Consider the following 144179-nt stretch of genomic DNA (forward strand, 5'->3'; position numbering starts at 1 on the left):
GCACTAATATATATATATACGTGCTGATTAGAGAATGACACGATGATAAATTTTTCCCTGTCCCCGTGGGAATTTATTTTCTCGTCCTGTCCCTGCCCCATTCCTGTAAGTTCTGTCCTCATCTGCCCAAGCCTCAAACACTTTAACATCGTAAGTGTTGGAGTAAAGTGCTTGTGCCATTAAGGCAAAGTTTACAGGATTGGGACGGGGACGGGATGGGCAAATTGAGTTTGCTGTGGGGTCATGGAAAAAATTGTTCGGTAGCTATCCATAAAATACAGCACATTAATTCAGGACAGCCTTCTTGTCTGATCTAAATTGGATAGTGCGTGAATATCGCAGGTGGCATGCACACGCTCCCCTTGGCACTAGGCAAAGAGCACTGGGGCAGTCTGGACAAGGTTTATTTTAAATTGGATGAAACACTTATATAATGTATATGGAGAAATTAGACAAATAGAAACATATAATAGACAGACTTGAAAACATCACAAACTAGAAGATGGAGTCAATTTCATGGGAAAAACCTTGAGGGATCTTGCTGGTAGCTAACAATGTAATGTCAGTCTTTTGTTCAGTCCAAAGGAAGCCTTTCCAATACCGTCTCCTCTCGTAGATGAATTGGTAAGTGATTCTGTTTTGTTTCCCTCGTATTTATAACCCTCATGTAAAGTGTTGCTGAAAATTCACTGTGGATATAGAGTAGATCATGCAAAACAGCCGGGTCCCAGCCACAAGTCAAACCAGGGGATCCTGACCGTTTGGAACATCCCATCCGCCTGTCCTGGTCTCATCAGGCTCACCTCAGCCTTCTCCTTAGGACCAGCTCAAGAGCTTGTGACACTCTGAAGCACCAGAAGGAAGCTGCTCTTAATGCCATGGACTTGCAGGGGATTTTGGCTTTGCTCCCCTACCCAGTTCATGCTAGATCCCAAGTTTCCCATGCGGCCCCCACTCCATCCTCTTTCACATACTTCTTTGCCAGCTTCAGATCAAAGCAGAAAGTGTCTGGCATTGCTTCTGAGTGGAAGTCTCCAAGGAAGGTCTGCTCTTCATAAAGGCGTATTTGCTCAGCTTTAGCTGCTACTGTGTTCTGCCTCTCTCTCTCTTTGTGCGCATTCAGAGTCTACCTCCTCTTTCTCCTCCAGAGTCTGCTCCCGTGGGGACAGGGACAAATTTGTCCCTGTGTCATTCTCTAGTCTGTGGTGTCCTTGGACCACAAGATGGGGCCATCAGCACACAGACTCACTGGAACAGAAAAGGGAGGAAGAAAGGACGCAGAGCCTGCAGGGAGGGGAGGGAGAGAGGAGGTGGAGACTGCATGTGGCCAAAGAGAGATGGGAGGCAGAAGCAGTGCCAGACACATGCATCAGTCCAGCAGCAAGTCCTGGCTAGGAAGAGAGCAAACAGCACCCAGCTCTCCATTTGCTTTGGCCACTTTTGGTTATAGTCCAGCTGCATCCAGTTTCAGTCACCATTAAAGCTAACTTAATGTTGTTCTGTCATACATTTTTAATGCCCAAAATCGCAAACTGGGATAAATTAATCACTTAGGGTGAAAAAATAACCAAACTGGCTAAAGCAGGGGTCTCCAAAGTCCCTCCTTGAGGGACGAATCCAGTCGGGTTTTCAGGATTTCAAGTTTAATAGTTTTTTTGATTAATCGCTTAATCATACTTCTAAGCGATGAACAGTTTAAAAATTACATTTGATGGGAAACAATACAATAAAAAAACAGAATTTAAATAATGACAAGGGATTGAAATTTAACTTTCCCCAATGAATATGCATTGAAAGCAGTGCATGCACATAGATCTCATGCATATTCATTGGGGAAATCCTGAAAACCCGACTGGATTCGGCCCTCAAGGAGGGACTTTGGAGACCCTTGGGCTAAAGTATAAGAAAATCACCCATGTAGCTGTCACAATGTAACTTCAAATGCTCAGAACTATTAAGGTAGAGAATTCAAAACTGGGGACAAATCCCTAAATGCACCTCTCTTGGTCAATCACAGCACTTAAAAGTTACTAGAATGAGAATGAGAAGGCATAGGATGAAGTTAAGAGGTGGAGTAATTTAAGGAAATACTTTCTTACAGAAAGGGTGGTAGATGCGTGGAACAGTCTCCCAGAAGAGGTGGTGGAGATAGAGACTGTGTCTGAATTCAAAAGGGCCTGGGATAGGCACGTGGGATCTCTCAGAGAGAGAAAGACATAATGGTTACTGCGGACGGGCAGACTAGATGGGCAATTTGGCCTTTATCTGCCATGTTTCTATGTGCTTTACTGTATTCAGTAATAATAACATGTCAGGACCCATAAAAGCCTTCTAGACTCCTTCAGTTAAGTGCAAATAGGAACATTAGCAGAAAAAGGAACTTTTAAGTGCTGTGATTGACCAAGAGAGGCAAATTTAGGGGCTTGTCCCCAGTTGTGAATTCTCTACCTTATTGGTTCTGAGCTACACGGGTGATATTGTTATACGTTACATCGTATATGACCCTTTTTACAAAACCGTGGTAGCAGTTCTGCGGCAAATGTACCAAAGCTCATGGGAACTGAATGGGCATCAGTGCATTTACCATGGGGTAATCGCTATCACAGCTTCATAAAAGGAGTCCATAGAGTATAATTTATTCATTCACATGGAACTTTCCCAGGCCATCTAAAAAACTCCCACAACAATGGATGGAGAGGAGAAGTAGAATGTTTCATTGTACAACTCAAAATACAAAAAAGATTTTCTTCAAATGTTGGTGTCACATCAGTGTCAGTAACGGAATCTCTACTCTCCCAGTCAGAGACACTGAACTCTCAGAAATGTATTGTACCATTCCAGCACCAAGGACTCATTGCAAATATTCTAGCACTCCAAGACACTTCCAGCTGAGAAAAGAGAATGGGGATAAATGGACAATACTCGGACTGAAAGAGCATGACCAGTAGGATGCCGCAGGGCTCAGTGCTTGGACCCATGCTCTTCAACATATTTAGAGATGACCTGGAAATTGGTATGATGAGCAAGGTGATTAAATTTGCAGATGATACAAAGTTATTCAGAGTAGTGAAGACACAGAAGGATTGTGAAGACCTGCAACGTGACATAAACACGCTCAAGAAATGGGCCGCGACATGGCAAATGAGGTTTAACGTGGATAAGTGTAAGGTGATGCATGTCGGCAATAAAAATCTTATACACAAATACAGGATGTCCAGTGCAGTACTCGGAGAGACCCCACAGAAAAGAGACTTGAGAGTACTGGTAGACAAGTCAATGAAGCCGTCCGTGCAATGTACGGCTGCAGCGAAAAGGGCAAACAGAATGCTAGGAATGATTAAGAAGGGGATCACAAACAGATCGGAGAAGGTTATCCTGCCGCGGTACTGGGCCATGGTACACCCCCACCTGGAATACTGCATCCAGCACTGGTCACCGTACATGAAGGACACAGTACTACTCAAAAGAGTCCACAAAAGAGCGACTAAAATGGTTAAGGAGCTGGAGGAGTTGCCGTACAGTGAGAGATTAGAGAAACTGGGCCTCTTCTCCCTTGAAAAGAGGAGACTGAGAGGGGACATGATCAAGACATTCAAGATAATGAAGGGAATAAACTTAGTAGACAGGTTGTTCACCCTCTCCAAGGTAGAGAGAACGAGAAGGCACTCTCTAAAGTTGAAAGGGGATAGATTCCGTACAAACGTAAGGAAGTTCTTCACCCAGAGAGTGGTAGAAATCTGGAACGCTCTTCCAGAGGCTGTTATAGGGGAAAACACCCTCCAGGGATTCTAGACAAGTTCCTGCTGAACCAGAACGTACGCAAGTAAGGCTAGTCTCTGTTAGGGCACTGGTCTTTGATCTAAGGACCGCCGTGAGAGCGGACTGCTGGGCACGATGGACCACTGGTCTGACCAGCAGTGGCATTCTTATGTTAAGTTGGACTGCAATAGATCCTACACACAAACTACATCTTATTAGACTCACTCATCTCAGCTCCTCGGTTCCATATAGAAAACAGACCATCACCTGCTTACATATAAGAGCCATTGAACTAGAAGCAAATGTGTGGAGCAGCACCTCTCAAGCACATACAGTAGGAGAGAGAAAGGTGTAGGAGATAATATGGATGAGAAAAGTGGATGGGGCCCGAAATTCAAAGCTCCATCTCAAATGACTTAGGGATCACACAACCACCAATATTCAGCAGCTCTTAATGGGGCAGTGCAGTGGATATCAGCTCTAACTGCACATAGAATGTGGGCAGGACACAAGTGGAACAGGGGATGGCATTGGGAAGGAACCAGTGGCACTATTTAGAGCTGGGACCCACGTAGGTAATCCAACCAAGTCAGGACAGCTCAAAACCTGTCCTAAACAGGCTGATTAGCTATGTGAGTCCTGGCACTGAATATCAGCTGGGACTCTCATAACTTTTTTATCTTTTTTAGTCCCATATTCCTCGCCACCAAAGCAGATCTCCTCCTTCCGTTCCTCCTCCCCCAGTCTGGGAGAGTCACATCCCTCAACCCCAACCCCCCATACCATGAGCTGCAACAAGAAATCATGTCAGCCATATTCGTAAGGCATCCGCTTCTGCCGCCATTGCCCCCACTGGTCCACCAGGGATTGGAAGGTACCCAGGGGGAGCTTATCTGGACTGGGAGGATGTTCTTGGGGAAGGGAGATTGTGACTCTCACAGGTGGGAAGGAGGGGAACTGCATTGGGGGAGAGAGGTAGATTCTGGGACTTACAAAAAGTTATGTAGGTCCTGGGCCCACATAACTCTCTTACGTGAATCCCGGCTAAATATCAGACGGAACCTGCAAACACTCCGTCTGCTAGCTGTGGTGCAATCAAACCTAGATATTCAGTGCAGATGCCTTCACATGATCCAGCTGAATATTGGCTGGATGGTATTATCTGTTGTCATTTTCTCCATTTCTCTCCTGGAGGCGCATGTTGCTCATGCTCTGCCCTAACTCTCCACTTCCCCAGCAGCCCTAAATCTGGATCGTGGACATATCCAAAGGTATGAACCAGTTAAGTGCCACTATATATTGTGTTCCAGCCTGCTCAGTGGGGTTTAACCGGGAAGGATCCTTTTGAATATCGATCCCCGTAATTTCTAAATATTTATACATATAATCATAAGAACATAAGAATTGTCGCTACTGGGTCAGACCAGTGGTCCATCGTGCCCAGCAATCTACTCACGCGGCGGCCCATAGATCAAAGACCAGTGCCCTATTAGAGTCTAGCCTTACTTGCATATGTTCTGTTCCAATAGGAACTTATCTAACCTTGTCTTGAATCCCTGAACAATGTTCAGGACTCAGGGATCTCCTGTTACAACCATTGGCTGAGCGGTAGAATTCAGAGGGTGATGGTAAATGGTACCCCATCCAAAACATCAGATGTGACCAGTGGAGTGCCACAAGGCTCGGTCTTAGGTCCAATCCTATTCAACATATTCATAAGTGATATGACCCAAGGGCTCAGAGGAAAAATATCATTGTTCGCCGATGACGCCAAACTGTGCAACATAGTAGGTAAAAGCACTATGCCTGACAGTATGACGCAGGACCTACTACTATTAGAACAATGGTCATCGACTTGGCAGCTCAACTTTAATGCTAAAAAATGCAAAGTGATGCACCTGGGTAAAAGAAATCTGTGCAGGACTTACACGTTAAATGGTGAGACCTTAGTTAGGACCACGGAAGAACGGGATTTAGGAGTAATCATTAGTGATGACATGAAAACTGCCAATCAAGTGGAAAAGGCTTCCTCCAAGGCAAGGCAAATGATGGGTTGTCCGTAGAGGTTTTATCAGCAGGATGCCAGAGGTCATAATGCCACTGTACAGGTCCATGGTGAGACCTCATTTGGAATATTGTGTTCAATTCTGGAGACCACATTACCAAAAAGATGTGCTGAGAGTTGAGTCAGTTCAGCAGATGGCCACCAGGATGGTCTCGGGGCTCAAGGATCTTCCGTATGAAGTAAGGCTGAATAAATTGCAGCTGTACTCACTTGAAGAACGAAGAGAGAGAGGAGACATGATTGAGACATTTAAATATATCACGGGTCATATCGAGGTGGAAGAGGATATCTTTCGTCTTATGGGACCTTCGTCCACCAGAGGGCATCCGCTGAAAATCAGGGGAGGGAAATTTCATGGGGACTCCAGAAAGTATTTCTTCACTGAGAGGGTGGTCGATCATTGGAATGAACTCCCACGGCAGGTGATTGAGGCCAACAGCATGGCAGATTTCAAAAATAAATGGGATATTCATGTGAGATCTCTAATGAGGTAAGGGCAGGAGGTTGGTGAGCAAACTCATGGGGGAAGGGTCACTGGAGTGGACAGACTTGATGGGCTTTGGCCCTTTTCTGCCGTCATTTTTCTATGTTTCTATGTTTCTATGTTTCTACTCAAGGGCATTGGCCCGCCACAGACTGTCGAAATCACATAAATCTGTTGGAACTCAAAGTGATCTTCAGTGCTCTCAAAGCTTTTCAGCATCTTCTTCACGATCAAGTAGTGCTCATTCCTACACACAATCAAGTAGCAATGTACTACGTAAACAAGCAGGGAGGAACAGAATCTCTTCCCCTTTGCAAGAAAGCTCAGAAGGTTTGGAATTGGGCAATTCTTCACCACGTTTTTCTGAGCGCTGTCTACATTCATGGAGAGAAAAATTTAATGGCGGACAAATTGAGTTGTCTCCTACAACCTCACGAATGGACACTCAATTCTCCGTCTCTCCATCACATTTTTTCTTAGTGGGGGACTCCTTAGATAGATCTTTTTGTGTCTCCCCACAACAACATGCTGCCCCAGTTTTGCTCCAGAATTTACTCTCCTCACTGCCTAGAGGCAGATGCTTTTCTTTTGGAATGGAAGAACAGATTCCTGTATGCGTTCCTTCCATTCCTTCTCATTCTCAAGACACTTGTCAAACTCAAACACGAACATGCCACCATGATTCTGATAGCTCCTCGGTGGCCCAGACAACCTTGGTTCTCCTTTCTACTTCAACTGAGCAGCAGGGATCCACTACTTCTACCAGTTTTTCCGTCTCTGCTTACACATTCACGGTTCTCTTCTTCATCCCAACCTGCAGTCTCTGCATCTGATAGCTTGGTACCTTTTGACATAACTTCAATCCTGCAGTTTTCTCAATCTGTCAGAGACATCTTAGATGCTTCCAGAAAACCTGCCACCAGGCAATGTTACAACCATAAGTGGACTAGGTTTTCTGCTTGGTGCAATCTTTACCACAAGGAGCCTCAGTCTACCTCCATGTCTTCAGTTTTGGATTACCTGTTTCATTTATCTCAAAGTGGCCTCAAATCAACCTCCATCTCAGTACAGGGGAAACTTTCTGCTCATCCTGTGATTTCCAGATTTATGAAAGGACTTTTCAATATCAAACTATCTCTCAAACCACCTCAGGTGGTTTGGGATCTCAATGTTGTTCTTGCTAAATTGATGAAGCCTCCATTTGAACCAATGTCTTCAGCTCATCTGAAATATCTCACTTGGAAAGTTGTCTTTCTTATCGCTCTCACTTCGGCTCGCAGAGTTAGTGAGCTACAAGCTTTAGTAGCAGACCCACTTTTCACAGTATTCCATCACGACAAGGTGGTACTTCACACTCATCCAAAATTCTTACCAAACGTTGTTACAGAATTTCATCTCAACCAATCAATTGAACTTCCAGTGTTTTTTCCCAAGCCTCATTCTCATCCTGGAGAAACAGCTCTTCATACTCTGGACTGCAAGCATGCTTTGGCCTTCTATTTGCATAGGACTAAGTCGCATAGATCTCAACTTTTTATCCCCTTTGACCCAAACAAGTTGGGATATCCTGTTTCCAAAAGAACAATCTCCAGCTGATTGGCTGTTTGCATCTCGTTTTACTATGCTCAGGCTGGTCTGCACCTAGGGGGTTGAGTTACAGCCCATAAAATTAGAGCTATGGCAGCTTCAGTAGCTTTCCTTAGATCTATACCTATTGGGGAAATCTGCAAAGAACATAAGAACATAAGCAATGCCTCTGCTGGGTCAGACCTGAGGTCCATCATGCCCAGCAGTCCGCTCACGCGGCGGCCCAACAGGTCCAGGACCTCTATCTATACCCCTCTATCCCCTTTTCCAGCAGGAAATTGTCCAATCCTTTCTTGAACCCCAGTACCGTACTCTGCCCTATTACACTCTATGGTAGCGAATTCCAGGTGTTCACCACACGTTGGGTAAAGAAGAACTTCCTAGCATTCGTTTTGAATCTGTCCCCTTTCAACTTTTCTGAATGCCCTCTTGTTCTTTTATTATTCGAAAGTTTGAAGAATCTGTCCCTCTCTACTCTCTCTATGCCCTTCATGATCTTATAAGTCTCTATCATATCCCCTCTAAGTCTCCTCTTCTCCAGGGAAAAGAGACCCAGTTTCTCCAATCTCTCAGCGTATGAAAGGTTTTCCATCCCTTTTATCAGACGTGTCGCTCTCCTCTGAACCCTCTCGAGAAACGCCATGTCCTTCTTAAGGTACGGTGACCAATATTGGATGTGGTACTCCAGATGCAGACGCACCATCGCCCGATACAATGACAGGATAACTTCTTTCGTTCTGGTTGTAATACCCTTCTTGATTATGCCTAACATTCTGTTTGCCTTCTTAGCGGCCGCTGCACACTGTGCCCTTGGCTTCATTGTCATGTCCACCATTACCCCAAGTCAATTTCTTGGGTACTCTCATTTAATAACATCCCTCCCATCGTATAGTTGTACCTCAGGTTTCTGCTTCCCACATGTAATACTTTACATTTCTCAACGTTGAACTTCATCTGCCATCTCGTCGCCCATTCCCCTAGTTTGTTCAAGTCCCTTTGCAATTTTTCGCAGTCCTCTTTAGTCTGAGCTCCACTAAATAGTTTGGTGTCGGCTGAAAATTTTATTATTTTGCACTTCGTCCCTGTTTCTAGATCATTTATGAATATATTAAATAGCAGCGGCCCGAGCACCGAGCCCTGCGGGACCCCACTCGTGATCCTCCTCCAGTCCGAGTAGTGGCCCTTCACTCTTACCCTCTGTTTCCTACTCGCCAACCAGTTTCTGATCCATCTATGTACATCTCCTACCACCCCATGGTTCTTCAGTTTCCGGAGTAGGCGTTCATGAGGCACCTTGTCAAAAGCTTTTTGGAAATCTAGATATATGTCTATGGGGTCTCCTTTGTCCAATCGTTTGTTAATTCCTTTGAAGAAGTGCAATAAGTTCGTTAGGCATGATCTCCCCTTGCAGAAACCATGTTGGCTGCCACTTGGTCCTCGGGTTCATACATTCACTTCACATTACTGTCTAGATTCTTTTTTACAGACAGGATGGCCATTTTGGCCAAACAGTATTACAAAATTTATTCTCCTGAATGCCAACACTCCCACCATCCCATTCTGGTTAGCTTGGAGGTCACCCATATGTGAGAATATGCTGCCTGCTTGTCCTGGGATAAAGCACAGTTACTTACCGTAACAGGTGTTATCCAGGGCAGCAGGCAGATATTCTCCCAACCCATCCACCTCCCCTGGTTGGCTTCTTAGCTAGCTATCTGAACTGAGGAGACACACGCCCTACGTCGGGCGGGAAGGCACTCGTGCATGAGTGATGCAGCAGTTGCAAACTTTCTGAAGTTCTTCAAGCAAGATTACTTGTGAGGCTGTCCGTATCGGGGCTCCATGGATGACGTAAGAGTATCTGTCTATTGTCTCTGTAAACAGAGAGGTACATAGAGAAAGCCTAAGGGACATTGTAGAGAATTCCCACCTCCAGTCTGGCAGCCCCTGTGCTGCCTTGGAGGAGGGAGGTCTCCTAGAAGGAGAACATCACACTAGTGATGCAGGAAATTATCCTGTAGCCAGGACCTGCACTGAGGATCTATCTCCAGGGGCTTCAGCCCAGAAGGGAGGAGTTAGAATGGCTGTTGTAGTAGGAGATTCAATCATTAGGCATGTAGATAGCTGGATGGCTGGTGGATGTGAGGATCGCCTGGTCACTTGCCTGCCTGGTTTGAAGGTGGCGGACCTCACGCGTCACTTAGATAGGATATTAGATAGTGCTGGGGAGGAGCCGGCTATTTTGGTACATGTGTACTAATGACAGGAAAATATTACATTACATTACATTACATTAGGGATTTCTATTCCGCCATTACCTTGCGGTTCAAGGCGGATTACAAAAGGTTAATTTAAAAAAAGACAGAATTACAATGTTTAGCTAGAGAGGTAAGTTGTAGATCTTAAGAGCATTTAGAGGTCGTGTTGTTATTGCTGTTTCAGGAATTTCTTGAAAAGTGTGGTTTTTATTTCTTTTCTGAACGTCCTATAGTCTGGGGTGGTCGTCAGAAGGTTGGAGATCTGGTTGTCCAGTCTTGCGGCTTGAGTGGCTAGGAGGCCGTCGTGTAGTTTTGTTCTTTTTACTTCCTTGATTGGGGGGGTATGAATGGGGAGTGCGTTTTTCTGTGTCTGGTACTGGGTGCTTGGATGAGGCGATTGTTCAGGTATGATGGGCTGTCTCCGTGTAGGGTTTTAAATAATATGCAGTAGAATTTGAATTGGATTCTTTCTTGGATTGGGAGCCAGTGTGAGTTGATGAAGGCTTCAGTGATGTGGTCATGTTTTTTCAATGAGTAGATGAGTCTCAAAGCTGTATTTTGGATTGTTTGGAGTTGTCTTATCGTAGTTGCAGGACATGGAAGGAAGAGTATGTTACAGTAGTCCAATATGCCTAGTATTAGGGATTGTACTATAAGTTGGAATTGTGTTCTTTCAAAGAATTTTCGGACTTGTCTCAGGTTTCTCATGATTGCGAATGATTTTTGAATTGTTTTATTTATTTGCGGTTGCATAGTGCAGCATCTGTCTATGGTCATGCCAAGTAGTTTTATGGTGGTTTGGATGGGATATTTGGTTGCGTTTATGTCTAGGTTGGTTGTGGTTTGGATCTTGTCATTTTCTAGGAGGATGAATTTGGTTTTGTCTTGGTTGAGTTTAAGTTTGTGATTTTTCATCCAGGTTGTGACTGCTTCAAGTGTTTGGTGAAGTTTGTCTGTCATGGTAGGTTTGGAATGATCGTATGGGACGAGGATGGTGATGTCATCCGCATAACTATAGGAGGTTATGCCTAGATTATCCAGATGCGATCCTAGAGAAGCGGTGTAGAGATTGAAGAGGGTAGGGGACAGTGGAGATCCTTGTGGTACGCCGCAGGGGTTTGACCAGGATTCTGACTTTTCTTTGTTTGATTTTACACTGTAGGTTCTGAGTTTTAGGAATCCTTCAAACCAGGAGTATACTTTATCTGAGATGCCTATTGCATCTAAGATCTGTAGAAGGATGTTGTGGTCTACTAGGTCGAATGCCGCCGATAGGTCCAGTTGTATGAGTAGCATTTTTTTCCCTGTACTAAGTTGTTGTCTGACGGTATCCATAAGGGAGCCTAGTAGTGTCTCTGTGCTGAAGTTTGTTCTGAAGCCTGATTGCATGGGGTGGAGTAGGTTGTGGTCCTCTATGTAATTGGTGAGGAGTTTGGCTACTAGGCCTTCTATAATTTTGACATATAGCGGAATTGAGGCTATAGGTCTAAAGTTAGATGGGAGGTTTTGTGGTGCTTTTGGGTCTTTTTGGATTGGGGTGATGACAATTTCGCTGAGGTCAGCAGGGAATGTGCCTTCTGTGAGCGTGAATTGTATCCATTGTAGAGTTATGGTGCGGAATTTTACACTAGAGGTGGTAAGGAGATATGAGGGGCAATGGTTGAGGTCACAGGAGGCATGGCTGTATTTTTTGTAGAATTTGTTGAATTCTGACCATTGTATGTTAGGGAATTGAGTCCAAATTCTGTCTGCTGCGATTGCCTCTTTTCCTGTAGGGTGGATTGTGATTGGGTTTTGATTGGATGGGTTAAGGATGAGTGTGGCTCTGGTGTTGGTGATTTTGTTCTTGAAGTGTTCTGCTAAGAGGGTGGGTGATGGTGGAGGTGTGTTCGTGGTGGTAGTGTATGGTTTGGTGTCTGTTAATTCTTTCAGGATTTGGAATATTTTTTGGAATCTTGGGTTTCCGTGCCTATGAGATTAGTATAGTAGCTTTTCCTCTTATCTTTTAGTAGATTATGGGAGGGAGGTTCTGGAAGCCAAATTTTCTGCTTTTCTGGGTAGGCCTAGATGCGTCTGGGTACATCCTTATTTTGTATGTCATAAAGGCAACCTCTCTGTACCTAAAAAACAGTTTTAGCAACCATTCCCTATCTGAGTCAATAGCGAGGGAAACTAATAATGTTTCGGGGGGGGCATCCATTTCCGACCTCTCCAGAAAGATTCTGATGATTAGTATTCAATAACAAAGGTTTCAGTTCCTTGTACCAGAAAGCCGCCTGATAAGAAAGCAAAGATTGGTGGTATTTTGTATGTTCAAATGATTTTTATTGAGCCAAAAGAAACAAATTTTCTGAAATACAACCCTGCCCCCCTTCCGGAGTTCCCACCACCATCAAACAGAAGGAAAACGAGACTGGAAAGCAAAAGAACACAAGAAAATGAATACTACACAATCAACAATTCAGAATAAGGCTCCTGGCCACAGGAGTCACGGTGTTCCAGAAAAGCTCCCAGGTGGATATAAAAGGCAATCCCTGTAGAGTAGAGGGATCACGGACCCCCGACCCCCCCCCCCCCCCCCCCCCCGCGTTTCCAGTTCAGCAAAATGATCATCTGAGTCCTCCACAGCGGAAAAGTTGGAGCATCCTGCCCCAGCCGTTGCAGCAAAATGCATTTTAAGGCAATCAGAATGGACCATCGAAGAAAGGCACTGGAGCCATGCTGTTTAGGATGATGGGAAGGAGCAGCCCCAAATAGAATAACCGGCACAGACCGGATATTCATTTTCCAAATAGTTCCAAGGAAGGTAAAAATACGAGTCCAGAAGGCCTGGATCAGAATGTCCACATTTATCACAAGCTGCAGTTGGTCTAAATTTTGCTCGGCAAGCCCACCGAGGGGAAACATATAGACAAAATAAAAGTTTATAATGCAGTTCCCACGAAAAAAACTTTTGTTACAGCACTGGGTGAGTCAGATGCCAGCCTCCTTTATGCAATGGATCCAGCGGATGAGGGAGCTTGTCTCCTTTGAGATACATACCTACCAATCCGCTTCTTCTATTGATAAACGCCTTTATGTTTCTCTGTGGTGGGCATTTCGTATCGCAGCCAAGGCGGCTGAGTCTGTTGCATCGCCCTGAGTCTAATCTGCAGAATCTTGAGGACTCGCTGAAGTCTCTGCGTTCTCTCGGTCCAGTGTGTGGATGGGGTGTGCATGGATGGCGAGCTTGGGGGGTTTGACTGGAGTGTGGCTGGTGAGGTTGGTATGGTGTGTCTTGTTGGAAGAATGGTTGACGTGCATGGGACGTAGAGTCCATTTATCTTAAAAGTTAGGCAGCCTTGCTTTGTTTCCTGAGGAGGTTTCCTCATCGACTTAGTTATGTATCTCTGTGGTGGATGCCGACTTCAAGCCACTACCAGTATTGCTGTTATTTGTTTGTATTGTTTCTGCACACCATATTCTCGCTGGGGCTTCCGTATTGGCCTTTCCAAGGTTGAGCATTACTGCTGCCCTCCTGAGACTGCTTGTTTTGTTGTTCTTTGTTCACTCATAATGTTGTGCTGTAGCCTATGATTCCTCGTTATGGTGTTGGCTGCTTTTCTAATAAAAATTATTTTTAAAAAAAGTAATGCAGTTCCCAAAAGTACATATATTTCCTCAAAGAAGGCAATTTGGTTAGAGCTTGCAATATAATACTATCAGGTATTAAGGTCCTGGGCCCAAGAATTCTGGCACCTAGCATGGTCAGGCAAGGGGGTCTCATCCTTCAAATAACGATGATGAAATTTGAGGGGCACTTTTATCTGAGAACCAAAGGTATAGGCTGTAGACAATAATTCCTGCCTATTAAAACACAAATTTTCTTTCTTCAAGGAAGCCACAAAGCGCTGGATCTACAAATTAGCAAACCCATCTGCACCCGCAAGACCTTGGTCCCAGCACAACTGCTCAAAGGATTTCATGGTGCCATTCTCCATCACCAGATATGCCTTCCAGCGCACAAACTGCAAGCCCTCCATGCCAGGCAAAAAGTCCCTATTGAACCTTATAGGAAAGAAGGGGGACTCACGGTTGGTAATGCCATGAAACCTACACACCCAACGCCAAACCCTACATAAAGGGAGACAAAGCACTCTAAGCAGAAAATTAGAAGACTGAGGGGGAGAAATCGAGTGGAAATAAGCACTGAAATGATCCTTCTGGAAACATGCAAGTTCCAAAGGCGTGTTAGTAAAGTTCGCAAATCATTAATATGGCGCATGCCACAACCGATAGTGAGAACACAAGAACATAAGAATTGCTGTTGCTGAGTCAGACCAGTGGTCCATCGTGCCCAGCAGTCTGCTCATGCGGCGGCCCTTAGGTCAAAGACCAGTGCCTTATTTGAATCTAGCCTTACTTGCGTATGTTCTGTTCCAGTAGGAACTTATCCAACCTTGTCTTGAATCCCTGGAGAGTGTTTTCCCCTATAAAAGCCTCCAGAAGAGCATTCCAGGTTTCTACCACTCTCTGGGTGAAGAAAAACTTCTTTATGTTTGTACGTAATCTTTTCCCTTCCTAACTTCAGTGAGTGCCCTCTAGTTCTCTTCACCTTGGAGAGGGTGAACAGTCTCTCTTTCTCTACTAAGTCAATTCCCTTCAATATCATGAATGTTTCGATCATGTCCCCTCTCAGTCTTCTCTTCTCAAGGGAGAAGAGGCCCAGTTTCTCTAGCTTCTTGTTGTACAGCAACTCCCCCAGTCCCTTAACCATTTTTGTCGCTCTTCTCTGGACCCTTTCCAGTAGTACTATGTCCTTCTTCATGTACGGCGACCAGTGTTGGACACAGTATTCCAGGTGGGGGCGTACCATGGCCCGGTATAAAGACATGATAACCTTTTCAGATCTGTTCGTGATCCCCTTCTTAATCATTCCTAGCATTCTGTTTGCCCTTTTCGCTGCCGCGCATTGCAGATGGTTTCATTGACTTGTCTACAAGTACTCCCAAGTCTCTTTCCTGGGGGCTTTCTCTGAGTACAGCTCCAGACATCCTGTATGCGTGCATATGATTTTTGTTACCGACATGCATCACCTTGCACTTATCCACGTTGAACCTCATTTGCCATTTCGCGGCCCATTCCTCGAGCGTATTTATGTCTCTTTGTAGGTCTTTGCAATCCTTCTTTATCCTCACTACTCTGAATAACTTTGTATCATCCGCGAATTTAGTCACCTCACTTGTCGTGCCAAGTTCTAAGTCATTTATAAATATGTTGAAGAGCACAGATAATGGAGACTCAATAAGCCCATACCCCCTTTATAGTAAAGTCTAGCCACTTGCAAGTAAGAAATCCGTGTATGGCGGCCCTTCCACAGAAATTGTTGAATTAAACAAATTTGGTTTCATCCCGCCATAGCAAATACAGAGGGAGGACTTGAAAAACATAAAGCCAGGTGGGAAGCACAATCATATTGAGCAATGCAACTCTGTCCATATGAGAAAGGGAATAGGCCTGCCACAAACATAATTTAGTTGACAAAGAAAGGAGCAGTGGATCAACTTTAGGAGCATATAAGGTAGTAAGATCAGAGGGAATAATCAAACCTAAATACTTAAATGAGAAAGCGGCCCACTGTATAGGGAAAGCGCCCTCCCACTGTCGACGTATAGAGGGATGAGATGTCAAAGCAACCAATTTGTCCACGTTGATAGTGAGACCTGAATAGAAGCCATATTCAGCTATAAGATCCAGAGCTACCGCAAGAGAATGAGCTGGATTCATGAGGACCATTAAATCATCCACAAAAGCTAAAGTTATTATTTCCTGACCTGCTATCCACTATCCACTGACCTCTTCAAACTGCCAAAGAGTGAGAATGAAAAGCATGCCATGTCTGATTGGAAAGGTGTTGGCCAGAGTCCCATTAACCATAAGAGAGACCTCTGGATTTGCATAAAGAGAGCAGAGGGCAGCACGATAAAACTCCAAGATAGCAATATAATCTAAAATATGAAAGAGATAGGACCAAGAGACTTGGTGGGCTATAGCACCCTTTTCTGCTGCTTTTTTCTATGTTTCTATCAAATGCCTTGGCCACATCAAGGCTGACAAACAAGGTCAGGACTTCAGTAAATTGAACATGAGCAAGAACCAATATTTAAAACAGATTGCCTCCTGGGGACAAAGTCCACTTGATCTCCATGGATCAAAGTGGGTATGTGAGGGAGCAGTCGATCTGCAAGAATGCAAAAGAAAAGCTTAAGATCAACATTAATTAATTAATGAGATTGGATGGTAGGAACCGGGGAGGTCGGCCGGTTTGACAGGTTTAAGGAGCAAAGCTATCAAAGCCTCATTGGCAAAAGGTGAGTCTCTAAGAGATGATAAAATTCCCCTGAAAACCCACCTGGGCCGGGAGCCCTGCTACCTTTAGTGGCTTTAATTGCCCGTTGCAGTTCAGCCAACTGTAGGGGGTCTATTCATAAGACAAATATCAGCCTCCTGCAAACGCGGCATCCCCAAGGAAGCTAAGTAATCATTCACCATTTCAGCTGGGGAGGCAAGAGTCTCTCCATATTGTGAAGCAAAGTGATTATGCAAAACTTGAGCTATAGCTTCTGTTCGGAGACCACCACACCACCCAGGAGTGCGCATAGCCATAATAGGCTTCTTGCCGGTGTGCGTATCAACCAATTTAGCTAACAGCCTACCAGGCTTATTGCCAAAATGGTGGTATTTTGTATAACGACAGCCTTTGACAGATAGAAAATTAAAAAGGCTGTGTGAACTGTGTGAATGCTTGGATTGAGTAAAGGAAAATAATTCAGATAAGTAAATGGGCTCCATGGCGAAAAGGACTTTGTAACAAAGGCAACCAAATTGAGATTTAATTCGAGCATCTGCAGAAAGCCAGTACAATTCTCAATAATAAGGACTCACATGAACGAACTTTTTCAATCCATAGATCAGGTGAACTGCTGCATTCTGGACTATGCGCAGCCTGGATAGATTCTTTTGAGGACCTGCCAAATCTATATATATAAAATCGGAGGTATGTATGTGTGTATGTATGTGTGTGTGTGTGTATGTGCTGCGATCACGCAAAAACGGCTTGACCGATTTGAACGAAACTTGGTATGCAGATCCCTCACTACCTGGGGTGATATGTTCTGGGGGTCTCGCGGCCCACCTGCACACGTGGGCGGAGCTACAAACTGAAAATCAGATTTCACCCATTCATGTCAATGGAAAAAATGTAAAAAGCTGCCAACGCAAAAACGGCTTGTCCGATTTGAACGAAACTTGCAACACATCTTCCTTTTCAGTTTAAGAGCTTGCAAATTCCAGTGAGACTTGCATTCTCTATCACAATCAACAAATCACAGGGACAGACTATTACATACTGTGGAGTGGATTTAAGATCCCCCTGTTTTTCCCATGGACAACTCTATGTTGCTTGCTCAAGGGTGGGTTCACCCAAGAATTTATATGTTCTTGCTCCAGGAGGTGAAACTAAAATTGTTGTTTATAATCACGTTTTGCGTTAGTTGTATTGTATTCATTTTGTCAAATATTTCACATTATAATTTGAATATTGTACTTTTTATTAAGCTGTAAAAAAATAATTTCATTCACCACTATAAAGTATCTTTATTTGAATCCATTTACAGTGTTATTGCTATAATTAAATACCCGTGCAACGCCGGGGCATCAGCTAGTATACTATATTGCAATAGTCCAGTTGGCTCAACACCAATGACTGAACCAGTAGTTTGAACGATGCAGTGTCAAAATAAGATCTTATACTACACAATTTCCACAGAGTATAGAAGACCTTCCGCACCAAAGCATTTACCTGATCCTGCATAGTCATGTGTTGATCTAGAGCTTAGAAGTTGATGAGGATAATTTGCATCCTCTACTTAACATGGAGATGATGCAGTGGTGAGAGCTGCAGCTAGGCTGGACCCCATTCCTGATCGGCGGGGTTTTGTGTGAGCAGTGTTTTTGGTGCTGTCAGCCTTGCTAGTCTGACAGCAGGCTGGGGGACTGTTTAGGCGCTTCAAGGATATTAGATTTGATTCAGGCATCCTGATAATTTGATCTGCGATGACAATCAATTGTGTATTCAGTAAAGCTGGGGCCAAGTTTTTACCCTCATTATATCCTGTGTGTGGTGTGTTCTATTTTATGAGAGTTAAGCTGCCCTCTGTTACTTGGAAGACAAGCTGGTGTATTTGATCATTCTCTCTGGTCTTGCAGCTCCATCATTTTGCTCACTAAGCGTTCAGTGTTTTCCCTGGTGAGTTTACTGGGTTTAGTATGTGCATCCCTGTGACAGCGACATTTAACATTAGCATTGTTTCCCATATATTGAGATCTCTGTGCTGAAGTCCAGGAAGATATGAGTGTATGGAGTTTTTGTATCTATAAATAGCAGGGTGATGTCAGCTGGATACCAGGCATTTTGGAGAGGCTAAGCCCCCCCAGTTTTCCTCCCTGCTGGGTACCGTACAGACCCAAGCAGAAGCAGAGAGACCACCACATCTGAGGCTTCCTCTCACTTCAGCCTGACGAGCCAGAAGCTCAGCGGAGAGGTCTCTCTGCCCTCAGCACAGTAGGGTAAGTGATTGTGTGCCCTCACTCTGTCCTTTCTCTGTACTGCTCCTGATGCCAGTTTGTTAAATGCATGGCCTTCCCACTGGGAGCTGTAGATCTGCTGAGGGGATGAGTAGAGGGAACGCATGTTGTGAGAGGCATTGGCCCAGATGTGGCAATGAATTCCCAGGTGCTTTAAGTTATAACTTGCTGCAGGGCTTCTCTCTGCAATTGTTGGCAATCAACAGTCTGCTCAGAATCGCTCACCGTGTCTCTGCACTATGGATTTATGTGTGTGCATCTTTCACGAGTATCCATTCTGTGTATCTTACACAAGTTCACTTTGGAGATGTACATGTGTGTATGTGTGTGTGTGCATATCTAACACAAACCTCCTAAGGCTCACTCTGGATATATATGTGTGCACCTTTCATGAGTAGTGCACCTTCTGTGTATCTTACACAAGTTCACTATGTCTTCATTCTGGGTGGGTGGGTGTTATACACAGCACAGTATAGTATCTAAGTAATCATTTGGCCAGTTTTCACTACTTTTACTCAGTTCCATCTGGTGCTTACATTTAAAAGTAAAAAGCGGAAGCAGAAGAAAGATGTAAATGATGATTCCTCAGTAAACCAAATGAAACAGCAAAAACTAGAATAGGATCTTGCTTTTGCAAACCTCAGCACACAAACGGTGCAAAAATGTTCTTGAAGATATTCAAACGGAGTTGCAATCAGATGGAAAAATGTGTTCTTCTCTGTAATTGGAACTCATTGCCAGAGGATGTGGTAAAAGCAGTTAGCATAGCTGAGTTTAAAAAAAAATGATTTGGACAAGTTCCTAGAGGAAAAGTCCATATTGAGACAGCCCTGGAATCAGTTGCATGGAATGTTGCTACCCTTTGGGATTCTGCCAGATACTTGTGACCTGGAAACAGGATACTGGACTAGATGGATCATTAGTCTGACCCGGTAGGGCTAGTCTTATGTTGTAAGATGAAGGAGCAAGTGATGATCTCGAGAGCACACTTCTAATGACAATGATGATGATAAGGAAACCAAGTGTGTCAGACAGATTCCCCTGATCAGTGCCTAAAGGCCCGATCGGAAGACGTCGGTAATATTGCAACCTGCTGGATAAAAACATTAACAAAAATTGATTTAACTGATTAACGATTACTGTGCTCTAAGGGGTCCTTTTATTAAGGTGTGCTAAATGATAATGTGCCCATACAATATGATGATGCCTTAGCATTTAGCGCGAGCTAAATATAAAAGGACCCCTAAATGCTATGATGCACATAGGAATTTAATAGGCATTTTAGCATTTAGTGAACATAAGAATTGCCGCTGCTGGGTCAGACCAGTGGTCCATCGTGTCCAGCAGTCCGCTCACGCGGTGGCCCCCAGGTCAAAGACCAGTGCTCTAAATGAGCCCAGCTTCACCTGTGTACGTTCTGGTTCAGCAGGAACTTGCCTAACTTTGCCTTGAATCCCTGGAGGGTGTTTTCCCCTATAACAGCCTCAGAAAGAACGTTGCAGTTTTCCACCACTCTCTGGGTGAAGAAGAACTTCCTTACGTTTGAACAGAATCTATCCCCTTTCAACTTTAGAGAGTGTCCTCTAGTTCTTCCTACCTTAGAGAGGGTGAACAATCTGTCTTTATCTACTAAGTCTATTCCCTTCATTATCTTGAATGTTTCGATCACGTCCCTTCTCAGTCTCCTCTTTTCAAGGGAGAAGAGGCCCATTTCTCTAATCTCTCACTGTACGGCAACTCCTCCAGCTCCTTAACCATTTTAGTCGCTCTTCTCTGGACCCTTCATGTATGGCGACCAGTGCTGGACGCAGTATTCCAGCTGAGGGCGCACCGTGGCCTGGTACAGCGGCACGATAACCTTCTCCGATCTGTTCGTGATCCCCTTCTTAATCATTCCTAGCATTCTGTTCGCCCTTTTCGCCACCGCCACACATTGCGTAGATGGCTTCATCGACTTGTCGACTAATAGTCCCAGGTCTCTCTCCGAGTACTGCACCGGACATCCTGTACTCGTGAATAAAATTGACTGTACTAAACCGGTTAGTGTGCCTTAGTAAAAGGAAGCCTAAGTAGCAGGCAGGATTAACCAATAGGCCAAGTAGGCACGTGCCTAGGGCCCAAAATGGTCAGGGGAGCCCAATGAAGGAGGGCATCAACATTGTTTTTTCCAAACGGTGATGGGCCCCTTCAGCATCGATTGGCAATGTGGGCCCCTCAATCGGCAAAGCGGGCCCCACCCCGATTGGCAATGCAGCCCCCCCCCCCCCCCCCATCGACGGAAAGTAAGACAAGCAAGCAACACGGGTAAGAAAGGCAACGGAAACTGTAATTGTGCAAGTGGTGCTGCTTGCCAAAAGCTTCCCTCTGACGCAACTTCCTGTTTCCGCCTGGGCGCATGGTGGGGTGGGGCGGGGCAGGGGGGCCCAGTGTATTTGTGTGCCTAGGGGCCCTTAACGAATTAATCCCGCCCTGCTAAGTAGCTTAACAACATTTTAAGTAGTTAAGAACAACAAACCTCAGTTGTGCAATATCATTAATTCAAAGCGATTTACAATTTAAAACAGGGTCTTAATTATTAACTAAAACCAACACAGACGGACATGACGTACCAATACATAAGGGAAGTCGGGAGAACTACAATAAGCCTAGAAAGGAAAGTACAAAAGGAGGGTAAAAAAAATTGAAAAGAAAATGAAGAATTTTTTTTAAAAAATTCAATTTCGCAGAGCCTAAGACAGAGGAAACGTGAGTTTATGCAGAGAATGAGATCAAAAGAGACTCTGATGATTAGGTCTCAAAAGCATCCTTATACAACCAGCATTTTAACAGTCCTTTCAATTTACTTAGTGATTTTTCTTCCTTAATAAATGATGGTAAGGAACTGCAAAGATCGTATCTTGTCTTGTATTTATTATACTATGTTGTGGAATTACTAGAAGGTTTTTGTCCTCTGATCTCAAACTTCTAGTAGGAATATATGGAATAACGTACCTTTCTAGGAATGACTTTCTATCCCCCAGCCAGTGTCATTCTGTTGTGCTATAATTTATTTATTGAAAAATTTATCCCCTGCCTAAAGATCTATCATTGGATAGGAAGGAAGCATTGGGGTCCTTTTACCCTGAGCTAGAGTTGCCAACTGCAGGGCGTGCTAAGGCATTCCAGGGTAAATTTGGGTGGAAGGAGGCGTATTTACTTCATTATTTTATTTGTTTTCATATTTTTAATGGTCTGCTCTTTATGGATTCATTTGTTCGTTTATTTTATGATTTGGATTTCTTATAACCTGCCTAGATCTTTAGATAGTGTGGGCTGTAAATACTATAACTAATAACGAACTAAATGGATGGAAGTGAAAGAAGTTCTAATTTGTGAGAAAGTGCAGTGCGGATGTTTTTTTTTGTGTTATAGCAGAGCTAGTGTTTGCTCTCAATGAGTTAGTTGAAATAAGCCAGGATGAATAGTTTAGCAGTGAGGGACTTTTATGAGAAACCAGGACTGAAAAGTGATAAACCAGATGAGACAACATTTTGTAGAAGATCAGTGGCAATATCCCTTGGAATCGCCACGGTCACCTCTCCTACCAAGACAATGGTCAGTTTTTACCTCTTTTGCAAACTGCAAAGAACCGAAAGGCTTTAAGAATAGCCTTACTGGGTCAGACCAATGGTCCATCAAGCCCAGTAGCCCGTTCTCACGGTGGCCAATCCAGGTCACTAGTACCTGGCCAAAACTCAAAGAGTAGCAACATTCCATGCTACCAATAAAGGCAAGCAGAGGCTTCCCCCATGTCTTAATAACAGACTATGTACTTTTCCTCCAGGAACTTGTCCAAACCTTTCTTAAAACCAGCTACGCTATCCGCTCTTACCACATTTGCGGTATGTTATGCTATGTTCATGCAGCAACTTCATCAAGTATCTCAAGCTAATCTCATTTTCACATAATTTTCATTTATATGGCGGTTGTTTATCAGATTAAAATGTGGTGGCAGCATATATTTCACCAACTACAGCAATTTATAACTATCTGTCAAGGAAAAGACTTCTACTAGAGGTGAAGACTTCTCTGATTTTCTGTCCACTGCAAAGAACAACCTTCCAGCAGCTGAATCTGAACTAAAGGAAGAGGTGAAGCGTTACCTGAAATGTTCAGACACTTCTTCCATTTCTAAAAGTGGCAAAAGCTTTTCTTAGGATCAGTATTACTTAGTTGCTCAGAACAAATTTTAGTAACAATAACTTTGAGAAACTGGTTTCTCTGTGGTATAAACTGATATGACATATTGAGAATCATAAAGTATTTAGCATTAGTTAATTAGTGATTTACAGAGACTTTTTTAAACACTAAACACATTTCTTCCTAAATGCAAAGGGTATGCAATTGATTTTACAGGAAGGCAAGTTAAAATGCTATTGAAGTAGTTAATTACTAGTTAACAACTTTTCTAGTAGTTTGTGGGTGTGTTATCTGCTTCCTGAATTTGTTCGCTGGCTTCTTCTCTACTTATCCGAATGTTATTGGGCAGACATCTACCATCCATAGTCACCAAACTCTTCTGTCGACATACACCCAGGGCTAGATTCTCAAAAATTTGCATGAAAAACCGATGGGCCACTATCACAGTCGTTATTGTAGCGATTTTAAAAAAGGGAGTCGTTCTCTAAAAAATACCCATGTAAATGAGTTTGGTGGAGAGTAGCGAAGGTTCGTTGGTGATAGCGATGGGCACATGCGCAGAATAAATGCAAAAAAAACCCCAAAATCGAACTACTGAAGTCAAGCAACCCCCTACCTGACACCCCATCCCAACAGTGGGAGAGATGCCAACTCTCTCCAGCCACCAAGCAACCCCCTCCAACACCCCACCTGTGCTTCCAACAATCCTGAGATGCACCGGGGAGGGGTATGAGGCTCTGATTGACTCAGTCTAAGGCCCTTCCTACCAAACAATGATCAGAAAGTAAGGCAGTGACAGCTCAGAACCTGTTGGCAAATTTTGGCCACAAATGTGGCATAATGAGGTTAGAGAAGTACTTGGCGATTATAGAGAATCTCTCGTAGTGATCATTTTAATATTAATGACTTCACTGTACTACTTTTGCATGACAGTACTGGAGACTGCTAGAAAACTCAGAAAAGACCTCAGTAAGCCATTTTGATAATCCACCGCTAAAATACATGCATACTAAACTGTCTGGAACCTGTTTAGTGAACACGTTAAAGGCCGATTTTAGTTTTGAGCATCTGTCCTCCAGTTTGTATTTCACTTCCACCTCCACTTCATGCAGGTTCTGTTCAGTGCAAAAGTCATTTCATTTAGGATCTTCTAGAACACAAACTAGACCTTCTCTGTTTCACAGAAACCTGACTAACTCCGATTTGTTTTCTTTCCATTCAGGTTATCAATTCTTCTCCTCTACTACGGAACAGGCAATCCTTTTCTCTCCTGAGACCATTGACTTACCTACTCTTCCCCTCTATTGGACCATATGGCTTTCCAACTTGAATCTACCCTATCTATCTTCCTTCTGATCTACTACTTACACCCTCCTCCTACATTTAACTCCCTACAGGCTTTCTTTGATGTTATCTCCCATTTTCTGAAATGTTATTAAGGAGAAATATTTGGAATCTACCTTTTCCTGTCAGGCTTGTAAAACAAGGAATGATCTTCCTTTACATTTATGACAGGTTAAATCTTAAAATCTTTTTTCAAAGATTCTTAACCATACCATACATACCTTATAATTTCTTATACTCCACAAATATCAGCAAGGATTCATTGCAATTTACAATAAGATTCCTAGACAGTAGGAGACTTAAATTATAAATGAATGAGGATCTGTAGAATTACAAGAGAGAAGAGATATATCTTTAAGAATTTTCAGAATTGATAGTAAAAAGAAAGTTGTCGTAAATATAATGGCAGACTATTCCAAACCTTTGGACCTATGGGTATCATTGTAGCCAATACAATGAAACCTTCCACCCAATGTGTGGCGGCGACCAAAAAAAACAAACAGGATGCTAGCAATTATTAAAAAAAGGGATGGTTAATAAGACAAAGAATGCTATAATGCGACCTCACCTGGAATATTGCATTCAGTTCCAGTCTCCTTATCTCAAGAAAGATATAGCGGCACTAGAAAAGGTTCACAGAAGAACGACCAAGGTGATAAAAGGGATAGAACTCCTCTTGTATGAGGAAAGGATAAAAAGGTTAGGGCTCTTCAGCTTGGAAAAGAGAAAGCTGAGAGGAGATATGACTGAAGTCTACAAAATCCTGAGTGGAGTAGAACACGTACAAGTGGATCGATATTTCACTCCGTCAAAAATTACAAAGACTAGGGGACACTCAATGAAGTTACAGGGAAATACTTTTAAAACCAATAGAACACTGGTCTTTGACTTGGGGGCCGCCGCGTGAGCACAATGGGCCACTGGTCTGACCCAGCAGCGACAATTCTTATGTTCTTATGTTCACTCAGAGAATAGTTAAGCTCTGGAATGCATTGTCAGAGGTTGTGGTAAGAGCGGATAGCATATCTGGTTTTAAGAAAGGTTTGGCAAGTTCTTGGAGGAAAAGTCCAAAGTCTGTTATTGAGAAAGACTTGGGGGAAGCCACTGTTTGCCCTGGATCGGTAGCATGGAATGTTGCTACTCTTTGGATTTTGGCCAGGTACTAATGACCTGGATTGGCCACCGTGAGATTGGGCTTCATGGACCATTGGTCTGACCCAGTAAAGCCATTCTTATGTTGATATTCGAAGGTATGAGGCTTCAATAACTTTCTCCAGTGAACTTGTTGAGGTGAAGGAAAGATCAACTTAAAGTGTTGTATTATTGAACTAGAGAAGGCGCTTGTGACCTTAATGTCCATTAGAGTTCTCTCCATATATAGCCTAGTAGACCATACAAGCAATCTTAAACTGTATCCTTTTTTCATGGGCAACCAATGTAACTTTTCAAGTAGTGGGCTAGTCTTCTCAAATCGACTTGATTCAAAAATTAACCTAGCCACAGTATTCTGAAGTACTTGCAATCTCTTTTGTTCCTTCTCTGTGATACTATAGTACAAAGAGTTGCAATAGTCCAAGTAGGGGAGCAATACAGCCTGCACAACTACCCTACAATTGGTCTGGCTCAAAACAGGTCTTATTGTTCTTAATCTAAAAAAAAAAAAAAAAAAATTGTTCAGAAAGTTAATCTGATCGCCAAAGGTTAGATAGGAATCCAGATTAACGCCTAGAACTTTTGATTTTTCTCAATTGTAAGTTTTTCTCCTATAGTTAAGGTCAGTTTCATATATGGTAGTAAGTTATAGTCGCCAAACCAGAGCACCTTGGTCTTCAGTTTATTAAGGAAGTTCTTCTTTGTCCATGTACTTAGATCATCGATAATCCTGTCAGGAATTGTAGTGTAACATAGAAACATAGAAACATAGAAAAAGCGGCAGAAAAGGGCTATAGCCCACCAAGTCTGCCCATTCCAAGTATCCCCCCCCCCTGAGTTTACTCCCTTAAAGAGTATTGTCAAGAAAGTCTTTAGTTAAACAGGGAAGGAAGATATCATCTGCGTAAGAAAATGTGTGAATTTAGAGAAGGGAGAATATCTTACCTTTGGCTCTTACATAGGCGTCAGAACGAAAGGGAAGGGGGGGGCACAGGGGAATGGCCTCACCAAAAATTGCCGATTGGCAGTATGGCTTTCCTGACTTCCCCACCTACTACCTCCCCACCACTGAAATTTAAAATCTTTGGGCAGCCGACCATGCAATGAAATCAGATTCCCGCCGTTGGCCTGCCCCGGAAGTGTTCTTTCTGCAGCGTCCTGCCTACGTGAGAAGAGGAAGTGCTGCAGAAAGAACACTTCCGGGGCAGGCTGACGGTGGGAGGCTGGCTTCATTGCACCATTGGCTACCTGAAGATTTTAAATTTCAGTAGTGAGGAGGTACTAGGTGGGGGAGTCAGGAACTGGGGACAGGTTGTACCGTAGGAACCAGCTGAGAGGGGAGGGCTGGGGTTAGGAATGAGGGAAGGACATGCTGCACAGGCTGCAGGGGGAGGGGAGTTTGGAAAGCAAGAAGGACAGATGCTCACAGGTTAGGAAGAACAGAGACTGCACGGGTTGAGGATTAGGAAGGGAGGGAAAGAGAGATGCTGCCAGAGAGTGAGGGAAGCGAAAAAGAAAATTCTTGGACATAAGTGTGTGGCGTGGGATGGAAAGAGAGATGGTATAGATGGGGAAAAGTAGAAAGAGGGAGAATTGTTGGACATGATAGTGGTGGAGAGGAGGAAGGGAAAAATGTTACACTGGGAGGGAGTAGAGATGACTCAAAGAAGGGAGAGATATTCCGGAGAAGGGTGATGGAAGGAGGGAAGAGAGAGATGTTAGACCTCGGGAAGAGTGAAGGAAGGAGAGAGAAATGCCAGACCATGGGAGAGGAGAGAGATTCCAGGCTATGGGAAGGAGAGGAGCTTTTGCACCCCCCCCAAACAAAAAATCGTTCCGCTGCCTATGGGCTCTTAGATACATATTACGGTAAACAAGGAAGGAGATAGTGGTGATCCTTGTGATACACCACATATAGCAATCCATCTATGGGATTTCATATGTTCTGTTCCCTAGGAATTCTGTGAACTATTCCATGTACAGTAAAACCTAGGATTGCAAGTAACTTGGTTTGCAAGTGTTTTGCAAGACAAGCAAAACATTTTATTAAATATTAACTTGATATACAAGCAATGTCTTGCAATACAAGTACATACAGTATACCGCCTTATCCGAACTACCACAACCAGGCAAAGGAGAACCCAGATACCATTCATGCACCCCCTAATCAGAGGTGTCAAACACAAAAAAAGTATGATGGTCTACTGGCCACACAGGCAGCGAAACTAGACTGCCAACTATCCAATCTACTGATCATGACCCCAGACTACAAAACTTTCAGAAAAGAAATAAAAACCCTGAAGTAACCCGTTGAACTCTGTAACTCTTCTGGAAATGTCCAGATAACCTCTTATGCAATCTGCCTTGAACCGCAAGGTAATGGCGGAATAAAAGTCACTAATGTAATGTATACATCATCACAACTGAGGCGATGGTTCTTCTCTCTCCGACGCTGCAAGAGTGTAGTGACTGTTCCAAATGAGTGAGGTCTTGCAATACGAGTATGTATAGTATTTTGTATTAAAGTTTTTGGGTTGTGGAAAGAATTGTCTGAGTTTCCATTATTTGTTATGGAGAAATTTGCTTTGATATACGAGTGCTTTGGATTACAAGCATGCTTCTGGAACGAATTATGCTTGCAAACCAAGGTTTTGCTGTAGTTCTAATTCACTCAGCTTTAGTAGTTATAGAGAGTGGTCCACTGCATCGAATGTGGTGAAAATGTTTTCGTTTTGATGTTGGTTCTAGCAAGAGGGATTCTGTGCTATGTGTAGCCCTGAAGCCATGCTGTGTACTATGGAGGACATCTGCCAGAAGCATTTTGCAGGCCGTGGTATTCCAGCCACTGGTTCCACCTTAGGTATCCTTTTATTAACGCGTGCTATATGCTGACATCCATTATCTTAGCATTTAGTGCGTGCAAAATCGGTCTGAGCACAAGGCCTTGGTTATGGGGGTCAGTGCAATAGCAGATATTGATTTGGGGTCTATACAAGCTTCCATGCATATATTAATCAAATTCATCAGATCTACTTGATGGCACTTCAAACATCTGCTTAATTGAAACATTACTTTTTTATTGAAAATTTGTGGGGGATAATAAAAGACATAAATCACAGAAATGATTCCGACTTTCAATTTTTTTTGCAAGATACGGCCTAAACCTTTTTAATGTATTTTTATTCATTTTCACAAGGTCGTGTTGTGCTGCAGCGGAAACTATTTACAACATTTGACATCAGCTTCGTTCAGGACACAACGCACTAACCCCCGCTTTTACTAAGGTGCGCTAATGCGTGTGCTAGTGTTTATTGCACGCTAAATCAATTAGCGCACCTTAGTAAACGAAGGCCTAAATGTCATAAGAATCTGTCGAGTTCTGTGGAAGATACAACAAAAACCATTTTGGTGTGGTTTGTTTTGATCTGCCCACAAGTCTTTCTTTGCAGATGTTGCTCCATACCCTATTGTTAGGGGTAAGCAACCTTGAAAGAGACCTGGGGGTGATGGTGGACACAACATTAAAAGCATCGTCACAGTGTGCGATAGCAGCAAAGAAAACAAACAGGATGTTAGGTATCATTAAAAAGGGCATCACAACCAGGACGAAGGAAGTCATCATGCCGCTGTATCGTGCAATGGTGCGCCTGCACCTGGAATACTGTGTCCAGTACTGGTCACCGTACCTCAAGAAGGACATGGCAGTACTTGAGGGGGTCCAGAGAAGAGCGACTAAATTGATAAAAGGTATGGAAAACTTTTCATACGCTGACAGGTTGAAAATGCTGGGGCTTTTCTCCCTAGAAAAGAGGAGACTTAGAGGAGACATGATAGAAACCTTCAAGATCCTGAAGGGCATAGAGAAGATAGACAGGGACAGATTCTTCAGATTGTGGGGAACCACAAGTACTAGGGGTCACTCGGAGAAATTGAAAGGGGACAGGTTTAGGACAAATGCTAGGAAGTTCTTTTTTACCCAGAGAGTGGTGGACACATGGTACGCGCTTCTGGAGGTTGTGATAGGCCAGAGCACAGTACAGGGGTTCAAGGAAGGTTTGGATAAGTTCCTGAAGGATAAGGGGATTGAGGGGTACAGATAGAAGCAGAGGTAGGTTATATAAATGGTCAGGAACCACTTCACAGGTCATAGACCTGATGGGCCGCCGCAGGAGCAGACTGCTGGGCGCGATGGACCTCTGGTCTGACCCAGTGGAGGCAACTTCTTATGTTCTTATGTTCTTATGAACTGTGTTTGGAACCTTCTTTCCCAATAATTAGCACCTTCCTTTTCTTCATTGAAGGAGAGCTTTAGTAAGTCCATGCACACTCTTTTTCACACATCCTACCTTAGTATGTTGGTAGCTAATATTTAAAATCTGTTCTCCTCTGTAATTAATTGTACTTAACTGCCTGGAATGTCCTCCCGAGGGAGGTGGTGGAGAGGAAAACTGTGATGGAATTCAAAAAGGGGTGGGATGAACACAGATGATACGAATGGACAATCTTTCATGGTCTGAATGCCGCAAATGAGATGGTTTCGATAGGCTGGCATGAGCGTCAACGGCAACTCAAGTAGTTGGACCCTAAGGAGACATGATCGAGACGTTCAAATATGTCACAGGCCGTATCGAGGTGGAAAGGACCCACGGCAACAAGAGGGCATCCGTTGAAAATCAGGTGTGGGAAATTTCATGGCGACACCAGAAAATATTTCTTCACCGAAAGGGTGGTTGATCGCTGGAATAATCTTTCACAACAGGTAATTGAGGCCAGCAGCATGCCAGATTTTAAGAAAAGATGGGATTGGCATGTGGGATCTCTTCATGGAGGTAGTTAGGGGGTGGGCCATTAGTGTGGGCAGACTAGATGGGCCGTGGCCCTTTTCTGCCGTCATGTTCTATGTTTCTAAGGACAGAAATAACAAAGAAAAAAGACATTTAAATTTAATCATGAAATTGTAAAATGGATGGACTGTTTCTATTTGTAACTTAGGCCTCCTTTTGCTTGTTCGTCTCTCTGACCCTATTTAATTTGTTCTATAAACCACTTAAATATTTTTATTTGCAGTATGTGTCAAATCGCATCTTTTACAAGCAGTTCTCATTCTGTGCATCCTACAAACGTTCACTATGCTCTTGCTCTGCATGTATACATCGCTGTAAGCTTACTAAGGGCTCCTTTTACGAAGGCACGTTAGGGCCTTAACGCATGGAATAGCACATACTAAAATGCCATGTGCGCCAGCTGCTACCGCCTCCTCTTGAGCAGGCGGTAGTTTTTCGGCTAGTGCGCGCTATAGCGTGCGCTAATCCGATGCATGCACTAAAAACGCTAGCACACCTTCATAAAAGGAGCCCTAAGTGTGCCTTAGGCTAGCTAAGTTAAATGTTTGTATCTTTTTAAGGTTCACTAATCCTTCTGGATGTATGTATAATAATAATAATAATAATCACTTTATTCTTCTATACCGCCACAATCTTGCGACTTCTAGGCGGTTTACAATCAAGAGTGCTGGACATTCAGGGAAATACAGAGATCAGAGACCTCAGGAGGCAATGGCACAAGTCAAACCTTCTCTCTAGGGCAGTGGTCTCATACTCGCGGCCCACCAGGTCCTATTTTGAGGCCCTCGGAATGTTTATCATAATCACAAAAGGTAAAAAAAGCAGTTTCTTGATCATAAATACAATATTATTCTTAAGACTTAGCCAAAAGGAAAGATTTATAAACTATAAAGAGTTGGACCTCATTTCTTTAATAAGACATGAACTATTTTTTCTGAGGCCCTCCAAGTACTGACAAAAATCCCAAATGTGGCCCTGCAAAGGGTTAGAGTTGGAGACCACAAACCCACCTTGCCCTCTTACTGATGTGGGAGTGTGTTTCTCAGCAAAACAGAGAAGAAAAGACCTCCACAAAGACAACACAAAGTGGAAATGGCAAAGAAAGGATTTGTGTTAATCGTACTGTCTGTGCTATATAGAAAGAAAAAGAAGCCTAGTGGAATATAGGCAGAATCTTTTCTCATTCTACAGTGGGACGGAGGGTAATGTGAACACGTGGAGGGGCATTTTCATAACATACGTCTAAGTCTGATCCGAACACATGGCGCTAGACGTCCAAAGTTGGCAGTAAGAAAATGCCTGTTTTCAAAAGGCAAACCACCATACGTCTAGAAATATACTGTATATATATAATCCCCTATCTGGACGCCCAGACCACCAGGACTTTATACCAAAATTTTGTCCAAGTCTCAAACACTCAGAACAAGACCATTTGGATGTGGGAAGGTCCATGGCTACCCAGGCATCAGATAAACATCTCACCAGAATTCCCTTCTAGGTTATGAAAGCAATGGAAGTAAGGCAGACAGACTGAGATATCTGGCCTTTACTTCCTCAGGAAGTCTCATTTTATTACTACTTTTTGGCTTTTCTGTAGTTCTCCACTTTTTTATCCCAGTTCAGCTGTGCCACACCCCTATCATTGCACTCTTCACACAGAGGCCAAGATAGAGACAGTCTTAGCTCTCATCTTAGGCCTAGGCCAAAGCCTGCTCCTGACTGAATCCCTCAGGCCGTACAATGGATATAGGCACAATTGGCTTCATTGTAATGATAGTGGGCCTTTTTCAGACTTGCTCATAAAGGAGTTTTCTAAAGATCATGGCTATTGTAATAAGAATGAGTCAGATTTCTTAGATCTTGATCATAAGAGGCCCAGACAGATGGACGTACCTTGGCAGGTCTCAGCTTCTTCCTGCTGCTGGTGGACAGTGAGAGCACTGTAAGGAGAGGGGCAGTAGATACTTCTCTATCCTACACATTATTATCTCAGTTCAAAAGTCAGTGGCAAGTGGCAGCCAAGAGCCTCTCTCATGTTTCCTTTCTTCTCTTCTCCATACAGGGAGAAACATGCTGGGACAAATGTTATCACCTGAAGCCCTGGAGAAAGAGAGGAAGAAGCAGGCATTAGCCATCATGAAGGAAGTGCATGGAACAGGTAGCCAACCCCTCCCCTTACTAACTTCACACTTTTAGCTCTCTGAAGTCACTGGGTCAGCTGAGAGCTCAGCCAGAAATAATAGAAAGGGGTGTCTCGCAGCCCGGGTAATTAATCCCTTTGTCTTGTTCCTTTACATCTATAAGTTATTTTCAGAGGAACAGCTGTCCTGCAGGAATGAGGCTGGTGGAACAGCTGAAGTACATTCCCCTTGGATCCCCTTACAGTGGTTTATTAGGGTTTAACTCCATCTCCAGTCTCCTCCCTGCAGCACCGCCACTGTTTCAGAAGAGGAATCAGTCCTCTGCATGGTTTCTGAATTTTCTTGAGGCCTTCTCAGACCTGTCCTGGAGGACCCCCACCCCCTCCACCTTTCGAAGATATGAACCTGTGAAACCGTATGCACTGTAGACTTGGTATATTCAAAGTGATCTCATGTATATTCATGAGTGACTTGCTCTGGGGTCCTCAGGACGGGCCTGGGAAGCTCCGAGAGAGACAAAAAGTGGAATTGGCACAGATGGGAAATACCAGCAAGTTCAAGGTAAGTTACATGCAAATACAGCAGGTAGTTTCCTGTCCCCAGTGTTCACAATCTAAGTTTGTATCTGATTTGCCCAAGGACACAAAGAGCGGTGGTAGGATTTGAACCCAGCTTTCCTAGCTCTCAGCTCACTGCTCTAATTAGGCTACTCCTTATTTCTCTATTTGCTAAAATCTCAACCTCAGCCACTGACCAATGCTAGGGAAATATTCATTTGTTCAGGTAAACTGCAGTTTGAACTTATCCAGATACTGGTGCTATTTAAAACAGTAGCAGATAAGTAAGCAGCCTGTTTATCTAGAGAGTGACACACTTACACACACATACACACACCCCTATTACAAAACTGTAGCTTGGTTTTTAGTGCTGGCCGCAGTGGTAACAGCTCCGATGTGAATAGAAATTCTTTACACATCGGAGCTAATACTACTGCAGCCAGAGCCATAAATTGTGCCAAAGTTTTTGTAAAAAAACAAAAACAGGTGGTGCTGATGGTAAGGGGGGAGGGGGGGTTAGTGGACTGAAAATTGCCACAAACAGGATAAGTGGAAAATCTGCCCTTAACTGTTACTAACCTGGCCGTACCGAGGAAGTCTGTCTGGATATGTCTAAATAATGCTCCAGAAAATCCAGATATGCACCTGTAACATAATAGCAGATTTCTAGACCGCATGCGGTTAACAAGAGATTATGCTATGGGAAAAGTGGTCATACTCATTTGCCTGGGACTGCGCTGACCTCTCCTCTCTGTTCTCTTGTCCCTTTCACCCCATCACCTCACTGGCTTCTCTGGACTAGATGCATAAAACACAGTTAAGACTGGGCCAATTTCTAAACTACGATTGAGGTTCAAACAGCAGAGGGCAGTCATCATCCCATCCGATTGCTCGCTTAGAAACCAGCTTTCACACGTGCGCAGAACCAGTTTGGGGAAGCCCCAAGAGCTGAGCAGCAGAGGAACCCACAAAGCAGCCTCCTGCCACCCAGCTCTCTTTTTTTAATGGCACAGTGTGTCTTATTCTCCTGGGAGGACATCAGAATGAGCCCTTCAAATTGAACACGAGGGATTGTGGGCTCATCTACAGAGGAACTGCCTCATACATCATTTAGTCCTGTTTTGTAGAATCAGATAATAGAAATCATTTTCAAACATTCACACCAGGGGAAAAGGAGCAAAGGGTTTTACACACTCACAATATCTGTTCCCATTTAAAGAAAAAAGCGAGCTACCCCCACCCTGATGATGGTCCCACCCGATGACACCCCTATGAACCCGGAACCAAAATAAGAACCTAAGACTAGCCTTACTGGGTCAGACCAATGGTCCAGTAGCCCGTTCTCACGGTGGCCAATCCACGTCACTAGTACACAAGGAGTAGCAATATTCCACGCTACCAATACAGGGCAAGAGGGATGCCCATGCCTTCCTGCTGCCACAAACTCCGCCCCCCCCCCCCCCACATGCCAACCAACCCCCCACCCCTTGCAGGACTCCAGTCCCTGTACTTCAATAAAAATCATCAGAAGGAATGCCCACTTCCTCCTGCCACCGTGACAGCCCCACCCCCCCCGGCCAGGACCCTTGATCTGACGCCTCTTCTTTTCCTGATTTTAGAAAAAATCTTCCGGAGGGATGTCCACTCCCTCCTGCCACCGGATGCCCCCCGGCCCCCGAACCACCTCCGTACCTCTACATTAAGATGACAGCAGGCCCACCACTACAAAATGGTGGGCCTTTCCCTTCCTGGTGCATCCTGGGATGTATGGGGAGAGGTCTTAGGTGTCTGAGCCAATCAGGACCTTAGGCTCTTCCCTCTGTATCCCAGGATGCACCAGGTAGGGGGCCTAAGGCCCAGATTGGCTCACAGTGAGCCCTCTGCACAGTGAGCTGTCTCAAAGCAATGGATCTATATTCAAATTTGAAGTTTATTAAGGGATTTTATATCCTGCTTATCAAAAATGAATGCCTAAGGCTAAGCAGCTTATATTCTATGGTTAAACATTAAAATGCATTATCTATGCGGGAAAATTAGGGAAATCTCTTTTCTTCAAAATCACTGAGCTTTGGAATAACCTTCCTGCCCTGCTGCAGAATCTGGGCTCCTTCCAATTATTCCGAAAGCATCTGAAAACTTGGCTATTCTCAAAAATGTAAATCTCGCTACCCTTTTTATAATCACTAACTCTTATTATGTTTTTCCTTCCTTATATTAAAGTTCCTGTAAATCGTGCCGACCTCTATCTTTATGAAGAGGATGCGGTATATAAACTTAAGGGTTAGTTTAGTTTAAACATAGAAACATGATGGCAGATAAAGGCCAAATGGCCCATCTAGTATACCCATCCACAGTAACGATTTTCTCTTTCTCTCTCTGAGAGATCCCACGTGCCTATCCCAGGCCCTCTTGAATTCAGACAGTCCCTGTTTCCACCACCTCTTCTGGGAGACTATTCCATGCATCTGCCACCCTTTCTGTAAAAAAGTATTTCCTTAGATTACTCCAGAGCTTATCACCTCTTAACTTCAACCTATGCTCTCTCATTCCAGAGTTTCCTTTCAAATTAAAGAGACTCGACTCATACGTATTTACATTACGTAAGTATTTAAACGTCTCTATCATATCTCCCCTCTCCCGCCTGTCCTCCAAAGTATACAGATTGAGATCTTTAAGTCTGTCCCCATTCTCTTTATGATGAAGACCACACACCATTTTAGTAGCCTTTCTCTGGACCGACTCCATCCTTTATATACTTTTTTGAAGGTGCGTTCTCCAGAATTGTACACAATGTTCTAAATGAGGTCTCACCAGAGTCTTATACAGGGGCATCAGTACCTACTTTTTTCTACTGGCCATACTTCTCCCTATGCAACCTAGCATCCTTCTAGCTTTCGCTGTCACCTTTTCAACCTCTTCGGCCACCTTAAGATCATCAAAAGAAATACAGCAGCACAATATTTGACTTCCCATTCCTATTCATTCTTTCCATTACTGTTTTCTTTTCTCAACTTTATTGTAGTTCCTCCTTCTTCCCTCTTATAATCAGTCTGGTTTGTTCATGGTCTATGTAGTCATCTCCTCCATCCTTTCTCTATTAGACCCCCACCCTCCATCAACATTCTGATTCATTCCTTTATTATCTCCAATATCGACTACTACAATGCTTTGTATCAAGGAATTACACAAAAGGAAACTCGCTGGCTTCAACTATTACAAAACACGACAATCAAACTAATTTATAAAGCTAATAAATTCGACCATGTGACTCCCCTCTTGTTCAAAGCCCACTGGCTACTCGTACTTCATCGCATCACTTATAAAATACTTCTGTTAACATTTTAAACCAAGCAGTCCAATTCTCCTGCATTTATCAATAAACTCCTCATCCCACATGCTACCCGGAATCTGCGTTCCACTACTCAGTATCTACTATTCGCAAATTATTTCTTGACTCTACCTGCACAGCCCCCACTCTATGGAACTCCCTTCCGTCAGATCTAAGCCAAGAAACTTCTCAAATCTATTTAAAGATGCCTCCTCATTTTGACATGCTTTATTAAACAGGAGCCCTAACAGCTTCTATGCAGGTGGCAGTACCACATCAAAACCCTTCTTTGGAAGCAATCCATACCCTACCTCAATGTCTCAACCCCTCCCTTTTATGATTTTATTTTCTTATTGTACTTATATTCTCACCTGTTCCCACTTCTCACTTTTGTACCAGTAAGTCAATTTGTTTTGTTGCCCGTCCACTTTTTATTTTCAAGTTTTTATTTCATTTTGACAGTATTTTGATAATTGTAAACTGTTTAGGTATGTTTTTGATAAACGGTATATCAAAGATTAAATAAACTTGAAACTTGTTTTAAATTTTTTATATACTCCTATTTTATTCCTATTATTTCATTTTATTACTATTGTATTCTCGCCTAGAATTATGATAAGCGTATAATCAAATTTTAAATAAACTATGAACTATGAAACTATTCTTTATTCAGTATGATGTAAGGCAGGGGTGTCCAATGTCGGTCCTCGAGGGCCGCAATCCAGTCGGGTTTTCAGGATTTCCCCAATTAATATGCATGAGATCTATTTGCATGCACTGCTTTCAATGCATATTCATTGGGGAAATCCTGAAAACCCGACTGGATTGTGGCCCTCGAGGACCGACATTGGACACCCCTGATGTAAGTGATAAAGTTAGATGAATAGAGGGAAGAGCCAAAGAGGATAACAGGATGATTCTTATGAAAGGTCTGTTGAAAGGAGAGCCAGAGAGGTGAAAACGGTGTTCCTCTAAACCACAGGTGTCAAAGTCGGTCCTCGAGGGCCGGAATCCAGTCGGGTTTTCAGGATTTCCCCAATGAATATGCATGAGATCTATGTGCATGCACTGCTTTCAATGCATATTCATTGGGGAAATCCTGAAAACCCGACTGGATTACGGCCCTCGAGGAGGGACTTTGACACCCCTGCTCTAAACAAAGGTGGCCCAAACAGCCATGTGGCCATAAACCATGTGGCCAGACGTGTGGTTAGAGGGGAGCTCCAGCAGAGGGAAAACAGCAAGACAGCTAAGGCTCACAGGAAGTGCAGGAAGCCCACCAGAAAAAAGGAGGGGGCACTAGAGAGAGACCAATCAGAGCTAAAGATAGCCAGGAAGTAGAGTCCAAGTTTAGCTGAGAAGGAAAACAGACCAATGGAAATACAGTTTATACACTTTCTCAGACTACATTTTCCACAATCCTTGTCTCACATGTTCAGGCAAGAAATAACTAACACTAAGGTCCTAAAACAACACTTAATTACATACAGCATATTTTACAGCCCAGTTAGGACAGGGTAAGGCTGCAGGAGGCATAACAAATTTGGCTTTTTCTTCATCAGCTTTTACATATTCCTCCCCTTCACCTTTAAGTCTCACAAAGCCACTTTTGCACTTCTTCCTATCACTAATATATCTAAAAAATGTCTTGTCTCCCCGTTTTACCATGCCAGCTATTTTTTCTTCTATTTGCTTGTTTGCTTTCCTGACTACAAGACCAGCCTCTCTTAACTTTTCCAGATATTTTTGCCTGTCTTCCTCTTTCTGCGATCTTTTGTAGTTTATGAAAGCTAACCTCTTATTCCTTACCTTCTCAGCTACTACTTTTGAGAACCAAAGCAGCCTTCTTTTCCTCTTACTTATACTTACTTGCCTCACAAAAAGGTTTGTTGCCCTTACAATCGCTCCTTTCAGTTTTGGCCACCATCTGAACAAAGTTTTTTTTAAATCTAGAACCTTTGCTTTTGAATGATCCCTCTCTATACCCATGTTAATATTAAACTGTACCATGCAGTGATCACTGGATGCCAGATGATCTCCCACTGTAACATCAAAAACATCTTCCTCGTTTGTAAGCACTAAGTCCAGTATGATCCCATCCTGCGTGGGTTCCATTACCAACTGCTGGAACGGTTCTCTTTATAGAACATAAGAAGTTGCCTCCACTGGGTCAGACCAGAGGTCCATCGCGCCCAGCAGTCCGCACCCGCGGCGACCCATCAGGTCCATGACCTGTCAGGTTTTCTTGATTTAGCCCTATATCCCCTTATTTTTCTATCTATATTCTTTCTATACCCTATCTACCTCTATCTGTACCCCTCAATCCCCCTATCCTTCAGGAATCTATCCAATCCCTCTTTGAATCCCCGTAGTGTACTCTGCCCGATCACATCCTCTGGGAGCGTGTTCCATGTGTCCACAACCCGCTAAGTGAAGAAGAACCTCCTGGCGTTAATTCTAAACCTGTCTCCTTTCAGTTTCTCCGAGTGCCCCCTTGAACTTGTGGTTCCCCGTAGTCTGAAGAATCTTTCCTTGTCTACCTTCTCTATGCCTTTCATGATCTTGAAAGTTTCTATCATGTCTCCTCTAAGTCTCTGCTTCTCCAGGGAGAAGAGCCCCAGCTTGACCAGCCTGTCAGCGTATGAACAGCCTTCCATACCTTTTATCATTTTTGTCGCTCTTCTCTGGACCCGTTCATGTATCGCCATGTCCTTCCTGAGGTATGGTGACCAATACTGGACACAGTATTCCAGATGCGGGCGCACCATCGCTCGATACTTGTCTAACCTTCTCTTGAATCCCTGGAGGGTGCTTTCCCCTCTGGAAGAATATTCCAGATTTCTACCACTCTCTGGGTGAAGAAGAACTTCTTTATGTTTGTACGGAATCTATCCCCTTTTAATTTTAGAGAGTGCCCTCTCGTTCTCTCCACCTTGGAGAGGGTGAACAATCTCTCTTTCTCTCCTAAGTCTATTCCCTTCATTATCTTGAATGTTTTGATCATGTCCCCTCTCATTCTACTCTTTTCAAGGGAGAAGAGGCCCAGTTTCTCTAATCACTCACTGTATGGCAAGTCCAACAGTCCCTTAACCATTTTTGTCGCTCTTCTCTGGACCCTCTCGAGTAGTACTATGTCCTTTTTCATGTACGGCGACCAGTGTTGGACGCAGTATTCCAGGTGGGGGCCCACCATGGCCCGGTACAGCGGCATGATAACCTTCTTCGATCTGTTTGTGATCCCCTTCTTAATCATTCCTAGCATTCTGTTCACCCTTTTCGCTGTGCATTCCACGGACGGCTTCATTGATTTGTCTACAAGAACTCCCAAGTCTCTTTGTTGGAGGGTCTCTCCGAGTACTTCACCGGACATCCTGTTTTCATGTATATGATTTTTGTTACCGACATGCATCACCTTACACTTATCCATGTTGAACCTCATTTGACCACGTTGAACCTATTGACCACTACCACAGACTACAAAGCCTTCAAAAAAGAAATAAAAACCCTTCTATTCATAAAACACATAAAACTGAACTAACACCTGCATCACCTGCAACTACTACATATGAACTTCTAATATCAAGGCAACTCAGATGTAATCCTTAACAACTCAAAGAAATGTACAAACTACTCCCTAAATACTTCTAATCTCCGAACAAATCATTTGTAATCCACCTTGAACCGTGCTTGAACCGCCTTGAACCGTGCAAAGTAATGGCGGAATAGAAATCCCTAATGTAATGTAATGTAATTTGCCATTTCATGGCCCATTCCTCGAGTGTGTTTATGTATCGTTGTAGGTCTTCACAATCCTTCTGTGTCCTCACTACTTTGTATCGTCCGCAAATTTAATCACCTCGCTCGTTGTACAAATTTCCAGGTCGTTTATAAATATGTTGAAGAGCACGGGCCTGAGCACCGAACTCTGCGGCACTCCACTTGTGATGCTATTTCAGTCCGAGTATTGTCCATTTACCCCCACTCTCTGTTTCCTAACCACCAACCAGTTTTTAATCCACGTGAGTATATCACCCTCAATTCCATGGCTCGCAATTTTTCGAAGTAGTCGTTCATGAGGGACCTTGTCGAATGCCTTCTGAAAATCCAGATATACAATGTCAACCGGATCACCCTTGTCTATCTGCTGGTTTACTCCCTCAAAGAAGTGCAGCAAGTTTGTCAAGCAAGATCTTCCTTTACTGAAGCCGTGCTGCCTGATCCTCATCAGATTATGTCCATCTAGGTGATCAATGATGCGGTCCTTTATCAGCGCCTCTACCACTTTCCCGGTACCGAGGTCAGACTCACCGGTCTGTAGTATCCTGATTCTCCCCTCAAACTTTCTTGAAGATCGGCGTAACATTCTCCACTTTCCAGTCTTCCGGGATCCTTCACGATTTGGTGGTGAACGGTACCCCAATCCAAAGCATCGGACGTGATCAGTGGAGTGCCGCAGGGCTTGGTCCTGGGCCCGATTCTATTTAACTTATTCATAAGAGATATGATGCAAGGACTTAGAGGAAGGGTATCACTGTTCGCCGACGACGCCAAACTTTGCAACATAGTAGGCAAAAGCTTATTACCTGATAATATGACACACGACCTACTGTTGCTGGAACAATGGTCAACTACTTGGCAGCTAGGCTTCAATGCTAAAAAATGCAAGATAATGCACCTGGGTAAGAGAAACCCGCGAAGAACTTATGTACTAAATGATGAGACCTTGGTTAGGACCACGGCGGAACGCGACATAGGGGTGATCATTAGTGAGGACATGAAGGTTGCCAATCAAGTGGAGAAGACTTCCTCCAGGGCAAGACAAATGATGGGGTGTATCCGCAGAGGTTTCGTCAGCAGGAGACCTGAAGTTATGATGCCGTTGTACAGAGTCATGGTGAGGCCTCACTTGGAGTACTGTGTTCAGTTTTGGAGACCACACTACCGAAAGGACGTGCTGAGGATCGAGTCGGTTCAGCGAACAGCCACCAGGATGGTCTTGGGGCTCAAGGATCTCACGTTTGAAGAAAGATTTAAAAAATTGCGGCTGTACTCACTTGAGGCAAGAAGAGAACGGGGAGATATGATTGAAACATATAAGTACATCACGGGACGCATCGAGTCAGAAGATGATATCTTCTGGCTCATGGGACCCTCGACCACCAGAGGGCATCCGCTGAAGATCAGGGGAGGGAAGTTTCATGGCGACTCCAGGAAGTACTTCTTCACCGAAAGAGTAGTGGATCATTGAAACAGACTCCCACTCCAGGTGATAAAGGCCAGAAGCGTGACGGATTTTAAGAGAAAATGGGATACTCATGTGGGCTCTTTAAGGGAGTAAATTCAGGGGAGGGGATACTTGGAATGGGCAGACTTGGTGGGCTATAGCCCTTTTCTGCTGCTTTTTTCTATGTTTCTATGTTTCTAAATTGGCTATTAGTTGGAGCAGTTCAGCTATAGCCCCTTTTAGTTCCTTGATTACCCTCAGATGAATGTCATCCGGTCCCGGGGATTTATCAATTTTAAGTCTATCAATCTGCCTGCATACCTCTACTAGACTGACCGTCAACCCTGTCAGTTTCCTGTCTTTGTTTCCTGTGTTTAGAAACATAGAAACATAGAAATTGACGGCAGAAAAGGGCCATAGCCCATCGAGTCTGCCCATACCAATGACCCACTCCCTGATTCTTACTCTCCTAGAGATCCCACCTGAATATCCCATTTTCTCTTGAAATCTAACACGCTGCTGGCCTCAACCACCCGCTGAGGCAGCTCGTTCCAATGATCGACCACCCTTTCGGTGAAGAAGTACTTCCTAGCATCACCCCGAAATTTCCCTCCCCTGATTTTCAGCGAGTGTCCTCTGGTTACCGAGGGCCCTGTAAGACTGAAGATATCATCTTTCACCTCTATACGCCCAGTAATATACTTAAAGGTCTCAATCATGTCCCCTCTCTCTCTTCGCTCCTCCAGTGAGTACATCCGCAGTTTTTTTAACCTTTCTTCATACATGAGATCCCTGAGCCCCAAGACCATCCTGGTAGCCATTCGCTGAACCGACTCAATTCTCAACACATCCTTTCGGTAGTGTGGTCTCCAGAATTGAACACAATACTCGAGATGAGGTCTCACCATGGATCTGTACAGTGGCATTATGACTTCAGGTTTTCTGCTGACAAAACCCCTACAGATACAGCCCATCATTTGTCTTGCCTTAGACGAAGCCTTCTCTACTTGATTGGCAGCCTTCATGTCGTCGCTAATGATCACTCCTAAATCACGTTCCACTGTGGTCCTGGACAAGGTTTCACCATTTAGTGTGTAAGTTCTGTGTGGATTTTTTTTGCCTAGGTGCATTACTTTACATTTTTTAGCATTGAAGCCTAGCTGCCAAGTTGATGACCACTGTTCAAGCTGTCTTAGGTCCTGCGTCATAAAGTCGGGCACACTGCTTTTGCCAACTATGTTGCATTGTTTGGCATCGTCGGCAAACAGTGATACTTTTCCTCTAAGTCCTAGGGTCAAATCTCCTATGAATAAATTGAATAGAATCGGCCCTAAGACGGAGCCCTGAGGTACTCCACTCATCACTGCTGACGTTTTGGAGGGGGTACCGTTTACCATCACCCTTTGAAGCCTACCATCTAGCCAATCCCTTACCCATGTAGTGAATGTATCCCCTAATCCCATCGATTTCAGTTTGTTCAACAGCCTGCGGTGTGGGACGCTATCAAAAGCTTTGCTGAAATCCAAATATATCACGTCAAGGGACTCTCCGGCATCCAGATGACTGGTCACCCAATCAAAGAAGTCAATCAGATTAGATTGGCAGGACCTTCCCCTGGTAAATCCGTGTTGATGTGGATCACGTAAATTTTCTTCGTCTAGAATTTTGTCAAGTTCCTATTTGATCAGTGTTTCCATGAGTTTGCACACTATGGATGTAAGACTCACCGGTCTATAATTTCCTGTCTCTGTTCTGCAGCCCTTTTTGTGGAGTGGAATTACGTTAGCTGTTTTCCAGTCTAGGGGTACTTTTCCCGTGCGCATGGAAAGATTGAAAAGTACGGATAGTGGTTCAGCCAGAACTTCACTCAGCTCTCTGAGAACCCTGGGGTGTAGATTGTCTGGCCCCATGGCTTTGTCTACTTTGAGTCTTGAAAGTTCGTGGTAGACGCTACTAGGTGTAAACTCGTAATCACGAAACAGGTCATTTTGGCTGTCTCTTATTTGTAGTTGTGGACCATCTCCCGGTGCTTCACAGGTGAATACTGAGCAGAAGTATTCGTTTAGCAGTTCTGCTTTGGTAGTATCAGATTCTGCGTAGTTTCCATCTGATTGCCTAAGGCGTTCTATTCCATTTTTGTTTCTCTTCCTGTCGCTAATGTACCTGAAGAAGGATTTGTCCCCTTTTTTAATGTTCCGTGCTAGATCTTCATCTGTTTGAAGTTTGGCTTCCCTGACTGCCTTTTTGACAGCCTTAGATCTGGCCAGATAGTCTTCTTTTGCCTCCCTTTTCCCAAGATGTTTATAGGTGATGTTTATAGGTGATGTTTAGCCATAAGGGCTATTGGGGTGGTAGTCAGGTGGGTCTAACAAGTTTGGGGGTGTTTTGGGGGGCTCACAATGACCTGCAAAGGAGTTGTGGTGAGATGTTTATGTGACACCCTTTTTGTGAAGTTAACAGCAGTGCCCTGTGAGGTCTCCCACTATTCTGTTGCCATGTTTGGATGGCCAGTCCATCATTTTGCTGGTCCTTCCCACGTCCAAAAGGTCTTTTCTGAGGTGTTTTGGACTTCTGTGGTTTTTGGGATGAGAATCTAATCTAATCTTCCATTTGTGAGTCGCACATACCTATACAGGCTCAAGGCGACAGATCAAAGAGAAGGGAAAGTAGAGGGAGAGGAGATATGGAGAAGCTAGAGGAGTGTACATAGAAGTAGGGGGAGCTATACAGAAACTAAGACAGTTAATTGTCAAAGAGGTGAGTCTTCAGGTTTTTTCTGAATGTGGTGTAGTTTCTCTTTCCTGATAGCTTTAGGTAAGTCATTCCAAGTTTTTACACCCAAATAAGTTAGCATAGAGTGGAAGATTCGCTTGTAGTGGAGGTATTTTGTGGATGGCATGTTTAGTTGGATTCTGTTAAGGATTCTTTTTGATGTTGACCAAACAGTAGAGAATAGTTGGATGAGAGGGGCTGCTGAGTTTCTGTATAGAATCTGGTGTAGGATACATGATAATTTGAAAATTATTCGGGATGATATTGGGAGCCAATGTAGTTGCCTGATGAAGGTTGTGATTGTATCAAATTTCTTTAATTTGGAGATTAGTCTAATGGCTGTGTTCTGGATTAGTTGCAGTTTGTGGATTAGAGTACTGTTGATGCGGAGTTGCAATAGTTTAGTTGAGGCAGGACCATCATCTGGACAATCAGAGCAAAGTAGTGTGGATGGAAGTATGATCTTGTGAGTCGCAGTTGACGCATAGTGTCGATGGTTACTCTAGACAATCAAATGGCTAGACGTAGAAGTAAACGATTCTCAAAAAAACCATATTTTGGATGTATTTTTTGAGAATGGACTTTGGATGCTGCCGACTTTGGAAGGCTAGCACCCTAGGCCCAAAACGAACTTAGACCTTTTTTTAAAATGCCACTCCACATAGTTATATTTGCTTCTCCCTCACCAGCTTTTGAACTGCCTCCCCAGCTTTACTGTTGCTTCCTTCTCCCCACCCCATGATCTTGAGGTACCGATGCTCTTCACTCCTGTTCTTTCTCCACAGCTTTTCAGATGGCCCTATGTCTCACTGTCTGCACAGTGCCTACTGGTGGTCAGTTTGGGTCTCAAGAGATTATATAACTTCAACCTGCAGGTTCTTTGCTCTGACTGTATCCTCACATTCTGCTCTATCTTGTCATTGCCTGAGCTACTGATGCACCTCCTATACTGATTTCTCTTCTCAGCTTTAGCTGCCCCTATCTCCTGCATTCTGCTCTATCTTTGCATCTTCTGAGCTGTCCCTGTCCCTTATGCCTTGCTCTCCCTCCCCATTTATGTCATAAGCTAGGACATAAGGACATAACCTGATCTTGAGGGAGTTATCCACAATCTTTGAGACTTAGGAGTAACGCCAGGAAATGCTTCTTGAAGGAGAGGGTTGTGGATACCTGGAATGCCCTCCCTATAGAGGTGGTGGAGGCAAAAACAGTGACGGAATTAAAAAATGTATGGGTTAGACACAAAGCATCCCTAAATAGAACGAGGATAGAATTGACACAAACCTTGACAGTTCAAAAAGTATAACTTCATTTATGATGCACAGGAATGGTGCTTAAATGGAAGCCCCAGTAGTGGGGATGTGAAGATGATGCCGGACAGATTTCTATGGTCTGTGTCCCGTATATGGTGAGATGGATTGGGGGGAGGGGGGCTGAAGTTAGCTGTGGGCCAGTGTGGGGTGGTATAGCCAATGCCGGACAGACTTCTACATTCTCCATCCCATATAAACGTAGCAAGTAAAATGAATAATTACAGGTTTGTTGACTTGAGAATGAATGTGACTGTTGGACATTATTTACTATGTTACTATGTTCTAGTGTGATTAGGAAGGAAATGTGTCTGTTCAGGATAGTGGGGATTTGTTAAATTAATCTCTAATACTCCATACCTCATTGTCAGATGACATGGACTTTGGAAAGAAGATCAGCATCCCTAAAGATATCATGATAGAGGAGTTATCGGTGCTTACCAACAAAGGCTCACAGCTCTTCAAGAAGCGACAGCGCCGTTCTGAGAAATACACATTTGAAAACTTCTCATATGATTCGAAGATGCACATGAGTGTAAGTATGTTCTATAAAAACCATGTACTCAGCCCAGTGCCTCACTAATGTCAACATGTTATGCACCATCCTTGCTTTGCTAATTAGATTATTAAACTCAGCTGATCATTTATTCAAAGACAATTATTGGATGAAATCAAAATATCTGAACAGACTTCCTATAGTGTTACATCTGTGATGAATTTCTCTACAAAATGACAGTGCTCTCTTAGAGAGAAGATGTTTACAGTCTTTGAGAACTGAAGGTTTCTCTCTTAGGGTGAACAACAAACTCATGATGCTCTGCATCTAGGAGTAGCCAGTTGGGATGACGATTAAAGCAGAGAGTATTGATGGGATACTCATGAAATGTAACTCCTTCTAGACTCTTGCATCTTCTGAGTTCCTCTGCAGTGACTCCTAAGTCCACCATAGTCCACATGGGCTCCAGCCACTGGCTAGGTGTGTGCCATGTCATCAACTTAGGCCTGATCGTTCTGTTTCTTGTGGCTCTGCATTCTCCAGCACCTTTTTCTTTCAAAGGCAATTCTCATCTCATCTCCTCCAACTCCTCCTGTCACCTGAGCCCCACTCCTTTTCTTCTTTTAAGGTTCACTCCATCCAATTATTCATTTATTGACCCTCTGATACGAGTAAATCCCTCTTTTCCATTTTCACCAACTTTGGCTCCTGCTTTCCTTTTTTCTTGAACAATCTGTCTCCTTTCTCATCCTTGTAAAATTTAGCTTTTACGGTGATGACACCTCTGACTCAGGCCTTTACACTCCTTGCTTTAACCTCCCAGTTATGCTCTATCATCATTACTCACCAGCATGGCCACCACCTCAATCTTGTCTTTTTCTACAATTGCGGTCTCTCAGATGTAACCATCATCTGATAACTTTAAGAGCAATAAACAGCATATAACAATATTTCTTTTGCCATCCCCCTTATGTATTCACTAGTCATCCCCTCCCTCCCATAATCCCTAATTACCTCTTATAACTTTGCTATGCATACATTACCCTAAGATATGAAACATCCAGTCAGTCTGAGTACGGTAAACAAAATCTGCCCCACAGTCTCCCCCACCCCTCCCTAACTCAAACAAAGCAATACATCTCAACACTTTGGACATGGTGGGAACTTGAACTCCATGTGATAGAACCGTGCCAGATTTTATGGTAAGGAACTAACTGCCGTTAGCTTACACATTTAATGTACCTAGTTTAAACGACTTCTTACATACCGTTCCTCAGCCAGTTTTTCTCCAGTGCCATACGGGCCATGATGCAAACAAACAAGGCAAACTAACGCTCATGAACTGAATCTCTGGGAATTGGAGTATTGCGCAAACAGCACTCCATCAGCAATGGACAATGCTTACTAGTTATACTAACTATTAATTGACCCACCATATTGCAATATTATTTTACCAAGAGGCAAGTCCAACATATATGTTGAAAAATAAATAAAAATAAAACATAGAAACATGATGGCAGATAAAGGCCAAATAGCCCACCCCCGTCTGCCCATCCGCAGTAACCATTATCTCTTTCTCTCTGTAAGAGATCCCATGTGCATATCCCAGGCTTTCTTGAATTCAGACACAGTCTCTGTCTCCACTACCTCTTCTGGGAAACTGTTCCACACATCTACCACCCTTTCTGTAAAAACGTGTTTCCTTAGATTACTCCTGAGCCTATCACCTCTTAACTTCATCTTAAGACCTCTCATTCTAGAGCTTCCTTTCAAATGAAAGCGACTCAACGTATTTAAACGTCTCTTATCATATCTCCCCTCTCCCGCCTTTCCTCCAAAGTATACAGATTAAGATCTATAAGCCTGTATCCATATGCCTTATAATGAAGACCACACACCATTTCAGTAGCCTTCCTCTGGACCAATTCCATTCTTTTTGTATCTTTTTGAAGGTCTCCAGAATTGTACACAATATTCTAAATGAAGTCTCACCAAACTCTTATATGGGGCATCAATACCTCTATTTTCCTACTGGCCATACCTCCCTATGCAACCTAGCATCCTTCTAGCTTTCGCCGTCACCTTTTCAACCTGTTTGGCCACCTTAAGTTCATCACATACAATCACACCCGTCTCGCTGTTCTGTCGTGCACATAAGCTCTTCACTCCCTAATCGTTACCATTCCCTCAGGTTTTTGCAGCCCAAATGCATGACCTTGCATTTCTTAGCATTAAATTTTAGCTGCCAAATTTCAGACCCTTCTTCAAGCTTCGCCAGATCTTTCTTCATGTTATTCATACCATCTATTGCAAATTTTGGTCTCATCTGCAAAGAGGCAAACAGTGATGTGAAAAAGTTAGGTAACTTTGGAGTCCTTTCACTAAGCTGTGCTAACGAATTTAGAGCCAGATGCATAGAGCCGCGGCAACCTGATGGAAGAAAACATTTTCTACGCAATGCTCAGCACAAATAGCAGGCAAATTATATGCACACTATTTGGGCTGAGTATCCTGGTGAAAGGGGGAGGTACTGTGCCTAGCACCTGCATCCAAGAGCTGAGTGGTAGGCCCAGTACAGTGCAGGGCTGTGATCACGGAGCTCCAGTAAGCATAGGGTTATCAGATGCCCTCCTTTTCGAGGACATGTCCGAGGGTCCGGACGGCTGTTCAAAACCCGGCACTTTGTCCGTGTGAACATGATGTCATTGTGTGGCATCTGCGCATGTACAGATGCCGTCTGGGGGTGGGCCTGGGGGCGGAACTGGGCGGGCATGGGGGCGTGGCCATGGGTCTGGATTTTCCTTCAGGAAAACCTGGTAACACTAATTAAGCAGCAAGAAGGGCATAAACCAAAAACCTGCCACTCTCAGCTGAAGTTCAGAAGTCTTTTTGGTTGTTTTTTTAGTTACGTGTCAGTTTTAGATGCAGCTGTTTGGAGGGTGACACACATGCAGTCAAGACACACACATCTGACTAATAGATATGCACATCAGATAGGCACACTGCTCAAATTTAAGCAAATCGCTCCTAGCAGAGGTGGCTGTTCCTTTCTGTGCTCCTTTTAATACTAATAAGCTCCTTTGATGCTTTTGCATAGCCTTCTGTGCTTCGGAAGCCGAGCTAACTTGCAAGCGAGACTGGCTACAACCATGGTAAGCTTCTGAGCATCGGGCCTCAGGGCACCATTAGATTCCTCTGGGCATCTTAGCATTTAGCACCAAATTGGTTAGCAAGAGGACCTGACAACTGAAAAATGGTTCTGTTTATTCAGGTTCCCTTTGTCTAACATCAGCTTTCAAGTTTTATTAAAATTTTGATGAATCGCAGAATCATTAATTCAAAGCGATTTACAATTAAAAAGAGGGTCTTAATTATTAACTACAACCAACACAAACGGACCTGACGTACCAATACATAAGGGAAGTAGGGAGAACTACAATAAGTATAGTAAAGGATACATACGAGGAAAATACAAATGGAGGGTAAGAAAGTTTTAAAAGTATTTATAAAAGTATAGTAGAAAATTAAGAACTTTTTTTTTTTCCAAATTCTCAGAGCCTAAGACAGAGGATTAAAGAGTTTAAGCATCAAATGATATCAATAGGGATTCCGATAATTAGGTCTCAAAAGCATCTTTGTACAACCAGCATTTTAACCATCCTTTAAATTTACTCAGTGATTTTTCTTCTTTAATAAATGATGGTAGGAAATTCCATATTCTGGGTAAATCAGAAGAGAACAAAACCTTATTCACTTCATTGTACTCATGTTTTTTTATGATCTTTTCAGCATAATAAATTAAACTCCCTAATTTTCTTCTTTGTGCTTTTTGTCTGTAAGCTCTATGGAGAAGGTACAATCTTTTTGGTGTATGTGTATATAGGAATGAATAGAATGAAGTTATTTAATACCTCCATCAGATGGCAGTATAACACTAAAATAGAACAATAGTACAGTCTAATCTGTTTGTACAGCACCCGGGACTTCAGGTCTACAGTATATATGAAAGCACTTATGTGCTGATCCAGAAGTGTGTGGTTTTTAAAAAAATCTATGGCATTTAAGGAGGTAATTTGAAAAATAAGGCGGTATACCAATCCTAGACCAGCCTCTGTATGCCAAGATGTATCTTCAAGAAGGGCGCAAGGGGGGACCCGGGAAACTACAGGCCGGTGAGCCTGACCTCAGTCCCGGGAAAGATGATGGAGGCACTGATTAAAGACAGCATCTGTGAACACATCGAAAAAAATGGGCAGCTAAAACCGAGTCAACATGGCTTCTGTAAGGGTAGGTCATGCCTCACAAACTTATTGTACTTCTTTGAGGGAGTGAACAGCCAGGTGGATAAAGGGGAATCTATAGACATCATTTACCTTGACTTCCAAAAAGCCTTCGACAAGGTGCCACACGAGAGATTGCTTAAAAAGATATGGAACCACGGGGTACAAGGGGAGGTCCACCGATGGATCAAAAACTGGCTGGCAAACAGGAAGCAGAGGGTTGGCGTAAAGGGACACTACTCAGACTGGAAAGGGGTCACGAGCGGAGTTCCGCAAGGGTCGGTGCTGGGACCGCTCTTGTTCAATATCTACATAAATGATCTAGAGGCGGGAACTAAGTGTGAAGTCATTAAATTTGCAGATGACACCAAACTATACAGCAGGGCTCAAACCAAGGAAGACTGCGAGGATCTCCAAAAGGATCTAACGCAGCTGGAAAAGTGGGCCGAAAAGTGGCAGATGAGCTTCAACGTGGGGAAATGCAAGGTCATGCACGTGGGGAAAAAGAACCCGATGTTCACATACAAAATGGGGGGAACACCACTAGGGGTTAGTAACCTGGAGAGAGACCTGGGAGTGATGGTAGACGCAACACTGAAGGCATCGGCGCAATGCGCCACAGCCTCTAGGAAAGCAAACAGAATGCTGGGTATCATTAAGAAGGGTATTACGACCAGGACGAAGGAAGTCATCATGCCGCTGTATCGTGCAATGGTACGGCCGCATCTGGAGTACTGTGTCCAGTACTGGTCGCCGTACCTCAAGAAAGACATGGCGGTACTTGAGGGAGTACAAAGAAGAGCAACCAAACTGATAAAGGGAATGGAAAATCTCCCATATACCGACAGATTGAAGCAGTTGGGACTTTTCTCCCTGGAGAAGCGAAGACTTAGAGGAGACATGATAGAAACCTTCAAGATCCTGAAGGGCATAGAAAAAATAGACAGGGGCAGATTTTTCAAATTAAGGGGCACCACAAGTACAAGGGGGCACTCGAAGAAATTGAAAGGGGACAGGTTTAGAACAAACGCTAGGAAGTTCTTTTTCACTCAGAGGGTAGTGGACACATGGAACGCGCTTCCAGAGGCTGTTGTAGACAAGAAAACATTAAATGGTTTCAAAGAAGGTTTGGATAGATTCTTAGAAGAAAAAGGGATTGGGGGGTATAGATAGGTATAGACCATTGCTCAGGCAATGGGCCTGATGGGCCGCCGCGGGTGCGGACCGCTGAGCAGGATGGACCTATGGTCTGCCTCAGCGGAGGCAACTTCTTATGTTCTTATGTTCTTATGTCATCATAGAGCACTAACATAAGGCCGCATGGGTGTGCCTTAAGGCTCCTTTTATCAAGCCGCGCTAGTGCGTCAGACATTTCATCACGCGCTAATCCCCACGGCAAGCAAAAAAACTAACACCTGGTCAATCGAGGTGTTAGCAACTAGCGCGGCAGGCAGTTTAACACGCGTTAAACCCCGTACTGCGCCTTGCTAAAAGGACCCCTTAGTTTAGACCATAACAATGGCACACCTACATGTATTTGCTCCCCTCCACTTCTACACACAAAGCGCCTATGAACTATTTTATAGAAACAAGAACTAATTCTTGGACCCAGTTTGTAGAATTACCACCTCAGTGCATCAGCCATCGAGGGGGAAAGTTATCTGTGCTGTTTTATCCCAGGTCCCATTTTATCCCATGAGACCTAGTTACTAAGAGCTGGGATTAACAGGAAAATAACAAATCTTCATGGCAGCCCATTTTCAGACCTGCAACATTTTTCTATTCATCCAAATAAAGTATGAAAGAACATGTCATAAATTAGCCAGCACAGAAATCAATGTTCTCCTTGGGTGGTATAAAAGTAAACTGGAAGCCATAGGCAGCGGAATGCTTTTTGTTGGGGGGGGGCCCTGAAAGCTCCTTCCCAGACCCCACCCCCATAATAGTACTAATTGTAATACCATTTTTCATTTATACATATTATATAATCTCATTAACACAGAGAGGAATTCATTTCGGAAAACGTTAAAGACGCAACTATTTGTAGATGCAATTGACTTTATCTAAGATTGAATTTGTCTGTTTTTATTTTTATTTTGTATAGACTCTTAATATTTTATGTATTTAACTCCTTGTAAACCGTTTTGGAACAAAAATGGTATAGAAATTTTCAAAATAAATAAAGGTTAACCACAAAATCACACTGTATGCTTCTCAACATTCATCCCTACCACATGCAGAACACAAATAATAACCCCTATGCAAACACAGGACCACAAACTCCTTTTACGAAGCCGCGTTAGCGATTTAAAGTGCATAATAGCGCGTGCTAATTTGCCAGCTGCGCTAACCGTTACCGCCTCTTCTTTTGGCTAGCACAGGGGTTAGCACGCGCTAAAAATGTGCGTGTGATAAAGCCGCTAACGCGGCTTCGTAAAAGGAGCCCTAAAGCATTTATATATAAAAATGAAACCCTAAGATGCAAGACGCTGCATACAATGCCACAACACAGAAACAGTGACACGTGTCCCCTAATACTGCACAAAATAGAAAGACAATAGATGTAAATTTGAAAAAACTGATACATAACAATCACCACTTTACAAATTGACAAATATGAGAAATAAGAAAATACCATTTCCTTGGACTAATCCATTTTTCAATTTGCTTTCAGAGGCCAAATCTTTCTTCAGGACAGTACAGTATTCTGCTGTTATGGTATCCTGTCCTGACCTGAGGAAAGGGGTTTAGTCCCCAACAAATTGCCTTATTTCCATTTCCTATTTATAAACTTTTATCAATACAGTTACAATACTACTTGATTCTACATAAAGCAACAAAAAAAAAATTATTTCTACCTTTTGTCGTTTCTGCTTTAATCATCTTCACTTTGCTCTCTTCTGTCTATACAGCTTTTATCCTTTCTTCCATGCAACATCTGCCCTCTCTCTTTGCTCCTTCCACACAGCCTCTGCCCTCTCTCTCTCTCTACCCCTTCCTTCTACTGTCCACCCTCTCTCTGCCACTTCCATCTACTGTCCACCCTCTCTCTCTTCCATACGGCATCTTCCCTCTTTCTATGTCCCTTTAATAAACTGTATATCCTGTGCCCCTTCTCTCCTATGTACATGATTTAAATTAGCTTCACACCCTCTCCATTCTTCTGTCTCCACCCCCTCCCCTATGCTGTGGCATCTCTCTCTTCTCCTTTCCTTCCTTCCTTCCCACTCCAACCCATGGTCTGGCATCTCCATCTCCTTCCTTCCCTCCCCCATGCTCTGGCATCTCTATCCTCTCCTATCTCTCCCTCTCACTCCATGTTCTGACACCCCCTCTCCTTCCTTTCCCTCTGGTCTGGCATTTGTCTCCTTAGTTTCTCTTCCTCCCCCAATGCCCTGGCATCTCTCTCCTCTCCTTCCATCTCCCCCTCCATTATCTGGCAACTCCTCTCCTTCCTTCCTTTCTCTCCCTCTCTTCTTCCTTTCCCCTGGTCTGGCATGTCGCCCTCCCCCTCCATGGTCTGGTATCTCCTTTCCTTTCCCTCCCTCCCTCCCTCCCATGGACTTGGCATCTCTCGTTCCTCTCCTCTTCCTTCCCTGGTCTTCCTTCTCCCCAATTGGGTGCAGCAGCTGCAGCATTTCTCTTTCCCCCTATGCTTGTCGACTTCGCTTCTCCTCCCTCCCCCCCTCAAGACATAACTTCTGGTTTCGGAGGAGAAGGGTCGGGAAGCTGGTCTGCATAGAGTTAGAGCCCTGGAGCATGGGTGAAGTTGCTTGCAGGCTACGGTGTGAGATAGGGCAGCGAGAGAGGGAAGCTTACAACTTACTGCTCCTGCTTGCTTCAGGCCTTCCTCGCTGCCAGGTCCTGCCTTCGCGGAAACAGAAAGTAGGTGGAACCCGGCAGCGAGGAAGGCCCGAAGCAAGCAGGAGCAGTGAGTTGTGGATGCTGCACTGCATTACTCCCCCCCTAACGCTGGCCCTGGAGCCATGGCCAATTTTTGGGGTGGGCACGGCCCTTGTGGCCACCCCCGTTCCAACGCATATGCTGGAAGCAATCACTGAGGTTACTTTATTTGTTGACGCTTTAAAGGCAATCAGCAATACTGAAAGTCAATTGGAGGAAGGATAGGTGAGTAGTGGAGTGCCTCAGGGATTGGTGCTGGAGCCAATTCTGTTCAATATATTTGTGAATGACATCGCTGAAGGGTTAGAAAGTAAGGCTTTTTGTGGATACCAAGATTTGTAACACGGTGGGCACCCTGGAGGGAGTGGAAAATATGAAAAAGGATCTGGAAATGTTAGAAGAATGATCTAATCATGTGTGGCAAATAAGATTCAATGCAAAGAAGTTCAGAGTGATGTACGTAGGGAGCAGAAATTTGAGGGAGCCATATGTGCTAGTAGGTGAGAGACTGATATGCCTGGACGGGGAGAGGGACCTTGGGGTGATAGTGTCTGAGGATCTGAAGGAGACAAAGTAGTGTGACAAGACGGTGGCTTTGGCCAGAAGGATGCTTGGCTATAGAGAGAGAGGCATAACCAGCAGAAGGAAGGAAATGTTGATGCCCCTGTACAGGTCGCTGGTGAGGCCCCACCTGGAATATTGTGTTCAGGTTTGGAGGACGTATCTAGCTAAGGATGTAAAAAGACCTGAAGTGATCCAGAGGAGAATGACGAAAATGGTATGAGGCTTGTGCCAAAAGACGTACAAGAAGAGATTAGAAGACCTGAATATGTATAGGCCACGCTTGAGGATTTGATCATGTAATGGCCATATTGAAACAACTGCATTGGCTTCCAGTACACTATCGCAAACAATTTCAAATTCTTACTTTGACTTATAAGACTTTACATTCAGGTATTCCTAATTATTTGGCTGAATTAATTATTCCTTATTCACCAACTCAGACTCTTCGTTTATTAACTGACAATAGACTGGTTATTCCTCATCCCTCTAACAAAGTGGGAAACAAGATATTCAGCAATTTTTCTATTACACCAGCATTATGGAATTATTTATTTATGTTTAACATTTATATTCTGATTAAAATTTACAAAATATTGTATTGAAGGCACAATAAACTTCCCATTCTGTACATCAAACACAATAGCAAAGATAGAAGTAAAAATAAAGAAAATAAAACATAAAAGCAAAAAATATAACCTAGTAAATAAGGAGGACTAAAATATAAAATAAAATTCCAGTCTGTAGAAGAGTCAAAGATTCAGTCTAGTTCAATAGAGCACCACATCCATCCCAACACTATGCAAAGCATCGGCCACCAGGGCGAACAGACAGCAATCGATGCAGGAAGCAGCTCCAGGCTGAGATCACCAGGCAAGGCCACAAATGCTGATCACCAGACTGAAGACAAATAGCCCCCTGATGCCAAAGCAAACCCTGCCTCAGGGCCCGACACGGTGTCATCTGACAACGCAGCAATCGGCAGCAGGAGAGAAAGTGGCGGGAAGCACACCCGACACACCGCAAATCCAAGTTTATTAAAGATTTGAAATCCTGCTTTATCATAATCAAATCGGCTAATATAAAAATATAAAATCCAAGATTTAGGGGGGAAATCACAGACTAAGGTATCTAGGGGAGAAATACAATGTTTGATAGACTAGATAAACAACGAAGGGAAAGTACAATAGGGAAGGGGCTTAATCTTCTGTCTGCATGGAGGGAGAATAAAGTGTTTACAGACTGAAGGCGTCTCTGAATGGAAAACTTTTTAGGCTGGATCTGAATTTCTCTAAAGATGACTCCTCACGGAGAGGGGTTGGGAATGAGTTCCAGAGGGTGGGTGCTGTAACTGAAAAGATTGTTTTTCGTGTTGTATCACAGAAGGGACAGCTAGTCGATTTTGAGAGCTTGATCTTAATGCTCTTGTTGAGCTATAAAGGATTATCAGTCTATCCAGGAACCCTGGAGAATGAAAGAATTTTGTCTTAAATGTTAGCAAAATGATTTTATATGTGATTCAGTGACTGAGCCTTTATTAGTAGGGGGGTCACGTGGTTGTATTTTTTTGTTTTGAAAATAAATTTCACGCTGTATTTTGAATAATTTCTAGATGTCTTAATTCCTTTTGTGTAATGCCTTGGTGTAAGGCGTTACAGTAATCTAGGCAGGTAGGTTGGAGGCTTTCTGACATTAATGGTCAGACTAGTAAAAAGCAAGTAATGACCAAAGTCTTTCATCCATCCAGACTGGATCAAAAAATAAACAATACAACATAAAATAGAAAAACTGAAAAAAGGAGGCAAAACCAAATAATACAATTACCTTCATATCTACGCTTAGAGCCATCCTATTCTAAGTTCTGTGTATCTTTAAAATCCTATCTATTTGAAAAGCATTTTCTTAGACAGGAAAACAGAAGTATTGGTGAGCACAGTTTTATAGTATCAAGATTTGAATGTTCATGTTTCTTGTATGAATGATGGTTTCGGTCCAGTTTTATTAATAATGTTCTAATTTCTATTCTTATTTGGTTCCCCCCCCCCCCCCCCCACTTCTTTACTATTTTCAATGCTTACAATAAGTGTAACAGTAAATACAACATTTTATACTCAAATATCACACTTAATATTCTTATAGTATCCATTACAGAATTAATCCCTCTCCCCCCTAAACAATCACAATCCCCATACATAAAATATCTATAATCATCCATATCAATTATTCAAAATTCATTAACCTATCAACCCCCCACCTCCCCCCTTCCGGATGTGCATATTTAAAGGGAAAATACTATTTAAACGTTACAATATTTTGTTAATGGCTCCCAAATCTCCTGAAACCTCTTAAAATTCCCTTTCTGAATGGCCAATGTCCTTTCCATTTTATACATATGACACAGTGAATTCCACCCAAAACTATAGTTAAGCCTCTTCCAATTCTTCCAATTGCTCATAATTTGTTGTATGGCGATTCCTGTCATTATTAGCCTGTTGTTCTTAGATGATATTTGGCTTTTAGCCCTCATTGACATACCAAATAATACAGTATCATAAGACAATGCCACTGGATTTTCCAACAAACAATTAATTTGGCCCCATATTGATTTCCAAAATGCCAAAATTAAAGGACAATAGAACAATAAGTGATCTAAAGTCCCTGCTTCGAGATGACAATGCCAACATCTATTTAACTTAGAGCTATCAAACTTTTGTAAACGAAACAGGGTAAACTTTTTTTTTTATTATTATAAACCACCTTGAATTGTGTTGCAACAAAGGTGATATATCATATTTTAATAAACAATAATTTACAAACAAATCTTTTCCGGAGAAAGGAAAATTGTAAAACTAGAGGGCATAAATTGAGACTTAGGAGTAACGTTGGGAAACTTTCATGGTGAGGGTGATTAATGCCTAGCCAACAATAACCGACTTGCAGCGCAGAAAGCTTTTGGGGAGCTGGAAAGACTGCCTACTTATGGAAAGGGAGAGGAAAGAGTACAAAACAGAGGACTTCAATAGGTGGCTCAAAGCCTGGTGTCATCAAGAAGGTTTTAGGTACATAGGAGGATGGGGCAAAACATGGAAGAACAAGAGACTGTATTGTAATGATGGGCTGCACCTTACCATGGCCGGAAAAAGAATCCTAGCTGAGAAATTCAGACAATATGTTTCTAGGCATTTAAACTAGGAGGTGGGGGTGGCATATGTATGGAGGTTACTTCCAGTGGCCACCCCCAGCAAAAGCATGATAATAAAGATAGCAATGAAAACAATATTAGCAATTGACTATACAAAAAATGAGAATGTTGAGGAATAGTAGCTGGAAAGCAATGACCACAACTGCCCGCAGGATCTGCAAGCCCTGATGGTAGAGGCAGACTTGGTTCAGTGATCCCCGTGGATGGGTTGCCAACATACCAGGCTATAATCTTTTTAGGAAGGACAGAGATGGTCGAAAAGGTGGAAGAGTAGCTTTCTATGTAGACAGATATCCAAGCAACTGAAATGCAAGAAGCTTGGGGAAAGAAAGAAGGGATATGGATTGTTTTGAAAAGAGAAGATGGAACTTCTATCCACTTGGGTGTTGTCTACAGACCTCCAACTCAATCACAGCAAATTGACAAAGATCTGCTTACGGATATACAGAATCTGATTTCAACCTGCCGGATGTGGACTGGAAATCTCCGTCTGTGGAATCGGAAAGAAGCAGGGAGATTATGGATGCCTTTCAAAGGGGTTGGGCTCAGACAAATGGTGACAGAATCCACGAGGGAAAAAGCAATACTGGATATGGTGCTCACAAATGGTAAAAGTGTCTCTGATGTTCGAGTGGGGGAAGTAGTGATCATCATACAGTTTGGTTCAATATAACAGCCAGAGTGGAGGATGGCCACCCAAAACTCAGGGCTCCTTTTACAAAGGTGTGCTGGCGGTTTAACGCGCGTAATACCGCACGCTAAACCGCCGGCCGTGCTAGCCACTACCGCCGCCTCTTGGGCAGGTGGTAGTTTTTAGGCCAGCGCGGGGATTAACACGTGATGAAAAGTCGTGCGCGATAACCCCGCTAGCGCGGCTTGATAAAAGGAGCCCTCAAAGTCCTGGATTTCAAATGTAAGGACTGATGGGATGGGAAGACATAAGAGAAGTGGAGAAACAGTGATCCAAGTTGAAAGGTGCAATAAAAAGAGCTACTGACTGTTTTGTGAAGAAAATAAATAAAAAGAGAAAAAAACCGATATAGTTCTCCAAATTAGTGGCGGAAAAAATAAAGGCAAAAGAGTTGCAGTGGCGTACCTAGCATATATGTCAGAACAACACTTTCAAATGGGAGACTGATGTGGTCATAAGATGTTATAATAATATAAATTTCTGCAGGAACAAATGGGAAACCAGTATTAGCTTCTAATTGCTCAAAAAGAAGGAAAAAACCTCAGAAAAAGGCCTCCCCACCACCACAATGGTGGATATACAAGTGGTTAGGCGATAACCTCATAGGCAAAACCTTCATTCAAAAGTGAGCAATTTAAGGTAAAAAACTGTGCTTCACATATATAATAGATAGAGGAAAAATCCACTTATCTGAGGCTGATCGGCCTAGTACCTAGCATATATGACACCCGGGGCCCATCATTTTTTGACACCCCCCCCCATCAATATGAAAAATATGATTTTTAGTAACAATCCACATATCGCACAACAAGAGTGTACCTAGGAAAAGGCAGCATCTTAAATACTGCAGTGAGCACTAGAGCACCAACACATACATTGTAAAACTAAACAAGCCAGATCCTGCACAGTCAATTGATCCTGTACAGTTGATGCTATCAGTAAGCCATGTCCCTTTCATACACACAGACAGATACACCCTCACCCAATATGGAATAATCATAAACTAGGGGGACCCGCTAAGGAAGTGGCGGTACTAGCCCCACTAGGAAACAGCGATCACAACACGATTCAGTACAGGCTAGAAATTGGATCATCAAAGGTGAAAAGAACTACAACGGCTGCACTTAACTTCAAAAAAGGGAATTATGATGCCATGAGGAAAATGGGAAAGAAACTCAACGACAGTCCTAGTCTCTGGTTGCACTTTATTCTTCTGACTGTGCATCCAATATTTCTTCCCTTCTTTCAGCCTCCTGTATGCTTCCTCTCCTCCAGACCTCATTCCCTACCCCAACTTTTTCTTTCTTTCACCCTGCCCTCTTCTTTCTTTCTCTCTCCATGCCCCCTTTCTTTCTCTATGTCTGTCTTACTCTCTCTCTCTCCGTGCGGGATAAACATAGAAAGTACACTCCAAAAATTACAAACAAATCACACTTATCAATGCTTGAGTATATAAATGGAGGAGGAATAGGATCTCGGAAACCTGCTTGGTAATCAGGAATAAACTTCAGCCAAGACTGAGTGACAAGCAGTGGCGTACCTAGCATATGTAAAGAAATAAACACTTTCAATAGTGATTGCTGTGATGTCCTATAATATGATATGAGAACAACATAGGCTCAAAAATGAAGGAAAAAGCTTCAGAAAGGGCCCTCCCACCTCCACCGAAGTGGTTTGTTAAAGGTGGTTGAGCGGTCACCTCATTGGCAAAAAACCTTCAATATATGTTAAAGCCTTATGCTGTGCTTCACTAGCATATGTGACACCCAGGGCCCATCATTTTTGACACCCCCCCATCTGTATGAAAAACATGTCACACATGAGTACCTAGGAAAAGGCAACATCTTATATACTGCAGTGAGCAGTACAACATCAATACACCCATTGTAAAACTAAACAAGCCAGACTAGTACAGATCAATCCTGCAGTCAATCCTAACAAAAAAAAAAACCATGTCTTGAACACACAGAACACAGAAAACACCTTCGCCTAGTATGGAATATGTCATCACAAACTAACCCCTCCACCTTTTACAAAACTGTAGTGTGGATTTTAGCCACGGTGGTAACAGTTCTGACGCTCATAGAATTCTGAGCATCAGAGCTGTTACCACAATGGCTGGTGCTAAAAAACACTCCACAGTTCTGTAAAAGGGGGGATAAAATAGAAATACATAGACAAAGGTTAATTTGAACCAGCAAGAAGCTGGACTCTGCATACAATGCAACACCACAGAAACAGTGACACATGTCTCCTAAAGCAATAAATAAATAGAAAATTTTTGTTCTACCTTTGTCTTCTGTGGTTTCTGCTTTCCTCATCTTCTTGTTACTCTCTTCCTTCCATCCACTGTCTGCCGTCTCTCTGCCCCAATATGGCATCTTCTCTCCTTCTATGCCCCTTCCAGAAACTGTATGCCTCCCCTTTCCATCTTTCCTTTCACCCCATTGGTCTGGCATCTCTCTCCTCTCCTTCCCTCTCCCACACCTCTCCTCCGCAATCCCTTTCCCTTTTTTCCCTCATTTTCCTTTTCAATTTATTTTCTACATCTGTCTAGATTACGTTTTTACTACCCTCTCATCAATTTCCTTTTTTACTTTCTACCTACAGCTCGCCACCTCTTTCCCTCACCCCCTCCAGTATTTCACTAATTCAATCCTTTTCCCCCATCATGTGTCCTCCTATTATTTATCCCTTCCTTCCATCATGTGCCCTCTTTTTCTATCCCTTCCATCTAGTACCTTCTCTCTCTGTCCACTTCCATCTAGCATCTGCTCCCCTTTTCTCTCCTCACATTTCCTTCCTGCATTTGCTTCCTTATCTCTCACATCCGCACTTCCATCCAGCATAGGCTCCCCATCTACCCTCCCCACTACCATCCAATGTCTGCTCTTTCTCTCTCCATTCACCCCTCTTCAATCAGCATCTGCCCCCTTTCTTTCTCTTCAATCCCTCTCCCTCTACCACTCTTCCATTCCAGCAGTCCTGCTCCTTTCCCATGATGACTGTAGCTGCTGGCTGCCGGTCCACCCCACTCTGACTTACTTATTCTGGAGCAGAGTCGGTAGCCGTGTGCTGGAAGGTCCCAAGATGACTCGTCTGCCGGCTTTGCTCTGGAAGAAGTAAGTTACGTCGGAGGGCGTGTACCTGGCAGACGCAGGGAGTTGTGGCAAGGTCCCGCAATGACTGCGTCTGCTGAGTACACCCCCTCTAACGTAACTTACTTCTTCCGAAGCAAAGCCGGCAGACGAGTCATCTTGGGACCTTCCTGCACCTCAGCGCAGATGCTGACTCTGCTCCAGAGCAAGTAAGTCACAGGGTGTCAACCGGCAGCCGCGCTGAGGTACAGGTCCTGTTGCACAGTAGGGCAGGACAACCCAGATCTGACCGGCTGTGTACCCCCCTTAAGAAGTGCACCTGGAGTGGACTGCCCCCCCCCCCCCCAGTACGCCACTGCTCACAAGGTTCCATGTTTCATTCATTGATCCAGAAAAACCTCCTCCTCCTTTCTTTCTTTTTCTTCTAAAACTTTTTTATTCAGTTTTCTCTAAAACTTATATCTAATGTCAATCTTTACTTATCTTTAAATAATGCAGGTAGCAAAAGGCCCAACGGGACCTAACTGCTTCACCTTTTCCCCCAGTGCCACAAAGTCACTTTTGATATGTTCTGAGGGGTACATAGCAGTATCGTTAGTGCCAACATGGATGAGCAGCATCAGATAATTGTCATTAGGCCTTGGGTTGATGGTGTTTGAGAATCCCAGAGTGACAAAACAATGCAGCAAAGCAGCGGCCTCAGTTAGAAGGATGCTGTGCTTCATAAAGAGGGATATAACCAGTAGAAGAAAGGAGATGTTGATGCCCCTGTACAAGTCATTGCTGAGGCCCCACTTGGAGTATTGTGTTCAGTTTTGGAGGCCAAATCTTGCTATGGATGTAAAAAAACTTGAGGCAGTTCAGAGAAGGGTAATAAAATAGTATGGAGTTTGTGCCACAAGATGCATGAGGAGAGAATTAATGACTTGAATATGTACACCCTGGAGGAAAGGAGAAACATGGGTGAAATGATAAGACATTCAAATCCTTGAGATATATTAATACACTGAAAATTTCTGCCAGTCCGTGCAGGGCCGGCAAGATCTATGAATTAAATTTCCTGTCGGGCATCTCTTCCCCTTTCCCTTCCAGGGCCGGCGTTAAGATCGGCTGCGGTACTGCTACAAACGGACGGTAAAAAGAAAGACAGAAGCTGCGGGACTTTTCCTCTTGCCTGCATCGCTATAGGCTCTGCCGATCCTGATCTCGCCCCCCTCTAAAGTGACTTCCTGTTTTTGAGGGGCAGGATTGAGACCGGCAGAGCTTATAGCGAATAGCAATGCAGGCAAGAGGAAAGGTCCTGCGGCTTCTGTCTTCATTCTAGCCGTCTGATTTAGCGGGACCATAATTGAAGGTAGGGTAGGTTTTGTCTTTGTTATTGCTGCCAAGTTTAGCAGGACCGGGATCAAAGGCAGGGCTGATAGCAATCGAGAGCTGGAAGAGTGGATCGGGGCCAGCAGCCAAGGGAGGAAATAAGAGATGCTGGATTACGAGGAGAGGGAAAAATGTGATATAGGTGTTGTTGGAAGGGGATGGTAGACCCAGGAGGGGGGGATTGGTGTGACAGAAGGAAGATGGTGGATCCCCTTGGGGGAGGATAGTTATTGGAACTAGGTGGGAATTGGAAGAATAGGGACACAAAGATGCTGGACCTTGCAGGGGGTAGAGAGACATGGAAAATGCTGAACAGGAGGGTGGAGTATGAAGACAGAAGTAAGATGTTGGACATGGGTAGAAGGAGTAGGGAGACAGAGGGGATATGCTGGACATGGTGAAGGGGGAATAGGGAGACAAGGAGAAGATGCTGAATAAGGAATGCAGGGAGTAGGGTGATGGAAGGTATCTGCTGGATTAAGATGGGGAAAAGAGGGGAGGCACTGGGATGGGGAAAGATGGTGGGTTGGCTGGATGGCTCAGCAACGGGAAGAAAAAAAGAACACAGGAAGATGCTGGACATAGAGGTTGTAGGGTGAAGGAAAAAAGCAGACTTGACTGAGTAGGTGGGAGATGCTGGACACAGGGTGGATGCAGTAAGAAGAAAAAGGAGGTTCTGGATATTGGAATAATAGGTAGAAGATAGGAAGGGACAGAAGTGGCCGATAGATTGAAGACCTTGGAAAGAAATTTAAGAAAAGACAGAACAAAATGGGTAGAAAAAAATAATTTTATTTCTATTTTGTCATTAGAATATATCGGATTTGAACTATATATCCTGCTAGAGACATAACTGGGGACTGCAAAGCCCAGGCAGTGCTTCTTTAGCTTCCAGCACTCCCCTAACACTATTCTGTTAGCATGATATTTCTGTGAAGCATTCTGTAATAATTTGGCTTCTTCAGTTTTCTTGATAGTGGAGGGGATATATGTGAAGGGGAGGGGAAACGGGGATTTTGTTGGTCCTTGCTCTGTATATTTGTATTTATAAAATGATTATTGTACAGAATATTGTTTCTTTTTATACTTTAATAAAATATGTTCAATATAAAATCATAATTGAGGCTGGTGCGGATGGGATCAGATGGTTTACGGGGACTGAGCTTGCAGAGACGGGGCGGAAATGTTTTTTTAAATTGCCAGTCCACAAAATAATTCTTTTATTTCTGCCGGTCCCTAGGTGTAAAAAGGTTGAAGAACACTGTATTAATACACAAACAAACCTTTTCCAGAAGAGGGAAGGTGACAGGAGGTCCGCTGAGAAATAATGTCAGGAAGAACTTTTTCATGGAGAGGGTGGTAGATATTCTCTTATGCTTCCATGGGTGGTGACATGATTGTTGCTCTTGTCTGGGTCTTGCTGCATCTGGGTAGATAGAACTGATGTTTCAGCCATCATGCTGTGGCTTTCTTTTGGGTATGCTGTGAGGTCTGCAGTTTGCCTTTATATATAGTGGGTCCACTGGCCTGATTGAGAACATAGAAACATGATGGCAGATAATGGCCAAATGGCCCATCTATTTGTCCTTTTTGTGCTAAATTTATTTTGTATGAGCAGTTGCCATGCTTTGTTTATGGAGAGCCCTTTATCTCGATTGAAGTTATTGAGATGTCTTGCTATCTCTATTGCTTCTTTGATTTTTCTTGGCTATCAGCGGTCTTCTTTCTCCAGGACTTTTGTGTTCTCAAATCTAATCGTATTTCAATATCCCGTGATGCATTCAATTGGGTCTCATGTACATGTAAGTAGGTTTGTGATCATCTTATTTACGAGGCTCTCCTTTTACTTCCTTAGGTGCCACATTTCTCTTTCTTTGTAAATAATGTAAAGACAAAATGATGTTCCACAATAAATATTTTAGGTCATGTGCTAAAACAGGTCTTATCAAAGCCCAATGATATGTGCTCTCTACTTGCTCTGTTATCATGGCAATTTGTGTTTGCTCTGCTGCAGCATCAGGGAACAGTAGAGGATGGAAAAATGAAAGGGGGCCTAGAGGCTGGGCAACTGACTCCCCCAAACACACCTGATCCAAGAAACCCCCCCAACCCTGACAGCATTGCACCAGGTAAGGAAGACAGAAGGACCCTTCAATTATCTATGGCAAGATTTCCAGAATTGTTGAGATGATCATTGTTTTTGCTACTTTATATGCTTTTATTAAGCCTTTTTTTTTGTAAATCTCTTTATTGAGGATCAAAGTGCAATACAACTTCAGTAATGGATATAAAACTGTTCTGTCAGCCATATCTAGAATACTGAAAGCATGAAAAACCCACAAAAGCTGTCATCATGGTTTAAATTAATGAATTAATTACATTTGGGGGAGTAACATCTGGAGTTTTGGGAGTCTCTCACATGCAGCCATGAAATTATTTTAGGTGGTCACCTTTTAGGTAAATATTTTGAATGTTCATTCACATAAGAGGGGAAGGGGAAACTCTTGATGTTTCTTCTTATTTCTTATTGTTTAATTCTGTGTAATGTCATTCTTAGAGAAAAGTATCTTTCTGTAAGTGTATAATTGGTTTTAGTTTGGGTGTTTTTCAGGTATTTATTATTGTCCCGATTTATTTTTAAAATAATAATAATAGATTTATTTATATACCGTCATACCTTTTCAGTTCAAGACGGTCTACAGTAAAGTAGAAGTACAGGTATCGATAGAAGTGAAAAGAGCGTGGAGGTTACAGCATTGAGATGACGTGGGGGTGCGTGGGTAGGCGGTGTTCACGTTGGGACTGTAGGGAGGATGGGAGGATGGAGAATTCCGGAGAAGGGCGCTTAGGGTGTTATTCCAGATGCCTGCCTGAAAGGATAGTGTCCTATTAAGGAATTTTTTGTATCGACATCCCTTGGGGCTGGGGAATGAGAAAAGAAGAGTTTTGCGGGAGGGGCAGGGATTATCCTGAAGAATGAGGTGGCTCATGAGGTAGGTGGGCGAGGAGCCAAATAATGTCTTATAGCAGAGGCAGCCGAATTTGAAGATAATTCTGGCTTCGATTGGTAGCCAGTGTCATTTTTTTGAAGTATGGGGAGATGTGGTCGGATTTTTTCAGGCCAAAGATCAATCTTACCGCCGTGTTTTGGATCGCTCTTAGTCTTTTAAGGGTATTTTTGTGGGTAAATTATATTGCAGTAGTCCAGTGAGCTTAGAATTAGAGATTAGACTAGCAGTCTAAACACAGCGAAGTCGAAGTAAGGTTTTAGAGTGCGCGTAATTTCCATAGTAGGCAGAAGCATTTTTTGATTAAGATGTCAGTGTGGGCATCATAAGAACATAAGCAATGCCTCTGCTGGGTCAGACCTGAGGTCCATCTTGCCTAGCAGTCCGCTTACGCGGCGGCCCAACAGGTCCAGGACCTGAGCAGTAATCCTCTATTTATACCCTTCTATTCCCTTTTCCAGCAGGAAAATGTCCAATCCTCTCTTAAATCCCAGTACTGTATTCTGCCCTATAACGTCCTGTGGAAGCGCATTCCAAGTGTCCACCACACGTTGGGTAAAGAAGAACTTCCTGGCATTTGTATTGAATCTGTCCCCTTTCAACTTTTCCGAATGGCCTCTTGTTCTTTTATTTTTTGAAAGTTTGAAGAATCTGTCCCTCTCTACTCTCTTTATGCCCCTCATGATCTTATAAGTCTCTATCATATCCCCTCTAAGTCTCCTCTTCTCCAGGGAAAAGAGACCCAGTTTCTCCAATCTCTCAGCGTATGAAAGGTTTTCCATCCCTTTTATCAGGCGTCAAGGGTGAGTTGTTGGTCGATGGTGACTCCTAGGACTTTTATGGTGGGGTTGATTGGGAAGTTGCTTCCATTTAGATTGATTGAAGAGTCGAGGGTTTTGTTTGATGGGGTTGCCATGAAGAATTTGGTCTTCTCCAGGTTTAGTTTAAGTTTGAAGTTTTTTGTCCATTGTGATTCCTGGGTGATCACTGAAGAGATGAAGGTCCTGGTTTCGGTCGATAGGGTGGAGATGGGAATGATGATTGTGATGTCGTCTGCATATATGTAGAGTTTGATGTTCAGCTTTGATAGTGTTTCGCCTAGAGAGGACATATACTGTATATGTCAAAGAGGGAGGAGCCTTGTGGGACACCACAGAGGATGACCCAAGATTGTGAGTAGGATTGTTCACTGATCACTTGGTAGGATCGGTTTTTCAAGAAGCCCTCAAACCAGTTTAGCACCTTTCCCATGATTCCGATGGCATTTAGACAGGTCAATAGGATTTCGTGCTCCACCAGATCAAAGGCACTGCTCAGGTCAAATTGGAGGATTAGTGCTTGGTTCCTTGCCCTAAGTATGTGCGAGATGTGATCCATGATGAAGGTTAGTGCGGTTTAAGTAGAATTATTGTTGGCGATTTATTAGACACTTTTCTGCTGAAACAGGTTCTACGTGCCAAAACAGATTGCATGCATGGGCAATGAGCCTAATTTTATAAACGATGCCTACCCATGCATAACAGTTGTCAATCAACCTCTAGGCACCACTTACAGAATCATGCTTGGAGGTATCTAGGCATGCTTAGGCGTCTCTAGGTGTCGTTGTGGTAGGTACCAGTATATTAGGCCAGATTTTTCCTGGCCTAATTTACCAGCGCCTACCACAGACATCTAGTGATGCCTAAGTTAATCACCATGTGTATTCTTTGCCCCTAACTATGCCTACCTTTTAGGTCTAGTTGTCATAAGAACCTAAGAATAGCCTTAGTGGGTCAGACCAATGGTCTGTCAAGCCCAGTAGCTCATCTTCAAGGAGGCTAATCCAGGTCACAAATACCTGGCAAAAACCTAAATAGTAGCAATATTTCATGCTACCGATCCAGGGCAAGCAGCAGCTTCCACCATGTCTGTCTCATAGCAGACTATGAACTTTTCCTCCAGGAACTTGTCCAAACCTTGTTTTTAAAACCAGCCACGTTAACCACTCTTACCACATCCTTTGGCAATGTGTTTCAGAGTGTCGTTAGACACCTCACATTATTCCACATACACCCCTAATTAATTTCTTCCATTTTTTTAAAGCAGTTTTTAGTGGTATGGTCAATTACCACACCAATTTTAAAACATTGTGTGTGAATTTTAGTTAGGCCTTGCTAAGCGTCTGTGATTAGGGCACCCAGCAGTGTCTAGCCTAGGCACCATTTATTGAATTTCACTCAAGTGTTTTGGCTTTACAGACTCTACTTTTACTTAAAGTTGTTTATAATGAACTGAGGTTTAATTATAAGTGGGACTGGATGTTTAGGGTTTAGCTTTGCAATCCTGGCAGGTTCATGAGAACATCTGTCACCAGGTGATGGACAAACTCTTCCTTCTGAAGCATTTCTAAAAGTTTTAGGAGTCACTGTGGACCCCATTCTCTCTCTTTAGCCACACATCGCTATTCAGTGATCCCTGCAGTTGCATGAGGATGCGTCATGAATCAGCCCCCTGGACCTGGATCTGATCCGGATCGGATAAGTAGGTCCGTTTAGTGGATCTAGCCCTTCCCTTACATATACAGTGGAACCTTGGTTTGCCAGCATAATTCGGTCCAGAAGCATAGATCAAAGCACGTTTCCCCATAGAAGAGAATGGAAATGCAGGCAAAAGACCCCCACCCCCGAGGCCACTGGCAGGCTTCCCCCCCCCACTCCCAGGAACCGGCTTTGCCCCCCTGCCCGCCCGCACCCACTCTTACCGCGATCGGGCACCAGCATGCAGCACCAACCCACAGGCTGCATCCTGGTGCCCAAAGAGCCTGCCGCCTGCCGCTTGCCGCTGATTCTGCGTACGCTCAAGGCCTTCTGGCTCCCGCTCTCTCTGACATTCTAATGAGATTCTTGGAGACACTGATGCCAGTTTGCGAGGTGGGTGGGGGGGGCGATGCCTCACATATCGAGTCAATGCTCGGTTTGCGTGGCAAGATTTGTTTGTCTTGCAAAACACTCGCAAACCGAGGTTTGACTGTACTGAATTTGCTTATTTCTGATCTGAGGAAGAAGGGGTTACCTAAAATAGGTGTTTATAAAAAAATGTTTTGATTTCTACATATTACCTTGAAGAGTGGACTAAAATGGCCACCACACCATTTCAATCAATCATCTGAAACAATGTCAAAACACAGAATTTCATTTCTGCAAATTGGCTCTTCACGAAATAAGATAACACTCCTTTCAGCTCCAGTGGCAAAATAAGGCTCATAATTTAGGAAGTTGGTTGGTTGGGCTGAGAACTTTTCAGCACCCCCTCCTACACGCAAAGAATAATAAAGCCAAATGGCGACTAGGAATCATTGCGGCTTACATAATATTAGAAAGAATCCAGAGGTATATGCCACATGTACACGAATACGTTGTAAGAGAACAGATGGATTTTCAGTGCCTTCCTGAATTGGAAGTGTGTGGTAAGTCATCCGCATTTACTTATATCTCTGTTGGCATTGTCTATCCAGCTGTGGAATATTCTTCTCTGCCAATCACATCCGCACCAAACTTGTTTTGTAGTCTGTGCAGTGGTTCTGCCAAAGTCTTCTGAACTATGAGCAGCTTCTTTCTGACTTTGAGATCTAACCTCTTTCTTTTGAGGACCGCTTATCCCTTTCTTGACGTGTGGCTCCGTCCGTCAAAGAAAAGGATCCAATCCTTTTTTTCTCAGCTTTGCTTAGGAAGAATCCAATAGAGAGGCTGAAGATCCTAAATTTGGTAAAATCTCACCTAACTTAAAACTTGGGTGCCTGTAATGTAGACCAGGGTTTTACAGGCCTACGTCCTTTAGAGAATCAGGCCTACTGGTGCCTAAGTCTTTCTCCATCCCCAAACATGCCTGCTTTGATGTTAGGCACCTGTCTTTTGTACAATCACATCTAAGACAGGCACCTTTCTCCCAATTAATGTATATTCTTTTCAATTATGACCAATTGATTAAGTTAGGTGGCTTTTATAGAATTTCCCCCAAAGTGTCGTACCCTCAGCAACATCTTGGCACAGTAGCTGTAGTTAGAGAGAAAATGATTGTCCCAGGCAGTGGTAACATTTTGGGTGGGTGTCTATGTTGGATATGTGAGGCATTCATATATTATCTTCACTCAGTGGGGCATATTTGGAACTTCCTCAAATCCTATGAAACTCAGAGAAGAATTAGGAGATAGAAAATCTCATCAAAGAGGAGGAAAAAATTCCTAGACAAAATAAACTGTAATCAAACTCTGGAATTCATTGCAGGAGAATGTGGGGTTTAAAAAGGTTTGGATAATTTCCTAAAAGAGAAGAACATAGGCCATTATTGAGATGGTTTGGAGAAATCCATAAAGCAGCATAAAATCTGTTTTATTACCTGGGAGCTGGGTTGGCCACTGTTGGAAACAGGACACTGGGCTTGATGGACCAATGTGGCAGCTTGTATGTTCTTGTGGCAAGGAGTTTCTTATAGCTTGACATCAATTTAGGGGCCTGTTCTCCACCTCCCTCCTCCAGCATAGCTGCATCATGATAATGTTGTCGTGGCTATTGTGTGCTTGTATTATATGTTAGTTCTATATTGTGTTAGCGCTTCACTAGACTGTGTTGCTAAAAACTGCTCTTCAGTTCTGTCTTGAACTCATTCTGGGAAAAGGCTGTGGCCTGGCCAATGTTGTCTGTACAGGAAGGATAGACAAATGGATGTTGTGTGATCCTTGTTTTTATCATTCTTTGCATGTATTGCACTTAGTTTGGTTTTATTGAAAACATTTAGATACCACCTAGGATCAATAACAAACATTATTTTTATTTTTTAAAATTTATTTAATGTATTCACTTTTCTATACCGTTCTCTCAGAGGAGTTCAGAACGGTTTACATTAATTTATTCAGGTACTCAAGCATAATGACACCTAGACATGATCGAACCGTTCTCCCTCTAAGCATTCAAGATATTTTAATCCAACATAAGATTCTACCTGTCACATATCGGCATCAGGAAGGGCATTCCACAAATTCACACCAGCAACCGAAAACATGGCACTCCCAATTCCATGGTTGTTGTAAGTTTCATCCCTCAAAGCCTTTCTAGATCTATAGACCTCCCAGAACACTGGGGCCAGTCTGCACAACACTTGACGTACTATGGACCTTCTTCAACCTTTTTACACCTATGAACCGGCAGAAATAAAATAATTATTTTGTGGACCAGCATCGGTCCGCAACCTGGCGGTTGAAGAACCCAGACCCTGCCCCCATAGTCCTAATTGTAACACTTTTTTCCATTCATTTTTCATATATACACACAATATAATCTTATTAACAATGCATCGATCGCACCGCAGACTGGCAGTTGAAGAACACAGTTTTGGGCCTGATGCACATGCTGGCCCTGTGGACCGGCAGGAAATGTCTGTGGACCGGCACCGATCCATGGACTGGTGGTTGAAGAACACTGTTATAATGTACCCTTTGTTTCATAGGTAGCCAGTGTAGTAAGCAAGGTACTTAAAAGTGTGAAATGGCTGAGTCTAAGGGGATCCTTTGCTTTTTATCTCCATGCAGGATATTCTGGCCCTTTGAAGGAAATTCCTTGTGAGCGATTCAACACCACAGCCATGCCCAAGTACTATCAGTCCCCCTGGCAAGAAGCCATAGCCAATGATCCCGAGCTCTTGGAGGCTTTCTATGCCATGATGCCAAAGGCAGAGCAACAGGCCTTGCTTCCAGACTACAGGAGTTTTAACAGGTGATTGCAGTGGGCGACTAGAAGCTCTGCTTACGATATAGACAGTTCTTAATCTTTTTTTTTTTCTTTATGCAAGAAATATGATGAATTATAGGCAGTAAGAGACCCCTGAAATAGACCTCAAAAACCTTACAGAAAGGAAGGTTTGGTTCTGTTGGATAAAAGAAACCAATCATACATTCCATTTCATAAAACATTATCCCTCTAATTCTATAATCTTGCATGTCTGATTTTATGGTAATGTATAAAATTGCGCATGATAACTATAGCAAAAACCCCAAGACAAAATATCCTTAAAAGACACCAAAATATAAGTTGGGCATGCCCTAGGGCATTGCAGGAAAGTTATATAAACTACAAGCAGAGGTAAAGGAAGTAGCTGATTTTTGGGATCACTGGACCACTACCAGCACCTGCATTTTAGACAACATGGCACCTAAACATACCAGTAAAAGTAATGCAAATAAATATAACAAATGATTCGACATTGATCTCCTAAAAATGAAACAGTTAGCCAGACGTCTAGAAAGAAAATGGAAAAAAACAGGAGAATTATCAGACCGTAACAATTGGAGAGCCAATATAAAAACCTACAAACAACTAAAAAAAGATAAACGCAAAGCATTTTACTCAAACAAAATCAATTCATCCTGCAACAGCTCACGAGGAGTTAATACAAAAGAGCTGTTCAATCTGGTTACTAACCTATTTGACACTCTACCCACACACAACTCTAAATTACCCTCGGCAAACGACCTAGCCCTGCACTGACTCAAAAATTAAAAAACTAAGAAACAATTACCCAACAGAAGAACCTAATGAACACCATATAGCTAACACACAGGGAAATGAAACCCCTGCAGACATGTTCTGGGATTCCTTTCAAGACATAGATTGGAATAACTATACCAAATTATACAACAAATACTCCAAATCATACTGCTTCCTGGACTCATGTCCCTCGGAAATCATGAAAGCGGCACCACTTGAATTTAAACTATCTCTACTGCACTACTTAGCCCATAACCTGAAAAACGGAAAATTCCTCACCAACAAAGGCCACATAATAACCCCTATCCTAAAAAATAGCAAAGAATCGTCAGCCCTAGTTTCCAACTACAGACCAATTGCTTCCATACCACTCTTTGTAAAGATCATGGAGGGGCTGGTACACTCCCAATTAATGGAATATCTAGACCAGTTCTCACTCCTTCATGAGACTCAATCCGGCTTTAGACCGCTTTTCAGCACAGAAACGGTAATTGCGGCCATCTTAGATTACTTGCACCTATTTTTAAGCAAAGGCCTCAGTGCCCTGATCATGCAATTCGACATGAGCTCTGCCTTTGACCTTGTAGACCATGCGAAATTGCTACAGTGTCTAGATGCTATTGGCATCAGAGGCGAAGTGCTAAACTGGTTTCATGGTTTCCTTTCGTCCCGAACCTATCAGGTTCGCTTCAACAATGATCTCTCCAACACCTGGAGCAACCCATCCGGCGTTTCGCAAGGGTCCCCACTCCCCACTATCCCCTCTGCTTTTCAATATCTACATGACCTCACTGAGCGTTCAATTAACCCAGCTGGGGATAAAATTATTCAGTTACGCTGATGACTTCACAATTATTATCCCATTTGCCAACTCCATCTCGGAAACAATTCCAAAAGCATCAGAAGCCATAAACTTGATGGAACATTGGATGACAGACTTCAAACTCAAGCTCAATACTGAGAAGACAAAATTCTTTGTCGCTTCACCGCGCCCTCTTGACACCAAAACCCCACTAGACATCAACAAACATAACAACCCCATACAGCCCACCATTAAAATACTGGGTGTAACTCTGGACCAATGCCTCACCATGAAAGATCAGGTGGACTCCCTAATCAAAAAGAGTTTTTTCACCCTCTGGAAACTTAAATCCATTAAAGCATACTTTGATAACTCTGCCTTCAGAATCTTGGTACAATCCCTCGTATTAAGTCAACTCGACTACTGTAACATCGCCTACTTAGCAATCCCCCAAAAGAATATGCGACGATTACAACTAATGCAAAACACTGCGGTCAGACTAATCTTCGGTCTAAAGAAGTTCGATCACGTGACGCCATACTTCAAACAGCTACACTGGCTGCCGATGGAAGCTCGTGTAAAGTTTAAGTTCGCCTGCCTCTGTTTTAAAGTTTTCTACGGTCTAACCCCTAAATACATCACTGACCTATTCTCCTTCTCAGCCAACAAACACAAGAGAAGCTCCCACTCGCACTTCGTTTCTCCCCCGGTTAGAGGATGCAAACTAAAAAAACACCATGAGCATCTTCTCTCACATCAGGCTGCTCTATGGGGTAAAGACCTAGAACAACTCCTATTGCCCACCACTTATGAGGTATTCAGGAAACGCCTCAAAACTCACCTATTCCTGAAATACCTAGACAGCTGACCCACTTCCCTCCTTCCCCTCTCTTGCCCTTTCTCCCCATTGTTCCCACATCCCTTAAGTTAACTCAACTTGTACGTCAACTCAACTTGTACCCCACTAATCTTCTGTAAACCGCATAGAACTTAACGGTATTGCGGTATATAAACTGTTATTATTATTATTATTATTAACTCCCTAGACTCCACCAAAAATATATAAATCTCAAATCTAAATTTTTAAGATAAAGAGCACTCTCAGCGTGAGTTTGAAAGCTTTAAAGAGCGACTCAAAGAGCAGCTCTAGTGCTTAGAATAGCAAAGCCAGCAAATACTGAGCAGAGATTACCACTCACTGCCAGCCGCACACCATCAGCTGGATGCTCCTCTGTGCTTTAAAGTGCAAGTCAAGTGCAAACAGTGTGGAAGACAAAAAGTTCACTGTCCTGCAATGCCCCGAATGCCTAACCCACTGACCTGAACAGTCACTTGTCCCTCCAGTTACTTAGCTGAATAAAGGTGCTATAGTCAAATAGTAGCAAGGAGAGTCCAGCTTTTTTGGGATCAAAGACCAAAGTTAAGGTACAGTCCTCTTTCAACACGGCTCAATCCAGCAGTGTTTCAGGGCAAAAGCCCCTTCCTCAGGAGCCGAACGGGCCACACAACTGTAGATCAGACTGATTCCAGGCAAAAAGGGGGAAGGACTGGAGACACAACAACAGCTTTAAATTCTCAGGCAATTAGCAGAATAATCACATTAGAGCTTACAACAGCATTCACAGGTGTAAACCCTAACAGGGCCTGGAGAGGAGGTGAAACAAAAAAGTAATCACAAAATGAAAGAAATGAAAAAAAACTGCAGTTAAATAATAGAGTTCCATTCTATCATGTCACTGAGCCCTTAAGGTTTCACAGCCTGCAGCTCAAATATCCAAAATTGTTCTCTCAGTTGGATCCTAGCACTCCGATCACCCTGGAAATTTGAAAGAATTTGCTCAATCACAAACCAACATAACTGGGTGAACACATGTTGAAACTCCAAGCAGTGACTCACCATAGGGGCAGTCAGGGTAGCAGTATTATGCTCTACCAGCCGAGTCCTGATCTGTCTGCTTGTGTGCCCTACGTAGATTTTTTGACAGGGACAGATGCTAATATATATGATCCAAGCTGACACATAAGTAGTAAGAGCTCTCAAATGATAGCTATTGTGGTTAATGGGATGAGTCCAGCAATCCAGTTGCAGGGACATGGCACATATCTGACATGTGGTGTACCGATCATCAGAAGATAAGTTGAAAGTCACTAACAGCTCTGCTTAAGGTTTTTACTTTCTGGAGTGCAACGGAGGTTTTTTGCCAATGAGGCTATCGCCTAACCACCTGTAAACCACCTTTGTGGAGGTGGGAGGGTCCTAGTCTGAGGCTTTTTCCTCCATTTTTTCATTGCACATTACATCCAAACCTAAGCTGTGCTGTTCATGTTCCACCTGACATTCCATATTTTTCTTGTGAAAGTGTATTGTAAATACTATTGAGTTTTTCACAAAATCCGAGTTTTTTTAGACACATCTGACATGTGCCACATGGACCGTGGCCCCCAAGTGGATTATAGGTTTGAGGAACTACAGGAGAAGTAAGCATATTAGACAGATTTTGGGGTCTAGAAAAAGCAATGCATGGACCATCCTTAAAAACATCATGCATTGCTAAAATGCCCCATAATTTTTTTGATGACATTGGCCACCTCTACAGCACGATCAGAATAGATAAGGATACAAACCTGTTTCTTCATGTTTTGCAAGAGAGTAGGCTTGTTTGATAACCCATTCAGGGTAACCCCTTTGAGCAAAACGATGCCACATAGCACTGGCCTATCTCTTAAATTCAATAGTGGATGTACAGATCCTGCGAAGCCTCAAAAACTGTCTGTTGGGTAAGGCCTGCTTCAATTTAGTAGGATGACAACTGGAAAAATGAAGATACATATTCCGATCAGTGTGCTTACGGAATACCGTGGTTACTAGCTCAGTGTCTTGCTTAGTAACCCGGATATCAAGATATGTAATAGACTGCATATGGAAAGACATGGTAAACTTGAGATTAGGGTCCACAGAATTCAACCAGTCCCGGAACTCCTGGGAAATACATCGTCAAGTGCCAATTTAGATTCTTTATTGAATGTTTTTGTGTTTTGAAAATGCCCCTAAAAGTATGGCGTCTGGAGGTATTTTCAATATGACATTAAAATCTGATATTGGATGGTTTGGGAAAAACCTTCCAAAAATCCAGTAGAGAAAATGGCCATTTTCTATATGTTTTTGAGCTTCTTGTGTCTATCTTTTAGGACAGGTAACTAAACTCTGGAATTCATTGCTAAGCAGTTAGCTTAGTAGGGTTTAATCCAGGTTTGGATCATTTCCTAAAAGAAAAGTCCATAAGCCATTATTAATCCACTGTTAGTTTTACTCTTTTGAGAGCTTGCCAGGGACTTGTGACCTGGATTGCTCACTGTTGGGAACTGGATATTGGGCTTGATGGACCTTTGGCCTGTCCCTCTATAGAAAGGCTTATGGTCTTATGGCATTAACGCATGAGAAAACCTGCACAAAAGGACACATTTTGCTGCAGCTTCGTAAAAGAGCCTTTTTATCTATTTATTGTATTGCTTGTGAGTTTTGGACAGTTATACTTTGAATTATATATCCATATATTTATTACAATTTATTTACTCTCTCTTTGAAGAAATTCACCCAAAGTAGTGTACAGCATATGTGACTCATTTTAAAAAGAAAAAAATGTCCAAAAAGTGGCATAAAGGGGCAAATGGACATTTATCTCGCTCAACCTTACGATTTGCTATTTCAAAATATATTTTATAAACAGGATTCTATGGTGTTTTTCTGTAAGTTTATCAAGTTTATTAACAGAATTTGATTTATCGCCTATTGAAATCACTAAGCGATGTACATTACAATATATAATAAGGTAAAAGAGTTTCACAAATTAACAATAAACATTTGACTAAAACAAAACAAGTAGTTGGGATGGAAAAATTAAAAGTTACATATTTCATTTAAAATAGAAAATTAGGAAAAAAACGATAGGTAAGGGTACATAAAAAATCTCAGCTATTAAAAAATAAAAAACATAATCTGCTTTAGACATTGAAGGCATCTCTAAATAGATAAGATTTTAAAGATTTTTTAAATATTAAAACATCTTTTTCATCACGAATATATTGGGGAAGGGCATTCCACCATAGGGGACCTGTCACTGAAAAAATATCTGCCCTTCTAGTACCAATAATCTTCAAGGAAGGAACTGAGAGAAGGTTTTGGTTAGAGGAACGAAGTGAACGTTGAGTATTATAGGGTATCAAGAGCCTGGATATAAATTGGGGTTCTTCACAAGCTAAAGTTTTGAAGATGAGTAACATTATTTTAAATGTGATTCTATGGCTAATAGGCAGCCAGTGAGAATCTTTCAACAACGGAGAAACATGATCGTACTTTTTTGCATTATATATTAACTTTATTGCGGTGTTTTGAATCAGTTGTAGTGTATCAAAATCTGAAGGGGGGGGTATGTGTAAGGGACTAGAGCTCTCTTATGATTTGGATGTTTTTCTACAATAATCAAACACTTTAGAAAACATCCAGGGCACAATTTGGACGTTTTACTGATCTCGCAGACGTAAGGATGTACTTATCAGAAAGTTAAACTGTCAGCATGTTAACAAACATGCAGAAAATTCTCATAATCTTCTGAGTTATGCTTTATTGAATAAATATAATGAACATACTGTATATACTCAAATATAAGACGATCCAAATATAAGTTGAGACCCCCATTCCCCCCCACAAAAAGGAGGAAAAATGGTTGACTCGAATATAAGTCAGGCAGGTTAATATTCAAGTGTCCTGCCCTTCCAGATTCTGCACTCAGCCCCCCTCCCTGGCAAGTTCTGCACCCAGCCCCCTTTCCTCTCTGCCCTGCACTCAGTCCCATTCCCTACCAGGCTCTGAACACCGTCCCACCTTCCTTCCCTGTACCCTCTTCCCCCTAAAAAGAGCCAACATCATCAGGGATGTCACAACGGCTTGATTGTCCCGTACTCCCCTCTGCCCTCTAACCCAGCCAGCAGATTATGGTAACCATTCCCCTTAACTTAAACCACCTAGTGGTAGGCCGGGACAGGAGGGATCCCTCCCGTCTCCTGCCCCAGCCAATACTAATAATTACCACCCTCCCTTGCGTACCACTTCCCTGGTGGTCTAGCGTGTATGTGCTCAAATCCTCCTTTGTAAACGTAGTAGCCAGCGGCGCACCCAGGCCGGCACGCAGGAGCGAGTTTTTCGTGCTCCCGGCCGGCCCTGCACCGCTCGATAGACTACCGCGAGAACTGCGAATCCCACGAGAACTTACAGCAGCCTATGATGGCATATAAAAACGCGAAGGGTTCACCCAGTCTGCCCAACCATACACGTTCCACAAAGTAATTCAATTTAAATGGTCCTCTTTCCTAGATACCTCTGGGCCAGAAACTCAGAGCCCTACCCGGTAGTATGCCCAGGCTTCAACCACTGGAGTCTCCATCAAAACCCACTCCAGCCCATCTCAACCATCCCAGCCATCGAAGCCCTCCCCAGCCCATCCCCAACTGAATGTCCACACAAGGGACACAGACTGCACAAGCCTGCCCAGTACTGGCCTTAGTTCCTTCAATGTATACCCATTATTTTCTGATTAGAGATCCTCTGTGTTCATCCCAGGCTTCTTTGAACCCTGTCACCATTTTCTTCTCCACCACATTCCTCTTGGAGCACTGTCACAACCAGGGTAAGGCTGCCGGGGGCGTAACAGGGCTCATTTTCAAAACAGAAAAATGTCTAAAAAGTGGCCTAAAGGGGCAGATAGACATTATCTTGCCCAACCTTCCAATTTGCTATTTCAGAATGTATTTTGTAGGCAGATTTCTATGGTGTTTGTAATGTCTCAAAATCTGAAGGGGGTGTGTTGGAGGCATAGCTTGTGTGGGACTAGGGTGGTCTTATGATTTGGATGATTTTCGGCAATAATCGAACATTTTAGAAAACATCCAGGGCTAGACCTGTTTTAACAACAAATAAGTGCTGAAACATTGCCCAAACTGACCAGATGACCATTGAAGGGATGAAGGTATGACCTCCCCACACTACTCCAGTGGTCATTGACTCCTTCCCACTCCTTGTCTTTGACAATGAATTTGATGAGCTCATCATACGCTCCGTACGATTAAGTCTCCTCCTCCTTTCTCCCCCTCTGCCCTATCTACAGTCCATATCTCCCGGCATGATAGCTCCAGTGGTTATGACCAGTCCTAGTAGAGCAACAAGCAGATTCAAAATAAGGATCAAAATGTAGGGACTGGGACTATACACACCAAGCTTGACTTCTGTGAAGCCCACAGCGTTGCCCCTAACTTCAAGCAGAAGCTTTGACAATTAGGCATATTAGTCCCATAATTCCTTGCGTTCCGCAATCCGCTCCGAGGCACCCATGTCCATCCACACCCCCATACACGTTCTAGAATATCAAATGACAGCAGCTATACGCACAAATACTAATTAGGTCAATTACTGCCAATTAACACTAATTTAAGCTACAGTAATTGTCTGTTAACTCAAATTAACAGCCAATTCTTGAATTAAGTTGCATATGCAAGTGCCCTTATTCGACAACTTGTGTATGGAAATTTGGGCATGTTGCAGGTTTTGTGTTTCAGCTCCACCAAAATCTCTGATATTTGAAAAATGTTTAGGAGGGAGATGCTAGAATAATACTAGCTGCTCTTTGCTTCTAAAGACAGAGTAAGTACATTATTGTAAGCAAGGTTTAATTGTCTTCTGCTATCCACAGGGCTGCTATTCCCTTTGGTGGTTTTGAAAAGGCATCAAGATTGGTTACCTACAAAGTGCCCGAGTTTAACTTTCGTCTGCTGATGGATCCTTCACTCTCCATGCTAGTGAACCCTCTATATGCCAGGCGCTCCTTCAACAGGACGGCTCAGGGCTGGTTGTCTCCGCTCATCATCCTATCTCAGCCCCTGAGCACCACCGCTCCAGAAACAGAGGACCTATAAAGGACAACAGCTGCGTTGGTCCCAGCACCGTGGAATGGCTTTGGAGATACCAACTGGTACAATGTACATACCTATGTCTGAAGCAGAGCCCTATCCTGAGAATCAAATTTAATGATAAATAAAGTTCTATTATGTACTTTCCCCACACAAACTTTGATTCTTAAGTGTTACACATAACAGTAAGTCACATCAAACCTTAGTGCAACAAAGAAGATTTTTGACTGGAATCAAGATTCCTCCACCACTGGAACAAACATTTCATAAACACGCACAGTGTGTTTCAGATCCAGAATCATTTATCCAGGCCCCTAATATACATGGAAACAAAAGTTTCCTTGATTTGTTTCATAACAACACTAGGAAAACCAGAATAGGTGATTCAGCTCCATCCAGACTCTACTGGGCTTTGTTGAGAAAGACCCTGCTATACTTCTATAAAATTCACATTACACTCTTCTTCAACCTCTCCCAAGGGCCCTCGGTTAGTTATTGTGGAGGAATAACCTAACAGTGCTTTGGGCTGAGAATTGGGGAACAAGGTTCAATTCCTACTGTGGTTACTTATGATCCCAGGCAAATCACGTAACTCTCCATTTTGCCAGGTACAAAACTTAGATTGGGAGCCCACTAGGGTCAGAGAAAGTACTTTTATATAATAAATGTAAACCACTTTGGTTATACCACAGAAGGGCAGTATATTAAATCCATGACCCTTTTCGCTTTCAGTAGAACTCACGTCACTCTTGTCATCACTGATGGCAAATACTCATTTTTACCTTATACCTTGGAAACAAAAACTCACACCTCTTATACCAAGTGACGTCTAACCCACCATAACATAAGAATATAAGAATTGCCATACTAGGACTGAACAAAGGCCTATCTATTTCCAACAGTGACCAACCCAGGTCACAAGTACTTGGCAAGATCCCAAAAAAGTAAATAAGATTTTATGCTGTTTATTCTAGAAATAAGCAGTGGATTCCCCCGAGTCCATCTTAATAACAGCTTATGAACTTTTCTTTTAGGGAAGGTTCAAACTGTTTATAAACCCTGCTAAGCTAACTGCGTTCACCACATTTTTTGGCAACAAATTCCACAGTTTAGTTACACATCAAGTGCCCCCTATTCCTAGAAATTTTGGAAAGAGTAAACAAACAATTCACCTCTACCTGTTCCATTCCACTCAGTATTTTATAGACCTCTATCATATGTTATGTGCCATCTTATATTCTGCCAAATAAGAACATAAGAATAACCTCATAGGGTCAGACCAAAGGTCCATCAAGCCCAGTAGCCCCTTCTCACGGTGGCCAATCCAGGTCACTAGTACCTGGCCAAAAACCAAGGTGTAGTAATATTCCATGCTACCGATACAGGGCAAAAATTGGCTTCCCCCGTGTCTTTCTCAATGACAAATCGGAGTTCTAGGCGGGTTACAGGCAGCATTCATGCTACATAGTACATACAATTACACATGTAATGTAAGATAAGGCATCTAAAACAGTAAGTAACCACTAACCCATAACATAAGTCTTTATTTGCGGTTCTAGACGGTGTACAGAAAGAATACATCAAGGAAGATATTAACATTAAAGATAGATTTTTTTAAAAAAACACATAATAATAAGGCTCAAAGATATTCCCTGTCTGTCCCAGACGAGATCACAATCTATGTTAAGCAGCCAGAAAATAATGATAGGAAGAAAACCATATTATAAACTCAATATAAGACCAAATCCCCTTAAAGGAGGAAAAGATGAAATGGGAAAGAAAAGCAAAATGTATGAAAAAATGAAGCTGAAGTGGAATAGAAATTCTAATTAGGCTCAGTTCAACGTAAGGCCTCGATGTTAGTCATAAAATTTCCCTTTCGCTCCCAAACTGGTAGGAAGATCCATAAAGCAGGGGAGAAAAATCTCAGATGACAAAGGCAGAAAAGTGATCTCCAGGCCTCCTAGGAAGGTCGTCACCCTTCTCTAGTATTTTGACATGCAGCGACCAGGGCCTTCGAACCTTCTCATCTTTGTTTTCCAGTCTTTTTCTATTGGCTTTCTTAGCCTCCGCCACACACTGAGATGAGGGTTTCAATGCATTCGCAATGATGATGCCTAGATCCTTTTCCTGGACAGTGACTCCTACCATCATATAGCTATAGTTCCGGTTTTTCTGTCCCACATTTATCACTTTGCACTTTTGCAGCATAAAATCTGTTTTCCTACTTGGGATCTGGGTTGGCCATTGTTGGAAACAGGATCCTGGACTTAACGGACCTTTGCTCTGTCCTAGTATGGCACTACTTAGTCACATTAAACGTCGTCTGCCATTTTGACGTCCAGTCTTCCAGTCTCACAAGGTCCTCTTGCGATTTAACAACTTTGTGTCATCACTACTACTATTTATTATTTCTAAAGTGCTGAAAGTCGTACGCTGCGCTGTACATTTTAACATACAATAGACGGTCCCTGCTCAGAAGAGCTTAAAATCTAATTTAGACAGGACATTTTGGGGTTGGGGAGATTATGGTAGAGAAAATGATACAGTGGGTCTAGGTATCTGACAGCAGTGAGTGGCAGTTAAGAGTTGAAAACAGATTCAAAAAAGTGGGCTTTTAGCTTGGATTTGAACGCTGCTAGGGAGGGAGCACGATGTATTGATTCAGGTAGCCTGTTCCTGGCATACGGTGCCGCAAGAAAGAAGGGACAGAGTCTGGAGTTGGCAGTGGAAGAGAAGGGTACAGATAAGAGGGGCTTGCCTGATAAACGGAGATCACGGGGAAGAGCATAGGGGGAGATAAGTGAAGAGAGATATGGGGGGGGGGGGCTTCAGAAAGAACGCACTTGTAAGTCAGCAAGAGGAATTTAAACTGTATTTGGAAATGGATGGGGAACCAATGAAGTGACTTGAGGAGAGGGGTAAAGTGAGAATAGCGGCTCTCACAGAATATGAGTCGCGCAGCAGCATTTTGAATGGATTGAAGAGGCGAGAGGTGGGCATGTGGGCGGCCCGAAAGAAGTACATAGAAACATAGAACATGACGGCAGAAAAGGGCCACGGCCCATCTAGTCTGCCCACACTAATGGCCCACCCCCTAACTACCTCCATGAAGAGATCCCACATGCCAAATAGAAACATAGAACATGACGGCAGAAAAGGGCCACGGCCCATCTAGTCTGCCCACCCTAATGGCCCACCCCCTAACTACCTCCATGAAGAGATCCACATGCCAATCCCATCTTTTCTTAAAATCTGGCATGCTGCTGGCCTCAATTACCTGTTGTGGAAGATTATTCCAGCGATCAACCACCCTTTCGGTGAAGAAATATTTTCTGGTGTCACCATGAAATAGTCTAAGCATGAGGTGAATTATCTCACTAGTTATTCCCATCTCTAGATCATTGATAAATATGTTGCAAAGCAGCATTCCCAGCACAGACCCCAGGGGAACTCCACTCTTTACCCTTCTCCATTGAGAATACTGACCATTTAAACCACTCTCTGTTTTCTGTCTTTCAACCAGTTTATAATCCATAAAAGAACATTATCTCCTATCCCATGACTTTCTAATTTCCTCAGAAGTCTTTCATGAGGTACTTTCTCAAATGCCTTTTGACAATCCAAATACAGAAATCAACTGGTTCACCTTTATCCACATGTTTATTCACCCCTTCAAAAAAAATGCAGTAGATTGGTGAAGCAAGATTTCCCTTGACTAAATCCATTTTGGTTTTCTCTCATTAATCCATACTTATGTACATGCTCTGTAATTTTGTTCTTTATAACAGTCTCTACCATCAGCACCATTGTCAGACTCATTTCCCAGATCACCTCTGGAACTCTTTTTTCAAAATTGGTATTACCATACAATCTATAACAGGAAAGAGCATTGCATCTTTTTCTACTCCACTCCTGCACACAAGTCTCTTATTTATTCAGTCAGCCCCAAGACTAATTAATAGACAGGGCAGCCCTAACGCTGGGTTTTATTAAACCATGGAAGAATTTCTTTCCACAGGCCAGCGAGGTAAATGCTCCGATGCTCATAGGAATAGAATGAGCATCAAAGCCCACCGTAAGAAGCTCTTCTACAGTTTAGTAAAAGAATCCCTAAACAAAGAGAGTGAATTCAGGCCCAAATATAAGGAAGAGAGGGAATGAAGTATACATAAGTGTGAGTAGAGAGATGGGAGGAGGGGACAAAAAATTATATTAGGGATGTGCATTCATAAGCATGCATTCAGTTCCTATGGGCCTTTCAAAATTTAAAATATATGCAAAGTGCTTATGAGAGCATATGTGAGAATTAATCTTTGCTTGCAAGAAAGTTTTTGCACATATGCAGGGCAGGTCTAGAACTGGCTACCAAAGTTAGATGCCAACAGTAAGCAAGTCGTGCACCTATTCCATAGTAACATAGTAGATGATGGCAGATAAAGACCCAAATGGTCCATCTAGTCTGCCCAACCTGATTGTTCGTTTTTTTTCTTCTTCTTCTTTATTTCTGGGCAAGAATCCAAAGCTCTGCCCGGTACTGTTCTTAGGTTCCAACTACCGAAGTCTCCATCAAAGCTCACTTCAGCCCATCCACACCCTCCCAGCCATTGAGGCTCTCTTCAGCCCATCCTCCACCAAACGGCCATATACAGACACAGACCATGCAAGTCTGCCCAGTACTGGCCTTAGTTCTTCAATATTTATTATTATTATTTTCTGATTCTAGATCCTCTGTGTTCATCCCAATCTTTTTTGAACTCCGTCACCTTTTTCCTCTCCACCACCTCTCTCGGGAGCACATTCCAGGCATCCACCACCCTCTCCGTAAAGAAGAATTTCCTTACATTGCTCTTGAGTCTCCCACCACTCAACCTCAAATTATGTCCTCTGGTTTTACCATTTTCTTTTCTCTGGAAAATATTTTGTTCTACCAAGTTTCCAAGTTTATTTATTCTTGATGAATCGCCTATTTAAATTGCTAGGCGATGTACAATAATAATAACATATTAATAAATTAAACAAGTACAATGTTAATGGTGACATAAAAACAAATTTGTTGTTAGTTAAAATTTAACACACTTAACAAACTGAGTGTAGACATAGGTTTAAAATAATTTTGTGGGTAAGACATACAAGACATGTGTGGTTAAGAGGGGGAATAGTTACAATTTTTGATAGAAGAGAAGAAAAAACATAAAAGGGAAGAACAAAAAGGGAGGTTATAATAGCTGTTTTTAAAAAAAAAAAAAAAAAAAGAAAACAACCAAGTAACGGTTAAAAAATAATCGATATTTTCTTTGTCCTAAGTTCCATAAGCATCTTTAAAGAGAAAGGTTTTTAACGTTTTTTTAAATAGTGTTAGGTCTTTTAGTTCTCTAATGAATTGTGGTAAAAGATTCCATGAATGTGGGGCCATAACTGAGAACATGTCTTGTCTTCTAGTTCCTATCATTTTAATTGAAGGCACGGAAAGAAGATTAAATGAAGATGAACGAAGTGATCGTGTTGTACTATATGGGATAAGCCATCTGTTAATAAATTGGGGTTCATTAAAGTTTAAGGCTTTAAACACCAAAAGCAGTAATTTAAAAGTGATACGATGGCTTATAGGAAGCCAATGGGATTTAATCAGCAGTGGGGTAACATGATCATATTTTTTAGCTTTGTAAATTAGTTTAACAGCGGTATTTTGTATAAGTTGCAGCCTTCTTTTTTCTACGTTAATACCATTCAAGCATCTGAACGTCTGAATCATATCTCCCCTGTCCCTCCTTTCATCTAGGGTATACATATTCAGGAATTCCAGTCTCTCCTCATACATCTTTTGTTGCAAACCTCCTATCATTTTCGTCACCCTCCTCTGGACCTTTTGTGTCCTTCGCCAAATACGATCTCCAAAACTGAACACAATACTCCAAGTGGGGCCTCACCAACACCTTCGTTCTTCTATTGGTTACGCCTCTCTTTATACAGCCCAGCATCCTTCTGGCAGCAGCCACCGCCTTCCAAGATTGGTAGAGGGTAAAAGGGTTATGGGTGCTCTACTCTTCATCTTCTCTGGAAATGACCAGATATTCTCCCTATTCCCCCTGAAAATATATTTTTGTAATCCACCTTCTATAACTCTTTGTAATTCGCCTTGAACCGCAAGGTAATGGCGGAATAGAAATCCCTAAAGTAATGTAATGTAATATCTATGGCCTTTTTGTGGTACAACGACAATTATGTGCATAAACTAATCAGCATAAGCACGCCTACATTTAGGCTGGTGTAAAAGCCTAAATGCATGTTACTTACAATGCCCTGCCCATGCTCCTCCCCTTCCATTTATGCACCATGGCACAGCTAATACGTATGCCTAGATGTGCTCAATTGGTGCCTGACTAACTCTAAGCACGCTGTTATAGTATTAGGAGGACAATGCACACAAAACTCACAAATGTGTGAAGAAACATGAAAAAGAAGAAAATCACACTACAAACTTTTGGTCATGTAAATCCCTAATAACTATAGCAGGCAAATATACATGAAATAAGGAAGGGTGGAAACAGTGAATATAAGAGGTCATTCTTATTGAGAAGAGATGATAAAGAGAGAGAGCAGAAGCAAAGATGAAAGAAAAAAGAACCTGAATTAATAGTAGAACCTAAAGATGGTGGAAGAGAAGGGGCGGAGGGGCAAGAAAGGGTGAAACATAGGAGAACAAGTAAAAGATCAAAAAGACAAAACCACATTTGCTGGAGGACATCACAAAGAGGGAAGAGGAAGCAAGAAAAGAGAAAGGGTAGAGGAAGAGGGACAAAATGTGTAGAGGCTATAAGAGGTTTGGCCAGTAGGAAAAAAGAAGGAATTGATGCCCCTGTAGAAGACTTTGATGAGACCTCATTGTGAACATTTCTGGAGGCTGCACCTTCAAAAGGATGGAGTCGGTCCAGAGGAAGGCTACTAAAATGGTGTGTGGTCTTTGTGATAAGGCGTATGGGGACAGACTTAAAGATCTCAATCTATATACACTGAAGGAAAGGGAGGAGAGGGGAGATATGATAGAGATGTTTAAATACCTATGTAATGTAAATGTGCATGAGTTGAGTCTTTTTCATTTGAAAGGAAGTTCTGGAATGAGAGGGCATAGGATGAAGTTAAGAGGTGATAGGCTCAAGGAAATACTTTTTTACAGAAAGGGTGGTAGATGCGTGGAAGTCTCCCAGAAGAGGTGGTGGAGACAGAGACTGTGTCTGAATTCAAAAGGGCCTGGGATCTCTCGGAGAGAGAAAGAGATAATGGTTACTGCAGATGGGCAAACTAGATGGGCCATTTGGCCTTTATCTGCCATCATGTTTCTATGTTTACTTGTGTACTTATGAACTAATGAGGAAGATGACTAAAACTATCCTAGATAACAAGCAATATGCTCTTTGAGTGGCAGCTAGAATACATCCTTGCAGTATGGATGGGCCAATTGGTCTCTTTGTGCTGTTATCTACTACTTTGCTCTAGATATGTAGGAAGGTATTGCAGTACCTCCTGTCAAGAAATAAAAGAGGAATCTCCAGAATGATAGATCTCCATAATGGAAGGGTAGATGGTAGGTCTTGGGTAGCCTCTGGCAGGTCTTCTACTTTCTTGAGGGTAGGGAAGAAATTGGAAAAAGCACTTGCCTTTCTTTTTAATAATCTACCATAGCCGCATTTGTTGTTGAAACAACCCCATTCTCCATTACTCTTTTCTAAATGGGTTTGTTTGGGGGTTTTGTTAATGGTCCTACTGCTTCACCTCCATCTTTGTGTCTTAGGTAAGAATTATTTTTTGTAATTCTGTAAGCTTCACTTAATTTTGTGTGTGTGTATATTCTGTAGGCTTGAATTATCTTTCTTTTACTTGTAACCTAGGCCTCCTAGTATGCCTCCCATTTAAAATCCCCCCCCCCTCATATTATTTTATTGTATACCACTAAGGTGAGGAACTTTATAAACTATACATCAAATAAAGATGAATTATTAACTCATTAAGAATCAGAAAGGGATTGTGCTGAAGGAGATTTCTGTACTTGTTCTATAGGGATATTGGAATTTTGTAAGGGAGATGGTGTATTGTTTAGGATGGAGTGGGGGGGGGGGCAGGAAATCCTATCCACTAAATGCTCAATTCATTTTGGTCAGCACAGATGTTCAATTTTTTCCTGTTAACGCCTCCTGACAATATGTTTTAGCCTGCATAGTATATTACAGGGATCTCAAAGTCCCTCCTTGAGGGCCGCAATCCAGTCGGGTTTTCAGGATTTCCCCAATGAATATGCATTGAAAGCAATGCATGCACACAGATCTCATGCATATTCATTGGGGAAATCCTGAAAACCCGACTGGATTGCGGCCCTCAAGAATGGACTTTGAGACCCCTGGTATATTAGGTCCCATTTTCAAATGAAGGTCAAATTTTGTCAAGACTCCAGCTAAGGGAGTAATTCTGTAACTGGGTGCTCCAGTGTTGTGGGGGTTGGGGGGTGCCTGTTCCACTCCTAGACACATTATTCCCCTATTTTACTAAGGCGCTCTAGCCGATTTAGCGAATGCTACACGCTAACACATCCATAGAATAGAATGGACGCATTAGTATTTAGCATGCACTCAATTGGCTAGTATGGCCTTAGTAAAAGGACCCCTATTTGCAGGTACAACGACTTCTGGGTGCCTGAATCCATTATACGATGCTAGTGAAAATAGGTACGCCCATTTCTGCCAGTTACCTCATTAGGGAATAAAGCGGATGACATAACAATTATGATTCCCATTAGAGAATGACACGGTGACAAAATTCATCACCGTTCCCGTCCCCGCGGATAACCGCGGGAAATAATCCCATGTCATTTTCTAGTGTCTATTTCAACCTCAGTCCTTCTACACCATCATTCTTCAAAGCAAAGCTTGAGGGTCAGTGGTTGTGGCCATTCATACTCTGATTCTTCCCTCTATCCTTAAAGAATGACATGAAGATGGTTTCCCGCGGTTATCCGCGGGGACGGGAACGGTGATGAATTTTGTCACCGTGTCATTCTCTAATTCCCATTTCAGGTTCTCTTTCCCAAATTACTCATATAGTGGCTGAAGTATTTAAATTAATGGAACAATGGAGGACCGAATTTAGACTGAAACTAAATTCAGAAAAAACAAAATTTTTCTTTGCCTCTCCACGCCAAGAAAAGTTTGAACAAATTCCTGGAGGGAAAGTCCATAGTCTGTTATTAAGACATGGGGGAAGCCTCAGTAGCATGGAATATTGTTACTCCTTGGGTTTTGGCCAGGTACTAGTGACCTGGATTGGCCACCACGAGAACGGGCTATTGGTCTTGATGGACCATTGGTCTGACCCAGTAAGGCTGTTCTTATCTCTGACTATGAATAAGATAATCTACTCGATTATTAAGATCTTAGGTGCAATTATGGGTCAGAGTCTGACTATGAAGAACCAGGTAGAACCATTATGGAAACTGCGTACTATCAAAGCATACTTTCATACCTCAAGATTCAGTCTTTGGTCTTGAGTCAGTTGGATTACTGCAATATTGTCTATTTGACAGGTACACAGAAAAATTTGCAGAGATTGCACATTATCAAAAAAACAATTATTTTCAAATTTAAAAAGTATGATCATGTTGCTCCTTTTTTTTCCATGAAGCCTGGGTACAGTTTGGCTGTATTCGGGCTTACATCTAATTATCTTGCAAATTTGTTTTCATTCGTCAATAGTAAACACACTAGACGTTGACATGCAATATTTACCTTCCCATTCAAAAGATACCACATCACAAGGCAGCATCTTGATTGCGATATCAAGAATTCAGGAGACACTTGAAAACATCTCATCTAACTGTAACTACTTTGCTTTTGTAAACCGCCCCGAGCTTCACAGTACCGCGGTATAGAAGCAGATTGTTCTGTTCTGTAAGTCCTGCCCACCCCCTTGCAATTACATGCTATGGAACAGCATAGAGTACACTTTAACACACACAAAGCATGTGTAACTACAGTTCACATTTTGTTGCAAGAGCAGGTCCCCTCCCCTGAAATCAGTCCCACAAGTGGTGCTTATTAAAAGAGTAAATAAAAGCCATGTAGACATAGGAGTCAGAGCTCTGCAATTTCTGGCCACAGATGCATCTTTGATTGCTTGTATCACACAGGTTTGGGGCAGTGATCAGCAGAGCCACCTTCTCTGTGACTGCTTCAGAAAGCATTCTTGGACTCCTCAGCTTTCATCAAACCAGAGCGTGGCTATGAATGAATGCTTTTGTGTGATGTTTGCTTGTAGTGGCTGATGGAGCTGCAGTTATTTGGTAGCAATGATATAAGATGAATCAACGTTTGCAAGGGGCTGTGCAATCTGCTCACATAGTGTCCTATTATTAAATCAAGATATTGAGAACCGTGTCCGTCCCTCCCTCCATTAAGTGCTAGTAACTGGGCTTGATCCCCTTTCTCAGACACATTTTTAGGCCTCTGTTTTAGGGTTTAACTTAACCCCTCATTTCCTACAGGATGGATATCTTGGGGTTGTGTCGTCCTAAAAAGGGAACATTCAGGAGGTTCAAAATGATGTTCAGCTTGGAGTTGGAGTTACCAGATGCTCCATTTCACACACACAGGTTTTAGTTGTTACTGTGAACCCTAAAAGAGGAAATCTCTGCCCTGGGATGGGATATCTCTTAGAAGTCCTAACTACAGCTGCACAGTTCCCAGCATCTTCCATAGGGATGACTTTCTCAGCTTTATTTTCTCTTCCTCTCATGGCCAAATCAGCAAACTTAGCAAAACAAGTGCTGTTTTGCTCTATGATATGCCAAAATAATTTGATATTTAAAAAGCACATGTTGCATTTTCTTATAGCCAAAGCTCCTTTTGAAGAGACCACAGCATTTTCTCCAAGCAGAACGTGGAACCAGATATTCAAAAAGTGCCCTAACAACGTTAACATCTTTGAAACTACCCTTTCTCCTTTTTTTAGCCTATTTTGTGAAGAAAAAATGATTAGAAGTATTTATTTAAAAATTTATATACCGCATATGCCATTATGCCACTGTATAGATCCATGGTGAGACCGCACCTGGAGTACTGTGTGCAATTCTGGAGGCCGCATTACCGCAAGGATGTGCTGAGACTGGAATCGGTCCAGAGAATGGCCACCAGGATGGTCTCGGGACTCAAGGAGCTCCCGTACGAGGAGCGGTTGGGGAATTTGCAGCTCTACTCACTCGAGGAGCGTCGAGAGAGGGGAGATATGATCGAGACATTCAAGTATCTCACGGGCCGCATCGAGGTGGAAGAAGACATCTTCTTCTTCAAGGGTCCCGCGGCAACAAGGGGGCATTCGTGGAAAATCAGGGGCGGGAAACTGCACAGTGACACTAGGAAGTTCTTCTTCACTGAAAGGGTGGTTGATCGCTGGAATAGTCTTCCACTTCAGGTTATTGAGGCCAGATTTTAAGGCCAGATGGGATAGACATGTGGGATCTCTCCGCAAAGATAGATAGGGAGGGTCACTGGAGTGGACAAACTTGATGGGCCGTGGCCCTTATCTGCCGTCTATTTCTATGTTTCTATGCATAAAACTATGCGGTTGACATATTGGTTACCCACATGATATCCTAATCGCCCTTTAGTCGAATCGAAAGACATCTTATCAATTAAAAGTTCAGCAATAAAACTGTCAAAGGTTCAAGACCAGATATTCGTTAGCATTGTATCATACAAGAGGAACAGAAGTAGCAACATTTTCATAGGAAAGCATTTAACAAAAAGCTGCGTTTTTAACATTTCTTAAAGTTGATCTTTCCAGCACAAAATCGCAGCATGCCAGGCAGAGCATCAGCCACTGACATCATTGATGCTCCAATTCGAGCATGAATAACAGGTATCCTGCACTCTAAGCTCAATTTCATTGTATTTGAAGACCTTAGATTTCTTCTGGGTTGGTAAATTTCAAACAATTCTTGTAGTACCCTTGGAGCAATATGGTACAATGTCTGATGAATGATTGTTTCCCTTTAAGAAAACTTTATTTTATTGCATTTTTCATCTAACCGGCACTTTATTTCTAGCTAGGCCGCGTATGGAGCAATGAGCACTTTACAAGGGAAAAAGTGCTCATTGTGTTCCAGATGCGAGGCACTCGTGGCCGGCCTGTGCAAGTGGTGTTCAGGCCGGTGCGGTGGAGGAGCTCCGTCGGCAGTGGCTGCAGGCGCCCAGAGCTCCCCGCCGATGGTGCCTCGCGAGTCGCCTGGGAGCAATGGGGAAGTCTGGTCTTCCCCAACCACCCACGGAGGGATTCCCCGAACCGCCGACGGTCGGGTTGCAAAGGATTCCCTCTCAGCTGATTTTTTGACAACTGCTGCCGACTTGCCTGTTTTAGCGGCTGGGACTGTTCGGGCTTCTCAGCTGCTACAGGTGACCTTCCCCCTGTATTGGAAAAACAGGAGCAGGTTTCTGCTGGGTCCCCTGCTGTGGCAGGGAGTCCCTTGGGACCCCCGGGGGTTTTTCCCCTGATTTAATTGGTTTTATTTTTATATTTGGCTAAGAGCCAAATATCTTCCAAAAATAATAAACTCTTACTTATTTTAACAGGAGTCGCCATACAATAAATAACATGCAATTGGAAAAATTGGAGTAGATTAAACTATGGTTTTTGGTGGAATTCAGTGTGTCATATTTATAAAATGGAAAGAACATTAGCTCTTCAGAAAGGAAATTTTAATAAATTTCAAGATGTGTGGGGGCCATTAACAAATTATTACAATGAATAAATATAATTTCCCTGGTTAGTACAAATGAAATAATGGGGAGGGGGTAATTTTTTTAATTTTCACTAGGTGCTTTGAATGAAAGGAAAGTCTTTATTATATGATATATGTGTTATGATACATTGAAGAGTTGGGAGGGAATGGGATAAAATATATTGAGTATGATTAATTATAGAATTTCAAGTGATATATTTAAGTTAAAATGATGTTACTTTTTGTTACACTTGATGTAAGTTATAAAAATGAATAAAGAATTAAAAAATAAAGTATTCCCCTGTAACTTCATTGAGTGTCCCCTAGTCTTTGTAATTTTTGACAGAGTGAAAAATCGATCCACTTGTACCTGTTCTACTCCACTTCAATCCTATCTCCCTTCAGCCATCTCGTTTCCAACCTGAAGAGCTCTAACCTTTAGTCTTTCCTCATATGAGAGAGTTTATCCCCTTGGTCGCTCTTCTTTAAACCTTTTCTAGCACCGCAATATCATTCTTCAGATAAGACCAGAATTGAACGCAATACTCAAGTTTCAAGTTTCAAGTTTAATATATATTTGATTAATTGCTTTATCAGTTTTCAAAGCGATTTACACATGATTAAAATTACAATATAAAAGAAATTTTAAAATAGTTAAAGACAAACGAGACATAGACAGTTACGAGACGAACTGGAAACATTGGGATAAGTAGGGAGAGAAATTACAATATATTTAAGCAGAGTGGGAAACAAATAATGGAAAACACATATGGATGGGATAAGAATAGGGATAATTGAATAAATGTTATGGAGAGGAGAATAGATTGGTTCCAAGACTCCAGATGAGGTCGCACCATGGAGCAATACAGGGGCATTATAATATTCTTAGTCTTGTTGACCATCCCTTTTTTTTATTTATTTAAATATAACAATTATAATACATACAGCATTCTAAAGCAATATGAGTCCACATCAAGGAAGAGAAAGAGGTCATTCTTGAACATACATAACCAACAAATAAAATAAAAAAGCTTGTATATCTCTATTTTAAGTTTTAGTTTGAACACCTGTTTCCCTATCTATCAGGAATCTTTCCAACTGATCAGGTTCAAAAAAGGCATATGACATATTTAAATAAGTAATCATACATTTAGCGGGAAATTATAAGAAAAAAGTTACTCCCAATGATAATACATGAGGGTGGCACGATCTGAAATATCATCGTAACTTGTTTCAAGAAATAATGCTACATTTTCAATGGATCTTTCCTTTGGTTAGATTCATCAGATGTACCATCCTCTTGTTTAACCGATCCCTCATTGGGAGATAGAAACATCTATTCAACATAATAGCTTCAGCATTGCCCAATTGTAGAACCTCTAAAATATTTTCTAAGTAGTATCTCAGGAGAGAGCAATGAGCATTTTGGGAAATTCAATATTCTCAGATTAGAAACTCTCATATGATTTTCCATCATCTCACACTGTCTATGCAACCAAATCCTATCCTTGATTGCAGAGGTACTAGTTTGTTCTAGAGTACTCATCTGAGATTCTAATTTTTTAACTGCTCCTTCCAACTGAATAATTCTTTCATCCGTTTTTTCCAATTTAGACACTACTTGATCTGAAAAAAACACAAAGCTTTTGTACTGGACCCTGTAGTAAAGCTTCAGACCTTTTAACCACTGTCCATATATATTTTAAAGTTATATTCTGAGGAATTTCCTCATTAGACAAGTTCCCAATAGGAAACTCAACTGGTTGGATTTTATTACACTCATATGGGAATTTTATCTGTGGTTATTGTACCAATAGGTCTGAAGCTGTGTTTTCTCCTAAAGGAAGACTACCATTAGGACAAGTCTCCTCTGGAGAAAAACAGGAAACAGGTGGACCCGTGGAAATTCTGTCCCCAGAACTTAATGAAGCACCTGATACATTTCCTGTGATAGGAGAGGAAGGAATAGGCTTAGAAGCCAAAACTAAGTCTCTCAATAGGGCCAGGGAGGGTTGGAGTACTAGTTGGTAATAATTTTGGCTTTACCTTACGCTTTCCCATACTCACAACAGGAACAAAAAATAGGCAAATTTCTCAAATCGTTTTCTCTACTACAACGGAACTCTACCAGGACTCCTAAGGACCATGCCCCTTAGGCCATGCCCCTTTGGCCACGCCCTGCGGCCGCGTCCTCCTCTCTCCCAGGCAGAAGTGCCTCCTCACTCTCCAACAGCCACAGGAAGTGGCAAGTTCTTAACTCTGATGTAGCCCCGCCCCATGAAATCAGCACGGGGAGGTCGGGAACAACTAACAAGATAAAAAGTGCTGCAAAGCCACCAGATCTCTCCTCTCTCCCAGGCAGAAGTGCCTCCTCAATCTCCCAACCATCCCTTTTTTAATAATTCCTAGCATCATGTTTGCTTTTCTGGCCACCACCACACATTGGGCGGAAGGTTTCATCGTATTGTTTACAATGACAACCAGATCCATTTCTTGGGCACTAAAATCCGAGGTGGACCTTAGCATTCGGTAACCGTGATTTGTTTTTTTTCTTCCCAATATGTAGCACTTTGCATTTGTCCACATTAAATTTCATCTGCTACTTGGACTCCCAGTCTTCCAATTTCCTAAGGTCAGCTGCAATTTTTCACAATCCACATGCGTTTTAACAACTTTGAACAGTTTGGTATCAACTGCAAATTTAAGAACATAAGAATTGCTGCTGCTGGGTCAGACTAGTGGTCCATCATGCCCAGCAGTCCGCTCCTGCGGCGGCCCCTTGGTCAAAGACAAGTGCCCTAACTGAGATCAGCCCTACCTGCATACAGGAACTTGTCTAACTTTGCCTTGAATCCCTGGAGGGTGTTTTCCCCTATAACAGCCTCTGGAAGAGCGTTCCAGTTTTCCACCACTCTCTGGGTGAAGAAGAACTTCTTTACGTTTGTACGGAATCTATCCCCTTTTAACTTTAGAGAATGCCCTCTCATTTTCCCTACCTTAGAGAGGGTGAACAACCTGTCTTTATCTACTAAATCTATTCCCTTCAGTATCTTGAATGTTTTGATCATATCCCTTCTCAGTCTCCTCTTTTCAAGGGAGAAGAGGCTCAGTTTCTCTAATCTCTCACTGTACGGCAACTCCTCCAACCTCTTAACCATTTTAGTTGCTCTTCTCTGGACCTTTTCGAGTAGCACCGTGTCCTTCATTTACGGCGACCAGTGCTGGACGCAGTATTCCAGCTGAGGGCGTATCATGGCCTGGTACAGCAGCATGATAACCTTCTCTGATCTGTTCATGATCCCCTTCTTAATCATTCCTAGCATTCTGTTTGCTCTTTTCGCTGCCGCCACGCATTGCGCGGACGTCTTCATTGAGTTGTCGACCAGTACTCCCCAGTCTCTTTCCTGGGGGGGGGGGTCTCTCCAAGTACCACCCCGGACATCCTGTATTCGTTTATAAGATTTTTGTTACTGACATGCATCACCTTACACTTATCCACATTGAACCTCATTTGACATGTTGCAGCCCATTTCTCGAGCGTGTTTATGTCACGTTGCAGATCTTCGCAATCTTCCTGCGTCTTCACTACTCTGAATAACTTCGTATCGTCTGCAAATTTAATCACCTCAGTCGTCGTGCCAATTTCCAGATTGTTTATAAATATATTGAAGAGCACAGGTCCATGCATCGAACCCTGCGGCACTCCACTGGTGATGCTTTTCCAGTCTGGGTATTGTCCATTTACTCCCACTCTCTGTTTCCTATCCGCCAGCCAGTTTTTAATCCACAAGAGTATTTCACCTTCAATTCTATAGCTCACAATTTTTTGAAGTAGTTGTTCATGCGGAATCAAATGTTGCTCCTGTCAAACCCCCTGGATACTCCCCTGATCCCTCCAGACAGCCTTATATCCACTCTGGATACTCTTCCAATTATAATAATAACAATAATTAATTTTCTTATATACCACCCAGCCGGAAGTTCTGGGCGGTTCACAGCAAAAGAACTGAGACATATCAGCGAAGACACAAAATACAATAGAATTCAGTGGAATACAATACAGTGAAATACAATATGATGCAGTACAATGTAACATCCTTTTTAGGATGTAAAAATTTATTGGATAGAGTGACGAGAAAGTTTTATAGTTTCAAGTTTTCAAATTTATTTTTTGATTTGATGAATGGCTTATTTAAATTCAATAAGCGAAATACAATTTTAATAAAAAGTATAGACATGTATATAAATATACTATTTAAATTTAAAAATAATGGGTAAGACCGACAGACCTACAGACTAACTGGTACACAAGGTAAAAAGGGGAAGAACTACAATTCAATATTTTAGGATAGCAAAGAGAAACATATAAGGAAAGAACGTTAGGGAGGGAAAAGTGAAAACTATAAAAGAGCTAAAATAACTTTGAATATCATTTAAAGATTAAAAGCATCTTTAAAAAGGAAACTCTTTAAATTACTTTTAAAGCGTCTCAAATAGATTGATTCAATGTTGGGTCAAAAGAAGAATTTATTGGCTATAGTGTGGGAACTAAGGTATATTAAAGGAAGTTTCTACATGGAAGTAAAACCCGGATGTCTCAATCTGTCCTCCTTTTTCTGGAGCCATAGGGCATGTGGTGAAGTGGGACAGCAGCATTTGGGGGGCTGCAATGCCCAAGTTACACCTGTGTTCCTGTGGAAGCCCAGCTAAAGGCAGGCGATTTGTATAGAGCTTTTCAAAACTGTCCTGTGTCTGAGGAGTTTGCTTCTGGTCCTTAATGCTGTGTACAGGAAATGTGACCCCTGGGAGCACTCTCGCTGCCAGCACTTAGTAGTTTCAACTTTATTGCTATTTCTGGCATATTCTTTGAAGTGTTGGAGGTGAGGGTTGCTGGCTGAAAACCATCTTGCCTTCCACCCCCACTCGTCTTCCTAAAGGCAACACTGCAAACTTGGGCTCCCTGTCAACAATAACAGAAATCTTAAATTATTGACACAGCTGGTCCCAGTCTTGGCTCTTAATAACATTATTGTACAGAGGAGTGTTTGTTAAAGACAGAACCACCCAGCGCCAAGCGTCTTTCTGTCTAATACACTGTGCTCCTGCTGCAACCACTGAGGGGATCTGCCGTTTCACTGCTTTGTTCAGTCTTCTGGGCATACAAATGTTATCTGTAATAAATCTGCTTCTCAGTTTACTAATCAAGATCTGAAAGTTAGGGAACCTTCTTCCCTCTTATGATAGACAAGGATTTGATTATGGCTTAGACCAGGGATTCTCATACTAGTCCTTGGGACACACCTAGCCAGTCATATTAACAGGATATCCACAATGAATATGCCTTAGGCCTCTCCCAGTGCATTGCAGGGTGCACTGGGAAGAGGAAGGCCCGCCATGTTGAAGTGGCAGACCTGCCGGTAAAGCACAGTTACTTACCGTAACACGTGTTATCCAGGGACAGCAGGCACATATTCTCACCGATGGGTGACGTCACTGACGGAGCCCCGGTACAGACCACTTTAAAAGTGCATCGCTATTTTAAGTCTTTAGAAAGTTTGCGATAGCCCGCACCACGCATGCGCGAGTGTCTTCCCGCCCAACGTAGGCGCACGATCCCTCAGTTAAGATAAGCCAGCTAAGAAACCAACCCGGGGAGGTGGGTGGGTTGTGAAAATATCTGCCTGCTGTCCCTGGATAACACCTGTTATTGTAAGCGACTGTGCTTTATCCCAAAACAAGCAGGTAGCATATTCTCACTGATGGGTCACCTCCAAGCTAACAAGAATGGGATGGTGGGAGTGTTGGCCTTAGGAAAATAAATTTTGTAATACTGATTGGCTGAAGTGCCCATCCCGTCTGGAGAAAGACTCCAGATAATAGTGAGAAGTGAATGTATGAACTGAGAACCAGGTGGCAACTTTACAGATGTCCTCAATGGGAGTAGATCTGAAAAAAGCCACAGAAGCTGTCATGACTCTCCAGTCAGTGGCGTACCAAGGGGGGGGGGAAGGAGGGGGCGGTCCACCTCAGGTGCAATCCCCAAGGGGGTGCACAGCCGGTCACCCTCCCTATGAAAAAGCGCTCCGTCTAACCACCGCATTCCAACACCGGCTCCCCCGCAGAGTCACTCCAGCGAGGCAATCACCAAACCCCAGGGCGAACTTAACCCGGCCGGCAACATGACTTCAATCCATCGTGCGGGCTCACTGGTGGGCGAGGAGCTAAGTCTCCGCTCATTGGTTGTGCTTTGCCAGCCCGCTGCATGGTAGGTGGAGGCAAAAGGTGAGGCGGACTGGTGGGCGGGGAAAAAGTGCAGGGCCCACAAGACTTCACCTCCGGCGTCAATTTTAATCACTGTCTGGCTGGCCTGGAACTTCCTCCCCGTTAGAACTGTGGGCCCAGCGCATGTACGCACCAGGCCTGGCTCGGGAAAGGAGCAGGGAAAAATCAGTTACTGGCTTGGGGTGGGGGTAGGGAAAGAATTGGGGAAGTGGAGAAATCGGCAGGATAGCTTGGTGGGGGCAGGGGGAGAGAGAGAGAAAGAAAGACAGGCAAGCAGGGGGGCGAGATAAAGAAAGGCAGAAATAAAGAGGGGGACCAGGGGGAGAGAGAAAGGCAGAAATAAAGAGGGGGACCAGGGGGTGAGAGAAAGAAAGGCAGAAATAAAGAGTGGGACCAAGGGGAGAGAAAAAGAAAGGCAGAAAAAAGAGGGAGGCCAGTGGGAGAGAGAAAGAAAGGCAGAAATAAAAAGGGGGACCAGGGGGAGAGAGAAAGAAAGGCAGAAATAAAGAGGGGGCCAGGGGGAGAGAGAAAGAAAGGCAGAAATAAAGAGGGGGACCAGGGGGTGAGAGAAAGAAAGGCAGAAATAAAGAGGGGGACCAGGGGGAGAGAGAAAGAAAGGCAGAAATAAAGAGGGGGACCAGGGGGTAAGAGAAAGAAAGGCAGAAATAAAGAGTGGGACCAGGGGGAGAGAAAAAGAAAGGCAGAAAAAAGAGGGAGGCCAGGGGGAGAGAGAAAGAAAGGCAGAAATAAAGAGGGAGACCAGGGAAAGAGAGAAAGAAAGGCAGAAATAAAGAGGGGGACCAGGGAAAGAGAGAAAGAAAGGCAGAAAGGCAGAAATAAAGAGGGGGACCAGGGGGAGAGAAAAAGAAAGGCAGAAAAAAGAGGGAGGCCAGGGGGAGAGAGAAAGAAAGGCAGAAATAAAGAGGGGGACCAGGGAAAGAGAGAAAGAAAGGCATAAATAAAGAGGGGGACCAGGGAAAGAGAGAAAGAAAGGCAGAAAGGCAGAAATAAAGAGGGGGACCAGGGGGAGAGAGAAAGAAAGGCAGAAAGAAATATTGGCTTTACAGAAGAAGGACCAGAGACTCATGAAATCACCAGACAAAAAGGTAGGAAATATGATTTTATTTTCAATTTAGTGATCAAAATGTCTCCGTTTTGAGAATTTATATCTGCTGTCTATATTTTGCACTATGGCCGCCTTTTAATAAACCGCAATAGCGGTTTTTAGCGCAGGGAGTCTATGAACATCGAGAGCAATGCAGGGCATTCAGCGCAGCTCCCTGCATTAAAAACCACTATTGCGGTTTAGTAAAAAGGGCGGGGGTATTTGTCTATTTTTGTATGGTTGTTACTGAGGTGACAGTGCATAGAGTCATCTGCCTTGACCTCTTTGACAAAACCCTCAAATATAAATGATAATTAACATTTTCTCTGCGTACAGTGTGCTTTGTGTTTTTAAAAAAATTTTATTGTTGGTAGATCATTTTGACTTGGTCATTTTAAAAAGTAGCTTGCAAGCACAAAAAGTGTGGGCACCCCTGCTATAAACAGTGGTGTTCACGTCCCAGCTTGTGCTCCCTCCGGCGGTTGTTTCACTTCTGGCCGGCTCCCCTGCTCAAAGCCGCGGGCGTTGGCTCCTCACACAATCCGCAGCTACGTCGGAAGCATTCCCTCTGACGTCATGACGTCAGAGAGGAGGCTTCTGACGCAGCCGTGGATTGCGTGAGGTGTAGACGTCCGTGGCTTTGAGCAGGGGAACCAGCGGGGAGAGAGAGGGAAGGAGGGAGAAGGAAGACAAGGTAGAGGAACCAGAGATGCCAAGTCCATGGGAGGGAGGGAAAGGAAAAAAGGAAAGGGGATACTAGACCATGGAGGGGGAGGAAGAGATGCCATGGCATGGGGGAAGGGAAGGGAAGGAGATAGAGATACCACACCATGGTTCAAGTTCAAGTTCACGTTTATTTGATAAATCACCTATATAAGACATTCTAAGCGATGTACAATTAAAACAGATTATGGGGAGACTAACAATCTTATTAGTAAAAAGTTAAAAACAAAAAAAACAAAAATTGTTAACAACTTATAAAAAACAAAAAGCAAATTAAAAAAGAACACATAACTCATTAACAGCAAATAAAGAGCAAAAATAACTAGAAATTTAGTGATTTCTCTGTACATATAGTTTAATGACAAACATGACAAAGAGGAAAGGAGGGAAAAGTTACAAATATTTCTCATAATAGGAGAGAAAAACATGTATTAGGAAAAAACAGAAGGAGGGGGAAAAGAAGAGAGAAAAAAAACCAAGGGACTATCTACTTAGTCAGTAAAGGCGTCATTGAATAAAAAAGTTTTTAACAGTGTGTGGAGTAGGAAAGAAGGAAGGAAAAGAGAAGAGAAAGAGAGCGATGCCAAAGCATAGGGGAGGGGTTGGAGACGGAAAAATGGAGAGGGGATGAAGCTGAAATGAATCATGTGCAAAGGCGAGAAGGGACCACGGATATACAGTTTATTGAAGGGACATAGAAAGAGGGAAGATGCCATATGGAAGAGAGAGAGGGTGGACAGTAGATGTAAGGGGCAGAGAGAGTGTGGGCAGTAGATGGAAGGGGTAGAGAGAGAAGGCAGAAGCTGGTTGGAAGGGGGAAAGAGAGGACAGATGTTGCATGGAAGGGAGATAGGACAAACGCTGTATAGAAAGAAGAGAGCAAAGAGAAGATGATTAAAGCAGAAATGACAAAAGGTAGAAAGATTTTGTTGCTTTACTTAGGATCAAGTAGTATTGTAACTGTATTGATAAAAGTTTATAAATAGGAAATGGAAATAAAGCAATTTTTTGGCACTAAACCCCTTTCCTCAGGACAGGATACCATAACAGCAGTCTACTGTACTGTTCTGAAGAAAGATGTGGCCTCTGAAAGCTAATTGAACATAAGAACATTAGCATGACCTCTGCCGAATCAGACCATGGGTCCATCATGCCCAGCAGTCTGCTCCCGCGGGGGCCCCCCCAGGTCCATGACCTGTAAGTGATCTTATACCTATAACATTCTATTCCCTAATCCTGTATGGTAATCCTCTAACTATATCCTTCAATCCCCTTTTCCTTCAGGAAATCATCTAATCCCATTTTGATACCCAAAATCGTACTCTGCCCTACCACCTCCTCTGGAAGCGCATTCCAGGTGTCCACCACCCTCTGAGTGAAGAACTTCCTAGCATTTGTTTTGAATCTGTCTCCTTTCAATTTTTGTGAATGCCCTCTTGTTTTTTTTGCCCCCGCTAGTCTGAAGAATCTGTCCCTCTCTACCTTTTCCATACCCTTCATGATCTTATAAGTTTCTACCATGTCCCCTCTAAGTCTCCGCTTTTCCAGGGAAAAGAGTCCCAGCTTCTCTAGCCTTTCAGCATATGAAATGGATTAGTCCAATAAAATGGTATTTTCTTATTTCTCATTATTTGTTTTATTTTTATTTGTTAATTTGTAAAGTGGTGATTGTTATGTATCAGTTTTTTCAAATTTACATCTTTATATTTTGCACAGTATTAGGAGACATGTGTCACTGTTTTTGTGGTGTAGTGGTGTTGCATTGTATGCAGAGTCTGTTTTCTTGGCAGTTCAGTTTAACTTTTGTCTACATATTTCTATTTTTAGTTTGTGATTATTCCATATTGGGCGAGGGTGTATCTCTGTTCTGTGTGTTTGAAAAGGACATAGTTTTCAGTTGGCATTGACTACAGGATCAATTGGCTTGTTTAGTTTTACAATGTACATAAGAACATAAGAACTGCCATCTCCGGTCCATCAAGTCCGGCGATCCGCACACGCGGAGGCCCAACTAGGTGTGCACCTGGCATAATTTTAGTCACCCATATCACTCTATGCCTCTCGTAAGGAGATGTGCATCTAGTTTGCTTTTAAATCCTAGAACGGTGGATTCCGCAATAACCTCCTCTGGGAGAACATTCCAGGTTTCCACCACTCGTTGCGTGAAGCAGAACTTCCTGATATTTGTCCTGGACTTGTCCCCCCTTAGCTTCAGTCCAGGTCCTCTTGTCCGTGTCACACTGGACATTGTAAATAATTTTTTTTCCTGCTCTATTTTATCGATTCCTTTCAGTATTTTGAAAGTCTCAATCATATCCCCTCACAGTCTCCTTTTCTCAAGGGAGAACAATCCCAGTCTCTTAAGTCGTTCCTCGTATTCCAAGTTCTCCATACCTTTTATTAGCTTCGTTGCTAATCTCTGCACCCTCTCCAGCAGTTTTATATCCTTCTTTAGGTTGGGAGACTAAAGTTGGACACAGTATTCCAAGTGTGGTCTGACCATTGCTCTATAAAGCGGCATTATAACTTTCTCCGATCTACTCGTGATTCCTTTCTTTATCATACCTAACATTCTATTTGCTTTCTTTGCCACTGCCGCGCATAGTGCCGACGGTTTCAGGGGCCTATCTATCAGTACACCCAGGTCCTTTTATGTGTTGGTGTTCTAGTGCTCACTGCAGTGTTTAAGATGCTGCCTTTTCCTCTTGTGCGATATGTGGATTGTTACTAAAAATCATATTTTTGATATAGATGGGGGTGTGTCAAAAAATGATGGGCCCTGTGTGTCACATATACTAGGTACGCCACTGTCTCCAGTGCCAGTCCAGTCTGAGCAAACCAGAATGAGATACAGGCCAGTTGGAAATCGTTCTCTTGGAAACAGGATGCCCCAACTTGTTTGGATCGAATGAGACGAAGAGCTGGAGAGAAGTATGATGAGGCTTTGTCTTGTTGATGTAATAGGCCAAAGCACGTTTACAGTCCAAAGTATGCAAAGTGGTTTCTCCTGAATGAGAATGAGGCTTAGGGAAAAAGACTGGTAGAACAATTGACTGATTGAGATGAAACTCCGTAACAACTTTCGGTAGAAACTTTGGATGTGTGCGTAGAACCACTTTATCATGGTGAATAACTGTGAAGGGTGGATCTGCCACCAATGCTTGTAACTCACTGACCCTCCTGGCAGAGGTGAGAGCAATAAGGAAGACAACTTTCCAGGTGAGAAATTTGAGATGAGCTGTGGCCATTGGTTCAAAGGGTGGCTTCATCAAACTGGAAAGACCCACATTAAGATCCCAGACGACAGGCGGAGAGGCTTGAGAGGTGGTTTAACATTGAAAAGTCCTTTCATAAATCTACAGCCCAAAGGATGAGCAGTAAGAGGTTTTTCCTCGAGTGGCATGTGAAAAGCTTTAATAGCACTGAGATGGACTCTGATAGATGTAGACTTGAGACCATAATTAGATAGGTGAAGTAGATAATCTAACACGAATTCCACTGCCATGGAAATTGGATTATGATGATGAAGACACCAGAAAGAAAACCTAGTCCACTTTTGTTGGTAACATTGCTGAGTGGCTGGTTTCCTGGAGGCATTAATGATAAGTCGAACAGGCTGAGAGAGATTTAAATCAGAAGAATTCAGCCCGAGAGAAACCAAGCTGTCAGGTGTAATGATTGCAGGTTGGGATGTAAAAGTGAGTCCTGATGCTGAATAAGCAGAGTAGGAAAAACTGGAAGAGGTATTGGTTTCCTGGAGCTGAGTTGAAGTAGAAGGGAGAACCAATGCTGTCTTTGGCCACCGTGGACCAATGAGGATCATGGTGGCCGCCTCTTATTTGAGTTTGAATATAGTCCTCAACATGAGAGGAATTGGAAGGAATGCATATAGAAACAGGCCCGTCCAATCCAGGAAAAAGTTGTAGGCTTCCAGACAGAGAGGAGAGTAAAGTCTGGAGCAAAATTGGGGCAACTGGTGATTGTGAGGAGCTGCAAACAAATCCACTTGAGGAGTGCCCCATTGAGCAAAGATGGACTGGAGAGTTGCAGAGTTGAGAGCCTATTCGTGAGGCTGAAGAATTCTGCTGAGGTAGTCTGCTAGGGAATTCTTCTCCCCTTGAATGTAGACAGCCTTTAAGAAAAGGTTGCGAGCCGTCGCCCAAATCCAGATTTTCTGGGCCTCCTGACATAACAGGAGAGAGCCCATGCCTCCTTGCTTGTTTATGTAGTACATTGCTACTTGATTGTCTGTACAAAGGAGGAGGACTTGGGGGCAGAGAAGATGATGGAAGGCCTTGAGGGCATAAAACATTGCTCTGAGCTTTAGGAAATCGATGTGAAATTTCCGCTCCCTGTTGATCCAAAGACCCTGGGTCTGAAGATCGTTCATATGTGCCCCCCAAGCATAAGGGGGTGCATCCGTCATGATGACCTTATAATGAGGGGGTAAATGAAAAAGGAGACCTCTGGATAGATTAGAGGTCATCCACCATTGAAGCAACTGCAGAAGAGATGATGTTACAAATATATGCTGTGAGAGATGATCCGTCACTTGAGACCACTGAGAGGCAAGGGTCCACTGAGGAGTACGAAGGTGTAGTCGTGCCAGTGGAGTCACATGCACAGTGGCCTAGCAGAACCATCATGTGTCTTGCAGAGATGGATTGAAGAGGAAGCAGTTGCTGACAAAGGCGGATGAGAGCCTGAAAATGATCCAAAGGGAGAAATGCTCTCATGAGAGTGGTGCCTAGGATAGCTCCAATGAATTGAAGATGTTGAGTCGGAATGAGATGTGATTTGGGGAAGTTTACTTCGAACCCTAGAACCTGAAGAAAAGATGGTCTGAGAGTATACAGCCTTGATCAACCAGTCGTCCAGGTAAGGAAAGACTTGAAGGCCCTGTGGTTGGAGAGATGCGGCCACTACAATCAGGCACTTCATGAAGTCCCTGGGAGAAGATGCTAGGCTGAAGGGAAGGACCTTGTACAGGTAGTGACTTTGATTTATTTGAAAACAGAGGTATTTCCTGGAAGCTGGATGAATTGGAATATTTGTGTAGGCTTCCTTGAGATGCAGAGAGTATAGCCAGTCTTTCTGATTGAAGATGGGATAAAGCAGGGTGAGGGAAAGCATCGGAAATTTCTCCCTGACTAGAAATTTGTTGAGAGCTCTGAGATCCAGAATGGGTCTCAGTCCTCCCGTCTTCTTTGGAACTAAGAAATAACGGGAATAGAATCCCTGGTTCTGCTGAGAGAGGGGAACTTCCTCGATGGCATTCAGCAGGAGAAGGGATTGAACCTCCTGGAGAAGAAGGGAGGACTGTGCATGGTCCAAAGCAGACTCTCTTGGAGGATGGTCTGGAGGCAGAGTGTGAAAATGAAGAGTGCAACCCTGATGAATGATGGTTTGTATCCAGAGATCTGATGTTATGAGCTCCCAGCGAGCAATGAAAAATTGGAGACAGCTTCCGATTGGCTGAGGCAAGGACTGTAAGATGTTGACAGTGGCTATGCTTTGAAGAAACACGTCAAAAAGGTTGTGTGGGCTTTTGGGGAGCAGCCTGTGGTTTCTGCTGTTGATGAGGTTGCTGCTTTTGTCATCTAGGTTGAGACTGAGGAGGAGCAGCAGGCTTGGCAGCAAAACGTTGGTACGATGAAGTTGGTCTGAAAGGACAAGAAGGTGGAGGCTTCTTTTTAGGCTTGACCAGTGTCCCATCTGGTCTCATGAGCTGACAACTTCTGATTAGCTGTGTCCATGGAGGGACCAAAAAGCTCATCTCCAAGACACGGAACATTTGCAAGCCTGTCCTGATGGTTCACATCTAACTCAGATGAAGCCAAGCAAGGCATCTCATGGCTATAGACATGGCTGCAGCCCTGGAGGTAAGTTTGAAGGTGTCGTAGGTAGAATGTACCATGTACTTCCTCAACTGAAACAGATCAGAAATATGGTGTTGAAAATCAGGAAGCTTGCGCTCAGGAATGTATTTCTGGAACAATGAAATCTGTTTAACCAAATGCTTGAGGTAAAAAGAAAAATGAAAATTGTAGGTGACAGAATGGTGGGCCAGCATAGCATTCTGGTAACGGCGTTTGCCAAACTGATCCATTGCTTTGCCCTCCCTGCCAGGAGGTATAAAAGCATAAACACTGGCCCCCTGAAGATTTTTTCAATGTAAACTCCACCAGGAGATACTCATGTGGAAGTTGGGGTTTGTCAAACCCAGGGATAGGGACCACTCTGTACAGAAAATTCAATTTGCGGGGAGCCACAGGGATGGTAAGTAGCGTTTCCAGATTTTTATAAAAAGTTTCCCTCAGAATGTCATGTAGGGGAAGCTTGAGTAGTTCTTTAGGCAGTTGATCATAATCCAGGGCCTCTAAGAACTGTTTAGAATGTTTGGAGTCAGCTTCAAGTGGAATGGATAAGGTTTCTGACATTTCCCTAAGGAACTTGAAGAAAGAAGACTTCTCAGACAATACAGGGGCTTCCTGAGATGAATGGTGAGGAGAATCATCATCCGAAGAGCCCACATCTTCAGACAGAATAGGATCCTGTTCAGTCTCCCCACAGGTCTGAATCCTGAACAGAATATGGATGGTGCTGTGCACTCGGTGTTGAAGGCTCAATGTGTTTTAGCTTTTGCAATGCCTTCCGGGACCGGACCGCCATTGACTCTGGTGATGTCTGTGTCGAGGATGACCGGTGCCGGTGAGTCGATGATGCCAATTCCTTGAGAAGCGTCCGCACCAATGGAGTCTCCACTGCAGGTGCAACCAAAGGCTCAGACTGGACTGGCACCGGGGGAGTCGTTGCCGACATGGGCACAAGTTGGGTCGGCACCAGCATTTGGAAATACTCACCCAGTTCCTCTCTAAGCAAATTGTCTATCTTTTGCTTGAGGGTAAGCACTGGTACCACTGGCTTTTTCGCCCGTACCTTCAGTGCTGCTCTACGTTCCAGCGATGAGGAGGCTGATGACGAGGCACTCACCGATATCAGAGCGGAGCACTTTCTGGGCTTCTTCGAGGTCGGCAGGACTTGGCTCACTGCTGCTTTGACCCGAGGCCCAGAAGGGGTGGGGGAAGGCTTCTTAGCCGGCCTACCCACAGAAGGCTGTGACGCTGAAGGTATGTCTGGTGTCGACTTAAGCGGCGTCATCAACATTGGAATCGATGTAAAGTTCCCTTCCATCCCGGCGCCGAATAGAAGTCGCTGTTGGATGAGGCGGTTCTTTAGAGTCCTCTTCTGCAGCGAAGAACAGCGGAAACAGGTCTCTGGACGGTGCTCAGGCCCCAAACACTGGAGACACCAGTGATGCGGGTCAGTCATGGAAATGGGGCGAGCACAACGTCCACACTTTTTAAAACCCGTCTGTGGGCAGGACATCAAAGGGAAAATAGCCCCAGCAAGATCGAAATCAGAGGCCAATATGGTTGAACAGGCCCCGCCGGGTCGAACCTGCGAGAGGGAAAAAAATGAAAATGATGTTAGTCTCCCAGCTATTTAGTTGTGTATGTCCAATAATTTAAAAATGTTTGTCTCCCAGTTATTTTTAAATACTTTGTACAACACTTTGTACTTTTGGATAAGTGTTTAATCAAAACTTATATAAACTATGAAACTACTTACCCTCTTGCCGGACTTCTGCATCGGTTACAGTTAAGGTAGGGGGGTAGGTGGGAGGGTAGATGGGGGGATCTTTCAAGAGAGGATCTTTCAAGGGGGAGTTGATCCATTCCAGGGGGGGAGTTCAAGCGGGGGGAGGGGGGAGTTGTTTAGGCACGAGGGAATGGGCATCCCTCCTACCAATGGGGGGTTGTCTTTGTTCCAGTTGAGCTGAATGCAAGGCAATCCCTGATCAGCTGAGTCGGCAAGACTTTGTGAAGCTGCTGGCGAAGCTGTTTGGAGCTTCCCTTGCTGGCTCTCCCCCACCAAACGAATGCTGGGCTGGCAAGCAGAAGGAAAGTGTGGGTAAGGGATGCTTTACAATTGAAGCCTTACCTTAGGACTCTTGCCTCCGTTTCTGATCCAACTCCTCTGGGCTCCAAAAGTTTCTCCAACGACTGTCCTGAGTGCAGGTTCGAATTGCTACTGCTGCACAGTGCCCACCACAACTACAACCCATTAAATGAGTTTTGAAAACATGTGTGGCAGTAGCGATGGGTCCCCTCTTGTTACATCACAGCTTGAGGGGGAGGAGAAGAGAGAAGACCCAATTGGGAGCCAGTGCACTCTAGGGGCACTCAAGGGCAGAACAATGATGGCGTGGGTCAGCAATGATGATGATAACAACATGGCCGCCAGAACATGGAAGAGCCACGAGTTGATGCCATGGGTAATGATGGTAAAGAACGAGATGGGTGCTTCTAACTGCAGGGGCAAAGCTTTTCACTGTTCTCACGGGCAGTGAAAAGTTTTGTTCCTGTGTCTGCGGTGTCTTGGGCTGTAGTGTCTCTGTGGCCACGGACAAAACTGAAGCCCACTGCAGGGTTTGCTCACTGTGTCATTCTCTAATCTTGAACTCTAAAATTAAGAGAGTTGCTTAAAGTGTCTGAGAGTAAAGCACTTATAGTGAAGCCTTGTGGAAAGAACATAAGAATTGCCGCTGCTGGGTCAGACCAGTGGTCCATCATGTCCAGCAGTCCACTCCCGCGGTGGCCCTTGGGTCATAGACCAGTGCCCTAACTGAGACTAGCCTTGTCTAACTTTGTCTTGAATCCCTGGAGGGTGCTTTCCCCTATGACAGCCTCCGGAAGAGCGTTCCAGATTTCTAGCACTCCCTGGGTGAAGAAGAACATCCCTACGTTTGTACGAAATCTATCCCCTTTTAACTTTAGAGAGTGCCCTCTCATACTCTCTACCTTGGAGAGGGTGGGACGCTGTTTAATTTCTCGTTCTCTATCTTGGAGAGGGTGGGATGCTGTTTAATTTTGATTCTTGTTTTGATATAATAATGCCTGTTATATTTTTTCCAAGAAGCAAAGAGTTGGACTTTATTTTTGCCATTCTCTGGCCATTACCCAAAGCTCCACCAACCTCCAGACTTATGCTTGGTCAATTTACCTGGACTGGAGTCATAGGCTCAAGCGCCCACTAGGCCTTCACCTGGTCAAAACACATCACACTGGAACCAATGCTATTTAACTTATTTATAAATGATCTCAATATTGGAAAAGACATATGACATGATTAAATTTGCAGATGACACTAAACTGTTCAAAGTTGTTAAAACACATGTGGACTGTGCAAAACTACAGGAAGACCTTAGGAGATTGGAAGACTGGGCATCCAAATGACAGATGAAATTTGATGTGGACAAATGCAAAATGATGCACATTGGGAAGAATACTCCAAATCATAGGGTCCATCTTGGGGGTCAGCGCTCAAGAAAAAGATGTGGGTGTCATCATGATCAATATGCTGAAACCTTCCACCCAATGTGTGGTGGTGGACAAAAAAGCAAACAAGATGCTAGGAATTACTGGAAAAGGGATGATAAACAAGACTAAGAATGTTATAATGCCTCTGTATCTCTCCATGATGCAAACTCACCTTGAGTATTGGGTTCAATTTTGGTCTCCTTATCTCAAAAAAGATATAGAAGAATTAGAAAAGGTTCAAAGAAGAGCAATCGAGATGATAAAGGGGATGGAACTCCTTTTCAGCTTGGAAAAGAGATGGATGAGTGGAGATACGATTGAAGTCTATAAAATCTTGAGTGGTGTAGTATGGGTACAAGTGCATTGATTTTTTTACTCCATCACAAATTATAAAGACTAGAGGAAACTCGATGAAGTTACAAGGAATATAAGAACATAAGAATTGCCGCTGCTGGGTCAGACCAGTGGTTCAATCTTGCCCAGCAGTCCGCTCCCGCAGCGGCCCCTAGGTCAAAGACCAGTGCCCTAACTGAGATCAGCCCTACCTGCGTACGCTCTGGTTCAGCAGGAACTTGTCTAACTTTGTCTTGAATCCCTGGAGGGTGTTTTCTAGAGAGTTGCGCGGGGACAGAAATCCCACCCGTCCCCGCCAAAGTCCAACCCGTCCCCACCCGTCCCCGTGAGGACTCCCACCCGTCCCATCCGTCCACGCGAGGAATCCCTCCGTCCCCACCCGTCCCCGCGAGGAATCCCCTCCGTCCCCGCCCTATAAACTTCAGAAATAGTTATTTCAGTTAATTATGCTACTGAATTAAAGGCTCTGGTAGAAACCCATTTAAAAATAAGCAAAAAGACTTTATTAATTTGGAAATATTAATTGGGAAGAATACATACTTTGTAAATGGGTTTCTACCAGAGCCTCTAATGTTTAAAAATTTTTATCAACACAACTAATATACTACTTTATCCTGAAGCAAAAAAAAAAAAAAAGAATTTTTTTTCCTACCTTTGTTGCCTGGTTCTGCTTTCCTCATGTTTAAGTTCAAGTTTAAGTTTATTAGGATTTTATATACCGCCTATCAAGATTATCTAAGCGGTTTTACAATCAGGTACCCAAGCATTTTCCCTATCTGTCCCGGTGGGCTCACAATTTATCTAACGTACCTGGGGCTATGGAGGATTAAGTGACTTGCCCAGGGTCTCATTCAATTCCTTCCATCCACTGTCTTTCTTTTCTCTGCATCTTCCATTTGCTCTGTTACTGTGCCTCTCCCTTTCTCCCCCTTCCAAATTGGTCTGGCACCCATCTTCTTCCCTCTGCTCCCCCCATAGTCTGGCATCTCTGTCTTCTTCCCTGCCAGTGTCTTTTCCCCACTTTCTGTTCCCCATTTCCTTTCAGTGTCCTTCTCCCCCCTGTCGTCCCCATGTCCTTTTAGCGTCCTTCTCCCCCCTCCCATCCTCCCCATGTCCTTTCAGCGTCCTTCTCCACCCCTTTGTCTTCCCCATGTCCTTTCAGCATCCTTCTCCCCCCTCTGTCTTCCCCATGTCCTTTCAGCGTCCTTCTCCCCCATGTCTTCACCCCATGTACTTTCAGGGTCCTTCTCCCCCCTCTGTCTTCCCCATGTGCTTTCAGAGTCCTTCTCCCGCCCTCCCCATGTCCTTTCAGCGTCCTTCTCCCCCCTCTGTCTTCCCCATGTCCTTCAGCGTCCTTCTCCCCCCATGTCTTCACCCCATGTACTTTCAGGGTCCTTCTCCCACCTCTGTCTTCCCCATGTGCTTTCAGAGTCCTTCTCCCGCCCTCCCCATGTCCTTTCAGCGTCCTTCTCCACCCCTTTGTCTTCCCCAGTGCTTTCAGCGTCCTTCTCCCCCCTCAGTTTTACCCATTTCCCTTAAGTGTCTTTTCTTCTCCACTCCACCTTTCCTCCCTCTCTCCCTCCCTGCCCCTTACCTTTGTGGCGCTTCCCCACCCGACCGACAACAGAACAGGCCCAGTCGGACAAACCTCCTTGCCCTGTAGCCGTGGATCTAAATTACCTTCTTACAGCAGCTGAAGTATTGAAGCTGCTGTAAGAAGGTAATTTAGATTTGCGGCTACAGGGCAGGGAGGTTTGTCGTCCGGGCCTGTTGTCAGTTGATCGGGGGACCTGACCGGCTGTGCACACTCACTCCCCCCCCCACACCCATGGCTGCACCCGGGGCGGACCGCCCCCCGCTTTGGTAGCCACTGCCTTCTCCCTACCTGACCAGAAGAGGGAAGAACGTCCTTGGACACCGACTGGCCCGCCTACTTCACAAGGCTTTAAACTAGGTATGTTGGGGGAGGGTACAAGCACAAACACAAACAACCTATCTGACGAGATATGTCATCAATATTTCTCTGAGACTGGGGTAAGCAAACACCGCAATTCTGGGCCTGGGACTGTGATGAGTAAACACATTTCTAAGTATGGGGCAAGTACACACATTTCTAAGTCTAAGGTAGGTTCACACTGTAATTCCGGGTCTAGGGAGGGTACACACTTTGCAAGCTGTACAAAAAGAATTAAAGTAGCTCAAGCAGTTATTCCCCCACAGAGTGCAAACACTTTTGAACCTAGGGTAGGTACACTTTGCAATACTGGGTCTAGGGAAGGTACACAAACTACAAGTAGTACTGAAAAGGTCCACGCAGCTCAAGCAGGAACAGCCCCAGGGAGGCATAGCAAACATGCTACATGGAGGGCTATGTACATCAACGCCCATAGTTTGGGCAACAAGATCCTGGAACTTGAGACTGAAATGAGAAACGGTGACCTGGATGTGGTGGCGATATCTGAGACCTGGCTCACCGACTCCCACGGGTGGGACATGGTGATAACAGGATACAACCTCCTTCGCCAAGATAGGGAGGGCAGAATGGGAGGTGGTGTAGCATTATACACTAAGGATGATATTAAAGTCACCAGAATCACAGATATCAGGTACACATAAGAACATAAGAACATAAGAAATGCCTCTGCTGGGTCAGACCCGAGGTCCATCGTGCCCAGCAGTCCGCTCACGCGGCGGCCCAACAGGTCCAGGACCTGTGCAGTAATCTTCTATCTATACCCCTCTATCCCCATTTCCAGTAGGAATTTGTCCAATCCTTTCTTGAACCCCAGTACCGTACTCTGCCTTATAACGTCCTCTGGAAGCGCATTCCAGGTGTCCACCACACGTTGGGTAAAGAAGAACTTCCTAGTATTTGTTTTGAATCTGTCCCCTTTCAACTTTTCCGAATGCCCTCTTGTTCTCTTATTTTTCGAAAGTTCGAAGAATCTGTCCCTCTCTACTCTCTCTATGCCCTTCATGATCTTGTAAGTCTCTATCATATCCCCTCTAAGTCTCCTCTTCTCCAGGGAAAAGAGACCCAGCTTCTCCAATCTCTCAGAATATGACAGGTTTTCCATACCTATTATCAGACGTGTTGCTCTCCTTTGAACCCTCTCGACTAATGCCATATCCTTCTTAAGATACGGCGACCAATATTGGACGCAGTACTCCAAATGCGGGCGCACCATCGCCCGATACAATGGCAGGATAACTTCTTTCGTTCTGGCTGTAATACCCTTTTTGATTATACCAAGCATTCTATTCGCTCTCTTAGCGGCCGCTGCACACTGTGCCGACGGCTTCATTGTCATGTCCACCATTGTCATGTCCCTTTCCTGGGTACTCTTATTCAATAACATCCCTCCCATTGTATAGTTGTACCTCGAGTTTCTGCTCCCCACATGTAATACTTTACATTTTTCAATGTTGAACTTCATCTGCCATTTCGCCGCCCATTCTTCTAATTTGTTCAAGTCCCTTTGCAACTTTTCGCAGTCCTCTGTAGTCCGAGCTCCATTAAATAGTTTGGTGTCGTCCGCAAATTTTATTATCTCGCACTTCGTTCCTGTTTCTAGATCATTTATGAAGATATTAAATAGCAGCGGCCCGAGCACCGAGCCCTGCGGGACACCACTCGTGACCCTCCTCCAGTCGGAGTAGTGACCCTTCACTCCTACCCTTTGTTTTCTACCCTCCAACCAGTTTCTGATCCATCTATGTACGTCTCCTTCCACCCCATGGTTCTTCAGTTTCCGGAGTAGACGTTCATGGGGCACCTTGTCAAAGGCTTTTTGGAAATCTAGATATATGATGTCTATGGGGTCTCCTTTGTCCATCCGTTTGTTGATCCCTTCGAAGAAGTGCAATAAGTTCGTTAGGCACGATCTTCCCTTGCAGAAACCATGCTGGCTGGTTATCAGAAGTTCATTTTTTTCAAAATGTTGATCGATGTTTTCTTTTATCAGTGCTTCTGCCATTTTCCCTGGAACCGAAGTCAGGCTCACCGGCCTGTAGTTTCCCGGGTCACCTCTTGATCCCTTTTTAAAGATGGGCGTAACGTTGGCTATCTTCCAATCTTCCGGGATCTCGCCTGTTTTCAGGGATAAGTTGCAAATTTGCTGCAGTAGTTCCACTATCTCCTCCTTTAATTCCTTCAGAACCCTTGGATGTATGCCATCCGGACCCGGGGATTTGTCAGTTTTTAGTTTTTCTATCTGCCTACGAACGTCCTCAAGGCTCACTTCTATGGATGTTAATTTTTCTGCCTGACTTCCGTTGAAGAATTGCTCAGGTTCCGGTATGTTGGACGTGTTTTCGTTTGTAAATACAGACGAGAAGAACATGTTAAGCCTTTCTGCCACTACCTTCTCTTCCTTCACCACTCCCTTCCTGTCTCCGTCGTCCAGCGGTCCCACTTCCTCTCTAGCCGGCTGCTTCCCTTTAACATATCTGAAGAATGGTTTGAAATTTCTTGCTTCCCTGGCTAGCCTCTCTTCATACTCTCTTTTGGCTTTCCGAACCTCGCGGTGACATTCTTTTTGATGCTTCTTGTGCTCTTTCCAGCTCCCCTCAGTTTTGTCCTTTTTCCATTTCTTGAATGATTTTTTCTTATTGCCTATCGCTTCCTTCACTGTTTTGGTTATCCACGCCGGGTCTTTTGTTCGATTCTTTTTACACCCCTTCCTGAATCTGGGGATATACAGATTTTGCGCCTCGCTCACCATGTCCCTGAAGAAGGACCAGGCATGATTTACCGTTAGCCATGTTTTGGAAGTGTTCCTAAGTTTCTTCCTTACCAATTCCCTCATTGCTTCGTAGTTTCCTTTCCTGAAGTTAAAAGTTGTCGCAATGGATCTCTTGCCTTTTGACACTCCTACCTCAACCTTGAACTTGATCATATTATGATTGCTGTTTCCCAACGGTCCCACTACTTCTACTTCCTTTGGGTAAATTTGGCCAGGGGGAATGACAAATGCCTGTATCTTGGCATAGTTTACAGACTCCCAAGGCAACAAGATGACATAGATATAGAACTAATCAGTGACATAGAGAATATCACCTTACGTGGGGATATAGTGTTGTTAGGAGACTTCAACATGCCTGATGTGGATTGGAACACACTTTCCTCTGCATCCATCAGCAGCAGGAGACTATTGAACTCTATGAAGGGAGCTAAACTGAGGCAACTGGTATTGGAGCCAACGAAGGAACAGGCAATACTGGACCTATTGCTTACCAATGGTGAAAGTGTCACTGAGGTCTCAGTGGGCGACAAGTTGGCCTCCAGCGACCACAATATGATATGGTTCAAACTCAGGAAGGGTTTCGCCAAAACTAACACATTGACCAGAGACCTTAGCTTCAAGAATACCAACTTTGAGGGTATGGGGGATTTCATCCATCAAGCACTACAAAACCAAGCAGGAACAGATAACGTAGAGGAACTGTGGTCAACTCTGAAAGCTACCATTCAGGAGGCGACCGATCGCTATATAAAATCAGTGAGTAAACGGCGTAGGAACAATAAGCCACAATGGTTCTCTGCGGAGATCTCGGACCTCATAAAAGAGAAGAAAAAAGCGTTCATCTCCTACAAACATAAAGGATCTCAGGACTCTAGAGAAGTCTATTTGACTAGGGCAAGAGCCGTCAAAACAGCAGTTAGAGAGGCCAAAATCCGAATGGAGGAAACTTTAGCAAAGAACATCAAGAAGGGCGATAAATCCTTCTTCAGGTACATTAGCGACAGAAACCACAGCACAAGCGGGATAGTACGCCTTAAGAAACCAGACGGGACCTATGTAGAAGCAGACTCGGAAAAAGCTGAACTGTTAAACGAATACTTCTGCTCGGTCTTCACCCGCGAGGCGCCAGGTTCCGGCCCTCAACTACAAAAAAGGATGGCTCAGTAGACCCGTTTAGTAACTTCAAGTTCACAACAAGCAGTGTCTACTGTGAGTTGTCAAAACTCAAGGTTAACAAAGCAATGGGGCCAGACAGCCTACACCCCAGGGTGCTAAGGGAGTTAAGGGACGTCCTGGCGGAACCACTATCCGTGCTCTTCAATCTCTCCCTTAGTACAGGTAGAGTCCCGTTGGACTGGAAAACGGCTAACATCATTCCACTCCACAAAAAAGGTTGCAGGACAGAGGCTGAGAACTACAGACCAGTGAGTCTCACATCAATAGTGAGCAAACTAATGGAAACTCTAATCAAATACCAATTAGATATGATCCTGGATGAGGAGAATCTGCGGGATCCCCGTCAGCATGGATTTACCAAGGGGAAATCCTGCCAATCCAACTTGATCAGCTTCTTTGACTGGGTGACGAAGAAGCTCGATGTTGGAGAGTCCTTGGACATTGTTTACTTGGACTTCAGCAAAGCATTTGATAGTGTCCCTCACCGCAGGTTATTGTGCAAAATGAGTTCTATAGGATTAGGTGACACTTTGACTAAATGGGTGGGGGACTGGCTTGGTGGTAGGCTTCATAGGGTGGTAGTAAACGGCACCCCCTCTGTAATGACGGCAGTGATCAGCGGAGTGCCGCAGGGCTCGGTCTTGGGCCCGATCCATTTCAATATCTTTATAAGAGACTTGGCTGAGGGGCTTCGCGGTAAAATAACGTTATTCGCCGATGACGCCAAACTGTGTAACATAACAAGCAAGAACACAACGGACAATATGAAACACGACCTACTCCTATTGGAGCAATGGTCTAGGACCTGGCAACTGAGCTTCAATGCCAAGAAATGCAAAGTCATGCACCTTGGCAGTCAAAATCCATGCGAGACTTACACCCTAAATGGCGAGATCCTAGCAAGGACTGTTGCAGAACGGGACTTGGGGGTAATCATCAGTGAAGACATGAAGACTGCCAATCAAGTGGAGCAGGCTTCATCTAAGGCTAGGCAGATCATAGGATGTGTACGTAGGAGTTTCGTCAGCCGCAAGCCTGAAGTCATTATGCCATTGTATAGATCCATGGTGAGGCCTCATCTGGAATACTGCGTACAATTCTGGAGGCCTCATTACCGCAAGGATGTACTGAGGCTTGAGTCAGTCCAGCGAATGGCCACCCGGATGGTCTCGGGACTCAAGGATCTCCCGTACGAGGAACGGCTGGATAAATTACGGCTATACTCACTCGAGGAACGCAGAGAGAGGGGAGACATGATCGAGACGTTCAAATACCTCACGGGCTGTATCGAGGTAGAAGAAGATATCTTCTTTTTCAAAGGTCCGACAGCGACAAGAGGACATCCATGGAAAATCAGGGGCGGGAAATTGCACGGCGACACCAGGAAATACTTTTTCACCGAAAGAGTGGTTGATCGCTGGAATAGACTTCCACTTCAGGTGATCGAGGCAAGCAGCGTGCCTGATTTTAAGAAGAAATGGGATCATCACGTGGGATCTCTGCACAGAGATAAATAGGGGAGGGTCATTGGGGTGGGCAGACTAGATAGGCCGCGGCCCTTATCTGCCGTCTTTTTCTATGTTTCTACCTGCCCTGCCGCACACAGCCGACCGGAAGTCTTCACGATGTCAGCGCTGACGTCGGAGGAAGACTTGCTTAAGCCCTTCCTCCGACGTTAGCGCTGACATCGGGGAAGACTTCCGATTGGCTATGTGTGCTGCAGCAGGGCAGGAAGAAAATGAATGGAAGACGAGGCCTCGCAGCAGGGCAGGTAGGAACGGCATTGAACCCATGCGGGATCCCCGAGAGCACGAGGGGCGTCCCCACGGGATCCCTGCGACCCTAGGGGGTGTCCCCACGGGATCCCCGTGACCCGAAGGGAGAACCCGCGGGTTCCACGTGGGTCCTACGGGATTCCCGTCGTCCCCGTTCCCGTGCAGCTCTCTAGTGTTTTCCCCTATAACAGCCTCCGGAAGAGCGTTCCAGTTTTCCACCACTCTCTGGGTCCGAAATCTTTCATCCATTCTATTTTAAAAAAAATTTTCATCTCCTTAGCCCTTTCATTCACACGATTATCTTAAAAAGCCTTCATACTGCTTCAGTTCCTGATCTTTGGAAAACCTCTACTATTATTCCTCTACTTAAAGACCAAAAAATCAGTAAAAATGACCCTTCTAACTACCGTCCAATTGCAAATATCCCCTTCTTAGCTAAATTGACTGAAAAATTGATATTCAATCAGGTTTCCGACTTCATTGAATCAACCAATGTTATGCATCCCAATCAAACAGGTTTTCGCAAATATCATAATACGGAACATTCACTGATCGGCCTAACGAATAATATTCATTATTTCCTGGACCATCATAAATCTGTTGCTCTTTTTTCCTTAGATATTTCCGCTGCATTTGATACAATTGACCATGACCTCCTTCTCAATCGACTAGAATCAATCGGCATTTGTGACCAAGTTCTTAATTGGTTCACATCATATCTCACTAATCGTACTTCTTGTGTTAAATTTAATAATGAATACTCCAAAGCATACTCTACGTCTTTTGGGATTCCCCAAGGATCTACCTTATCACCCCTCTTGTTTAACATCTTTCTCTCACCACTACTGAATCTTTGCCAGTCTGTTGGCTTTACTGCTTTCTCATACGCAGATGATATTCAACTGATTCATCCATTTAATCCTGAAAATCTTGAAGACATTAAATCATTAAATAAAAAACTTGAATTAGTTCAAAATTGGCTCAACAAAAATAAATTCGCTTTAAACATAAATAAAACAAAGGCAATGATCTTTACCTGGAAAAAAGACATCGGTCTGAAGTCACCATTTATTCTTAACAATACTCCAATTGAAATCGTTCCCAAATTAAAAATCTTAGGAGTTATAATCGATGACAAACTAGAATTCAAAGACCATATCAACAATATAGTTAAAATATGATTCTATAAACTACGCTTAATACGATCCATTTCCAAATTTATTGAGCCCAAATCACGCAATATTTTGATTCATTCATTAGTAATAACCAAAATGGATTATTGTAATTCTTTACTGCTTAACATTACTCAAAAAGAAAAATGACATTTGCAAATTATTCAAAACACTGCTATCAAATTGATTTATAACGCCAGGAAATATGATCACGTAACACCATTACTTATTGACGCTCATTGGCTCCCTATTAGCCATCGCATAATGTTTAAGGTCTTGTTACTTATATTTAAAACCTTGGTTAACAATGAACCTCAGTTTATATCAAAAATGCTAATTCCCCACAGTTCCGCGCGTGCACTCAGGTCATCCTCTCAAAATTTACTAGTTGTTCCCTCTTTAAAAATAATAGGCACACGAAGATCAGACATGTTCTCTGTAATTGGTCCCCAGTGGTGGAACTCTTTGCCCCAACATATCAAAAACGAAAAAGATATCCCTTCTTTTAAAATATCCCTGAAAACATACCTTTTTAAAGATGCTTTTAACGTTTAAACTTTCTTGATTTTATGATTTTTCCTTTTAATATTACCTAGTTTCCTTTTGTTTTTCCCTTATATGTTTTCTTGATATAACAGTTGTAACTTTTTACCCTTCTTCCCCTCCAACTAATGTCTGTCCTGTCTTAATCTTAATGTTTATTTATTTTGTATTTATTTTTAATTCTATCCAATTTTATAATTATGTACATTGCTTTGTAATCAGATTTAGCGATTCATCAAATCTATATATATAAAATCGGAGGTATGTGTGTGTGTATGTGCCGCGATCACGCAAAAACGGCTTGACCGGTTTGAACGAAACTTGGTATGCAGATCCCTCACTACCTGGGATGATATATTCTGGGGGTCTCGCGGCCCACCTGCACACGTGGGCGGAGCTACAAACAGAAAATCAGATTTCACCCATTCATGTCAATGGAAAAAATGTAAAAAGCTGCCATTCTCACAGTAATTCAAAAACGGCTTGACCGATTTGAACGAAACTTGGTATGCAGATCCCTCACTACCTGGGGTGATATGTTCTGGGGGTCTCGCGGCCCACCTGCACACGTGGGCGGAGCTACAAACAGAAAATCAGATTTCACCCATTCATGTCAATGGAAAAAATGTAAAAAGCTGCCATTCTCACAGTAATTCAAAAACGGCTTGACCGATTTGAACGAAACTTGGTATGCAGATCCCTCACTACCTGGGGTGATATGTTCTGGGGGTCTCGCGGCCCACAACTCTATGTTGCTTGCTCAAGGGTGGGTTCACCCAAGAATTTATATGTTCTTGCTCCAGGAGGTGAAACTAAAATTGTTGTTTATAATCACATTTTGCGTTAGTTGTATTGTATTCATTTTGTCAAATATTTCACATTATAATTTAAATATTGTACTTTTTATTAAGCTGTAAAAAAATACTTTCATTCACCACTATAAAGTATCTTTATTTGAATCCATTTACAGTGTTATTGCTATAATTAAATACCCGTGCAACGTCGGGGCATCAGCTAGTATTTAATAAACCTTGAACCTTGAAGAAGAACTTCCTTACATTTGTACAGAATTTATCCCCTTTTAACTTTAGAGAGTGCCCTTTCGTTCTCCCTACCTTGGAAATACTTTTAAAACCAACAGGAGGAAATATTTTATCACTCAGAGAATAGTTAAGCTCTGGAATGCATTGCCAGAAGATGTGGTAAAAGTGGTTAACATAGCTGGTTTTAAAAAAGGTTTGGACAAGTTTCTGGTGGAAAAGTCCATAGTCTGCTATTGTGACAGACTTTGGGGGAAGCTACTGCTTGCCCTGGATTGGTAGCATGGAATGTTGCTACTATTTGAGGGGTTTTCAGGTATTTGTGACCTAGATTGGCCACTGTAAAAGTAGGATAATGGGCTAGATGGACCATTGGTCTGACCCAGTATGGCCATTCTTATGTTAGGTTGATTTTGAAAGCAACTGTACTGGGCATGACAGGCTCCTGCTTACTTAAATTGTGTTGGCTGGCCTGAGACCAAATATTCAGCAGTGAAGTCAGGGCAGGCTCGGAAGTTATTTAGTGCTGCTGCCAGATAGCTAACTGGGTATGCTGGACTGTAGAAAAGGCAGTCCTATGTGCAGTTATCTATAAGGCCTCATTCTGCCACGGTGGGCTGAACATTGGCCCAGTTTTTTTCTGCCACCAGGAACCAGAACCTGGAAACTGTACTCTTTACTCTGCAATTGATTTTACTGTCCTTTCATCAGTATAATGAGTCGCAGCTTAGCTCCCTGATTGTGACTCAGTTCTCACATTCCTTGTCTTAGCATTACATCATCTTCCTTTCTGCCTCTGCTCTGGAAATAGCCTTCTCTCATGCAGTTGCACATGCTGCAAGCTTGCTCTTTCTTGCTCAGTAGCGGCTCTGCAGGTTCCAACTCCATCAGGTTGGAATGTTCCTGTGCTGCTGAGGTTATATAACATTACATAATGCAATGTGTGGATGAGAACAAGAAAGAATACTACTATTTCTTATAATAATAATAACAGTTTATATACCGCAGGACTGTGAATTTCTTTGCGGTTTACAATGATTAAAATGCTGCAAATTGAGTAGAACTAACAAAGTTAGAAATTAGTGACTAACAGTTCTAGAGATCAATTGTTGTGAGAAAGATTGTGCAGATCAGGAAAAGATATAAAAAAACAAAACAAGGAGGCATATTATGTCTGAGCACAGGATGGTTGAATAGCATGCCAAGGAACACACAAAACAGGGTGCGTTGTAGGATCCTAGTCTATGATGCTTGTTAACTACTGTATTGGAATTCTGACTTTCTCTTATATGTCTATTGATGTGCTCTACTGATGGAGTATGAAATGATGTAAATTACAAGATGAGAATACTGACCACTTAACCCACTCTCTGTTTTCTGTCTTCAACCAGTTCGTAATCCATAAAAGGACATTACCTCCTATCCCACACGTCTTTCATGAGGTACTTTGCAAATGCCTTTTGAAAATCCAAATGCACAATATCAACCGATTCACCTTTATCCACACGTTCTTCACCCCTTCAAAGAAATGCAGTAGATTGGTGAGGCAAGATTTCCCTTGACTAAATCCATGCTGGCTTTCACTCATTGATCCATTCCATAAAGTAGGCCCTACAACATAGTGTGAGCCCACCAAGACTGATAGGGAATAATGCTTGAGTACCTGAATGTAAATCACTTAGGTTATAAGTAGTACAGTGGTGCCTCACACAACGAACTTAATTCGTTCCAGGAGCAAGTTTGTTATGCGAAAAGTTCGTTATGTGAAACGCGTTTTCCCATAACAATACATGTTAAAAAAAATAATTCGTTCTGCAGCATAAAATATGCTAAGATGACATAAAAAAAGATAAATTTGTCAAAATGGTGAAAATGGTGGTCTTGCTGAGGCCAAACTCTTTGACGAGGTCACACTGTTTTACCCCACATTCACTCCTTCTAATTATTTCCCGTTTCATTTCAACAGAAATCACCTTCCTGCTTTTTTTAGAAGCCATGATATATAAAAAATATTGAGTTTATCTTAAAAGGACGACTGTATACAGTGAGAGAGGGCAGTTAAGCGCAGTGACTAACGACTGCCTGCAGTGCCTGCGCGGAAGGATGCAATACATCGGCAGCTCGGGCGACTTCGTTGTGTGAAACGAAGTTCGTTGTGTGAAACGAAGTTCGTTGTGTGAAACGAAGTTCATTGTGTGAAACGAAGTTCGTTGTGTGAAGTTCGTTGTGTGAAACGAAGTTCGTTGTGTGAATCAAGACATGAAGTTCGTTGTGTGCAGCGTTCGTTGTGCGAGGCGTTCGTTATGCGAGGCACCACTGTATATAAATAATAAAAAAATTATAATAAAAAAATTATATTAAACTATCACCGGAATTTGTTGCCAGCGAATGTGGTGAAATCAGTTAGCTTAGCAGGGCTTAAAAAAGGTTTGGCTAATTTCCTAAAATAATAATAATAATAATTTATTCTTGTATACCGCCATACCCAGCAAGTTCTAGGTGGTTCACATCAATTAATTAAGATCTGCGATGACATGCAGATTTACAACTTTTTATCAGAATTGCAAGGAGCGAAGAGGGTGAGGATAGAAGGTAAGGAAGAGAGAAGAGATCATGAAGGAAGGAGAAGAGCAGTGCGAGGGGGGGGTGAGGTTTTATTGCAGGAGTAGGGGGGGTTAAGGGTCCTGTTCGCAGAATAGGTGAGTTTTGAGTAATTTTCTGAAGCCGAGGTATGTGGGAGCCTCGAGTACCATTTGGGCTAGCCATGGGTTCAGCTTAGCTGCCTGGAAGGCGAAGGTTTTGTCTAGGAATCTTTTGAGATTTTTGGTCTTTCGTGAAGGGATCTTCGGGCTCCTGAGATGGCAGTGCTGCATTGCAATAATCCTTGTGGGAGAGGATGAAGGCAAAGAGAAGTTGGGTAAAGTCAGATTCCAAGAACCCCCCTACTCCTGCAATAAAACCTCACCCCCCCTCGCATTGCTCTTCTCCTTCCTTCATGATCTCTTCTCTCTTCCTTACCTTCTATCCTCACCCTCTTCACTCCATGTGCCTCAGGCCGCGCCCCCAGGTGGGACCTAAGGCTCCAGGGCCTATTCTGATTGGCCCACGCGCCTTAGGCCCCACCAGTAGGCGGAGCTTTAGGATGGATGGGCCAATCCGGCCTCATTCCTTCGTTGGCTGCCTGCCGGACAGGCGGGTTTGGCTCCCGTCTGTCCGGCCAACTACCAAAGGTACGGGGAAGGGGGGTGGGGGGGTCGTGGGGGTCGCCAGGGGGGTCGCGGGTCGGCTGGGGGGGGCGGTCGGAGGTTCTTGGGGGGGGCGGTCGTTGGGGGGGAGGGGGGTTTGCGTCAAGGGCAGGAGGGCCTGGGATCCCTCCTGCCCGTAATGTAGTGCGGGGTGGGGTTAGGGGGTCGCCGTGGCCAGGAGGATTTGGGCTCCCTCCTGGCCCGATATTGTTGGGGAGTCGGCGGTCCTTCGGGGGGGAGGGATGTATCGGATGTCGGGGGGGGGGCATCAGGCTTTCAGGATGGGGACAGACCTTCAAGGGGGGACAGTGCACGGAAGTCAGGGGGAGAGTCGGGACAGCGCACGGAAAGTCAGGGCGGGCGAAAGGAGCGTCGGGCAGCATGCGCGGTATACCCGTGAGCGCGGTATACCAAAGTTTTTGTACATATCATCGTGATTTCTGCGCGCTATACCCGTGTGCGCGTTTTATACGGGTGCGCGTTATTTGCGTGAAAATACGGGTAACTGGCCTCATGCCACCATAAGCAGTTCTATCTGGGCTTAAGGAAGATGCAATATTCTGCTTTAGAAAATAACTTCAGTGGGAAACTTTGCTCCTATAGCTCAGAAATCTCTACAGGTTTCAAAATAAGACGATCAGCCCCTACATTTATATAAGTGTAAGTGATAAGTAGTAGTAATAGTAATAAATTTATGCCCTATTTTCAGTAGAAAATTCTTTTGGGTTTAACAGCTTAAGTCATGCTTCTAAATTTAGGCCTGTCATTCATTTGCCTAGGGGCACGCTAAAATGCCCCACGCGCTAGCCGCTACCTCCTCCTTTTAAGCAGGTGGCAACACTATAGCATGCGCTAATCATGTGCGTGCACTAAAAATGCTAGCGCACCTTTGTAAAAGGAGCCCTAGGTGTAGGATCCTAATTTATGAGCCTAGTGCAAAAATCAGAGCTAAGCTCTTACCTTTTTCTCCTTCCCTAAATTCGCCCTTTTACTACCCATTTTTATTTTCCTAAATTTAATATTGTAACATGGAGGAATATTTTCGATAGGACGTCTACGTCCAACCTTGGATGTCCAGGAGTTGGATCAAAAAGATACCCACGAAAATAACACGTTTTGAAAATCAACTAGATAAACATTTGAAAAGTCGCCATCTAAGGTCCATTCTACTGAGCGCCTAAGTGTTCCAATTATAAGGTGTGCATGGTTTCTAAAGTAGACGATCCATTAATTGTCCCAGAAAACGTCCCCACAGTAGTAATAGGATGTTCCTGACATCTGCAACATCTATATTTAGCCCTCCACGTGGAATGACGTTTCTTTAAGAACACAAATTGCCATACGGGGACAGAATGAAGGTCCATCAAGCCTAGTATCCTGTTTCCAACAGTGGCCAACCCAGGTCCCAAGTAATGATTAGCCAGTACTGGGGACCTGGATTGGCCACCGTGAGAATGGGTTACTGGGCTTGATGGACCATTGGTCTGACCCAGTAAAGCTACTCTTATGTTCTTATGGTTATGTGTTCACGGTGCTTCAGCCGTGAACACAGAACAGAAATATGTGTTAAGCAATTCGGCCTTTTCTTTATCAGCTTCTACATATTCCTCCCCTTAACCTTTGAGTCTCACAATACCACTTTTGCACTTTTTCCTATCACTAATATATCTAAAAAAAAAGTCTTGTCTCCCTGTTTTACCGTGTCAGCTATTTTTTTCTTCCATTTGCATCTTTGCTTTCCTGACTACATGTCCAGCCTCTCTTAACTGTTCCAGATATTTTTGCCTGTCTTCCTCTTTCTGCGAGACTATTATAAAGAATAAAATTAAAGAGCATATATATAAGCATAGATTAATGAGAAAAAGCCAACATGGATTTAGTCAAGGGAAATCTTGTTTTACTAATCTACTACATTTCTTCAAAAGGGTGAATAAAGGTGAGCCGGTCGATATATCATTGGCCATTGATGCCCAATCTCTCAGTCTCCCAAGGCCCTTTTGCAATTTTTCACAATCTTCTTGTGATTTAACAACTTCGAACAACTTTTCTCATCAGCAAATTTACCCCCCTTTTATCAAGCTGCATTAGGGTTTTTTATCGCAGGCTGCAGAAATTCTATAAACATTGGCGCTTTTACTGCCGCAGCCTGCAACAAAAAACCCTAACGTGGCTTGATAAAAGGGGGGGGGGGGGTAATTATCTTGCTAGTTATTCTCAAGACTTACAAGATCATGAAGGGCATAGAGAGAATAGAGAGGGAAAGATTCTTCAAACTTTCAAAGAATAAAAGAACAAGAGGGCATTCGGAAAAGTTGAAAGGGGACAGATTCAAAATGAATGCTAGGAAGTTCTTCTTTACCCAACATGTGGTGAACACCTAGAATGCGCTTCCAGAGGACAAAATAGGGCAGAGTACGGGGTACTGGGGTTTAAGAAAGGATTGGACAATTTCCTGCTGGAAAAGAGGATAGAGGGGTATAGATAGAGGATTACTGCACAGGTCCTGGACCTGTTGGGCCACCAAGTGAGCAGACTGGTGGGCACGATGGACCTCAAGTCTGACCCAGCGGAGGCATTGCTTATGTTCATCTCTAGATCATTAAAAAGCAGCAGTCCCAGCACAGACCCCTGGGGAACCCCACTATTTCTCCTTCTCCATTGAGAATAGTGACCATTTAATGCTGCACTCTGTTTTCTATCTTTTAACCATTTTTCAATCCATAACAGAACATTACCTTCTGTCCCATGACTTTTTCTAATTTCCTCAGAAATCTTTCATGAGATACTTTGTCAAATGCCTTTTGAAAATCCAGATACACAATATCAACCTGCTCACCTTTATTCATCCTTTCGTAGCAATGTAGTAGATTGGTAAGTCATGATTTTCCTTGACTAAATCCATGTTGGCTTTGTCTCATTAATCCATTTTTATGTATATGCTCTCTAATTTTATTCTTTCTAATAGTCTCTACCATTTTGCCTGGTACTGACATCAGACTCACTGGTCTAATCTAATCTTCAATTTATATACCGGGTCATCTCCTGAAGGAACTCGACTCGGTTCACAATTGATTAAATTAGAATGACATAAGAATAAGCCTATGAGAGAAAGCCCAAGAGTGGAGTAATTATTAGTTCATCATTTCAAAGACAACACTGGAATTAGAATTAAAATGTAAAGTTAATTAAAAGGCTAAAAAGATTAGGGTATACTGTTGTTACAGCACTTCAGCAGGTAAGCTTTTCAGATATAGTGTAAACAACCAAGTTTTTAGATCTTTCCGGAATTGTAGAAGCTGTCCTATCAGTCTGGTGGAGTCAGGAAGCTTATTCCAAATTTCAACCAGTTTGAATGCCATAGATTTGCTAAGCTTCCCAGCACATTTAAGTCCTCTAGAAGAAGGAAATGATAGTTGGTCTAATTTCCCAGTTCACCTCTGGAAGCCTTCTTAAAAACTGACGTTACATTGACCACTCTCTAGTCTTCTGGATACCACGCTGGGTTCTTAAATATAAATTACAAATTACCAACAATAGCTCTGCAAGTTCATTTTTCAATTCTATCAGTACTTTGGGATGTATACCATCTGTTCCAGGTGATCTGCTACTCTTCAATTTGTCAAACTGTCCCATTTCATCTTCTAGTGTTACAAAGATTTGTTTCAGTTTCTCTGACTCATCAGTACTGAATACGATTTCTGGCACTGGTATCTCCCTATCATCTTTCTTAGTGAAGACTGAAGCAAAGAATTCATTCATTCTCTCTGCTATGGCCTTGTCTTCCCTAAGTGCCCCTTTTATCCTTAGGGTAGAGTGTGGTGCAGTGGTTAAAGCTACAGCCTCAGCACCGTAAGGTTGTGGGTTCAAACCCCTTCTGCTCCTTGTGACCCTGGGCAAATCACTTCATTCCCCAACTGCCCCAGGTACATTAAGTAGATTGTGAGCTCACTGGGACAGACAAGGAAAAATGCTTGAGTACCTAAATAAATTCATGTAAACTGTTCTGAACTCCCCTGGGAGAACGGTATAGAAAACTGAATAAATTAATGTCTAACAGTCCAACTGAGTCTTTTACTTGCTTCTAATACACCTAAAAGAGATTTTACTATGTTTTTACCTCCAACGCAATCTTCTTTTCAAAACTCTCTTTGCCTTCCTTATTAGCACATTCCTTGTGCTGTTTTTCTATTATTTTTAGTCCGATTCTTCTTCTACTTTCTGAAAAATTTTCTTTTAGCTCTAATAGCTTCCTTCATCTCACTTGTTAAACCATGCTGGCTGTCAGTTGGCCTTCCCTATTCTTTTTTTAATACATGAAATGTAGCTGATCTAGGCTTCTAGGATGGTATTTTTGAAAAATATCCATGCCTAATATAAATTTTTGACCTTTATTACTACTCTCTAAATTATTTTTTTACAATTCTCCTTATGTTATCATAGTTTTCTTTTTCAAAATTAAATGCTATTGTATTAAATTTCCTGTGTGTACTTACATAAAAAGATTAGAGTTGCCTTACTGGGACAGACTAAATGTCCATGAAGCCCAGTATCCTGTTTCCAACAGTGGCTAATCCAGGTCAAAAATATCTGGCAACATCCCCACTAGACCACCAGAAGGGGAACAGGGTACAGAGCCTGACAGGGAGAATTTGGTTCAGAATGGGGTTTTTTCTTGTTTTCCTCTTCTAAATTTAGGGTGCGTCTTATGGTCAGGTGCGTCTTATGGAGTGAAAAATATGGTAGTTATTCTTTTGCTTTTAAATTAACCGAATTCTGGAATGCTTTACCGCTTACATTAAGAAGTTTAGGTTCTTTTGCTTTATTCTGGAAAGTTCTGAAAACTTTTTTGTTTGCTAAGCATTTTGGAAATTAACTATTTCAGTCTACTTTTTCTTGTCAAATTTATGTATTATGTTTTACATTATTGTAAACCGAGTCAAGCTCCTCTTGGTTGATGATTCAGTCTATAAAACTATGTTTTAGTTTAGTTTAGGTAGAGGAAGGAAAGAAAAAGGGAAGAGAATTATTATGTAGTCTTATTGCTCGCAAAATGGAGTCTGAGGCAGGTTACAATAGGTGTTGCTCTTACATAATTTTACAAACAGTATAAGGTTACAGATAACATGTAATGACAGTAAATACACATACCAGATAGGTTTAGTTCTATTACACAAATTTGGTCCTGTTTATGTAGGTTTTATCAAAGACCGGGATCTACATATGATGCAGCATCAAGGTTAAGTCTAAAACTATTGATAAGATTTTTGAAAGAGACATGTTTTCAAATCTTTGCAAAACAGGATATAATGGTCAGTGGTTCAAATTTCTTTAGGAAATGAGTTCCAATTAGATGCAAGGCCAAAATGGGGAGAAAGAAGTGCATGTGCTGGACTGGGTCTGAAAGTGGAGATGGCTGGACTGGAAGAAGAAGAGAGATAGAGATGGCTTCTGGAAGGCCAGAAAAGAGACAGATATGGCGCTAGCTGGACTGGAAGTGGGGAGAGAGAAAATGGAGATAGTTGGATTGAAAGGGAAAAGAAAGAAAGGTAGAGAAACTAGAAAGGAGGGGACAGAGGAGAAGGTTCCACCCTGCCCCACCCACCTGGTGCGTTGGAGACCTGGTCGCCTTCAATACTGATCTCTTGATTGAGGGCGGTTGCTTTGCTGGGGTGGGTACAGCTGGGTTGCGTTTCTTTGCATAGTTGTGACTTGTTGATTACTTGTTTATTCTGGATTCTGTTGGTTCTATTTTCTGTCTTCACTTACAATAAAAACAGATTTGAACTAGAGAATGACACGGGGACCATGTACCGTGGTAAACCGTGATCACCGCAGTAAATCCACAGGAATGGAGAAATCTGCAACTGGTTTACTGCAGGAATGGGGACAAGACCTTCACCGCCCTGCAGGAATGGGGCAAGAACTTTCACCGCCCTGCAGGAATGGAGACAAGACCTTTTACTGCCCCATGGGAGCGGAGAAAAGTCTTGCTCCTGTGGTAAAAAAATTGCGACCGTGTCAGACTCGGCATCTCCTTCCCAGCTCCTCTTGGGCCTATTTTATCTTCAGGAGCCAGCCATGCCACGATGAAGACATAAGGAACCCCAAACCAAAGCCTGAGACCAATGTGATTTGAAGAATAAAATTACCAGACTACAAAAGGTAGAAAAAAATTAATTTATTCTATATTTTGTGATTAGAATATTTCAGATTTGAAATATGTATCCTGCTAATAATAATAATTTTTATTTTGTATACCGCCATACCCAGGGAGTTCTAGGCGGTTCACAGCAGTTAGAACTCCCTAGAACTGGTATTAGACATAACTGGGGACCGCAAGCCCAGGCTGTGCTTCTTTAGCTTACAGCTGGCTTAGGGCTCTCTCTCTGACCAGGGGGCAGTTGCCCTAGTTGCTCTCCCCTAATACTATTCCTGCCATGTGTGATTGAAGTATTCTGTTAGCTTGATTTTTCTATGTAGCATTCTGTAGTAATTTGGTTTGTTGAGTTTTCACAATAGTGGAGGGGATATTTGTGAAAAGGAGGGGAGACAGGGGTTTTATTGATCCTTGCTCTGTATTATTTGTGTTTATAAAATGACAATTGCACAGAATATTGTGTTTTTTAATGCTTTAATAAAATAAGTTCAGGGGGGCGCTAGTGAGCCACACAGCTAATGGCAGCGTAATCTTTCGGCTCCCGGAGCACACTCTTTACAGCATCAATTAATATTGCATTTTCGGGTATTTTTATTCACTTTTGTGCTCCCAACAAATGCTGAATATCATGGCCACCAGCAAAACTTGTAAGAGACGGAGCCTGGAACCTATTTCACCCCAGAAATTGGCCACTGAAAAGCCCGACGACGATCGCCTACGGCAACTAATTGATGAGGTGCGTGGCATGCGCAACCTACTCGAAGAAACAAAACAAGATACTGAAGACATTAAGGCAGAAATTTCTACTTTTAAAGAAGAACTAGCCTCCTTAACGACTAGAGTCACTACTGAAAAGAAAATCGCTGTTGCTGAAACCAACATTACCAATCTTCTCCGATTAACTAAGAGAATTTCAACCCTGGAAGCAGACCTTGAGAATTCTAGCAATCGTGCTGACAGAAACAACTTTAGGCTTCTTGGCCTAGCTGAAGGCCAGGAAGGCTGTGACATGATGGGGTTCCTCTCTACTATGATTCCTAAAGTCTTAACTATTAACTTTCAAACAGGACTTTGAAATTGATCGAGCTCACCGAGTGCTCACAAGAGATCCTGCACTGGGAACCAAATACCCCAGAACAGTTGTGGTCCGTTTACTGCGCTATAATCAAGTGCTAGAAATAATGCAACAAGGCTCCACCATCCTGTTTGTACCTGATCTGTCTAAACAAAAGCTAAGGCATGTAAGATGCTATTGGAATACTGACCCAGGCTGAAGCAAATCGGGGCTAAATATGGGATGCTTTATCCAGCTAAACTCTGCTTCACTTACAATAATATGACCAAGGACTTCACCAATCCAGCAACTCTGGCTGAATATCTGGAAGAAATCTCTCCATCCACCATTGACAATGTGTGAACAATGCTCTTCATAACTTCAGAGGATTCTCGCCTCTGCACCTCGTGGCATTCCACTGACGCAGCTACTCTCCATCTTCTACCCTGCACTGATCTGGTTTGCTAAGATCGCTATCTGCACTTGTTGGCCTGAGACAAATTGGGATACCTACCTCTCATTGCTGGAATGCTTCTGTCTTTGATTTGCAAGTATATCACTATTTATATGCAGCTATCTACACATGGTTATCTAAGAGTGGCTCCGGGATCGGCTATGCTGATCATTCCTGTGGACCCACTGACTTATAAGAACATAAGCCGTGCCTCTGCTGGGTCAGACCTGAGGTCCATCATGCCCAGCAGTCCGCTCATGCAGCGGCCCATCAGGTCCAGGATCTGTATACTAGCCCTCTATCTATACCCTTCTATCCCCTTTTCCTTCAGAAAATTGTCCAATCCCTTCTTGAAATCCAATACCGTCCGCTCACTTGGCGGCCCATCAGGTCCAGGACCTGTATACTAGCCCTCTATCTATACGCTTCTATCCCCTTTTCCTTAGAAAATTGTCCAATCCCTTCTTGAACTCCAATACCATACCCTGTCCTATCACTCCCTCTGGAAGCGCGTTTCAGGTGTCCTCCACCTGTTGGGTGAAGAACTTCCTAGCATTGGTTCTGAATCTGTCTCCTTTTAATTTTTCGGAATGCCCTCTCGTTCTTGTAGTTGTCGAAAGTTTGAAGAATCTGTCCCTCTCCACTTTCTCTATGCCCTTCGTGATCTTATAAGTCTCTATCATATCCCCTCTAAGTCTCCGCTTCTCCAGGGAAAAAAGCCCAAGTCTCTCTAATCTTTCAGCGTATGAAAGGTTTTCCATACCTTTTATCAAACGCGTCACTCTCTTCTGAACCCTCTCGAGTATCGCCATATCCTTCTTAAGGTATGGCAACTAATATTGGACGCAGTACTCCAGATGTGGGTGCACCATCGCCCGATACAACGGCAGGATAACTTCTTTCATTCTGGTTGTAATACCTTTCTTGATAATACCTAGCATTCTATTCGCCTTCTTAGAGGCCGCTGCGCACTGTGCCAACGGCTTCATTGTGTTGTCCACTATTACCCCCAAGTCCTTTTCTATGGTACTTTCACCCATTACCAGCCCTCCCATCGTATAGCTGTACTTCGGGTTTTTGTTTCCTACATGCAAGACTTTACATTTCTCTACATTAAAACTTCATCTGCCATCTCGTTGCCCACTCTCCTAGTTTGTTCAGGTCCCTTTGTAAATCTTCACAGTCCTCTTTAGTCCTAACTCCACTAAATAGTTTGGTGTCGTCTGTGAATTTTATTACTTCACATTTCGCCCCTGTTTCTAGATCATCTGAAATAATAAAACGCTAGCCGTGCATGCGCACTCAACTGCGTGATTCCGTTTTCCCTGATCCGACATGTAGGTCCGTGGCCTTGCAGGAGTGCGCATGCGCGACTCCCCAGCCTTACTTGGAAGACGCTGGACAGACAACCCCTGCCCTCTCCAAGCCGGGACCGCAGCCAGCCAACGATTGTCTCCACAGTCCGACGACTCCCCCCTCCCGCACCAACCACTGCCGCTCCTGTTTGAAGCGGCCTGATGAGGTTCGCGGCTGGCTGTATTGAACCTCGCAGGCCGCTCTCCACATGAAGCACATTCCCTCTGACGTGATCGCGTCAGAAGGAACATGCAACCATATGGAGAGCGGCCTGCGAGGTTCAATACAGCTGGCCGTGAACCTCATCAGGCCGCTTTGAACAGGAACAGGAGCGGCAGCGGCGGCAGGAACCATGGATGGATGGACGGAGGTAAGAACGGGAGGGGAAGCCAAAAAAGGGCTATGGAGCAGGCAGAAAAGGGAGTTATTTTGGTAGGAGGGTTGTGCTGAGTGCAAGAAGCAGGCAGGCAGGCATTGCACAACAGGGGGAGAGGCAAAGGGGGCTGCTTTGGGGGGATGGTTGTGCTGGGGGCCGACAGCAATCATGGGGGGAACAGAAAAGGGCCACGGATCAGGCAGGCATGCCACAAAAGGGGGCCAGAGGGAGAGCGAAAGGGGGCTGCTTTGGGGGAGGGGTGTGCTGGGGCAGACAGCCTTCAGGGAGGGGGGAGGAACAGAAGGGGGGCCACGAAGCAGGCAGGCATTGCACAACAGGGGGAGAAGCAAAGGGGGCTGATTTGGGGGGATGGTTGTGCTGGGGGCAGAAAACAATAATGGGGGGGAGGAATAGAAGGGGGCCATGGAGCAAACAGGCATTGCACAACAGGGGGATAGGGGGCTGCTTTGGGAGGAGAGTTGTGCTGTGGGCAGACAGCAATTATGGGGGAGAACAGAAGGGGGCCACGGAGCAGGCACACATTGCACAACAGGGGGAGAGGGAAAGGGGGCTGCTTTGGGGGGATGGTTGTTCTGGGGGCAGAAAGCAATCATGGGGGGGGGGAAATAAGGGGGCCACAGAGCAGGCAGGCATGGCACAACTGGGGGCCAGGGGGGAGGGAAAGGGGGCTGCTTTGGGGGGGATGGTTGTTCTGGGGGCAGAGAGCAATCATGGGGGGGAACAGAAGGGGGCCAAGAAGCAGGCAGGCATTGCACAACAGGGGGAGAGGGAAAGGAGGCTGCTTTGGGGGGGGATGGTTGTTCTGGGGGCAGAGAGCAATCATGGGGGGGAACAGAAGGGGGCCAAGAAGCAGGCAGGCATTGCACAACAGGGGGAGAGGGAAAGGAGGCTGCTTTGGCAAGCAGGGGGGCGAGGGAGACAGACAGAAAGAAAGACGCACAGACAGGGGACCAGGGAGAGACACAGACACAAAGAATGACAGACAGACAGCGTCCAGGGAGAGAGAGAGAGAGACAAATAAAAACCAAAAAAAGACATACAGACATCTACTCTAGCACCCGTTATTGTAACGGGCTTAAACACTAGTTTATAAATACTTTAGACCACATGATCTTTCACTGCCCTATAATAACCAAATATTGGTCCCTAATTTGGAAATTTATATCTGAAATCTTGCCAGTCAATGAACCTATCTCCTTAGCGAAAATTCTATTTGGAGAATTTGCTTTGACCTCTGTCCTGACGGAGAGTCAAATCATATTATATCACTCCCTAATTATGATTTATCTTATCCAGCATGGTGGAATCTTGTTTGAGGAATCACAGCAAAAAAATAAAAATAAAAAATGCACATATTTCACAAGTTCCAACAAATTTAGGAGCCACCTTTCCACTGACTTGTCCTTTCTATAAGATTTAGTTGATGGTTCCGTTTCTTGAACTTTAAATGTCTGAAGTTATCTTCTCTCAGTATTTTCTGCATGTGATTCTGTTATTGGATCATACTATTTCTGTACCATTAGTCATATGTATACAGTACTTTCATTATTGTTAAATATTGAACAAAAACAAGAAAATAAGTTCAGTGTAAGATCCTAAGTCTTGGAGGTAATTTTTCCCGCCTCATTCTCTAGTTTGAGCCTAAATGTGAAACGTTCAGCGCTCCAGTCGTAGCAGCGGCGTGGACCAGAGCTCCGCCCACTCGCGCCTTTGCTCGCCATGGATTGGCTGTGGGCGGTGCTGCTCCCGTTGCGCTTGACGTCAGCCGGCAGGTGAGAGACTTTGGCGAAGCCCCCGTCTCGGGCCTCACAGCGCATGTACCGAAGGGAGAGGTGAGCGGCGAGGCGGGGCTCAAAACCCCGTCACCTGTGGGTCGGTTGAGCGGGCGGAGCGCGAGCCCACCTGACGTCAGCCCACCCGCTGCCTGTGCGTTGAGCGCGAGCTCACCTGCCTCGTCTGCGGCGCGCGAGGCGTCGGGGCCTGGGCCGAGGAGGACGCGATGTAGCGGCGGCGGCGGCCAATGGCGTGGGTGAGGCTGTTCCGGAAGCCCGGCGGCAACCTGGGCAAGGTGTACCAGCCGGGCAGCGTGCTCTCCCTGGCGCCCACCAAGGGCCTGCTCAACGAGCCGGGCCAGAACAGCTGCTTCCTCAACAGCGCCGTCCAGGTGAGCCCCAGCTCTTGCACTAATGGCGTTTCCGTGACTTCCTAGGGGGAAAGTCAAGCTTTTACTCTGTGTAGTTCAGGGACTACTTTTCCCCCGTCAGTAAGAAAAGCAGGCAAGAGTTTCAGGGGTGGCTTTTACCTAATGTTCTCGCATTTCCTCTCGGAGGGAAGAGCGCACCACACTCGAACCCTCTTTAAGTGGTGCTGGCGGGGTAGAGCTGGATTGAGAAAAGTAAGGTCATCTAAAATAGAAATTCAAGTGGCTGCTGAGGATGGATGTCATGGACCCAGTCCCCTTGGGAAAATGACCCCAACTTAAAAAAGAGTAAGGACCAATTGCCCTAATCAAACCTTAAGCCATCCCTGGAATAGGGGAAACATGGCTAAAGGCTCTAAGTACCCCCCCCCCCCATGTAATCCAGCATTTCCTCTTCCTTAGCTGCTCCAAACGTACTCCATGCTGACATGAGACCTTTCCTATCTAGGGAGGGCACAGCACATATTTATTTATTTGGTTTTATATTCTGTCCTCCCATTAGAGCTCAGAACGGGTTACTACTTTATATACATAATAAAGCATATTGATTTGAAGTGATGTCAAACATTGTCTGACAAAAATGGCAAAAGATAGGCTACAAACTGTAATAGCAAAATTGATTCATAAAAACCAGGCAGGCTTTGTCTGTAACAGACAAACATTTGATAATATTAAATCAGCGCTCCATCTTATTTGGTCAGCCAGGAGGTCTGGCTCACCCTCTCTTATATTGTCTTTAGATGCTGAAAAAGTGTTCGATAAGGTGAGTTGGACCTTCCTTTTTTGTACGCTGCATAGGATGGGGTTTCAGGGTAAATTTTTTTTGAGTGCATATCAGTACTCTATCTTTCCCCACTGGTTATGTTAAGGGTCAATGGGCTCTTTACGGAGCCTTTTAAACTTTTCCGGGAAACATGCCATGGATGTGCTCCGTCTCCACTTCTATTTGTTATTGCAATTGAACCTCTGGTGTGTCAGATTAGGAAATGCCTTGACATTGTGGGCATTCCAGTGAGGGACCAACAACATAAAATCCTATTATTTCCAGACGATGTCCTCTTGACCCTGCAGGAGCTGGAGACCTCATTGGTGGCAGTTTCTCGGGTTCTGAGGAAGTATGGTTTTAAGATCAATTTAAATAAGTCTGAAATCTTGAATATAAATTTGCCCCAGAGACAGGTGGTGGCTTTATGTCAACAATTTAAGTACCTATGGGTTCCTGTAGTAATTTGTTATTTGAGGGTTAATTTGACTTCTGATCCAGGACAGCTATATAAGGCTAATTACCCTGCACGTCTTTATACTGTATTTGCAGAATTAGAACGATGGGAAGATTTGAACACTAGCTGGTTGGGGTGGATTATAGCAGCCAAAATGATTCTTCTCCCTAAATTATTATATCTTTTTATGGCTTTGCCTATAGAGCTATCCTTGGCATTTTTTTGTAGGCTTCGTAGAAAGGTCTTCGCTTATATTTGGAGAAAATGTCACCCTAGTCCCCTATTTTTATATTAAACTAAATCTCAGGGCAGAATGGGGGAAGTTACAGTAATTTTACTCTGTATTACAGAGCAGCTCTTTTGCAGGTGATAGAGGTATTGGTTACTTATGAGGATCGTCCCTGGTTGCCCATAGTTTAATCCTTTATTCCGGATGTTACATTATGGAAATTATCTTGGGCGCCAATGGCAGCTTTGAGAGAGAGGCTTCAGCATGATGACCCCTTTTTATCTGTCATATTGTGCACTTGGTACAACTTGCGCAGGTGTATAAGAACATAAGAATAGGCTTACTGGGTCAGACCAATGGTCCATCAAGCCCAGTATATAAGAAAATAAGAATTGCCGCTGCTGGGTCAGACCAGTGGTTCATCATGCCCAGCAGTCCGCTCACGTGGCGGCCCTTAGGTCAAAGACCAGTGCCCTAACTGAGACTAGCCTTACCTGCATACGTTCTGGTTCAGCAGGAACTTGTCTAACTGTCTTGAATCCCTGGAGGGTATTTTTCCCTATAACAGCCTCTGGAAGAGTGTTCCAGTTTTCCACCACTGTCTGGGTGAAGAAGAACTTCCTTATGTTTGTATGGAATCTATCCCCTTTTAACTTTAGAGAGTGCCCTCTTGTTCTCTCCACCTTGGAGAGGGTGAGCAACCTGTCTTTATCTACTAAGTCTATTCCCTTCATTATCTTGAATGTTTCGATCATGTCCCGTCTCAGTCTCCTCTTTTCAAGGGAGAAGAGGCCCAATTCTCTAATCGCTCACTGTACGGCACCTCCTCCAGCCCCTTAACCATTTTAGTCGCTCTTCTCTGGACCCTTTCGAGTAGTACTGTGTCCTTCGTGTACGGCGATCAGTGCTGGAAGCAGTATTCCAGGTGAGGGCATACCATGGCCTGGTACAGTGGCATGATAACCTCCAATCTGTTCGTGATCCCCTTCTTAATCATTCCTAGCATTCTGTTCGCCCTTTTCGCCGCTGTTGCTCATTGCGCGGATGGCTTCATTGACTTGTCGACCCTCCTACTAATCTTTCAGGAAATCTATTAAAACTTATCTCTTTGATAAATTTCTCTGAACCCGCCCCATCTTGCTATATCTAACCTCTCGGCTCACCAATATAATTTGAAATTTGTTACCAATGTACTTGACAATTACTTTCTATATCATCGCTGTACATGTACAGTCTCTTCCTCTGTAAACCGCTCTGAACTGCTTGTGGTATTGCGGTATACAAAATAATAATAATAACTTTATTTTTGTTTACCACAGTGCCACAACAGTTCAGAGTGGTTTACAGAGGAAGAGACTGTACACAGACAGCGATGTTACATACAAGACATTCAGATTAGCTTAGCAAGTCGAGAGAAGTCAGGTATATCCAGAGGCATATCAGAGATACAAGGCAGGGAGGGAGTCAGAAATTTATCAAAGAGATAGGTTTTAAATTGATTTCCTGAAGGTTTGGTAGGAGGGTGCATTTGAAATGAGGGTGGTTAGACATTTATTCCATTTGCCTGCTTGGAATGACAGAGATCTATCAAGGAAGCTCTTGTAGATACAGCCCTTTAAGGACGGAAAGGCAAACAGGTAGGCATTACGTGTGCGGGTGGGGCCTGAAAATTCAAAATGGTGCGATAGGTAGATTGGGGATGAGCCTGTTAAGGTTTTGAAGCAGAGGCAAGCAAACTTGAAGATGATCCTTGCCTCCATCGGCAGCCAGTGCAGTTTTCTGTAATACGGGCTTACATGATCCGATTTTTTTAAAACCGTAGATGAGGCGAACGACAGCATTCTGTACAAATCTCAAACGTTTGATGGTTTTCTTAAAGGATCCCAGGTATATAATGTTGCAGTAATCTAAGATGCTTAAGATTAGTGATTGGACCAGCAGTCGAAAGAAGAGGAAGTCGAAGTAGTGTTTGATGGTACAAAAGCATTTTTTAACCTGAACATCAGTATGGTCTTCGACAGTCGGGTATCGATCTAGGATGACTCCAAGGATTTTGATAGTAGAGTTAATTGGGTAGTTTAACCCGTTTAATTTCAAAGAGGTATTTGTTAACTTGTAGGTAGGACTTGCCAAGAAAATCTTAGTTTTTTCTGGGTTCAGTTTTAATTTGAATTGTGTGGTCCATTGTTCTATCTTAGTGAGGACAGATGAGGTGAATTGTTTTGTCTCTTGTGTCAGAGAGGTTATGGGAATGATAATTGTAATGTCATCTGCTTATATATATGATTTCAATTTTAAGTCAGATAACATATGTCCCAATGAAGCCATGTAGACGTTGAATAGAGAGTGGGATAGAGGGGAGCCCTGTGGAACTCCGCAGGGATTACACCAGGATTGGTAAGTGCGGTTTTTTAGGAACCTGTAAACCAATTTAATACCTGTCCAGTGATGCCAATGGAGTCGAGGCATCTGAGCAAAATGTCATGGTCAACCAGGTCAAAGGCACTGCTCAAGTCGAACTGAAGTACCATTGCGTTTTTCCCCAGAGAAAACAAATGGAAGAGGTAATTAGTCAGTGAAGCTAAGACAGTTTCTGTGCTATGATTTGTATGAAAACCAGATTGGGAGTCGTGTAGAATGATGAACTTCTCTAGATATTTCATGAGATCATGATTAACTAGACCTTATGTAAGTTTTTGGAAAAGTGGTATGTTGGCAATGCGTCTGTAGTTGGCAGCCGAAGAGATTGGTTCCTTGGAGTTTTTAATAATAGGAGACACAAGGATATGGCCAAGTTCCACCAGAAAGTGGCCAATAGACAAACATAGAGAAACACAGTTGAAGAGTTCAGCTTTGAATGGGGAGGGGGCAGATTTCATGATAGACAGTGGGCTGTTGTCTAGTAGGCAATTGGATTTTGCATATTTAGAGTACAGCTTGAGAAATAGGTTCCAGTCTGGGTTTTCGAAATGATTCAAGGTCATGTCTGCTATTGAACCTTCCTTTCCTACGGCAGGTTGGTTGATTATTGGTTCTGTGCTGGAAACTACGAGAGACGATTTCAGATTATGAATTTTGCTGACAAAGTAGTTGGCTAGGTTTGCAGCAGAGGGTGAGAGGTCTGAGTTGGAGCGTTTATGTAGATCAATATCGAACAGAGAATTGACTATTCTGAAAATTTCTTTGCTATTCAGCGAAGGAGAATTAATTATTTGGGAATAATGTTTACAACGCTTTTCTTTAATCATTCTTTTATACTCTAACTTTTAGTCGCCAGTTGAGTCTGTCGTCTATCCCTGATTTACACCATGTTCTTTCCAATTTACGTACTTCTCGTTTTAAAGCTAATAGGTCAGCATCATACCAACTGTGATAGACAAAGTGTTTTCTTGCGTAGTCTCAGTGGTGCGATATTGTTTAGAACCTGATCGCTGAAATTTTTCCATTCTAAGATGAAATTTGGGTCTAAGTCAGAGTTGGAAATTAAGCTGGAGTGCGACCAAAATTCTATTGGGCTTAATTGTTCTCTTGTCCAAATCTTTTTCTCTTTATGATTGGTCCTTGGTTTCCTTTTGGGTTGTTTTTTGATCCAGCGTAATTCAAAATTACAAAGAAGGTGGTCTGACCAAGATTTCACTTATAAGACTTACACTGGGGGTAGTTGGGACATTGGAAAGAAAAATAATCAAATCAAGGTGGTGACCTTTCCTATGGGTTTTAGTCGGGGGTTGCTTGGAAAAACCTAGCGATGCGAGGAAGGAAAGTAAATCAGCTACGTTAGAGTTCTCTTCCTGCTCGAGGTGTAAATTAACATCACTGGCTAAAAGATTGTGGGCGCCAGCTGCCGAGTTTGTAAAGAGGAATTCGTAGAAGTCTTCTTTTGCTAGATTCCATTTGTTAGGGGGCATCTAAAATATTGTAATGATCAATTATCTTTAAAGTCCATTTTGGATATTTTGCAAGTGAGAATTTCCAGATCGTTGGTTAGTTTAGAATCTAGAACTTGAAACTCAAAATGATCTTGGAGAATTATAGCTAGGCCACCTCCCCTTTTTGAGTTTCTTGATAGAGGAATCATTTTGTAGTCTGTTGGTAGTATTTCACCTATGATAGCATCCTGATCGGAAATTAGCCATGTTTCGGTTAGAAGTAAAATATCTAGGTGGGTTTCTTCCAGCCAGTCTTTGACTAATTGGGCTTTGTTCCTAGCCGAGCGAATGTTCAGATACCCTCCAGAAATGATGGATTGTTTTGAAGGAGATGAGGGCTCAGTACATTGTAAGTTTTTTAGGAATTGTTTTCTTTTGTGCATTGGTCTAGAAGAATGGCGGGTGGAGTTGACCACAGAGATTGGGAAAGGACCTGTTTCCATGCAGTCATGAAGGACACGATGGGGGCAAAGTGATTTTTCAGACCCAGAGATTCTATCCCATGTAAAGTAGGTTGGGATTGGTTCTTTCCTGGGGGGTGTCTCCAAGTACTGCATCCTGTATTGATATATATAATATTTTTGTTATCGACATGCATCACCTTACACTTATCCATGTTAAACCTCATTTGCCACGTCGAGCATGTTGCCATGTCACGTTGCAAATCTTTGCAATTCTCCTGCTTCTTCACTACTCTGAATAACTTCATATTATCCCAGGACAAGCAGGCAGGTATTCTCACTAGTGGGTGATGTCATCCGACAGAGCCCCGATAAGGACGTCTCACAAGCATGTCTTGCTTGAAGAAACTTAGAAGTTTTGAGATGCCCGCACCGCGCATGCGCCAGTGCCTTTCCGCCCGACGGACCGGGCGTGTCTCCTCAGTTCTTTTCTTTCCGCGGAGCTGAGAAGTTTTACTTCAATTCTGCGCTGACTGAATTCCCGTTTTTTGCTTTCTAAATTCCGCGATTTTGGGTTTCTTTTACTCTTTTCGTGTAATTTCTTTCTTTTCAAAAAATAAATTTTTTTCTTCCGGCGAGTCGGCCGGGTCGGCCACGTGGCTCAGGCCCAGCTCCTTCGATCTAGCGGCGGAGCTTTTTCGGCCTATGTCCCGGCCAATCACCGGTTTTAAAAAGTGTAGCAAGTGCCAGCGCGCGATTTCACTGACGGACCCGCATCGACGCTGCCTGCAGTGTCTTGGTCCAGAACATTTCCCGAAATCGTGCCGGCCTTGTTCCACTCTAACAGCGCGGGCGTTTAAGCGGCGCTGTCTGTTGTGGGAGTCGATGTTCAAGATAGAAGCTGCTAAAGAACCTTCGGCTTCGACTTCATCGGCCGCTTCGCCTGTCCATGCGAAGCAAACGACTACTCCTGCTACTCCGGGCCTTCTGAAGCCGGCTTCGTTTACTCCGGTTTTGGCTCCGAGTTCGGCGCCGGTGCCTGTTCCCGTCTCCTCGGCTCAGGTACCGCCTTCCACTATTCCACCTGTGGTCATTAAGGTGCCGACCACGAAGGAGCGCGAAGACCGTGCTGGAGGACCCCCTTTCGGTGCGGATCCCTCCATATCGGCTTCGCTGCGGTCCCTGCTGGAAGCTCAGTTTGTCGAGCTCATGCAGACTATGGGGCCCAGGTTAATCGCCTCCATCCAGGGTGACCTCCCGGTCCCGGTCCCAGGGGGTGGACCGCCCCCTCCTCCTCCTCCTCGTCGATCGATCTCGTTGCTTGACGAGGAGGAGCGGCGAAGGGCGGCCGGTCCCTCGAGGCGGGCTTCCTTTAGCGACATGCCTCCTTTAGAGCCCATTACGCCTCCGCACCAACACGGTGCTGTTCCCCCGATTGATAATTGAAGTCCTGGGCATAGTAAATCGCAGGAAGAGTTCTTCCGCACTCCATACCAGGCCTGGGCTGCATCGCATGAGACAGCCTCCATCCCGCCCCTTCGCTCTACCGCTTCCAGTCCCATTCATTCGCTGGAAGCTTCGGGGGACCATGCGAAGTATCGACATTCTCGCTCTCCCTCCCGTCACCGGGAGGGACATCGATCCAGACACTCATCTCGGCACTCCTCGCGCCATTCTGAGGTTTCGCCGCTGAAGAAGCTGCCACGTCTGGGGTTCTCCTCCTCGGATTTATCTCCTCCGGAGGGGCCGGAGTACAAGGAACCATCTACCTCTTATTCTCCTTGTCGCTCCCAAGTCTCCCTGGATCCTGAGGCTTCCACTTCATCCAGTCCGTCTCGGAGGCCGGTACTGGCGGACCAGTTGTCTTTTTCTTCCTTCCTTCGGCAAATGGCTGATGACTTGGATGTGACTTTGGACACTGGGTCTCGGTATTCTAAGGAGTATTTCGACACCA

General features: G+C 43.5%; 2 protein-coding genes across 4 annotated transcripts in view; both read left to right on the top strand.

Annotated features, from left to right (window-relative positions):
* The first annotated feature begins 18604 nt into the window (after nt 1-18604).
* MYOZ2 (myozenin 2) lies at nt 18605-80669 on the top strand. Its single transcript, XM_033938059.1, has 6 exons — nt 18605-18760; nt 32360-32455; nt 46001-46164; nt 65249-65363; nt 71806-71989; nt 80306-80669. The coding sequence occupies exons 2-6, from the start codon at nt 32368-32370 to the stop codon at nt 80526-80528; spliced, it is 774 nt and encodes a 257-aa protein (XP_033793950.1). The 5' UTR covers nt 18605-18760; nt 32360-32367; the 3' UTR covers nt 80529-80669.
* Nucleotides 80670-136007: 55338 nt separating this feature from the next.
* The window catches only part of USP53 (ubiquitin specific peptidase 53), a 262672-nt gene continuing 254500 nt past the window's right edge, over nt 136008-144179 (top strand). For all 3 annotated transcript variants that reach the window (XM_033938073.1, XM_033938084.1, XM_033938093.1), the window contains exon 1: nt 136008-136410. In XM_033938073.1, coding sequence (XP_033793964.1) covers nt 136267-136410 — 144 coding nt within the window. In that variant the 5' untranslated portion in view covers nt 136008-136266. The remainder of the gene's footprint in view (nt 136411-144179) is intronic.

This window comes from Geotrypetes seraphini, chromosome 1, assembly GCF_902459505.1.
Source record: "Geotrypetes seraphini chromosome 1, aGeoSer1.1, whole genome shotgun sequence".
In the NCBI taxonomy this organism is placed as follows: Eukaryota; Metazoa; Chordata; class Amphibia; order Gymnophiona; family Dermophiidae; genus Geotrypetes; species Geotrypetes seraphini.

Coding starts and splice junctions, on each gene's coding strand:
- MYOZ2 (XM_033938059.1), top strand. CDS start 32,368: ATGCTGGGACAAATGTTATCACCTGAAGCCCTGGAGAAAGAGAGGAAG. Junction 32,456..46,000: donor GAAGGAAGTGCATGGAACAG/GTAGCCAACCCC, acceptor CCTCATTGTCAG/ATGACATGGACTTTGGAAAG. Junction 46,165..65,248: donor ATTCGAAGATGCACATGAGT/GTAAGTATGTTC, acceptor GCTCTGCTGCAG/CATCAGGGAACAGTAGAGGA.